General features: G+C 49.4%; 1 protein-coding gene and 1 pseudogene across 1 annotated transcript; both read left to right on the top strand.

Moving 5' to 3' along the window:
• Nucleotides 1-50,265: 50,265 nt before the first annotated feature.
• LOC140900580 (gap junction beta-4 protein-like) lies at nucleotides 50,266-143,271 on the top strand (annotated as a pseudogene).
• On the top strand, nucleotides 132,968-138,734 carry LOC140900419 (gap junction beta-5 protein-like). The gene is given in 3 exon segments (XM_073317676.1): nucleotides 132,968-133,133; nucleotides 135,379-135,692; nucleotides 135,695-138,734. Coding segments are annotated over 2 exon segments (843 nt in total). The 5' UTR covers nucleotides 132,968-133,133; nucleotides 135,379-135,403; the 3' UTR covers nucleotides 136,249-138,734.
• Nucleotides 143,272-143,527: the final 256 nt, after the last annotated feature.

Below are 143,527 nucleotides of genomic sequence, written 5' to 3'. Positions count from 1 at the left end.
TTGGGAGCAGCCTGGCCTGTAGCTTGCATTCTGGGACTCCTGGGGTCTCCTGAAACCTGACCTTCTTTCTCCAGTCCCCCTCACGCTGGTGCAGGGCATGTCACCTTCTTCTTTGATGCGGGAGAAGATATTATTAGCCTTTCGAGTAGGGCAGAAATTTCAGAAGCACCTAAGGGACCTAGGATCCTCAGGCTCCGGAGGCACTTAGCCACTCTCGAATATTTTGCTTATCCTCATTGTCGTGAGAATAGATTCTATGCGTGGGTGGCAGACAACTAATGCATCAGGGCTGCGCTCCATCTCCCCCATCCATTGGAATTGCTAGCCAAGGAGTTCTGAATGAGAAGCTGCTGGTGGTATAGCTGGTTCACTGTCTCACCAGCGTATTGAAATTCAATAGGAGGCAGAGCTGAAAGAAGATTAAAAGCACCGGTGCTTTTATTAAACCCAGAAGTGGACACGCATATGCATTAATGTCGTCTTTCTGGCCCTCAGAAGTCTACAGTTATCCAGAGCATCAAACGCTAATATATCAAGACCCAAATACCTGCCCCGATCACGAAGGAAATTAAAGTTCTTCTATTATGTATTTATCTACTCCTGAAGGGAGGTGTTTGAAACAGCAGGAGACGAGGGGAGAGTGGAAGACTTTTTATTCCTATTACTCATCCGAGACGAGAGGTAAATCAGTATAGAGAATGCAGTATTTCCTTGCAGACCTGGGACCCTCTCCTTTGTCCAGCCTCTTCTGTTCTGTACAGTCATCCATGCCAATCCTGGAGCTACCTAGCCCTTCTCTTCCGTAGATCTCAAAGCACTTTACAAAGGAGGTCAGCATCATTATCCCTGTATGTACAGATCTGGAAAGTGAGGGACAGACAGGAAGTGACTTGCCCACAGTCACCCAGTAGCAGAGGCAGGAATAGAACTCAATGGTCCTAAAACCCAGTCTACTTCTCTAACCACTAGGCCACCTTACAGTATCAAGCACTTCAGATTTGTGATAATCATGAGTTAGGTCCTGCCGCCTCTTCTGCCCCCCGTCCCCCTCTCCCCCCCAAAAAAGATTTTGAGCCTTTTGAGCCATGTTTTCCAGCCCTTCCCCACAACCAGAAGGGCTACACACTTAAAAATGAAATGAAATCAACTGAGATTTTTCACATAATCCCTTTACTCCGGGAGCTGGGGCTTTAAGAAAAGAACCACATCCCACATGACTTGCTATGGAGTAGTGAGGGCTGGTAATCCTGCGAGTTCTAATTCATTCTAGGAAGGAGGTGCCCAGGAGTCAAGGCCCCCGTGCACTACGGGCTACACTGGTAAGTAATGGAGGAGTCACTTTCCGCTGCTGGAGAAATCACAATCCTAGCTGTTGATTACTAGTGTTTGTTGAAGTGCTGTAGGTCACATCAAACCCAGAGCTCGTAGATTCCGTGCCCTGGAAAGCTGGATGTCCGTTCAGTGCAGATATAATAATATGTTTGTTTTGGTAGCCTCTAGAGGCATCAAGTGAAATCAGGGTCCCATTGTACAGATAGAGTGAGAGGTGGTCCCTGCCCTGAAGGGGATGTTCTCAGACGTACTTTAGAGATGTGGGGGAACAGAGGCACCGAAAGATTAAGGATAAAACTTTCAGAAGTGATTTAGGAATGTCAGTCTCATTGAAAATGAAGGGTGCTTTGGCTCCTAAATACCTTTGAGGTTCTGCTCCTTAGGCTCCTAACTCCCATTGAAATCACCGAAAGTCAGTGGGACTCAGGCTCCTGGGAAAGTCTCTGGTCTGCTTGTTAGAGCAAGGGACTGGGAGTCAAGACTCGTGAGTTTTTATTCCCAGCTCTGCTACTGATTCTGTGTCCTTTGGCAAGTCTCTTTGCCTTTCTGTGGTGTGTCTTACTGCTCTGTAAAATGGAGGTACTGGTACCGACCTCCTGCCCTGGGGTGTTGGGGTTTAGCCAGCATTTGAGGTTCTTGGGTGAAGGGTGCTCTACAAGTAAGCTGAAGGAACAGTACTATGGAAAGGGCCTAGCTGCGAAAGGGCCTCCTTGTGGGTCTGGCAATCTTCCATTTCTATTTCATGCCTGCTCTCCCTGTGTGGTTCGATCCAGGAGCTCTATTTCTGGGCCAGCCTGAGGTGATGAATTCTGGCACCATCCACAGGATCTAATTCGTCTTTAAGTAGCTTTAAACCCAATCACGCCTGACGTTGCTCGCGGCGCGGTCTCAAGCTGCATGGCCAGCCCAGCACCGGCTCATTTACGCTCTGTCACGCCGACTCTTCTCCCACCCAAACACATGGAATCACACCTGCCCTTTTCTTTCCTGTTTTCCTGCCAAACCAGGAGAGACGCCGTGTGAAGCATTATTGTGATCTGGGACAAAGCCCAGCAGAATACAACTTGTAGAGTGCCAGGATTTATGATGCTGTCCTCAGGGAACTTACAGGCTGGGACTCTGTACTGCTGTCTCCTGTTTCCTGAGTCTTGATTACCATGCTGAAGGTGAAATGGACAGTCACAATCTCCTGATTACACCCTCTCACTGGGAGGGGAGACAGTGGCTGGCCCAAGAGGGGAATAAGCTACGTGGGTGAATAGTCACAACTTCCCAAAGAGCAATAGTGAAGTTTGGGCTTGTGTTTGGAATCATCCATGAAGCCATCCCGGTGGGGCTGGAAGGCAGGCGAGGTGTCTTGGGCTGCTGGATTAGAGCACCACTTCCCGAAGCAACTTCCCCTTCCAGCACTGAATTGACCATGTTTAAATTCTACTCTTGAGCCTTGCAAAGGCAAAACTCCCACCAGCCCCTGCTGGGGTTGTCACAGTTCAGGGCAACTGCCACTGTAGGCGTTGGCTAGGTTTCACCAAGGGCACCTATTCTTAGGCTTCAAGCTCCCCAGCCATCACCTATCATGAGTAGAGACTCACATCTCTCTCCCTCCTCTCCAGACTGCACAGTTCCCTGCCTATTCTGAGTTCCCCAGCAAATCAGACTGCCTAAATTGGCCTGCTTTACTTCTCCTCCATGTAATTGCCCACAGTTATAAGGGACTATTCTTAATGTGAAAATATTCCAGAGAAAACAAGTCCAAAGAACCCACACGCATACTAATAAGCTTATCAGAGATCACCCCAACTCCAGCAAGGGCTCTGGCAGGGATCACTGCTTCAGACCCCAGCAAGGGCTTTTTCTGGGATTACCAGTTCATAATTGCCTTTTGCTCAGAACCAGCATCCCCATGAATTTGAGAGTCACTCCCTTATACAGTCTGGGTCTCTGATCTGCAGAGGTAATCAGCCAGACAATGGTCCTCGCTTCCGAGCAAAGGTTGGGTCTTTCCTTAACCAGAGGTGGTAATTCTCATTCACCTCCCCCCAGGTATTTCCTAGGAATCCCTTAACTTTGTCTGGCATATTGTTTAAAATAGTCCTTTTGAAGCCCAAACGCTTCCCAAGGTTGACACTGGCCATGTCTCCCCCCACATACAATCCCACAATAATACATAAACGCTCACATTTTGAATACAACAAACTCCTAAGAGACTTGCACTCAATTCAGGAAGGTTTGCCCAGGAAATTGCCGCATCTGCCATAGTGACCACACTCAAGGACTTGCAATGGTGAGAGCAGATCTGCATGGCACAGCGTTTAAAATACCTGTGGCACCTTGCTGAATTTGGTGCTCCCACTGAAACTACCCCACACAGAAGCTGCATAACATTTCCTATTGTGGCTACCACTTCTTCAAACAATCTCCAGGTATAGATGTGACCAAAGAGAATCGAGATTTGCGGTCACTGCTGGGTGCTCTAATCTGTCCCTTCACCCCCTGTTCCATTTGTTTGTTTCATCGGCTTGTTGTGTCCTGCTTCACCTTGATTGTGTGCTTGATTTGTGGGGGAAACTCAATGCTGAGCACAGTAGAGTCCTGATCTCTGATTGGGGTTCCTCTGTGTTACATTAATAGAAATATTAAATAACTGTGGTTTGCTCTAGGCAATAACTCTCCCCAAATATTTATTTTTGTGAAAAAAATGCAGGAAATCATAAGTAATAAAACAAGTAATATTAATATATTAATGGTCATGTTAATAGTAATGCAGTGTTATAGTGATTTTAATACTTAATGCTATGGTTTTATGTGATGTTAATAATTGCAGTAATATAGTGGAACTTTGTGTAATAAATATTAATAACACAGTGCAGCTTCCTGGGATTGTTAAACTTTTGTGCTTTTTTTTTTCCTCATATCACTCCTGCCCAACATAAATAAGACTATACCCCCTCTTTCTCCCACAAGGTGGTAGCCTATTTTCCTCCCTGAAAACCCATGAAGTGAATAAACCCACCGGATGTGTGCTCCAGGGGGCAGGAAGAGTCTTCTCATTCCATTCATACAATGCCTAGCATCAAGGGGGCTTGGTCCAGGATTTGGGTTGCTCGGCACCACTTCCACACAAATAATAGTGCAGGAAGCGAGCAGATCCAGTCAAAAGGGGCCAAAGAGACGAACACATTCTCCCCTGGCAAGGCAGTGTTCAACTGTATTTCATGCCCATGGTCTTTGAGAATGTACCACACTCTAATTACATTTAACCACCTGCTCTGTGTTCCCCTGTCTTCTCCCATTACCTCACCTCATTCCGTGTGACTCCACATAGGGAAAATCCCTTCTCATTGTGTTCAAGAGCCTTCCTCTTCTCGTTTTTTTTTTTCTCTCTTTCCCCCTCCTCCTTGTCCTACGGAGCTATAATTATGTTTCTTGGGTCCTGAATGTAAAGCACCATTGTGCAACTTGTCTAAAACTATCTGACAGATCGAATGGCCCAGCTTTAGTGAGATTATGAGAGGAACAGCTGAGCAATGGGACAGGTTTTCTTTATGTGGATATAAGAGTATGGTCAATGGGCCATATAATTTCAGAGGAGCTTTCTTTTTCTAATTGGAATTGGAGCTGGACTTGGGAAGGATACATTTGAAGAGTGATATCCAGAAGGAAAGTTCTTTAGGGGCTTCTGAGCAAACTTTGACCTCTCTATTTGCAGTGATGGCGTTTCTGGTTAGAGATGGTTGAATCTTTGAAGGCTCAGGCTTGAAACTGACATGGAACTAATCCCTCACCTGTATCCATCCATGCATAGCAGTAATATTTTTGCCTGCCTTTGCCATATCACATACTTGGCTGTGCACTTACCTGCATGTATCATTGCTATACCAGTTACCTCATGCCTTCCCAACACCTACCAGAGAGGCAGGATGTACATGCAGCACAGGGCTGGAACTCAGGAGATATGGATTTGCTTCCCAGCTCTGCCACAGATTCCTTGTGTGACTCTGGGAAAATTGCTTCGCCGCTTTGCACCTCAGTCACCGTTTGTAGTAATTCCTTGGTCTATGCTGACCAGCTTTTTAGTGCAGGGACTGTCTCTGTCTAGGCACATACAGACAAAGCACTTGCTTAAGGCCAGGAGTGGAGCAAGGAGTACAACTCGGGTCTCCCAGCTCTCAGTCCACTGCCCTGGTCCCTAGGCCATACTTCCTGCACACACCCCTCTGCTGTGAAACCTTTCAAAGAAGCAGCTGTAGAGATCAGCACCCCATGCTGACACCCTGTGGCCTCCTCACATGCTGCTCCATTAACAGGCTCTCTCTTCCTCAGGCACCCTAGCGGGGATGCTTTGTCCTAAGATCCCAGCAGAGACAACCATTTAGCAGGCGCTTATTCTTCTGACAGGGCTGGTAATCACTGCATTCCACTAGCCGGGGCCAGAGTTCCTATTCATTTTCACAGGCTTTAGTCCTTCATAGTGTATTCATTTGAAAGGGTCTTGCTACTGACAGACTTGAGGAAGGGCCGGGGTGAGGAATCTGTATCCTATTAGTGGTTTTAGCCTTCCATCAAGTCTCTAAGTGGGTTTCAGGCTGGTTGGAAGAAAAAGGTTTTGATTAAATCAGAAATTCCATCTGGAGTGAAGCTCGGAACAGGCAAGTGAATGCTTCCACCTGGTGCTTAATGACATTGCTGTGGGGATGCAGTTGTTCTTTTTCTCACTCTCCGGGCCACTGGGAAGCAGTAAGTAGGCCACGAGCAGCCGCGTGGGAGCAGAGAGTAAACATCCGAAGGACACGAACGCTGTCTCCAGTGAAGGAGCACCAGGACTGACCCAGAACCAAACACTAGTGGGGTAGAGTCTGATAAAGCTTGTGACGCAGCCTTGGAAGAATATGATGTGGATTTATGGTGGGTGAAGGGAGCGGGCCTCGGGTGCACTGTCCTAACCACATTGGCTGCCTGCCTTTCCAGCAGAGTGTGTGTGGAACTGGGATGAAGAGAATACAGGGCAAATCAAAAGTGCAGGTGCAACCCACTGGTGATTGCGTGTTAGAGGTCCCCTGCTCTGCCCCATCCACCGAGGGCATGAGTCTGTTGCTGGGGAGCCAGGCCTCTTGAGCTCAAGCGGTAACCAATCGTGCATTTAGCTGTGGAGGTCCAGGGTGTTAGGCAAGATGGTGGCCGTGACACAAAGTTGGAAGAAGGGGGGTGAGCAGGAGATGGTCCAGTAAGGGAGAGTGAGCAGAGAACCTTGCTGCACAATGCCTCGTTTGGGAAGAGGCTTTCCAGCTACTGAGGCTGTGTCTACACGGGGGGGTGATTCCCAGCCCACGCAGACCAACTCGTGTGAGCTGTGATTGAGCTTGAGTTCTAAAAATAGTAATGTAGCCCCAGCATCATGGGCAGCAACGAGTGTCTGCATGGGGCTTCCCACTGCGAGCCCACACGCAGGGGGTGCTGGTGGGTTTGTACCCGGGGCAGCTAGCTCTTCTTGCCACTCACGCTGCCAGGGCTGCGTGTCTATACTTCTTTGGTTTGGTCAGAGCTAGTCGGGGTATGTCTCCTTGAGCTGGCGTCTACTCCTTCTGGCTCTGGTGCAGGTGTACTGCAGATGCTGTCCGGGGGAAGTGAAAGGAGCCAGACGCGTGCCATTGCAGAGACTGAAGGTGAGCGTTCTCTGTAAGGCCGTGGTATTACAGAGACTTCCTTTTCCCCAAGCACCGAATGTATTAAATGCCCTCTCACTCACGCACACCAAGCCAGTCCGCTAGGCTCGCAGTCACCATTGCTTCTCAGAGCAACTAACCTCCAGAACCCCACCACAATTTCTGCCACGTCCAGAAAGCTGGAGCAGCTAGGTCTGAATGTAATTAATGCTCTCCGGGCAGTAGCTTCTTAGTCAAACTCTGAATAAAGGCCTGGTGAAATACCAATGATGTCCTCTCAGAGAACAGAGCAGCTGTCTGACCTGTTGAATTTGTCAAAAGTTACCTCAGCAGGGCTGCCAGCCCCGGAAACCAAAATTTTATCCTGTTTCCTTTAATGGCTGATGAAATATTCCTAAAGATGGGGAGGAAAGGGGTGTCTGGTGGCTCAGGCACTGGACTGGGAAGCAGGAGACCTGGTTCCATCACTGGTTCAGCCACATATCTGCTGCTTGACCTTGGGCTCTTTGCTTCACCTGTGTCCCTTCCCACCCACCATCTAATTGGACTGTAAGCTCTGTGGGATGAGGACTGTCTCTTGACATTTGTATGTTGAATACTTAGCATGACGGGGCCCTGATCTAAGCTCTGAGCCACAGGTGCTACCATAACACTATTAACAGCAGGTTTGCTTTAAGATGTGGCTGAATTTCATGTTGGATCCTGTTCAATCCATCCCACTTCACTCCCCCTTCTTGGGTTGCTGAATATAAACCTCTCCCAGGCTGGAGGCCCCAAAGCCTGTTCAGACTGGGTAATAAAGGAGTCACCCAGCTGTATTTCATCTGCCCTGCGTTCTTATAAAGAGCTTGCAAGCTCTCTGTCCTTGTTAGTGTTTCCTTAATAGCTGCTTGGATATTTTGAGCATCTTCTGCCGCACCCCTGTATTCACCAGAGTAATTAGAACATCTAAATCGTTCTAGTACATCATCAAGACTTTGTGAAATTAACTGATTAGTGGCACCTAGGCTGCAGAGTTGCAGCATTTCATCCAGATGATCAAGATAAGCATAAATGTGCCTCATTGTTCCCTCTGAAAAGTCTTTGGTCTTTATATTAGTGTGGAATTCAATGGCTTTGCCTTTTGTTGACTCTGGGAATCTTTATGGGGCCTTGTGTGTCATCTGATGTGTAGAGTGTTTCTTGATTGCAGAATAAATGAAAGTCCCCATGGTTCAGTGATGCCTCATGAAACAAATCCCTCCCTGTCCCCTCATGTCCTCCCTTGCACTACACAAATGAACGGATTGGGAAACAGAGAATTAGGAGCGAGGGGAGAAGCATTTGTAACCCTCTGCTGAGCAGGGACAGGGGTTAAACTCACCAAGCTCGAGCACGAGTTGTCAGGGGAACCAATCTACGCCGGCATCCAATCCTGCGCTGAAGAACAGATGCATAATGCAATGGCAGGTCCCCTGGTGTGGCTCATGACTCTGCCTTCCACTCCTGCACACAGCTGAATCAGGTGCTCTCAGGATATTGCCGGGGGGAGGGCGCACTGCGAGGAGTATGCATCCCCCTCTACTAAAAGTGTGAGGGGCTCCACCTCCCTGGCTTGGGTAAGCAGTAGGGTGAATATCTGTCCTGTTTTGGCCAGGATAGTTCCCTTTTTTAAGCCCTGTCCCGGCCAGCCCCACATTTTTGGCAAAACTCAATATTTGTCCTGTCTGCTCTTGCCAACTCACCATTGGGTTTGCCAAAAAAGTGGGGTGTTGAACCCTAGCGGGGCACTGAGAAATGTATGGAGTGGAGGCAGGAGAGTGGCAACCAGCCCTGAGTGGAAGGGAGGGAGGGCTCAGGAAAGCGGCTTGGGCTTGACCAACGCTGTGCGATTGGGTGGCAAGGGGTCTCGGGCCAACTCCCTGCAGGGAGGAGGCAGAAGGCAGGGCACTTAGGGTCAGCCTTGCATGGTGTCCCGTTTTCCCTTTGGGTAAATATGGTCACCCTAGTAAGCAGCCCCCCTAAAGCTTCCCCCTTCTCCTGGGATGGTGCATTGAGAGCTCCCTGTTTTGTTTCATGCTACCTTATGTATTCCTGGATCCATGCCCTACATTCAGCTTCACACACCTATTGCCCAGTAGCAGTGGTTCCCTGCTGGTGGGGAGATGGTCCCTCTGGAGGCAGGGGTGGGATGTTAGCTGGTGAGATACATGGTGCGAGCCGTGCCTGGGCAATGGCAGGGTAAAGGCACCTCTCCAGTGCCCCATCCTTGAACCCTAGGGTTGGGCAGGTCAACTCATTCCCTGGCTCCTCTGCCAAGACAGCCCAGATCTGAGCACTCATTTCGTGCCAGCGTTTGAAGAGCCAGCCATGGGATGGTAACAATTTCTGCCCATTGTTGGGCTGGGACCAGCTACCCACAGACCATGTGTTCCATGTCCCACTGCTGTTTCTCCTGAGTGTCAGGGGATCGCAAAGGAGAAATGGAAAAGAGCATGTCTGCTTCTTTTTAGAGCTTCAACCAGCCCTGTAAACTGCCTCCCATTAGATGCTAAGGCTGCTCCAAACCTGGGAGAGTAGAGCGGTATTTCTCTGTGAAAACAGAGAGGTTTGCAGGCTCAAATGTTCTGGAAGCAACTAGCATGTCTGGGTCAAATGCCTGTGGTAAAGAAGAGAACAGTTTGCTGGAGAGGCAGTGAAGCAATAGGCAGGAAGGGATTAAAGTCTAGTAACAGGGAGTAGTAGCGGGAGTAGGATGATTGGGGGGCGGGGGGTAGGAGAAGCACAGATTTGGGGTATGCTAGGGAATGCTTCACTCAGCCAGAAGCCTGGGCATGGTGGCTGCTTGGGGTGTGAGTTTATAGAAGTTGATCTCTGGGGAAGGAGGAGAGTTCTCCCAGCGAAGCCAGACAGTGGAATGGAGAGAGGTAAAATCTGCATTGGGAACAGACAGCTGCAGCTCAATTAAATATTGAAGCCCTTTTGTAAATAAGTAATAACTCCCAGCACTGAAAGACTGGGGTGGGGAATACCGTGTTCCAGCTGGAAAAGGAGAGGTGAGTGCATGAGCAGGTCCTTTGCAAATCAGTTCCCTTCTCCTCCACTATAGGGAGCAGCTTGTTAAAATAATAGTCTTCTCTGGGTTTGTTGGTTTCAGCAGTGAACCCAGTGCTGCTAAAAGCTGCCAGCTGGGAGCTCTCTCTTTATCTATTCAACAGCAGAGCAAGCTCCCTGCATGTGGCCCTGTCATGGTGATATAACGCTGAGCTGGAAAGATACCCACTAGTGGTGGGAGGGAAGTGGGTTCTTCACAACTCATAGACTCGAGTCCAAGGACTCTGTCCACAACAGTGTGAATTCATGCTATGAATGTGGCTGGTTTTTTGTTATGGGGACACCTGTCCCATAGGAACTGGATTAAACCCCTCCAAACTCAGTGCACACAGGATGCCAATTGGCTTTCAGGTCGTGATTGGACCACATTGGATTGGACTAGGCGATGAAATGCCCTTTCTGCTAGATAGGCTTTTATCTGTGTTCAATTACAGCTGGTCCAAATTTTTCTATCAACTTTTTTCAACTACCACAAATTTAGATGTCTACGTAAAAGAATAAATGGACACAAATCAGATGTCAAGAATTATAACATTCATAAACCAGTCGGAGAACACTTCAATCTCTCTGGTCACGCAATCACAGACATGAAGGTCGCTATCTTAAAACAAAAAAACTTCAAATCCAGACTCCAGCGAGAAACTGCTGAATTGGAATTCATTTGCAAATTGGATACTATTAATTTAGGCTTAAATAGAGACTGGGAGTGGCTAAGTCATTATGCAAGGTAGCCTATTTCCCCTTGTTTTTTCCTACTCCCTCCCCCCCCCCAGACGTTCTGGTTAAACTTGGATTTAAACTTGGAGAGTGGTCAGTTTGGATGAGCTATTGCCAGCAGGAGAGTGAGTTTGTGTGTGTGTGTGTGTGTCCCCGGGAAAAAAAAGGAGGGGGGTGAGAAAGCCTGGATTTGTGCTGGAAATGGCTCACCTTGATTACCATGCACATTGTAGGAGAGTGGTCACTTTGGATGAGCTATTACCAGCAGGAGAGTGAGTTTGTGTGTGTATGGGGGTGGGGGGGTGAGAAAACCTGGATTTGTGCTGGAAATGGCCCAACTTGATGATCACTTTAGATAAGCTATTACCAGCAGGACAGTGGGGTGAGAGGAGGTATTGTTTCATGATCTCTGTGTGTATATAATGTCTGCTGCAGTTTCCACGGTATGCATCCGATGAAGTGAACTGTAGCTCACGAAAGCTCATGCTCAAATAAATTGGTTAGTCTCTAAGGTGCCACAAGTACTCCTTTTCTCTTTGTAAATACAGACTAACACGGCTGTTACTCTGAAATTTAGATGTGTACATTATTTTGCCCTTTCCCCTCCCCCCCCCCCCTCCGAAAAAGCAAGATGGAATCCAATAACCTTATTTTGAGAAGCATCACAGTTGAAAATGTACCATAATAGCTAACTCCTTTATGGCATAAAGAAAAGGAGGACTTGTGGCACCTTAGAGACTAACCAATTTATCTGAGCATGTGCTTTCGTGAGCTACAGCTCACTTCATCGGATGCATACAATGGAAAGTATAGAAGATCTTTTTATACACACAAAGCATGAAAAAATGGGTGTTTACCACTACAAAAGGTTTTCTCTCCCCCCACCCCACTCTCCTGCTGGTAATAGCTTATCTAAAGTGATCGCTCTCCTTACAATGTGTATGATAATCAAGTTGGGCCATTTCCAGCACAAATCCTTTATGGCATATGGCCAGACCATGTCAAGATATGGTATACTTAGCACCTTCCAGCTAAGGAAGCACTTTCCTTCCTGTATGAATCTACTGACTGCCGCACCAGTGCCCTTGTTATAAGACCATGCTGCTTCTCAGCGCCTATGCAATGACTTGTAAGGATAAGTATAACTTAAGTATTGGCACCTTTTAGCCATCTCGCGGGAACCCCAATGAGGCAAGCGGAGGAGCAAGCTCTCCGATTTAACTCCACAACACTGAGGGCTGCAAAATGACAGGAACACACTTTCAAGGGGCAAAAAGGCCACCCTTTAAAAACATGGCCCAGACTGCAGCCATCCTCCCGCTGAGGGACTTCACTGTGCTCTGTGTCACATGGGAAGGGCCTCGGATACTGGGATAATGGGAAACGGTGCAAACCACCCCCCGCCCTCCCCAGATGGATAGATAGTAAGAATCACCAGCAGGCCAAACTCTCAGCTGGTGTAAATCTCTGTAACCCTATTGGCTTCAATAAAGCTACACTGATTTACACCAGCTGAGGATCTGACCCACCTTGTTTTCTTCCTCATTTTTGTACCTGGCAGCCTCTCTCACGGGGATCCTCCATGCACTGTCCATGGTGCTGAAATGCCCCATGGACTAACGCTCTGCCTTGCAGGAAGGCAAAGGACCCTTTGGTTTGAGAGCAAGGGGGAAGGAAGGAAATAAAGAACTCCTCCTCTCCAAGAAGACTTATTCAAGGGAGTTTTCAACTAGGAGGGGCCACAAACAGATTCTGCGACCAATCTGCCCTTTCCATTTTGCTACATAGAAAGGGGGTCCCGGATCAATCCTGTTATTAGAGAAGCATCTGGACAGGCCCTGTTTGGAAAAGTTTGAAAGTCAATTAATTGGCTCTATGGATGCTGGCTCTGGGTCTGAGAGAGAAATTACAGTAGCATCTGACAATAAATTTTGAAGTAGGAGGGGGAATTCTTGGGGAGGAAACTTGTGTGCATGCATGTGTGTGTATCCAGATGTGCACAATTCATTCACTGATCCCTGATCAGTCCCTGCCTCCCAAAGACTAACATTAGGTTTCTGCAATCTGGAGTTGTGTCTTTAAGCATGAATGGGCATTCATCAGCTTGGCCTTGCCGTGCATTTGTGTTAATGATCAGCTGCGGGAAGGTTGCCAGTTCCAGTAATAAAGCAGAGACAAGACTAGACTAAAGCACCATTATTGATCATTATTAGTTTCTTGTTAAATGAGGTGTGACATTGACAATTTACTTGCCTGGTGAGGAAATGGGAAAGTAAGGTGAAGAAATTCCTTTCCTTTCCTGTTGGCACACAGAGGTAAGAATTCCATCCTAGCTTTAAGTTTACTCAAGAGCTGCCCAAATGTCCTTCACACTTTTATCTCTTCCACTTTCCTTGAGGACACTTGGTACTTTTTACAGCCTTCCCATTAAACAAAGAAAGTGACTGGAAACTAATGTAGCAAAAGACTTTGCTGACTAGAATTTCTAAGGATGTTTTAGTGTCCTCCCTTCCCTCCTCTCTGCATTCAGAAAAAATATTGATTGCTATTTTTAATTTAAATCTTGGACAAGATTTCCCTCCCCTCCCCCGCCTGGGTCTTTTGTGTTGCTAGTGATGGAAACTGATTGCAGTTTCTTGGAGGCATTTTGTACTGGGAATATTTAACAGAGCAATGAATGGCATTTGAGAGAGCCATTGACTGTGATTGGGGGAGTCACACACATAGATCAGGGAGTAGAAATTCTCCAGAATCATCCTGGTTCAGAAAATAAAAGGATTGTTGAATAGAGGACTTTATTAACTGACCTTTTCTGAAAATCACCAGTATGTTTGCAGTGAGGGAGAAGCTGGGGGTGGTAACATATCAGACTATTAATAAACATGCACGTTCCAAAAGCCCTGGGTCATTCTGGATCTCGGTGCCGCATTTACTGCTCTTTCCGTTGAGCGCAAGTAAAGGCTGCAATCAAATACCTGTGGCTGGCCTATCAGGCCCTGAATAGCTACATAGCAATTTTATAGCCCTGAGCCTGAGTCAGCTGACACAAGTGTTTTACCGCAGTGCTGACCTACCCTCTCTGACCTCAATGGCCATTCTGAGCTCAGGTGGAAATAAGGCTCAAGGCAAGAGAACCCCAGCACCCAATGATGCCCAGGGAAGTCTAAGGTATTGAAGCCTTTGTCAGGATGAGCCCTTGGGGCCTGGTCCCATGTTCTCGGAAACCCGCAGAAGTCTTTGCACTGACTTCATTGGACTCTGGAGCAGGCTCTTGTGTGCAGCGATGGGCATGTGGCCCTTTAAACCTACAGGGAACGAACTTGGCAACTGGTCTTTACCATGGGCCAAATACTAAAGGAGCCAGTGTGTGGCACTCTGGAGCTGCCATTCTGAGCCTGCAGGAGCCCCTATGCTTCCCCTCTAGTGGGGATAAAGTTTGGAGGAGCAGCACCATCCACCATCTGACCAGGGCATCAGATAGGAATGATGGTTTTGTGGTTAAGGGACTGGAGTAAGACTCAGGGGTAATGGTACAAATCCTGGCTCTGCCACGGACTTTGGGGAAATCTCTTAATATCTCTGTTCTCTGCCTCTAAAATCGGGATAAAATATTCCTTCTCCCAGCATCTGTCCAGATTATAAGCGTTACTGGGGCAGATCCAGTCTCTTCCTATGTGTTTGTACAATTCCTAGCTCAATGGAACCCAGATGCCGCAAGGTGGTCCTGTCATATAAGTAATTCTAACAAATGACATTTTAGGAACCAGAATCTCAAAAGCTGGACTTGGAAAAGCTGAAGTGACTTTGGAAAAGTGCATGTAAAATTCACACAAGGAGTGGCAATCTTGGCATTTGCAGTAATAAAATCTGGCATTCATTGTTTTGTTTCTGCTATCACAATAGATAGAGTTTTTAGAAGTTATATATGCTTCAAAGGTTAATATATGTTTATTATGAATGTGCTTCTTGTAAATGTTAATTATCTCTGGTGCAATTACAGAGGGGTTTTTCACTGCATAGCAAATGCCGTGTGTGTGTTTGTATTTTACTACCTCTTATTATTTGCTATGCTGCATTGTTCATCTAGGAGATAACTCAAGATTAAAGGCTTGTGGGGGCTGTAATTAGGAGCTGAGCTGTAGAATTTTGGACAATTTAAGGAGGAAATGTATAAAGCTTCTTTAAGGGTGAATGCATATAATTTCCATAGCCACGCTGAGACAGCAGGGGAATGGTGTTGAGAGAACCACCATGGAGACCTGATTCAGCGCTCATGATGCTCAGGCTGTGGGGCTATAAAATGGCAGTGCCGATGTTTGGGTTTGAGCTGGCAGCCTGAGCATTGCCAGCCCCACTCAGCTGACCAGGCGAGCCGCAGGTGTCTTGTTGCAGTGTAGATGTACCCTGACATGCAGGCCTCTAAGTGCTTTGGAAGAATATGAGTAACCCTTAGCCATGTCCTTGCCAGTGGGATTCCCCACCCCCCAGTGCTTGAGGTTGTACAGACACACGGAAAAAGATGGTCCTACCCTGGCCTGAAGAGCTTGTCATTTGATTGCAAATATAAATTAAGAGCTTTCCAGGCCTATGAGCCATCCTCAGTTCTCCCCACCCCAGCTAGAATCTAGAAAGGACAGTAGCCCAGTGGTTAGACCACTAGCCTAGGACTATGGTTCAAGTCCCTACCTCTGCCGCAGACTTCCTGTGTCACCTTGAACAAGTCGCTTCGCCTTCTCTGCCTCAGTTTCCCCATCAGTAAAAAAGGGGATAAACTGTGGGACACTAGATGTGATACTGTTGTAATGGAGGCCATATAAGTGCCTGAGAGAGAGAATCAGTGAAGGAGCTTTGAGAGCAGTCAGTTGCCAAAGAGAAGGTTTGTACTAAGTACTGTTCTAAATAGATTCATTCCCTTGAAAAAAGCAACCTTTGCCCCAGCCCTGCGGGGATGCAAAAGGCAACATGGGACATGTTAGGTACCAGAGTGCGGCTGCATGCAAAGGCTGGTGATGGAAATGAATTAATAGTCGAGATTAGACTTTTTTTTCACACTTTAATTGTTAAAGTGGCTTTTTTTTTTTTTTTTTAGAAATAATTTGACGTTTTCCTGGAGCTTTTTTGTTAAAATACTGAATGTCACAGTATGGTTTTTTTGGAAAAGTGATTTGGGGCGTTCCGCTTATCGTTGGAGGGGAAAACCAGGAAGATGCCCACAAAGGTGGGGGGGCATCTGTGTTTTGAGGCCAGTAGAGTGACTTGTGCACCCAAAAAAAAAAAAGTCCTGTTTTTGATCCAAAATCCTGCAACATCTCAGTAGTTTTGCAAAACTGGTTCAGTCTCTTGAAATAAAACTGAACCAAGATGCAAACTCCCCGAACTGTCAGTTTCCCAACCTTTGCTGAAGTGTCTTGTACAGTCCTAAAGCTGTTCAAATTATTACTCGTGTTTAGATGCCTGAATAGCAATTGTGCTAGGTGCTGTACAAACAAATAGTAAGAAACAGTCCCTGCCCCAAACAGCTTGCCCTCTAAATAGCCAAGACAGGCCAAATATCGTGAGTTCCCATCTCAGGACATTTTCAGCCTCAACTTTAGCAGGGAGAAGGGTCATTAATTTCAAAAACTCATTACAGCACCATCATTATAGGGTGACCAGGTGTCTGGTTTTGGACCGGAACACCCTATTGAAAAGGGACCCTGGCGGCTCTGGTGCTAAGGCAGGCTAGTCCCTACCTGTCCTGGCTGGCTCCACGCTGTGCCCTGGAAGTGGACAGCAGGTCTGACTCCTAGGTGGGGGCCTGCTGGTCTCCGCGTGCTGTCCCTGCCCCGAGCACCGGCTCTGCACAGCCAATGGGAGCTGAGGGGGGCGGTGCCTGCGGGTGAGAGTGGCGTGTGGAGTCTCCTGGCCCCCCTCCTGCCTAGGACTCGGACTTCATGGCTGCTTCATGGCTCCAGGATGCACACAGCACGGTGCCAGGACAGGCAGACAGCCTGCCTTAGCTCCACCGCTAACTGGGAGTTGCCCGAGGTGAGCCTGCACCCCAACCCCCTCATCCCCAGCCCCACCCCAGAGTCTGGACCCAGAGCCCTCACCTCCTCCCACACCCCAACTCCCTGCTCCAGGTTAGAGCTCCCTCCAGAACCCTGAACCCCTCATTTCTGGCCCTACCCCAGAGCCCACACCCAGTTAGAGTCTTCACTCCCTTCCGCACCCCAACCTCCTGTCCCAGCCCAGTGAAAATGAGTGAGGGTGGGGGAGAGTGAGCCACCAAGAAAGGGGGGAATGTAGTGAGTGGGGGGCAGGGCCTTGGGGAAGCGGCGGGGCTAGGGTGTACAGTTTTGTGCAACTAGAAAGTTGGCAACCCTAGCTCCATGAACATTAATTAGAACCTCAATAATGTACTCCATTGCAAAAACATAATAACCTGAAGAATTGACTTCTAAATGCCTCTGGAAGGGGAGTATGGCTAGGCCAAGAGAAGAAGGAATAATTTATAAATTATTCCATTTCCTATTAAGTCATATGGCTGTTTATAGCTACTGTTTGATAATCGCTTAGGAACCTGCATTAATCTTTTAATGCTGGCACAATGTCTATCCTTTACAATGGTTTGCAACAGCTTGTCAATGCATCACCTGTTACGCATCTGTTAGTGATGCCATGAACAATAGGCCTTTGTGCTAAGTTATTGATGGCTGCATTTAGACCTTGCTTTTGCAACGTAGTCTCAACAACATGTCTCTTTCCTAGCCACAGTGCTCGAAAGGTGACTCTGTCTTTTGCTCTGTACACAACAGAATTAATATGAAGAAACCACAGGAGTACTGTTGGGTCTCTAATAATCACATCGGCTACATCTACGCCACGATGCCAGGTCAGCGACATCAATTCTGACAATTCTGCTGAGCGCTTACAGCTTCTAAAATGTTAGCGGGTATCTCAAGTCCACACTGACTATTTAAAGGGGTACTACCCTATTCCTATGCTCGAGTGACAGGATGAAACGAGTGACCGCAGGGTGTTCCATTGAGGTAGCCAGTGGACTTCTGTGATGCAGGAGAACAGAAAATGCACAGCGGTTCTCAAACTGTGGGTCGGGATCCCAAAGTGGGCCCCAACCCCATTTTAATGGGCTCACCCAAGCCCCCGCTGCCCTGGGTGGCAGGGCTCGGGCTTTGGCTTCAGTCCTGGGTGGTGGGACTCAGGTTACATGCCCCTGCCCAAGGATGAAGTTCATAGACTTCAGCTTGGCCCCCCACCCTGCCCAGCATGGTGGAGCTTGGGCTTCAGCTCTGACACACACACCCTACTCGCCCGGGATGGCAGGGCTCACGCAGCCTCAGGATTCAGTCCCACGTACTGGGGTCATGTAGCTTGTCAGAAAGGGGTCGTGTTGCAATGAAGTTTGAGAACCCCTGCCCTACAGCTTTGTCAGGAGGCAGCACTGGCCATAGTCTATTGCTCTGACTTCTAAAGCACAGTGGATCTCTAGGGAACCACGAAGCAGAAGTTCCATTTGGAGTTCTGCATTTTCTGTGGCTACTATTTGCCTCACATCACACCTGGCTGCTGGACAATGACTTGACGTGACAAGTTCACCTGCAAATATTCTTACCAGCACCAGGTGATCTTCTGCTGAGACACTGAAGCTGCATGAATAAGTGAGCTGCCATCTTCCTGGGCAGACAAAAACCAGGTAAAGAGGGTGCCCAGAGCATTGTGGCTGTAACCCCCTTTTGTGTGTGTGTGTGTTACACAGGTCCCTTTCTGTGCTGGAACCAGAGAGGATGAGAGTCTGTTAAGCCCGCAGCAAGAGATCTCTAGTTTAAACTGCAGCAGCTCATGTCTTTAGCTCTCGCAATCTCTGGTTCAAGTGTCATTGTCAGTGCAGAGAAACTCTATCCTGGGTACAAAGGCAAACACAGGAACCTCGATCCTCCCCTGGTGCTCATGTTGAATAGTCAGGGCTGGGCTATTTGTACCCCCGGAGCACTTACTACTCTGTAGTTTCTGCCCTTTGCACTGTTTTTTCCACTGGAGTCCTTAGCGGAAAGGGCCTCTGTGGATTTGGCTGACACAGCCTGGGTTTTGGACCTCAGCTGTGATCTGAATACAGGCTTCCCCAGCGTTTGGTGGATTTCAGATCTGGGGCTTTGCCTTGGCCAATAACAAGAGCTGGAATCCAGATCTGAACTTTCCCCAAACTCTGTGGGGGAGGGCAGGAAAGGGTGGCCTCCGGGATTCAGCTCCAAGGGGTTGATTTGGGTCCTCTCATATTTTCAGATATAAGGGATCAGCAGTTTCTAAGTCATTGAAGTTGCTCGGCCCCTCTAGAAATTAGAGCGCTTAGTTTTGGTCCCTATAAGTAAGAGACCAGCTGTAGACACTGGGGTTTGAAATGGCTGTCCGCTAACCTTCATGTGCCTTGGATTCCACAGCTCTAAAGGGAGGTTAGGGTACCTTTGCAAGGTGCTTTGAGATCTCTGGATGAAAGTGCTATGTATTATCATGTGACGCCACCTTGCCAGGTTAACAGGAGGGGGTGGTAGCTCTGCTCAGATGCCACACTTTCTCAGATCTGCTAAACCCCTTCTCTCCTGCCTGCCTTCCCTAGCCCATCCTCCCCACTGACTCTCCCAGCAGGAACGCTGAGGCAACGGGCTTAAGAGACCATTATCCCTCTGGCTCCATTTCCTCTTTTTCCACTCGTGCCTGTGATCCAGCTTAGACCGTCAGGGATGGGAAACTTGAGCCACAGATTTAATCCCAAATCCCCTTCCATTTGCCATGCGGGGAGACAAACTGTGATTTCAATCTGTGAAAGGGGAGAGGAGATTCCCAGCTCACATTAGCGGATTATAATTGCTTTGGGAGCAGAGACTCAACCTCAGCAATGGGTTGTTTTTTTTTCCTTTTCGTTCCTTCCCCATGAGCCAATTTGCAGAAGGATTTCCACTAGCTGGGGAAGGCTGAACATTCCTGAGATGTCTCCAAACATCGCGTTCCCTTCTAGGCTAGCACCACGCAGGGTGCTGTAGTTGTCGAAGCATCATGAGCTTACAAACTAAATAGATGAGAGAGACAGAATCAGATCCAGCTAGCCCAGGATCCAGCTAGCCCCTGCTGCTTCAGGGATGTGCAAGAAACCCTGAAGTAGGCAGATATGGGGATAAGGTGCCCTCATGAAGGTCTCATCCTAGCCCCTAATAGTTAGCCTGGTTGGAGCCCTCAAGCAGAAGGTTTCCTATCCCTTCCACAATATTTGGTGGACAAGGGGGGAAGCAGAGAGGGGAGGTGATTTGTCTGAGGCCCTACAGCTGCTCAAGCCTCAAGAGTTCGCAGGAGTTTGTCACCGCTGGGTCACTTCTGGCACTGTGGTCATTGCACGGGAGTCCCCTGTTACTCATCAACCCTGTTCCTTTGTTTCCTGGGCCCAGGGGAGCTGGGGGAATTGCAAGACCCAGGCACTTCAGGATCACTAGTTCTGAGATGAGCGGGTCTGGCAGGTTCAGGGAGCTAATGAGAGGGACAAACAGGGGATGGGGCCAGGTGTGGAGAGCCAAAGGCAGAGAGGAGTTAAACTTTCTGTGGCTGTCTCCAGGAATAGAAATGCAACAGGCTGGGTCCCCAAGATTGGAACAGCGGGGCCCAGACAGGTGGAAATAAGGTCACTGTGTTGGAAAGGGAAAGTGGGCCTGGAGAACCCAAGGCAGAGAGATTTACAGCTTCCATGGCAGAGGGTCTGTCCACACTCCTATTTGAAGCCAGTGGGAATTTTTGCCATTGATGTCGATATGGGCAGAGGCACTTGGGTACTGTGGCAGTGAGCGTCATGGCGGTGAACAGATAGCCAAGAGCAGCCCCTCAGCCAGCAGGATCGCTTGGAGAGCCGGCTGAGGGGATGCGGGGAGCTTCCTTGCAACCTCTTTGCTCATTGTGTTGAAAAATGGGTCTAGAGAAAGGTGATTCTGTGCTGGAAATTGTTGGAGTTCTTGTGAGAGTGACCGCACCAGCGGGGCAGCTGCCGAGGTCCTTGTGCTAGACGTGGGAATCTGAATCTGATCTAAATCGAGAGGAATCTTCCATGCTCAGAATCTGGGTGTGGGATGCAAGCAGCTTGGGTAGGGAGGAGGTTCAAGATGTGAGCAGAACCCAGTCCCTGAGTCCTGCTCCTGGATGTTTAACCATAACACATCACCCCTCTGTTGCCTTGGGGGATTCCAAAAGCCAGGGCTAAGCTCATCGTGACTGGAAATTGCCCTTTGCAGATCTAACAAAGCCAGGTAGAAATGCCCCTTCCCAGAGAGAGTCCTTGGCTATTGGACTCACGTCCTGGTTAAGCATCCAGAGCAGAATTGTCACCTCACACAAGTGTATGCCAGCCTTCTCCAGTACAGGGCACCACCTCTTTGCACAATGATGATTTATTAATCATGTTTTTTTTAGCTGTAAAGTTCTCCCCATGTGCTGGGCAGGACCTACAATATGGTATGCGCCGACTGGTGCATCAGGAGAGGCAGAGAGACCCCCAGCCCCGGAGTGACTTGCTTACAGCTGGTGAACTAGTTGCCATCAACAAGTCAGCTGATGACTTCAGCATGTACGGACTTCATAGCTTACCGGGGTTGGAGGAGCCACACGCAAGGATTCCAAGGGCATGTCTACGCTGCCGTAAAAGACGCACAGCTGGCTCAGGCTTGTGGGGCTCAGCCTGCAGGGTTATAAATTGCAATGTAGATGTTCAGGCCTGGGCTGGAGCATGTGCTCTGGGACCCCGTGAGGGTATGTTCACACTGCAATGTGAGCCCAGGGTTAGTGGAACTCCCGTTAGCAGATCCTGGGTTTGTTAACCTAGGGCTTCAGCGTCTACACTGGTTTGTAACCCCAGGCTAGGAATCGTTGAACCTCGGGTCCCAGCCTGGAGCTCCAGCATCTACGCTGCATTATGTGGGCCCAAATTCAATCATCCGTATCCCAGACTGCCTAGTGCCCTCTTCAGATGTGGCTGCTCTAGCCCTTTGTTTGTGGTGTTGTGTGGGAAAACTTGATGGTCTACCAAATTTTACGGTCCAGAGGACACACAAAGTTGGTCTGTGGGGCTGTGGGATACTTTTGGCAGATTCCCAAAGCATGAGTCCAGCTGGGTTGTGTCTACACTGCAAAGCAATAGGGCCGGAATCCTGGCTCCTGGCTTGTCCCAGGTTCAGACCCTCTACTCCCATGGGGTCCTGGGACCTGCGTATGAGACCAGAGTTCGTGCAATTTGTGGTGTCAACAGAAGGGGTGGGGGGGTAGGCTTGAGCCTGAGTTTGAACCCTGGGATTAAACTGCAGGATAGACATACCTCAAAGCAACAAGGCATGGTCTTGTGGTTAAGACACTGAACTGGAGCTCTGGGCCCAGTTCCTGACTCTGCCACCAACTCCCTCTAGGCAGCTGACTTAATTTCTATGTACTTTGGTTCTCTTTCCGAACAATGGGAAGACAATGGTTCCTTTCTTCCAGGCATTGACTGTCTTGGCTGTGTAGACTGAAAGCTCTTTACTATTCGAGCGGTAAAAGTTCAGCATGGGTGGGATGTACTAGATTCCCTCTTGAGGTCCCTTCCCTCTCAGCATTGCTATGAATCTCTGAGTCCAGGACTGTCTCTTACTCTGCATTTGTACAGCCCCCAGCGGTGCACAGGGGCTCCTAGGTGCTTGTGTAATACGACTAATACATAATAACAGTCCACTCCACCAGCTTTCATTTAGGGATTGTTTATTTGTGTTATCTTAGTGCCTGTGTACCCCAGTCAAGGACCAGTGCCCCCATGTGCTGTGTGTTCTACGTGGGTGAACACCCAAAAGTTTGGAATTCAGGCATGGTTTGGAAAAGGTGCCATGAGGTTTGGATTCTTCTCTGAACCTCTTGGGACTGTGAAATTGAGCTGGGAATCTCATGAGAACAGCTCATCTCCTCACACCCCGGGAACAAAAAAACCAAGACACAATTTTTCAGACCTCATGGAAGTTTTCGGTTCAAGTTTTCTGACGGTTGCGGGAGGGAGTTAATTTATCTGAACTTGTTCACCGATTGCTAGGTTCAGTATTGGCATTTCTTTCATTAGAAGGCTAAGGATGCCCCTGTTTCCTGCCCCACAGAACCCTCTTTTTCCCTCAGCTAATTCCTCTGGCCTAAAGAACCCAGTACTAGTGGATTCTGAGTTGTGGAAGGGGCTGGTGCATCCCTTTTCTGCACTGATCTGGGAGGCCTGACCTAATTACCCCAAGGAATTAGTCAGCTGTTAGCAGGCAGACGTCCATAAAAATAAAATGGTATTTCAAACAAAGCATCTTCCCTCCCCCTGAATGCTGTTTCCTTGCCACACAAAGGTCAATTGAATTCATTACAGTGTAAAATGAATTTCTCTGATTGAAGATTCCTCTTTAACATTTCAAATAAATGTTAGTTTTGCTTGATGGAATGCTTTAAAGGTCCATTATAAAATACCCATTTGTATGAGAACTAATTTCTTTACATCATTTTTCTTTTCTTTAATTTCATGGAACATAATTATTCCTTCCACTCCCCCCCTCCCTGGTTTTTTCCCTCTTTAACCTGTTTTTCCAGTGCAAACCAAATAATATTCTTTAAAGGGATCCAGTCAGGGCCGATAGCAGATTAAAATATTGTGGATATGATCGAGCTATCTAAGATACATATCTGGTCCCGGTTACCATTGTAACTGAGCGTCTCACAGCCTTTTATATAGTTATCTGGCAACACCCCTGTGAAGCCAGGCAATGTCCTTATCCCCTTATTACAGGTGGGGAACTGAAGCACAGAAACGGTGAAATTGCCTGAGTCATGGACCCTCTCTGTGCCTCAGTTCCCAGCTGTAAAATGGGGCAAGAGTAAATCCTGCTTGTTTTGCAAGAGGCAGGCCAAGGAATTTTCAAGCTATGTGTATGTAGCACAATGGGGAACCTCCAGGTGCTGCTGTAATAGAAATAATAGTGTGTAATAATAGTTTAATAGCACTAATAAAAAGCACTTTTCTCCTCTCTGGCAGCTCCCCATTTAAGGATCTCGCAATTATAGGCTGTGGTTTAAACTCTCAGGCAGACCAGGGTGTCAGACACAGAACTGAGGCTGGTTGAAATCTTTTATTAAAGAACATTTTTAAAGAAAAATGACCATTTAGCAAAAAAAAAAAAAAAAGGATTGACAAATTTCAGGGGTTTTTTCTTAATTTTCTGTTTCATTAATGAAAAATGAAACCCCACGTTTTTGGGGTGGGAGGGGTATTCCCTTCTCCTCTCCCTTTACAGTGGTAAGATGGAAAGAAAGGGGTGGGGGAAGTGAAAATAAAGGAAAAAAGGGGAGGAAGAGGGGTGGAGAAAGGAGAGAGAGCTGAAAAGCCAAAAACTGAAACACTTTTATTCTAGGATTTTATTTCATTTTTGTGGAAAAAAATTGGAAAATTTTGAATTTTTCTTCGTGGAAAAATTGAGGAAAGGAAAAAACGATGGGGTTTGGGGGAAAATGTGAATAATGGAAAATATATGGCGGTTTGTTTATTCCACTTTGAATTCATGAGGCCTATTCTGACAGATAGACCTACAGAGTTCTAAGAGGGCAAAAGTCCCTGTTTTGCAACGACAAGGAGTATGCACCTCTTATGTCCAGTTCCAGCTGTATTTTGAAGTCTTCAGTGGGGATTATGTGGTTCAAAGGACTTTGTGCTGTCTCTCTGCATGTGTGTGAATTACGCTCTCAGAAACCTGTGATCAGTCTAAAGCCTGAACAGAAAGTCAATGAATAATAATTTCAAATAATGGATAAATCCATGGTGCACCCACACCTTGAATACTGTGTTCAGTTCTGTTTGCCCCATTGCAAAAAGCATATAGTGGAACTGGAAAAGGTTCAGAGAAGGGCAACAAAGATGTTCAAGGGTATGAAATTGCTTCCACACGAGGAGAGACCAAAAAGATTAGAGCTGTTCCTTTTAGAAAAGGGATTAAGGGGCTACGATAGAGATCTATAAAATCATGAATGGTGTGGAAAAAGTGAACAGAGATATATTATTGATCCTTTCCACAATACAAAAACGAAGGGTCACTTGATGAAATTAATAGACAACAAGTTTAACACAAACGAGGAACAATTAAACTGTTGAACTCACTGCCAGGGGATGTTGTGATGGTCAAAAGTATAACTGGGTTCAAAAAAGGGCTAGATAGATCCACCCATGGCTTTTAGCCAAGATGGTCAGGGATGCACCCTCTTTCTGGGGGTGACCTTAAATCTCTGAAGTTGGGAGGAGAAGATGGGTGGATCTCTCCAAAATTGCCCTGTTCTGTACACTTCCCCTGAAGCTCTGGTACAAGCCACTGGAGACAGGATACTGGGCTAAATGGATGATGGGTCCGACCCAGTATGGCGGCTGTTCTTATGTAAATTCTGTTCTGCTTGCAAATATCCCACAAAGCAGAAAAAAAGTTCACACTGCGGAGTACATGATTCACTGGCTCTGCTTCCTTCACAGCATTGACAGGGCATGTTCTTTTCATTGGCTGACGTTCGGGTCCTCTCCAAGTCCCATCGATGATGACTGGCATTAATTGGCATTGGATTAGCCCTAAAGTTGTAAAACCTGTGCCCTTTCAGAAAAGTCACTTGAAAACAAAACCTCTCCCATCCCCTTGCCTGCTCTTTTAACACAAAGAGAACCATGAAGTGAGGAGACAGCCCTTGTCACGCCCGCTAGCGTGGGACCAATCCTGGCAGTGCTTCAACAAGCCGAGTCTGCCAAGCGCAGGGCCCATATCCAAGAGCGACTTGGGCACTCTCCACCATGCCAAGGAAACAATAAATGCAGCCCAGAGATGACTCTAAGGGGTGCCTGTGTAAAACGCCCACCAGAGAGAAGCTCTGAGTGAATCAGTAAGGACTTTATATAGGTCATTGGCAGAATTAATGTTCCAAACACAGCAGGCCAACCAAGGTTTGTTGGTTTTTTAAGGGTCATTGTGCCAGTCAGCCCTGTATTAGCTCCCCTTTGCAAGGCCTGTTCAGGGTGTGGGACTTACAAGGAGGAAAACTCATCAGTTGAGATCTGGCTGGGGTGGAGGGCAGATGGGCCAACAGAGGGGGAAAGTGAACAGGCTGCCCTGATGTGAGGCAAGAAACTGCGTTTGAGCTCAGAATTGACGGAAGCCTGGGGGAGGCCCTTGGTAGGAGGGTAAAACTGACCCAGATGACTGGAACCCAGGAGCCGGCTGGGAGACAGGCAGCTGCTACTGGAGGCCTGCCTGTAAGGAAGGGGCTGAAGACTGAGCTCAGTTGGGCTGAAGAGTTCTTTGTTTTTGTGCTTTTGGTTGGACTTTATCTATAGGACTCTGTTACCGCAGAAAGGGTTGAACTCTCTAAAGTAGCTTGGCTGAAGGGCCAAATTCTGTCTATGGCAGGAGGAGGCTGAAGGTCATTGTGGGTAAACTGAGGCGGGAGTGTTGCAGTGCCACTCTATACCACAAGAGGGTGCTCCAGGATGGTGAGTCTTGTGACATGGGTATTAACCAGAGACTTTGAGTCAACAAATTTCAGCGTGTGGAGGTACTCATAAGGGGTTCTCTTTGACTGTCCGCTCAGCAGTTACTCATGGTTAGAGGTGGTCAAGATGTCTTTGAATTTCAAAATCTCAACTAAAAATATTATTGAAGTTTTGAATTTCACAATGGTAGAAAGGGGGGATATTTTTACAATTCCCCCCCCCCCATGGATTTTTTTTTTCCCCAACCAGCTCTTTTCATGGTGCATGATTGGTCCCCTAAGTCACATAGTATGGCTTTTGCTTCTTGATTGGATGATGGACACTGTTAAAACAGAGAAATAGCAAATGGTGCAAAGCCATACTTCACTGCTGTGACATTTCATTCATGATAAAACTTGGGGCCCATGAAAATTTGGATGAATAAATTGTTGCCCACACCTAGACTTGCAAAGAACAATAAGTATGAACTCTTGAGCTTCCTCTGCGAGACAAGGGAATTAGATTCTTAGAACTGTGAAGAATGGTTCATTATTTCAGCAGTTCTCCAGGTGGATAATGGTGCCAGTGACCAGACAGGGATAGAGTCTTACTGGAGGTACCTGATTTTACAAATCATAGGTCTGAGTCTCCATTGTCTCTGCACCTCATATAATCATTTTCATCTCTGCAAAGTGGTTGTAAAACACTATTATTCTGCTTGTTAAGGACTTGCAAAAGAAGAATCGGGGGTATAGAGGGGTATAGGGTAACTGCTTTATTTGTTGCAAGAAATGCAGCTGGTTCTAGAATGGAATTGATGGATATTTCACAGCCACACACCAACCCTGCTCAATGCTTTAGGAGTGGAAATGAAGAAGAATAACTTATCTAGAGGGATTTTAGGGAGGCTGCATGTAATGACCCAACGTGGACTTCAGCCTGGACCCCGAGGCTCCCACCCTGCACGTGAGAGAGGTCACAGGATGCGTAAGTATCGCAAATGTCTGAGAACAGTTTAAAGGTCCAGGTCCCCAGCTGGTGTGAGTCACTGTCACTGCATTGATGTAGAACCCAAAGCCTCACCATGGTGCTGGGGTTGGAGAGGCAGGGTTGCTGGGGGAGAGCCGTCTTCTAGGTGGATGAAAAGCTGAAGGGCAAGGCTTTTGTCTGGCATAAAGCAGTGTAACTTCTCTGAAGTCTTTGCAACTCATCCAGAAGCTGGGACCTCAAGTCTGCCCCCCAGAACCATGATGGGGTGTCGACTTATGGAGAGGTGTGCTGCCAACGGAGTGAACATCAGGGCTTCTTACAGAACCCTCTTGTTGCTTGGAGTCCCCCCCTTGCAAGTCCTGCCCAGGCCTGCCTGTTCAGCTTGTGAGATATGGCAATCTGCCAGCCCCAGGTGGGCAGGGGGCAATATGCAGGAGTGCCAGGGAGCACCATACCCCATGACACACCCTGTCTCCTCACTCACAAGAGCCGAGCAGAATAATCCCACCTGCATGTTTGATTTTCAGGTTTAAAAAGACCGAATCCCTGTGTCCATTCATCCCCAAGGGCTGGTCACGGCAGACCTTATTGTTTGATGAAGTGTCAGTTCTAATGCAGCCCAAGTAATGCTCCTTGTCAGCTCTGATAAAATCTGGAATCTATCACGGCCTTTTTCCTCACAAGCCTTTGTTACTACAGAAAGTAATTACAATTTTTGCTTAATTCCCAAAGTATTGCCTAGAAATATATACGGGGTGGGGAGAACCCAGAAGCTGTTCAAATGGACTGCTGGCCAGGGACTGAGGGACTCTGTAATTGCCCCAAAACTCTCAGCCTCACAAGCATTCTCTTTCATTGTCTTGTTGTCCGAGAAACCATTGGAGCTAGAAATATTCCAGTGAGATTTATGTGGTGGGGGGGAAATACATGGTTCTCCCTTCCTTGTACAGGGATACTGACTCCGATTTTCAGACCAAAGTCCTTAAACCATCCTTAACCCAGCAAGCCTTCCACTGTAGCCAACAGGAGCTGAAGAAACTCAGCACCTCTAAGGCTAATTCAGCACTGGGCATGATAGGACCGAGTGGGTGACCAAGTGGTCACATCGGTCACATGGCATTTTTTCTGTTTCCTGATTGGAGAAGAAAAGGAGGACGTGTGGCACCTTCGAGACTAACAAATTTATTTGAGCATAAAGCTTTCGTGAGCTACAGCTCCATGCATCTGATGAAGTGAGCTGTAGCTCACGAAAGCTTTATGCTCAAATAAATTTGTTAGTCTCCAAGGTGCTCCAAGTCCTCCTTTTCTTTTTGGGGATACAGACTAACACAGCTGCTACTCTGAAACCTGCTTGGAGAAGGGAAACCTCGTCAGCCAGTAATACTTGTAGCATTTGATAGGATCAGAGCACTGTATGCATGGGATTAATCCTAACAATGCCCCTGTGATGGAGCTAATAAGTGATGGTCTCCTCTCCATTTTCCATGGGGGCTGAGTTAAAGAGACGAAGTGGCTTGTCCGGAGTCACACTCAGAGTCTGACGTAGGGCAAGGAAGTGACCCCAGATCTCTGAGATTCCCCCTCCGGTCCCTTAAATACAAGAGCATCCTTCCTTTCGACTCAGCATGTGTAGCCTGGCTTTACCGCTGCCTGCCATCTCTCGTCAGCAAGCTAGCACACGGACCCTGAGCCTCAGCTTCCCATGCTATCACCTGATGGAACATCCCATCAAACCGCTTATTTCCATCTCTGGAGACCTTTCCATTTTCTCCATCCCAGTTTGTTTGCTTGGAAAGGCTCAGACTTTTCCTGAGAGCTCGGCGGTCGACTCCACGCGTCACTAGTGAATTTACTTCCACATCTGAACCTGCCAAAGGCAATTCATGCTCCGAGCTCCCAGAGCATCACCCGCCATCCACCCTCAGTCTCGCTGTAGCGCTGACGAGGACAGAAAGGAACTCAAGCAGTGTCATGTGAACGAGGAAGCGGGACTCTCTCCCAATCAGGTGCCTGCTAAGAATTCAGAGCGGCATCGAGATTTGACATGAGCCAGGTGGGCCCGCTTGAGAAATGGGTTCATCATGTTCTAGGCATGTACAGCTTTGGGCAGTAAATCCAGCATTAAAAGCTCCCCGTCTCCCGAGCAGCAAGCGCCTCCTGTCAGCAATGACAATATTCAGCTGATTAAGGTACCGCTTGTATTTTTAAATCATTTTGTTCACATTCCCTCAGCCAAGTGTCTCTAAAGCCTGGTGTTCAGGCAGAGGCTCCAGCATGTAGGGGATCTGCTGTCTGCAGGACTACACAGACAGTTATTTGAGGGGAAGGAAGTGAAGTAGGGCTTGATGTGATGGGAAGGGTGAGTAAATTTTGGAGGGAGGAGGGGGTGAAAATGCAGATTTGATGACAGAAAACATTTTGCAAATCTATGTCCGTTTCACTGCGTTGTTCGTGTGCGGGGAAAAAACACACAAAGAACTGATGTTTTCAGTTCACATTTCGGAAATGAAATTTTTTGGTTAAAAGACTTTTTTGATGTCAAAGTTTCCTTTAATTTAAAAATCGAACCATTTCAGTCTTGACCATTTTTTAACGTTTCAGTTTTGTCAAAGCAAAAGGTTTGTCTCAACCCAAAACGATTTATTTATTTTTATTTTTTATTTTTTTGGACTTTTAGTGAACGGACCAATCCCTTCGTCCCACAGCTCTCGGGATGGTTACGCAACTGCTGTGGAAACCTCGGTTGGTTCCAAACGCAGCAGCAAGGCTCAAAAGACACGAGGGAAGGGCTCATTCCTGCCTTGGCAGGGTGCAGGCTGAAAGAGTGGGTCTTTTTTTTCTCTCTCTCTCTCAAGTCTTTTCCATGTTTCTATGGCTACATCCACATTACGAGCTGGGGTGTAATTCCCTGCTTGCATAGACAGACGCTTCCTCCCAGTGAGCTAGCGAGAGTGTAATTAGTTGTGTTTCCCCAGTGGCATTGGGAGTGGCAGCAGGCGAGGCTGAGCTGGGCCAAGTACAAACACAAGCTAGCCCCACTCTGTAGGCGAGCCAGGGAACCATACCCATGGCTGGTGGTGTAGACGCAGCCCATGATTCTGGCTCCTGAACTGAGCATGTGCCCGGTTCCAGCTCTGAGCTCTTCACGGTGCTGATGATGCACAGTTGTGCTAGAAAGCGGGTAGCAAGATGCTGCCACTGTTGTTAAGTTACTGTCCCATCGAAGAGGCCGCAAGCCAAAGTACCTTCTCCCCATTTCTTGCGGCTGACACTCCCATGGTCCATTTTTTCCACCCTTATAAGCCACAGGACAACAGAGAATCCACTTCCTTGTAGCTGTGGGACACTGAGTCTAGGCAGCACGGCCCCAGATATAGGATGTGGGAGTTGGCCCTCTTGGGTTCCATAGCCGGCTCTGTGACCTTGGGTGAGTTACTGCCTTGCTTTCTGCCTCAGTTTCCACACCCTTAATAGGGATGATAATGCCTCATCTGCCTGTGTAAAGCCCTTTCAGGTCCATAGGAGAAAAAGCAGAGTCTCAGTACAACACAAAGAGCCTCGTCTTCATCAGGCAATCTAAAGTTGCATATGGAAAGGGATTTCTTCCAAGGCTCCCCCTCCATCTGTATTTCCTGGATCCTGTCTGTGGTCAGGGAAGCACATCGCGTTCACGAGATGCTTGCAGTGGATTGCTGGCCTGATCACATTTGATTGATTAAACAAGGTTGTTTAATCCAATTGTTCCCGATGAAGGGGAAAAAACTTCCATCAGACTCTCGATCTGATGCAAGCAGACATCTGACACCGAAGATGAATTGAGGGCTGCATCTAAAGGTGCTGGATACATAATGCATTCTAAATAGGCTTCATTAATAGCCGCAATTAAAGTTACCACTGTGGATTGGATACATTTTCTATTAAATTTGCCCTTGTGATCCCCAACTCTGATTCACCTCATAATAATGAGTCATGCCACTTCTGATCTATTTCTTGTAATCTCTCTCCCCTCCCCTAACCTGAGGCAAAATATGATTTATAGATAGAACTATAATCCTTATGTCAGGGACATTTACTCTCTCTGAATCAGACAGGGTGAGAGGAGAGCCTGGGGGATGGATCCCTGGCTAAACGTTGACCGTCTTTTACAGACTTAGTTCATTTTTCAGCACACAGCAAGAAGATTCTCAGATCCACTTTCAGGCTTGTATCCTAGTCTCTTTAACCCGCTCCAGTAGGGTCAAGGAGCTGGAAACCAGTTAGATCTCCCCCCTGGGAAGTGCCCTGGCATAAAAGGGATGATCTAGTGGTGCACAGCTGAGGTAATGGCCCTATGTGGATCCTCTCACAACCCTGGGGGTTCGGGGAATAGGACGTGAAGAAAGAGAACAATGTCCTCTGGCTGTTCTGGGGTGTTGGGTGGTCTCTTGGGGACAGTTTCACCCCAGGCATCAGTTAGAACAACTCCTGGGGCTGGATCCAGGGTTTGTGGGATCCATTCTATCCACTTACACTAGGTTTGAGCTGGGCCCATTCTGTTGTTCAGCTCGCTGATGCCCCTCGTAAATGCGAAGGAAGGGGGGAGAACCAAATTCTCTTCGCATTTATTTTTGTCCATCCCAAAGACTGCTCTAACTTTACTCACTGGCTGCAGCAGTCTAGCCCCTCCTGCTCCTAGTGTGCCCCTACACCAAGAAAGGGAAAGCAGCTCATGGTGTTGTTTTCTCCTGCTCCCCCATTTGTCTGTCTGTATCCAGCTGCTGTCTCTTGTCTTACGAGGAGACAGTAAGCTGCTTCGGGCAGAGGCTGTCTTGTTTGGTTTTTGTACAGCGCACAACATGATAGCACCCTGCTCCATGATTGGAGCTCCCAGATGTTACCGCAGTACACATAATTAATAATAACACGATGACCCTTCAGCATGGGTGGTTAGCTGGGTTTAAACCTCCACCACCACATGAGGTTTAAGGGGGACATAGGCCTTCTGAATTTTCCCCACTGAGAACAGAATTTGTCCCTTTAATCTTTGCTGCCCATGCCTAACCCTGGCAGAACGTCCATCTACACTGAGGGAAATGCAGAAACCAGTTTGTGCCCCAGAACGAGGGTTTCAAACGAAATCCCCCAATTCCCAGGGAAGGGACTGATGGTACATCTACCCTGCAATTTTTACATATAGGGAGATTAGGCTGGGTGGGGATAATTTTTGATAGAAAACATTTCCTATCTGAAAGACAATCATCTTGGGGGAAGAAAAAAGAGCGAAACTGTCTGAGGATTAAGCTTGGCTCTCTCCTTCTGCCTTAGCGTTTCTTTTATCGAAGGATTTATTGCTCAGTGAATTACAATTTTAATTTCCTTATTTTTGATTTTGGTACCTGAGAAGGATTTGAGGGGGGAGGAGTGGGGCAGGAAACGAGCAATCTACATGTCATGCGTTAGCATCCTCAAGGGCTGCCTTATAGCAGGGCTTGCAAATCACCTCACAGGGGAAATGCCAGAGCCCCATTCTTCGGAAGGAGCAAAGGCGAGAGAGGGCACATCCCTAGGTGGTGTAAACCAGAGTAGATCCCTTGGAGTCAATGAGCCAGGTGCTCAGCTGATGTAGATCAGCATTGCTTTAGGCCAGCTGAGGATCCTGCCCTGGGAGACTAAGAAAGTGTCGCTGGAAACAGGTGAGGCCAGTGCTGTCCTCTGAGAAATATAAACAAAGGGAAACATGGGGCCACATTAATCTCTAGCAGAGCCCTATTTGCCATTGCACTCATTATGGCCCAGTGACCCCATGCAGGACAGCTGCTGTGTTTGGCCCCAAGATCTGCAAAACAGATCTCTACCGCCGAAACTCCAGGGGTCACTTGGGTAGCGGGCAGACGTGGTGAAGTGTATGGTGAATGCTGCACTTTTCCTACTGCGAAGGATCTCGAAGGGGGCTTTTGTAGACCCCAAAGAAGTTCCTAAATAGTCTTTAAAGAGACACACACTCCATTTCTGATTTGGGGCCAGCCCTGGCAAATCCAGGTCAAGCTTCACACGATTGCCAGTGTGTGTTCACTTGAGCTGGTTGGAAGAAGGCTCTCCAGCTCTCTGGCCCAGCTGGGTGGACTCAGCAATGTGGATTGTTCTTTAGGTTAGTTCTGAGACTCCGCATAGATCTTCAACCACCTAGAATTTCTGAGTTACAGCCTGTAGCCCCTCTCATGCCGTCCCATTGCCAAAGTTTGCTGCTGGGTATCTGGACGTCAGCATTACACGTGGAAACTGCCATTGACTTATGGACTTCTGGCCAGAGTGACCCCAGGAACCTGAGTGAGATCACAGCCTTGTCGTTTTGCTGATTTTCCCACAGGGAAGCTGGGGCAACCGTGCTCACTCAGAAACATCCCCCTGCCGAACCTGCTCCCCTTCCCCTATGGTTCTGCATTTCATATACCTCAGCTGGGTTCATAAGCCTTTGCCAACTGCAGAGCAGCAAAACCCGCCCAACAAATAGCACCCGCCCCAAAGCTGAATGTCTTCATCTCATTATATCAATAGTGATTAAGAGGAAACTGGTAGTTAATCCCCTGCAAGGCATTTTGATGATTAAATCAAGAGTGCCTGGTATAAAATTACAGCATATTACATTGGACTCTGGGCAGAGACAGGCATTTTGGAGCCTCCTCTCCAGCACTCCACGTTGCAGGGAAACATTTTGCTCGGGGCGTCTTTTGTTTTATGCTGAATATTTTTTAAAATATTCTGGGTAAATCCATAGCCAGGGCAGATCCCATAATGGTTTCTGCTTCACATTTTTATTAGCGAGCCAACTGCGATCAGGGTCCTATTACGCACGGTGCTGCACAGACATAGTGAGAGACAGTCCCTGAAGAGCCTATGCTCTAAATAGGGTGGGAGAAGAGAAATTTATTAGCATCAGTTGGTTTACACATGACAGATCATGTTACTCGCCCAAGGTCACACCCGCCATCTCTGGCACGAGTAACAATTGAGCGTAGCTCTCCAAAATCCGAACCTTGTGTCAACCCCCAAGACTTTCCCTGTATCCCATTAGTCACTGCCTCTCAGCTGGGGGTCTCTAAACACTTTCACAAATGTTCATTAATCAGTTGATTAAGCCTAACAACACCAGCGGGGAGTTGGTGACTACTTCTCCTCCCTGTCACCCGGCAGAATAAACTGGGCAACAGGCTTGTGTGAGGTCTCAGAGCAAGGCTGGGTCCCAAATAGGAACGGAACCCAGGAGTCCTGACTTGTACCCTTGGCCTGGCTTCAGCCTGGAGGGTCCCCTGCTGGGAGAGCTTTTGTGTCTGGGTGATGAGGAGGGAAATCAGTCCCTGGCGTCTTCTGCCTGATGTGAAATCAGAATGACAGAGTGGCTGATGAGTGACATCTGCTTGGCTCCCTCGGCTGTATCTGCCATTCCACTCTCCTGCGCCCTCTTCCCCCAGGTTAGTTAGACAGGTATTTATCTCACTGCCTCTGCTGAGAGGGCATGGACCCTTCCTCAGCCCCTCTGGCACCATCAGCGGAAGGTGAAGGGGCCCCGTCGGGCAAGCAGTGTTGGTGGCTGTTAATTAGGATGGCAGACAAACTGGAGTGAGCCACCCCCATGGCGTCTCCCGAACCCTGCTTTGCAGTGAGATCTGCTCCCATGGAAGGGGTGCGGGCAGACACCGGGCACTCATTATGTGACTTGGGGGAGCAGGGAGAGTCTTGGGGGTGAACTGGAGATGTTTTAGCAACTGGGGATATAAGGAGTAAACTCAATTGGCTTGAGCACAGGTAATTCCTGGAAAGGTGCTCTGCAAGCATCCCTCATGGCTCTGCAAGGCCCCCAACTGCTGGCCTGTGACTGGCAAGCTCCTGGGGACCCCACCCCAGAGCCCTAATGCATCCAAGTCTGTGCCTGCCACACTCCTGGCTGCTAGCCTTGCATTCCCCAACAGCTTTGCCAAGCACCTGAGTGCAGAACTGCCTCCATCCCCTGCTCTCCTAGTTCTGGACTCCATCCTCCTACAGCCCCAGCTCTGCCCCAAGCCCCTCAGTCTAGAATGGCAGCCCTGCTTCCCAGTTATTCCAGATGCTGGGGCCTCAGTCCACATCTGCATTGCCCCTTGCTACACCAGTGACGGGTTCCCCAGCCGCTCTGACTTTAAGCACCCTTTGCCATTCCACTCCTGGCCTCCGCACAAATCTCCAAATTCGCTTCAGTCCTAAGGAACTTCTGCATCCTCTCAGATTGCAGTCACAGGCCCCTCAACAGCTGGCTTCACCAGTGCACTTCAGTGGTGACATGCAGAAGCACCAGGTCTATTTCACTCCTAGGGCATTCATGCACATCAGGCAGAGTAGGATAGACCTGTGCGTGCAGCAGCTAGCATGTTGGGCTCGGCTGCGCCCCCAAGAGCGCATGGGGAAGAGACCAAAGGACAACACACGGGGCCAAGTTTGTTGCTGATCTAAAGTTGCGGATGGCAGTAGAGTGGACCCTATACACCAGTATATGCTGTAGCGTAGGGGGCATGTCACTGGCTCATTTCGCATGATGCAATAACTTTAAAAATAACCTGAGCCTAGCAATATGTTAGTATTTGGCCCCAGTTCCCTTCTAGGTTTTTTCCCCAGAGCTGCACCCTTCCAGGTTCCTACATTTTCACCCAACACCCAAGAAGCCTGTGGAGCTCACTGCCACAAGACTTCATTCCAACCAAGCACTTAGCAAGAATCAGACATTTTCTCCAGCACATCCAGAGTTACGACGGTGTGCATTAAAAAAACAAACTGATGGTGTAAACTGGCACAGATCTATTGAATAATGGAGCTATGCTGCCTTACACCAGCTGAGGAGCAGACTCAGAGAGCTTTGGCAGGGATATAAATCCTCATGCTTCATGGCATAAATCAACCTCTCACTAATGAGGGTCAGGAAGAAATGTCTCCTGGGGCCAGGTTATCCCATAACTGCAGGGTTTCTTACACCTTCCTCTGAAGAGGATGATACTGGCCACTGTTAGAGTCAAGATACTACATGGACCTTGGGTCTGATCCATTGTGGAAATTCCTGTGTTTCTGCTCTACCTAGCTGCTGTCGAGTGACAGGCTGAGACTCACTAGCTGACACTGCTGTATGATTAAATGTTCTTCCATTGCTCTTCGCAGACAGGCCTGTTCTTCTGGACCCTGCTGATGACTTTGTCATTGTCACAGTGTCATCACCATGAGCCTGACAAGTTCATGAGGGCTGGGGTGGGGCACGGTTATTAGTTTGGCTTTTTTTTTTCTTTCCCTCCTCCCATGTGTTTGTTTTCTGGCTGGCTTGCTCTGAGTAAACAATGCATCTGAGACAGGAGCTGTGACAAATGCCTTTCTATCAGCAAGAGTTAACAGACTCTGATGCCTCAGAACCTTTGCTGATAATTAAAAGAAACATGCTGGCTCCTCGCTGGTGCTAATTTATTCTGCCACTCTGCCTTTAAAACCTCGCTGACAAGAAATGTCACATTTTCCTGTATCAGGCCATGCTCATCTGAGCAGCCTGGAGTTGCTCAGACATTCGGGTCTTGGCTGTCCATAAATGCCCGCCTCTCCCCCCCCTTCCTGTTTTATCAATCCTCCTCGAGCCCCCATAAATATGCATGAAAAGGCAGCACGCATGAATCCTGACCCAATGTGTCAAGGCTTGTTTCTGTCCCTGTCATGCGTATCCATCTCCACAGGCCATGCTCACCTCTGCCACTTGGCAGCATCAGGCCATGTTTGTCCACACATTTCAGTGTCAGCTTGGGGGTTTTCCTCTTCACTTCTGCTGCCAGTGGACGGTCCCTGAGCTCTGGGGAGAGTGTGGCTTTCCTTGCAAGGATCAGCAGAGCGTGTGCCCCTCGCAAACCCCCGATCTGCCAAACGCTGTACCCACCCAGTTGGTCTTGAGCGTTTTCCTGAAGCAGTGCAGGCTAAGGCAGGTGGATAGGAAAGCTACTTTTGCAGTGTGTGGCTACACCCCTTGGAGGTCTCATTGCCTGGTTTGTTGTAGCAGGACACCAACCTCAATCTGCACCTGGGTTCACATGATTCTGGCTCAGTCCTGCCAGCCAGCCATCTCTCCAGCTGCTGACCCAGCAGTCCACAAGAGGCAGAGAGTCCTGTCCAAAATTAAGGGTAAGGCAGGCTGCCTCCTTCTGTGGGCTGGTAGTAACTCAACACCCACTCTATTTGCCCTGTGGTAGCCAGCACCTCCACTTTGACTTTGCGTTTGCATGTCCAGTGGAGAAGCTGTCAGTGGTACTGGCTGCATCTTGGAGGAGGTTGCTTGCAAGTAGATCTCCAGCTATAAACTTGGAGGGGTTTCAGTGTGTGAGAGCAAGAAAGGTGTATGTGTAGTGAAAGAAAGTACTCTAGATCTCCCTGGGCCAGAAGCCTGAATTCTTTGCTCTGTTCTCATGCCGTCAAAATTCCCACTGGCTTTGGAGTTTGATCCAGGATGTGGTGGCTTTTGCAATTGTATCAGTGGCTCGCGAAGGGCTAGGGACAAAACAGGTCCATTAATAAATGAGGAGGGTGATGAAATGAATGGGGGCAAAGGGAAGAGATGGGAAATGGAATGGCGTAAATGCCAAGGACAGGCAGAAATTATTGTGGCTGGTGCGGGGAGGGATTCAAGAGGGGTGGGATGGAATTAAGCAGGGGAACATGTGCAGGGTAGCAGGGAGCTATTTAGGCTGGGGGAAAGTCTCCCACAGGGAAATAGTGGGAAGCCTGTTGAGGGGGCCTTTGGCAAGGAGATAGGGCGCCCCACTAGACAATGTGCCTGCAGGGAACAACCCTGCCCTGGGAGAGAGACGCAGCAAGAACGAGGGAAAACCAGCTGATGTCTCTGTCCCGGGATGAGGGGCTGGGTCTCAGCCGCAGCAGAGTGGGTGGTGGTTGCCAATCCGCCCAGCAGCGTTTGATAGCGGTGTCAATGTAAAAGACTGCGCAAAGTACAGAGCAATGGAGAGCCACACCCCGTGCACTGACAAGAAAAGCACCTGCTACCACAAATCCTGCTTTCTGACGTATGGCACCCCCCTCTCGCTAATGCCCGCCTCCTTCACGCTACCGGGTCTCCAGAAACTGATGCCGTAGCCGCTAATATTACTATTGTTACTTATATTGTGGCAGCACCTGTGAGTCCCAGTCACGGGCTGGGGTTGCATTGTGCTAGGTGCTCTACAGACCCAGAGCAAAAACGATGGGCCCTGGCCCAATAAGCGTGTATAACGCCAACAGACCCCAGTCGGTGGTGGCTGGGATCGAACCTGGGACTTCAAGAGCTAGATTTGCGAGCCAAAAGCCACATGGTTCTTAGCTAAGAGTGTAGCAGACTCATCGATTGCTGTGTGCCAGTAGAGGGGGACAAAACACCATGTCAAGCGGGCACGGGTTATACTTGCATATTACAGTAATCCTTAAGAGGGGTACCTTCCCCGCTGAGCTTCCAAGGGCTACCTCTTCCAGGGCTTTGTATTTCACTCTCCAGCCCCTCCTAGGCAGACAGGCTCTTCGGAAACCTTATTAAACCGATATAAAAGAGCTGGACTAAATTAACAGAGAGGAGTCGACAGCTGCCTTGTGGCCCTGCAAAGTCTGTTCCAACACACCGTTTTACGGTCTGTCTCTTCCCCAAAAATACTCTGTCTACCTGTTAAGAAACATTGTCACTCTGTTGGCTTTCTCCCCACCACTACGGCAATAATTCCCTTGCCTTTGTCAGGATGAGTGGCAGCCCTGGGAGGAGGAATACTGCTCCAGCGAGAGCTCTAGTTTCAGAGCAGTGAGTTATCCGGAGCAAGGAAAGGCTACCTATCTATCATGAATTGTCTAAGGGGACTGAACTTGGGCTATCTTGACCTAAATCACAAACCGTGACTGTTTGAGCTAAAGGGTGATGGTGCTTGTAAACCTTGACATATGTGGTCTATCCACTAGGGGGAGACAGTGAGCCACACTGTGTTGGCAGCCGGTGCAGACCTACTCACTCACCTTGCCTTAAGTATTTCTAACCCATCCATCACTGCATCTCTCTCTCCTCCTGTTTGTACTTTCCTTTGACTTGCATCACCATTCCAGCTAGCTATTGCCCTCATGCAAGTCCTTCACGACCCCAGCATGACCTGCTCACATGAATAGTTGTAGCTTTGGTTTTTTTGTGCATTGCACCTTTGAATTTCTAAGCCCTCGGTGTGCAGAGACAGCAGTTGTTTTGTTCTCCAAGCCGCTGCAGCATGTTACAGAGATGCACACACTGTGCTCTGGCCTGGAGACTTTGGTTCTTGTTGCATGGGTTCCTTCTGATACCATTCCCCTCTACAGCTGTCACTTGAGGTCTGAAAGTTCATGGGTGCTCTTGACATGTGGAAAAATAGGGATTTCACTAATTATGAATCACCTGTATGGTGGTAACCCCTAGAGTCCTCAACCAACTTCAGGCACCATGGTGCAAGGTGCTGTACAAACCAGACAGCTCACCGTCCCTGCCCCAGATTACTCGAACACTGACAACTCTTGTTTCTGCTGTCCCCTACCCCATCGCCTTTTGACATTGTGGAGCCGGCGGAAGCTTGTACTGTGAGACCAGACTGGGCTTTTGGCCAGTCAAGGGCATCAGATGGCAAGTGAGAGGGGAGGGGGAAAGGAGCCAGCTTCTCTGCTCTCAGCAGCATGCCTGGCTTCACACCCCGCCACGTCTGTCGTGAGAACGTTCCACTTACCTCCGAGCTGTGAATCACCCCTGCCATTATTACTCAACAGGAAAAAAATCAATGTTATTACCCACACTCTAGCCCCCTGCAATCAAGGTAAAGTAGCAGATTTCTCCAACCAGGGCACCACTCTCTAGTTCAGTTACATACCTACAGCAGAGACAACAGACACGGGGTTCTTCTTTTGTTCCGTGCACCAGCAATTTTAATGGGCTAGATTATTCTCTTTGTGCTTTCATACAAGCCAGTCAGCATTACTAGTGCTGGATGCTGCCTTCCTCGGAGACCCAGCTCGTGCCCATGTTCATTTCCCCTAGTGCTAATTGGATGCCTTTGGCTTCCTCTCTACTTATGTCAATGCGGCATGGCATGTCCCTGTGCTCTCTGGAGACAGACCACTGGACTGGAGCTCAGGAGACCTGGCTCTGTCTCGGGCTTGCTGGGTAATCTTGAGCGGGTCACTTTGCTGCTTTGTGCCTCAGTTTCCCCATCTGTAAAAAAGGGGATAATGATACTCGCCTTCTTTGTAAAATGCTTTGAGATCTACTGATGAAAAGTGCTGTATAAGTGCAAGGTAGTGTTATTATCTGGGCTCACCTGGAGAAAGGGGAGGGCACAGAAGGCAAGTATTTACTTGACCACCACAATGCTTTGCTTTTCCAAGCCCTGATGCCCACGCACCTGTACCCCTAATTAGCTCTAGATCTTTGTTCGCCTGTCTTCTGGAGAACTGAGTCTTTTAAGGTTGCTTGAGTAAAGTTTCCAGAGCGGGCAAAAATCACGATGTGTTAACAGGCAGCAAAGGCTGTGACATGAATTTCATCAACTCCTTGTTATTTGTCTCTGCAGATGTTGACAGGCAGTCCTAGTGACCATGCAGATGAACCCTTTGTACATGGATGGACAAGAAGAGCGAAGCGAAAGGGAAGATGGGGATCAGAACAAGAACTACCAGGTGGTGAGGAACTGGCTCCAGGGAGAGACAGCAATGGGTTGTGCTGAAATTTGAATTATCAAACTTGGGGCCAGTCTTCTTTTTATTAATGACTCTGGCACAAAAAGTCTGAGTGTGCTAAGGAAATTTGCTGATGATACAAAGTTGGGAGGGATTGTTCATAAAGAGGAGGATAGGAATATTATACAGGAAGATCCGGATGGCCTTGAAGATGGGAGTGACAGAAATGGGATGCAATTCAATTGGAGAAAGTGTGAGGTCATGCCTTTCGGGTCTGTTGAATCTCTGCCCCAAGCTGGGGGCTCGTCCGTCGGAAAGAACAGAGGAAGAGAAAGACCTGGGTGCGTGGGTCAAAATCCAGGATGACTATGAGCCACCATTGTGATGCGGCTGTGAGAAAGGCAAATATGATGCATCAGATGAGGTGTTTCTAGGAGAGATCGAGACGTATCATTGCCATTGCACCGTGTACAGTTCTGGCCGCCCGTGTTCAAAAGGGATGGATTTAAAGGGGAACAAGTGCAGAGGAGAACTACTAGGATGATCGGGGAACTGAGGGCTTAGGAGACAGGACTGGAAGAGCTTGGCTTGTTTAGTCCAGCATGAGCTGTGCATGCTCTCCCTAAATATATTGGGAAGGGGGGGGGGGCAAATACCAGGGAGGGTGACAAGCTATTGAAGCAAAAGGAAAATGCTGCACAAGAACAAATGGGGATAAACTGGCCATGAACAAATTCAGGCTGGAAAATTAGGTTTCTAACCAACGGGGGGGTGAGGCTCTGGAACAGCCTCCCAACAGGAACTATGGAGCAAATAACTTCATTAGTTTAATGAGAGAGTTGGACCAATTTATGAGAGGAATTGTATGTCGGGGTTGTTTATGATAGTGAGGGGCAGGGCTCATTTCCAGTTTGTATCTTACGTTCCCAAAGTTCATGCTTCAGGGTTTCAGCAGGCCACCTGCAGGGGTCAGGAAGGGATATTCCCCTCTCCATTAATTCTGTTGGTTTTTTTTAATCTCTTTCCTCTGAAGCATCACGGCTGGCCATGGCTGGAGATGGGACACTGGGTGGGGTGGGCCAGGCTCTGAAGTGGCACCGAGCGCTCTCTCGGATAGGTGTGTGGCCAACTGGTTCTTGCTCACATGCTCACCGATCGTCATATGTGGGGTGGGGAAGGAATGTTTCCCCAGGTCAGACTGGCAGTGACCTTGGGTTTTTTTTTATTTTGCTTTCCTCTGCAGCATGAGGGTGTGGGTCACTGGCCGGGATTACCTGGGTCTATCTCACTTACTCATTTCCCTGCCATTGTGGGGGCTCTGGGCCCAGGCCCCTCCTATTCTCTGCCTGTGGCACATCATAGTCTAGTCTCCTGTGGGCTGTTCGGTTGCTGGGTTTAGCATGCGGGAGCTGGGTGGTGTTGGTGGCCTGTGCTCTACAAGGGGTCAGACTAGAACATCTGGGGGTCCCTTCTGGCCTTGAACTCTGTGCCAGAGCTGAGAGAACAACGTAGGAGTCTTGACCTACATCAACTGATCTAACCACTAGCCATAGCCCTCAAAAAGATGAGGCAGCCCTGCTCTTGTTCTCCAGGATTTTTCCTGCCTCGGATATCAAGCTTAGAGAAGCGAGACTTGGAAGACCTCTGCTGGACCCTTTATCATTTGCAATGTTCCCATGCTAGTCTCTTCAGCAAGCCACTGACGTTGCTCCTTTCCCACCTGGGGCCAATAACAGTATTCAGAGTCCGATTAAAGCTTTAATGCTTTAATAACTGTAGCAAACATCCCTCTGCCCTGTCTGAAAATGCCCATTGTCAAGCAGTCTTTCCCATCTCCCTGGATGGCTGTCTGGCATACACTCCAGCACGCACAATCTGTGGCCAGAGGCTAACAACCCATGGCTTGCCTCGATTCCTCTTCGCTTAAGTTTCCCTTCCATCCAAAGGCGGCAGGATTTGGCATTCAGAACGGAGGCAGGGGGAGGGGACAGCCACACAGCTGTGGTCAAATGCTTTGCCAGGGCCCCATCAAAGGAATCCACATCTGTCCCAAGAAGATACTGGAAAGCAGTGAGACTGTATCCTGAGTGGTGCCTGGTAATCAGCACAGTATAAACGCCTGAATGGATTATTATTATTTTCATCTATCCATAGGCCCCTCTCACAGGCCTGCCATACAAAGACCAAGGAATTTATCCTTGTCACCTGCTGTGAGCTGGGGGGAATGTTAGTCCCCATTTTGCACATAGACACAGAGGCCTAGTAATTTTGAGTGTCCAACTTGAGACACCCTAAAGGAGCCTGATCTTCAGACAGTAACTGAGCCCCTGCCCTCTGAAAAGCAGCTCCCTTCAAGGGCTCCCAAGTTGGGCCTCCAACATCACTAGCCACTTCTGAAATTCTCAGCCAAAAAGATGGAAGGTCCTGGTTCAGAGAAACATCCCTATTCATGACAGGTTTCAGAGGAACAGCCGTGTTAGTCTGTATTCGCAAAAAGAAAAGGAGGACTTGTGGCACCTTAGAGACTAACCAATTTATTTGAGCATGAGCTTTCGTGAGCTACAGCTCACTTCATCAGATGTTTACCGTGGAAACTGCAGCAGACTTTATATTTTGAGCATGAGCTTTCGTGAGCTACAGCTCACTTCATCAGATGTTTACCGTGGAAACTGCAGCAGACTTCTGCTGCAGTTTCCACGGTAAACATCTGATGAAGTGAGCTGTAGCTCACGAAAGCTCATGCTCAAATAAATTGGTTAGTCTCTAAGGTGCCACAAGTCCTCCTTTTCTTTTATCCCTATTCATGGCAGCCCTGAAGTGTGTGCTTAACTTTACATATATACTTACGCTCCATTGAAGTTAGTGGGTCGTAAAGCACATGCCAGAGGTCTGGTCTCCAACAGGGTCTACGAAACTCACCCAAGGTCACACAAAGAGTCTATGGCAGAGCCATGACTCAGTTTCCCCAGTCCCAATTCAACGCATTAACCACAAGACCAGCCTTCCAGAAGCAAAGCAGGCCCGTCACAGATAATCCGTAAGCGATTAGTCCCCTGCCTGGAAGAACAAATGACTGCAGAGACCAGAAGATGAAGGGTGCTAAAGGACATTGGTTATATATACATGGTTAGACAGACAGACAGCTGGCTGGATGGACACTTATTATTTATTAAAAAATGGAACCTGAGCTTGTATCAGTCCCAGTGTGGTTAAATTACAGAGTAAAAAAGAAAGCCCCATCCCCAGGCATTTGCTGCTGAGTGTTTTATTTTTTCAGCCTTCCTTCCATTACAGCATATTCCATTTAACACTTGAGTGAAAACACCAGAGGCTCTGCCTTTTATACGCTCTCTGCTAAGCATTATTCTGCCCCCCTCCCCTTTCCCTTGGCTCTTAACCTTTCCCAGAAGTTTTTAATTAATCGCGATGAAGCAATTGCAAAACTTTTCCCTGCTGGAGGAATGAGAAATGTTGAGAATGGAGCCTGTTGCCCGGGGACAGTTCACAGGGAAGCAGGAATTAGCACCTCAAGATCTCACAACAGAACATTTCAGGAGAGCACATACAGACACCCCATGGGGGATTTGAAGCCTGCACCTTTGGCACCACTCTCCACCAATCGGGGAGGATCTAACACACTCATTTGAGACTCACGAATACAAAATTTTGGATACAAAATTCCGTGCTGTATATCAGGCTTCTGGTGTGACTATAGGTAAGTCACGTCCTTGCTCTGTGCCTCAGTTTCCCATCTGTAAAATGGGGATAATCTTTTTCTATTTAGACTTTCAACACTGCCAATGACTGTCACTTACTATGTCGATTCCAGAACAGGGTCCTGATCTCAGTTGGGTCCTGTAGGTGCTATTATAACCCAAATAATAATGATAATCGAAAGGAGTAACCCCATGAGTTAGCAGCAGCAGTAGGCTGTTACTCTTTAGAAGACGCGACATATGCTTCACCAGCGTGTTACATACACCCAGAGCCAGGCAGCATTTCTGTAACAGGATTGTACTGATCACAGTGAAGGTGTGTTTCTGCCTTTTATTATAGACTTCAAGCCACTAAACGTTCATTTCGATGCAAGCTGCTGCCTGCTCTGTCTCCGACAGCATCTTGCTGCTAAACCTATCAACAAAGGTGATGCGCTAGGTTAGTCAAGCATGTTCCTCCTGTTACTATTATGTATTAATTTACATAGCGCCAATCACAGGCAGCTTCATGCTTCCAAAGATACAGGCAGGAATTGTGGAGGCTTCGAAGCAGGTCGGATCCTTTCGGTGCTCCACAGATGCCGTAGCTCTGTGTGCTGTCACAGCAACAGGAACAATGGCCTTGCACGTTCACTGGCCCAGGTGCAGTGGATGGTGTTCTCCACTTTGAGTCCTTGTGGCACTGATGATATAACGTGGTTTTTAGCAGCTCCAGCCAAGGAGTCCTAAATCCAAAGTTCTGACCACTTATCGCTGATTAAAACCATCCCATAGCACTTTTAGCAAGAGCAGAAGGGTCCTGGCAACTCAGACACTGTTTCCTTCCGCAGATCTGGAAAAGAGCTGTGTGTAGCTCGAAAGCTAGTACCTTCCACCAACAGAAGATGGTCCAATAACAGAGATTCCCTCACCTGCCTTCAATACCCACTTGGTTGGATACAATGTTCTGTGTCACTTCCTGTCCTAAACTCTTGCCAAGCACTTGAACAAAAGCTGCCAAGCTCCATCCCAGAGTTGTCTGCATGGGGGTGCTGATTACCTGCTGTTAAAAGTTGGCAAAATGCTTTGGGACCCTTCTGGAGGAAATGCACTAGACAAATGTAAATTCATTATCAGTAATTTTGAAAGAAAAAATAGCCTGGAAAAGATGAGCACGAACCCCACTTTTTTAGGTGCTATCCTTCTTTGCCCCATTGGGAATGTATTTGAATTGACAAACTCCTGTAGGGGGACATGTGACCACAACCATCTTCAGAAAGACATCAGGAACTGAACCAGGGACTCAAGCGCGACGTCAGGCTCTCTAGCTGGATGCTATAACAGACTCAGTTTCTCTGTGTGCTAGGCACAGAGGGGGACCTGTCCCACACACTCAGCTGGGGATTGCAGAAATGCTGTATAATTCTATAGAGATGTATGACCATGAACATCAGTCCCAATCTTGCAATCTTTACTCTGGCAAAACTCCCTCGGATTTCAATGGACTTGGCCCCTGAACTCTGACTCTTTTCAAACAGAAAAAAATAACTATGTCACCAACGCTCAGGGAGAGAGAAAAAATACCTTGAGCTTGGATTTCCCAGTGAGGATTCAGCCTGGCAGGGCGGATCTCCTTGGGGAGCTGAGTCTGGCCAAAAGCAGGGGGATGCACCAGGAGCTCTTGGTTCGGAATGTGCAAATTAAAGAGACCGAGTGGCTCCCTGGCCGTGGCTGGCAGCATTTCAGGCAAACTCGGTGTGATCTATCAGAAGGGAAGACAGGGCTCACACAGCAGGTTCCCACTGGGAGCGTAGCCCAAACTAGCACACAGAGCTGATTGGGAAGTGGTTCGTTGTTGTTGTTGTTGTTTTTCTCCCTGGAAATTTGGACAAAAAGTGTAGGGGTGGAGGAAGCAGGGGAAATTGTTGAAAATTTGAGCAGAAAATTCCAGCTTTTCATAGAAAACTCAAACACCCGAAACCCGCAGCATTTTCAGACAAAAGCTGAAACGTTTCAGGCGAGAGCTTTTCATTTTTCTGTCCAAAAGTCGACATTTTCCACCGAGTGCAGACACTTTCTGTGGAAAATGTCATTTGGCTGAAAACTCAGTTTCCCATTCGGAGAGTCAAAAGCCCCCACGACAGGGTCCTGCACCATTGATTTCATTGTGGGGCCAGCTCAGACCCCATATGCCAGCCTCACCCGCTGAACCACTGAGAACTGGGGGGTGTAGTGGAAATCCTGGGAGCGGCTCTGTCCAGATCACAGTGGCCCAGCCAGGGGGTTCATGACAGCTCAAATAAGAAGCCTCGGGATTTCACTGTCTGCATAGCAGAGCTCTCTTCTTGCCCTGCCTTTTCTCTGCACTAACCCCCTTTCAATACCCTCTGTGCATCTGCTTTCACATTAGGCCTCTCAGCTGGTGCTGCTTCAGCTCCAGCCCATTGCTCCGTGGCTATTACCCCTCTCTATCCCATTGCTCCTGTGAACCAAACCACCAAGGTTCAGCCCCCTCGCTACTTAGCACCCGTCCTAGGGATGCACTGGGCCGGCTCTTTTGGCCATGCCTTGCCTTCCCATGGGAGATCCCCCTAGCCTCAGCATCTCAGAGCCTCCGGCCTGAGCAGTGTTTGCAGCTTGGAGTGGATCATGCAGCCAAGATAATCTTGTGTTTAAGCGGCTTATCTGACACCTGCTCTGTGGATATGATAGGAGGGATCAGTATGGCTCCTCTTTGGTCTGTAGGCTCAGTGCCACTCTGGGTAGCCAAGCACTGTCCCTTCTCCGTAGCCTCCATAGCCTCCCATGTCCCAGCCCTCCAGTGGCAGCCCATCTCAAGGCACATACACAGATGGAAAGCCGCCGCAGCAGCCCCATCTACCGATGAGTCCACTGACTCTCGGTTCATTTCAGGACCCCTTCCTGCCTCTGAAACATTCTGTGGACTCACCCCACCTTGCCCCTGGGAACTTGCCTTGCTCAGCTCCCCTGTGGCACCTCTCTCCCTTCACTTTATCGCAACATTGCTAGCACGAGAGCCTTCTCCTCGGCAGCTCCCGTCACCCTGAACAGCTTCCCTGCACGACCGTGTGGGGGCAGCTCTGCATCTCAGTCCAATTCCCCCTTGCTTGTGCCTCTTAATTCTCCTCTTGCTCAGCTGCTCTTAGCGCTGTCCCGCTGACGAATCAAACCCTTTCTGTTGCCCCGGACTGGCTAAAACGTGGCCCAGGTACAGCTCCGCCCAAAGGCAAGAAGTTAACAAAAATCACGCCCACCTCCTGTAGGCTGCTGAAAGTATTGGCACCGAGTTCAGCAAACGGGTAAGGCGACAAAGAGCGTTGGGGTACCTGGTGCATGGATCAGAGAGCTGCCGAGAGAGAGAAATACGCAAACAAGTCAAATCAAAAAGCACCTCTCGCTGCTTGCTCTCTCCCTTTCTCTTCTGAGGGCTGGATGCTGCTCAAAGACGTGGCTTATCCCGCCTTTTGGCTAATACCTCGCTGCTTTGTAAAGATTATTTCACACTGCAAAGCGCTACGGGGGACATCCGATATGAAAGACGGTGCAGCCCTGGGCTCTGATCCAGCACAGGGTTATGCAGCTGAGTAACTTTGAACTCAATTCATAGGTGCGGCTTTGCAGCCTCAGGCCCATGGGGCCCAATCCTGGTGTTTATTATTTCTTTGTATTTCAGTAGCACCAAGAGTCCCGAGCTGAAATCAGGACCTTGTTGTGCTAGGTTCTGTCACACATGTGCACACAGAGTGAGAGACAGCCTCTGCCCTGGAGAGCTTGCAGTCTAAGCAAGAAACTCTTTGGAGCAGAGACCATCTGTTTGATTCGTGTTTGTCCAGCACCTATCATAATGGGTTCCTGGTGCAGGGCTATGGCTCCTGGACATTACCACAATACCAGTAGTACTCAGGAGGGGGTATGCTCTCTGTGTTCCAGGTGGGGAACTGAGGCCCAGAAAGACTTCAGTGACTTGATCAAGGTTCCAGAGGGTGCAATCCTGCTCTTGCCTAATGCTTTTCATCCACAGACACCAAAGCACTTTACAAAGGAGGCCAGCATCATTCTCCCCATTTTATAGATAGGGAAACTGAGGCACAGACAGGTGACGCAACTTGCACTGAGACCAGAGGCACAGGTAGGGACAGAGTCCCAGTCTCTTGTGCTGGTCATGATGCACAGCCGCTTTCAGGTGATTGAATCCACATCTCTTGTGTCCCAGTGCACCACTTTAATCACCAGTCCTTCTTTCTTCTTAGCCCAGGGGGGTTAGCCTATGGGACTCAGCGACAAAGATTCCTGTTGGCTGCAAGGGGAGCAGCCAGGAGCTCTGTTGCGGCATTGTGTGGTACTGCACATTGCAATGGGTGCAGAGCTGCTATGGAGTTCTGCGTCACATCAATCAGCTCCCTTCTGATACAATCACCTCAATGATCCACTGACTAGCGGGGGTTTATTTTCTGCCTGTTGGGTGAGTTCCTAATGACAAGCCCTCTTTTTTCATTTCCACTTTTGAAAAATACGCATTAATTTGTCTTTCCTATCAATTGATTTTCCTGTTACAGCTGCTCTCTGCCTGTCCTTGATCTATCCCTTGCAGGAAAATCTCTGTAAAAGAAATGGATACCCTATTGCTTAAGAGATTAAAATTTACTGAAGACTTCTACCCCAAAGGGGTGCAAGGAATTGATTTGTAACAATTAATTATAAATGTTTTAATTTAAATGGCTAATGTAGAAGATAGATATAAAACAGCAAACTCCTGAAGTGTTTTATGGGTCCTTAAAGACCACTAAACACTTGTTCCAATTCTGCTAAGATCACCCAAATGACTTGTTTCCGCAGTTGGGAGTGGGTGGGAGGGGATAGAAATTTCCCGCTGTATTTTAAATACATCCAGGCAAGTTGTGATTGATTTATTACTCTGGGGCCAGAAGTTTCCTTCAAAAAACCGAGAGGTCCTTGATGCTATGGAGGGGAGAGAAGGGAATTTTGCGGGATGAGGTTCAGTGTGTCTGGTGTGGAACCAGCACAATGCCTGTTACTTCCCTTACATCCCATCCATTTGTCTCAAGGGACAACACTCATTTTAGTTCTCAGGGCCTTGAGCCTGAAAGGTATTTACACCCCTGATTCCCACTGAGTTCAGATATTTTTGAGGACCTGAGCCAGAGTGCCATACATTGCATGCAGATTTGAAACCAGATCCTCAGCTGGTGCAAATCAGTGACGCCCTATATATTTCAATGGAGCTACACCGAGTTACACCAGCCCCTTGAGGTCCCCCTTGCTTTTACCATCACAATTTATTTTCATCAGAACCACTGAATCATGAAACGAAGACTATAAAGAGCTATTTCCAGTAAAGGAAGGAATCCCTCAATGTCTGAAGTTTCCTGAATTATTCATGTTGTGTGTGTCCCTGTAACAGGGCACTGGCCCTTTAAGGGAAGCTATAGGCTGTGCGCAGCCCCTCCTCCTGGTTTATCATGGCACAAGGGAATTGTGGGAGCTGTAGTTTCCAGAGAGACCCTGGGGATTGTAGGCTGCAGCAAGGCATGCTGGGAAGGAATGCCAGGGATATAAGGAGCAGACTGGGCAGGAGAAGGGCAGTTGAAGTGGGATGAAGCGGTGGTGTGAGCTCCTAGTGGCTGCATCAAGCTGGCTGTAGATCCCTGAACAAAGGTTGGTGGAGGAGGGCTGGGAAGAGAGGGGAAAGGAAGAAACCCTAACACGGTAAGTGGATGGGTAAAGTCAAGCTGCTTGGGGGTGCTGCAGAAGGGGTGAATCTTTAGGCCTGTGGTGGAGGTGGAAGGACATGATCTGGGATGAAAGAAGCAGAGACCTGATGTTTCCCCCCGCTCCTACTTAGGGGCCTCTGACATGACCGAAGGGGGGAGAAGCTCCTCTTTCCCTCTCTGCCTCAAGGGGGCAGACCTTGAGCAAGCCCAGTGTAGCCCTGGGATGGGAAAGCGCTGTCTGTCGATCCTTTCCATTAGTAGTGGATCTACTGGGTGCAGGGGCTGCTGATTGTCTAGGGTCTTGTATCACTTTGGTGCCTCTGCTCCCAACCAGGAGCAGGAAATGTGGTTAAAAATGAAACCTGCATAGAGTGTGTGTATGGGGGTGGGGGGGGGAAATGAACTGAACTCCCCAAAGGCTCATTTTGAGTTCTGAATAGATGCATTGTGCGTTCACCCCACCTCCATAGCAGCCCCAGGGGAAATATCCAGCACCGAGGGGTGTGTGTGTGATGTCAAAGGTTAGAAGGCGTGTTCTGCCTTCGGGGTACAGATGGCCACTGGCAGATTCACTCTCATGATGCAGTGTCTGTAACTGGCTGCTGGAGTGATCTGTTAGGGAAGTGGCCTGGAATTACCCCTAGCTCTGCTCTTGCAGCTCAATGCAGGTGAGTTTCTCTTATGCTAAACCCAGTGACTGTTTATGAGGTGGTTGTTGTTGTTGCTCCCATGATTCCCTTGCTCTAAACACAATGGCCCTTGCAATGGCTACTGCTGCTAGACACTTCATCCTGGCTTTTAATCCTATCTGGTCTTTGAAACAGCATCTTGCTGCTCTTCGGAGCTCATGCAAATGCCATTATCTCTTCCTTTCATCCTCCCCATGTGATATCCCTGTCAGTACATACCCTGCAAGATGATACTTCCTATTACTGTGTCTGCTGCTAATCCTCCTCTGTCTTTTACATCTTAATGGTAAAAGGGAAGAAATACTTTTTTTTTCCAGTGTAAGTTGGCTGCATAATAAACCTATTGACTGGCTGGAAACAAAACAGGCCCTTATTTCAGATTGCCGAGCCCTGAGCAGTGCTCTCCTGGAGTTATGAGTCTGTTACTAAAGCTTTGGAGTGATTATCTCAACTAAATGGGCTTTTTGCCCTCCAGTTGAGTCTCATTTACTTCTCTTAACCTATCCTCTCCCAATCCAAATAAAAACAATTAGAGGCACACAAGTCCTCGCTCCAGAATCACAAATGTATCGAGAGTGCAGGTTTCAATACTCCAGTAGCTTGTTGCACCCTGTAATAGGGGCATGAGCTCTGGTGTCCTGTAAAGTATGCATCCGATGAAGTGAGCTGTAGCTCACGAAAGCTTATGCCCAAATAAATTGATTAGTCTCTAAGGGGCCACAAGTCCTTCTTTTTGCAAATACAGACTAACACGGCTGTTACTCTGAAACCTGTCAAATTAGGCAGCTATATTTGGCCTGCGTCCATTACTCCTGCTGCTGCATTTGGATGCAGTGGGCCTTCTTCCTCTGGCGTGCTGGTGTAAGTTCGTGGTGATTCCATTGAACGCAGTAAATTTACATTGATTGGGCCCAATCAAAGAAACTAAGGGGGAATTGTGCCTAGTAATAGTGTTGCTATGAACTGTTTTAACAGCTGCTGTCTTCCCCACCAATGGTGGCTGCATTTTAATGGTGGCTTATACACTGCTGGTGGGTTTGATTTCAGAAAGACGCTGCCTGATCCTATAGGAATACACAACCTGAACAAGCTCTCTGGAAATAGGTAACAGTGTAGGTGTTACGAAGTGGACCTTGCTGCTCCACAGTTAAGATTGAGATGAGCATTGTTTTGTGGGTCTAACTCCCCCCCCACAAAAAAACAAAACTACTCTACTCTAAAGTTCACATGTGAACTTGGATTGTCTTAAACTATTCTGCATAATCAGGGCTTGGAACAAGGTTAGTGGTGTAAATGACTGACTGGGGTTGGTCTGAGCTAGTGTCCGTCACCCACCACTACATGGGGTGAGCAATATTTAAACCGTTATTAAGGATTTGATCTAGTTCTACGAACTGATGCGCACCTGGGATCTGCACTAGAGGAAGTGACGGGTGCACATGCTGTGAGACTGCTGCTTTGTTTGGCACTAAATGTTCCCCTGTAGTATCTCATTGCAGGGGAAGAGAAAATTGAAATTGATGAGAACTGCTGGAAACCAATGTGAAATTGACTAGTTAACTTCTTATTGAGTGAAATGAAGAAAGTAAAAAAATAAGTGGTAGGAAGTAAATTGCATTTGGAAAATTCTTTCCATTTTAATAATCTCCAATGTAATATTAGTAAGAGTGAGGAAATTGGTTTTCAAAAGTTGTTTTTAACCTGAGTATTTCTCTCTCAGGCTCCAGTCTGGAAACACTTAAGCATGTAGAAAGAAAAGGAGGACTTGTGGAATCTTGGAGACTAACCAATTTATTTGAGCATGAGCTTTCGTGAGCTACAGCAACACAGACTAAAGTTAAACATGCAGTTACCTGTTTGCAGGGTTGGGGCTTATGTCTACAAAGTTCACTGGAATGCTTTCATGTGACAGGAACTAGGGGTGTGCACAAGAATAAATATTTGGCTGCTTTTGGAGGGGCACTTTCTGTGCCCTCTCCCCTATGCAGCCAGGGGAGCTGCCTCTCCATTCTCCCCACCTGTGGAGCTCGCTCTCTCCCAGCAGCAAGAGGTGCTGGATCTTCCCCCGCAGCCCCAGGGCTGGAGGAGCTGTCATTTCCTGCCCGGGGCCAGAGGAGCTCACTCTCTGTCCCAGCCCTGGCAGAGTTCTGTGCCCCTGCTGATTTGTGGGGGTGACCCTGCTTGCCCCCGCTTGCGCACACCCTGCTAATCAACCATTCTGCTGAAGCTGGAACACATGGACTAGGAGCATTTGAAGAGAAAATTGAGTAACTTGATTTGGTCCAGTATATCTGACCACCTTGGGCCAAGATCTTCAAAGTGCTTCCAGATGCCTTAAAGCCTTGAGGTTTGACATGCTGGCTGCTCTGCACCGAGCAGGCAATTGCCTAACTTAGAGTCATAGAATATCAGGGTTGGAAGGGACCTCAGGAGGTCATCTAGTCCAACCCCCTGCTCAAAGCAGGACTGATCCCCAATTTTTGCCCCAGATCCCTAAATGGCCCCCTCAAGGATTGAACTCACAACCCTGGTTTCTGTGAGGCTATGGGTACGCTCTGCGGCTTTTAGCGACACAGCTGTGCGACACAGTGTAGCGGCTGTCTGTCAGCCCCGCCAGCTGGGCATAGCCAAATTGCACACTAAATAGGTGTGCTGGACATGCACCGAACTTGTGTGTTCTCTCCTTCCTGCTTGCCCCAGAAAGGCTGAAGCACTAACCTCCGAGGGTTCCTGGCCCGTCTTAAATCTTAGGCCTCTTTCCCCACCCCTGCCTTTCTTCTGGGTCAGCCAGTCCAGTCACTGACACCCTTTTAAGCAGCTTAGTTTGCGAGCAGACCTTTCAGACTGTTCTCCCCCTCCTCTTGAGGCAGCTTTTATGACTGAAATATTTCTTGATGTCTCTGAGATGGAAGCTTGTTTCTCTAGGTTCTAGTGGTGCTTTAATCTGGCTATTGATCCTCGTTGAATTGCCCACATGAATAAGGGAAATGCACGTGGCCAGAGAGGGCCATCGAGCCAAGCAGACTCCACTGCATCTTGGGGTTTGCTTTGCTGGTCCCACATCCCCTCCAAAGAGAGATTTAGGAGTAGGACTGTTCCCCCTGAACACAATCTGGCCGCCTCCACAGTGATTACGCCACACTCCCACCGTTCACAGCATCCTGACGACTGCAGGGGTGGTACTTGGAGCCTTGTGTTCCAACACGCACCAGGCCCTGATGCTTATGCTTCACTGGCAGCTCTCCTACTGCCATCCAGCCCAGGGCAATGGGAGCATGCGCATCCTGGTGCACGTGCAACACTGTTTTGAGGCCAGGGCTTGCTGATGTCTCAGCTGCATGGGGCAGGGAGGAATTGGGGGGGGGGGGGGGCCGGGGGAGGGAGGGAAGACAACCCGGGCAATGCAAAGTTCTCCCAACTGCCTGGGACTCCCAGGGTTTGCCAAGGCAGCTGAGGATAAGTGTGATGGAATGCTAAACCTATATTGTGCTCCACGTGGCTCCACCTAGGGGAGCAACACACCTGACCTGAGCTGGTAACAGTCATACCTGGCAGTGTATTGAAGGATCTTACACAAGAGATCCTTCCTTCCCTCTCCGCAAGGGAAGCTCTCTAGCCAGGCCAAATCAGTTATGGAAGCCTGACCTGCTAGTAGCAGGCCCACAGCCTAGCATGGACAAGGAGTACAGGACAGTTACCTAGACATCCTTGTGCCATGGTATGCCCACTACACTGGCTGCAGGGCATAGTTGGTGTAGGATCCCTGATGGCAGTTCTTTGCCACCTGGAGATCATCCCATAACCTGATCCACTGGGTTTCAGGCCCAAAGATGGGGCAGGATCTGGCTGAATATATCCCCTTTCTATGTGCCTTCCAATTCACATAGGCTATGAGGGCTGATGGGCGGACATTAGCATATTACTATGTGACTTTACACCTGGATACCCCATCCATGTGTACGATCCATAGTCCCTGGTCATGTGACCTGCTCTTTTACATCATGATTCGCTGGCTCGATCAGCCAGGAGCAAACTGGCAGCCATGCAAGAGGCTGTCTAGCAAGCTGGCTCCAAATTGCTGGGCAGTTGTAAAAGCACTCCTGGCTAGGAAACGACTGCAGTGAGGCTGGTGTGTGAGAACCAGACCCACTTAACTAATGATGGGCTGGGAGCTCATGGAGTGCAGATGCCAGCCATCTGGCGGGGTTATTAGCAGTTTGCTGACTTCTGGAGCGTGCAGCTGTGTGAGTTACTGTGGATTGCAAAGTGGAATGAGCGGGTGAGCTTTAGCTTTTGCAATCCCTGGAAAGCAAAGGGAGAACTGACCTACTGGATGTGAGACCTGGAGCATAGCAAAGGCAGCGAGGTGCTAATAGCACTCTGCCTGTTACACCTGAGGCTCTGTGGTCTACGAAGGTGGTAGGTATCCCCATTTTCCAGATGGGTAAACTGCAGCACTGGGAGGAAAAGTGAGTTGTCCAAGGTCCTATAGTGAGCCTGTGCCAGAATCCAGATCTCATGATTGCCTTGCTCTGACCACTAGCTCATATTGCCTCCCCTTCTAATTGCTCTTGGTGGATGTGTGATGGAGGTAGAGAGTTAGGACAATACCCCTTTCCTGGTCTTCAGCATGACTATTGCTGGCCCAGTTCTGCAACCATGAGTAGCAGTGGAACAGCTGCGGTGCCAGATCCCATATGGGTCACTCACCTGCTTTGCAGGGTGGTACTGAAAGAAGATGCTTGGGTGAGAGTTTGAAGCTGAACTATCCATTGTCCCTGGATCCACTTAAACCAGATCTCAGAGGCTTGAGCATTTAGAGCTAAACAACTAGGCCTATTGGCGGGAGCTGCAATGCGCTCAAACCTCTTCCATGGTCCAGCCACTAGAGGAACACAGGACTCCCCAACCCCCACACTCTGCTAATCTGAGTGACTAATTCAAAGATGGGTCTAGGTTGACTCTGAAGATTCATTATCTTTAAGGATACGTCTGACAAACCTGGGCTGGGATTATAACTATTCCATTCCAAGGATACTCTGCCTGGCTTGGATTTCCATACAGCTCTAGTTAGGAAACCAAACACTGGCCCTCAAGACTAATTGAGAAGGGCCAAAGTGCCCCTTGCAATGATCTCCTTCTAGTAAAATCTCTTATTTCTGCTTTCCAAGTATCCCTACCTGAGGGGGGGGGGGGAGTAGCAATGCTCATGAGGGTCTCCTGGGAAGCTTTGTTGTCCTAGCAACCTACTGCTTGGAGGCTGTGGAGTGGGGAAACTGCCTCTCAAGGTTGGGTTCTTACCCTGAATCTCAGATACCTGGTTTGTTGGGTGAACATAACTGCTGTTCTCCATGCCATTAACTACAGCCAATCAGGGTCAGGAGCAAGAGCATGAGGCTGCTAAGAAGGATGAATCCTCCTCTTGCTTTTTTAAAAAAGCAGGAGGTGTCTCTCCAATGGCTTTCCAATTTCCCAGCCACCTGCTTAACAGACTTCTTGCTTTTATAATTACTTTTAGGCACTTATAAGATCTGGTTTCCAGGCAACTTGTTGCATCTTTTATTTCCTCTTGCCAATCTCTTTTCTGACTTTAAGTGTTGGAACAACATCATCCAGATTCTTAAAGCAGAGGGGTTTTTTGTTTGGGGGGGGGGGTAGCCATTTTTCTTTCCTTAACTCTGCTGGGTGAATGTGATGCTGTGCCAGCATTTCAAGACCAGGTCTTGGGTGACAAGGTGTAGCTATTAGCATTGCACACCGCCAGATCCCAGCATCCATAAATCACCTTAGTTTCATTGTCTCTCCTGGAGCTAGGCCAATTTAAACTGGCTGAGGAGTTCACCTTAAGTACTTACAGCCTCCCATCTGAAAGGACAAGGTGGGCAGAACTAAATGAGGTGACTTGGGGAGATCCTATAGAGAGCTCCCTGACTGTGCAGGGAGATCAGTCAGATCTTCCCTATGGGAAGGCAGGTAGCATGCTGGCTACTCACCCTTGGGGTTTGAGCCTGGGGCAGGGCTAGTCTGCCAGGGATTCAGTAGAAGGTGAATGTATGGAAACCTGGATGAAAACACTCTACTGATGTAAATGGAGATGGGGCAGTTTATACCAGTTGAGTCTGGCCCACTGTGGTCCGGTTCTGATAAATGCTGAGGCCATAATTCAAACAAGGCACATGCTTAAAGTCACCCTCTTTACTCATTAAAACAGGTAGGCACAGGCCAAAGTCCCACTAAAGACCATAGACTTAAACATGTGCTTTGCTGAGTTGGGGCCTGGTTGTGGAACCCTTGTGGCACACTTTAATGGCACCTGCTGAAAGGGCTTCTCTGGATCTTGTGCAGAACTGGAACTCAAGCTGCAATCTCTGGATTTTTGGAAGTCTGGGGTGGTTGAGTTTGGCCAGATCTAAAGTGAAGGACCATCTGCAAAATTCTGATCTGGATTCAAGCTGAGTTCTCAGGGCATGTGAAATTGGGATTGTGGTTTGAACCATCACTTGTTAAGACAAAATTCTAGGAGCTGGATTTGCATCTTGTAACCTGGCCCTTGAAAGGGTCTGCACATATGGGCAAGGAGCAGGTTAGAGACTGAACTGTGACTCAGGCTTTACATTTGGTTCTAACTTCCCCTCTCCTCATGAAGGAAGGAAAATGGGCCAGCCCTTTTCCTGGTGTAGGTCGCTTGCTCAGCAGTACTGGCTTCCATGCTGGTTGGTAGAACCACCACTTTCCCTTGTATGCCCACTCCCTGCCCACCTGTGTAGAAGGGAGTAGCCACCTGCTGACCACTGCTCTCCTTACCACACAGGGTCTGCCAATGTGGGTAGCTCATGCAGGGAGGAAGGTGGCACGTGCATAGCCAGCTTCACGCTCAAGCCCATAGTGACTCTGAGTTGCTGCCAGAGCATCAGAATGGCCTCAGCTCAGAGCCACAAGGTCACTTGACATTCCCTGAAACAGTGGTGGGGGGTTTTATGGCCCTGCAAGGGCCTGTATGAAGGAGTAAGGGGAGGGAAAGAACAATGGAAAGAATGCACTAATTTACAGAGCACGGTGATCTGTGAGTTATGCAAACTATGCAGGCAAGTCCCTGGGCTCTAAAAGGTTAGACATCAACAAGCGTTCAATGACTCTGACCTCCTTGTTAAAGTGTAATTAACTCTTGCTTGACTGGTTTCAGAGTAACAGCCGTGTTAGTCTGTATTCGCAAAAAGAAAAGGAGTACTTGTGGCACCTTAGAGACTGACCAATTTATTTGAGCATGAGCTTTCGTGAGCTACAGCTCACTCCAACTTGATGATCACTTTAGATAAGCTATTACCAGCAGGACAGTGGGGTGGGAGGAGGTATTGTTTCATATTCTGTGTGTATATAAAGTCTGCTGCAGTTTCCACGGTATGCATCCGATGAAGTGAGCTGTAGCTCACGAAAGCTCATGCTCAAATAAATTGGTTAGTCTCTAAGGTGCCACAAGTACTCCTTTTCTTCTTGCTTGACTGTTCACAACCTGGAGAAATTCAGAGATCCATGTGGGTCACACATCTAAAGACTCAGCTGGCCCATATCGCTTGCCCAACAGTTCATTGCAGTGGCCTTTGCTCTCCATCTCACTCCAACCCCATCCCTGGGCTGACAGCTGTCATTAGTGGTCACAATTAGGCCATCAATCAATAGGCTAACTCTCCCATCTGAAATCCTTAGGGACACTGGATCTGAACATTGGCTTTTGCCAACAATTTCTAAAAGTTGATTAATATGGCAGGACCTGCTCCATAGAGCAAGCAATGGGGAATTTGATGTAGAACTGGCCTTCAGTGGACATGACCTCAATTTTAATGACCAAGTTTCTTCCATTCTCCCAACTAACTTAAATAGACAGGGACAGACTATGGGGAGGGACAGATGTAAGGTGATAAGCACTGTACAGTAAGACCTAGGTTGCAGGGCTTTTTCATGGCTAGTGATTTTGGGGAGCCCAACTTGATACACTTTTTTAAGGGGCCTGATTTCATCTAACTGAATGAATGGGTGCGTGGCACTTCCTGGCCCCTCTAAGGTATCTTGTCTTCGCCTAACATTCTAGTTGTCTAGTAACATGGCTGCTTGGAAGCCCAGGCTTGAATTCCAGGATCAGCTTGGCATCCTTCTGGTGAGCCCCTGCCTAAGGTAGGTGAGACTCTATTGTAAGCCAGCCTGCTGCAGGAGCCCCCTTTTTTTAAAATGGGGAGAGACTCAACCACCAGGCTTTCTTAGAGGTGCTGAGCACCTGCAGCTCTCTCACTAATCTCACTGGGAGTTGTGGTTGTTCAGCACCTCTGGATGCCAGGTCACAAATTCCTACCTGACCAGAGTAAATGCTGGGTCCCTGGATGCTTGCAATGTCATTGGCTTTGCACAATAGCAGGAAGGGAATTCACACCCCTTCCACCCCCACAACATGCTGGCCACCTTAAGACTGCTCTCCACTCCCAGAGATGGCTGCATTTCAGTAGAGCTGCTCTGTGTAGAAAAGGCCAAATCCTTTGTGTTGGATGCAGTCTGGCCATGTCCTGGCATTTGAGAGTAGCTGGGATGCTAATTGTTCCCTCCACCCTACTCTGGACTTCTGCGTTTTCCTGCTTGGTCCAAACAAGGCTGAGTTTGATTTGCTCAAATTCAGGGCTGAGGGGTTGGGCAGGCCTCATTCTGCTGTGACTTGGTATGACCCCGCTCAGATCTAGAATCTGAGTTTGGGGGGTTTTTTGTTTTTTTTTTTTTTTTCCCCCCACACTTTGGGTCTGTGACTCACTGGTTACCATGGGAACACTTGGATTTAAAAAAAGATGAATTTTTTAGATCCTGGGGAGAATTTTTTTCCCCATCTTTGGCTCCAAGTCGTATGACTCATTTTACTGGGCGTATCCCTCTCTAGAGGTCACAACAGAGTCAGCGATTGACAAGCTTGTTCCCTTTCTCATTGACTTGCCAATTCTTGAGTCAGCTGCTGAGTGTAGAGTGGAGTCCAAGTCACTGATTGCTCCGGATGGTGTGTAACCATCACTCTTCCGGAATACACCTTGTGGCCCTAGGATCTTGTCCATAAATCTAGCGGTGAAATAACCCCTTTCACGCCCTCTGCAAGCTCTCTATCTGAACAGTGATACATTTCTCTCCATCGCTTATTTAAGGGCAATGTTTTACTGAGCTTTTTGCCTGCATGTGGCTAATTCTAGTGGGGGCGGTGAGATGAGGAATGAGCAGTGCGTTGTGACTTGCCCCACAGAGTTCTGGTTCTGAGCTGGAAGAATGGGTGTAGTTGGGGCCCCATGTTGGGACTTGGGAGACCTGGGTTTGATTCCTGCAACTGCTGTACCAACTTATTTTGTTGGGTGGCCAATTATTAGGGTGGGTTTTTTTATGCTAGACTTTCTTGCCCCTTTGAGGAGGCAGGGGTGAGTATGTAGAAGAGAGAAATCTGAGGGGCTTCATGGTTTGACCCTTTAAATAAAAGGTAGCAGACCAGAGCCCGCAGCAGGTGTAACCTGAAGTCACAGAACTACAGTAACTGACCTCAGCTGAGGGCCTTGCGCAGCGTGGTTCTTAGAGGCATGTCCAGTCTCCAATACCAGCTGACTTTTTTTCTCTGCTATAAAGCTCTAGCTAATCCTGAACATGACTCTCAAATTTCTGTGTTCTTCTTCCCCTGCACACCCTCCCATTTTAACAAAGTCAATGTGGTTACCCTCAACTTCTCATTTCATCGTGGAATGGTTTCATTTGTCTCAAGGAACCAGTTCCCCCTCATTGTAATTCAGGTGTGGGTGGAAAATGGAATATTTTGGGGTTCCTCTGTGAACACTGGTTAGTGTGTGCTTTCCCTTTAAGAAAGCATCTTTAAAACACAAGCACCGGATGTTCAGCTGGTGCAAAGTGGCATAACTCCACTGGAACAACGGGGATACGCTGACTTACTCCAGCTGAGTATTGGGCTTTACAGGGTTTTAAGTACCCTCCCACTATTCCTATGTGGAATGAGATTTAATTGTCTCATTGCATCTTCATGAAATGACTTCATCTCTTCTCAGCCTCTTTCTCTTCTTTTCTCCCCAGCCCCCAGTAAGGGATAATTCACTTCCTTCCCCCAATGCCTGGACTCCATAGTGATGGACACCATAGAAGTGGGGAGAACTGAAAGTTGTAGTGCAACGTAATACACAATCCTCAGATCTCAATGGGAAAAGCATTTGCCTTAAAAAGAGCTTACATTTCTTTACACAGTAAAATGTTATCCACCAATCTTGCAGGTTCCTCATGTAAAGCATCAAATCTGGATTTGAAGGATTGATTCTAAATCCCCTTCCCACTGTACATAGCAGTAGTAAGTCTCAAGCCTGAGCCACCTGCTTCCATAATCTTTAGGATGTGAGATGTTAAAGGGTGGGGAATGGGCATTTATGGGGGACACCTGAGGTGAAGATCCCAGTCTGCTACAAAAGTTCCTGCTGGTGCTGACCATGCCCTGGAGCTGTCAGGTAAACTCTCCCCTATCTTTCAGACCTCCCTCAACCCCAGTAGGTTCAAGTTTTGACCACCCCAAGCCACCTAATGGGATTGCTTTCCTTGGAGCACACCCATGAATTTTTTTCCACTTGCTGGTTCCTTCAATGGCAGCCTCTTTCTATCATTTCTCTTATCACACCACCTACCAGCCCCAGCCCAGATTGGGACACCATTGTGTTAAGTGCCACACATTCTGAGTAAAACAATGGCCCTGCCTCAAAGAGCTTGCCATCTAAATACCCAAAGAATGGGCAAAGGCAGTGCCATTATCCCCAATTGACAGATATGGGGGACTGAAGCACAAAGGTTTAGGGAGTGGGTGGCACAGCCAGAAACAGAACTTAGATCTGCTGGGTCCCAGTCCACTGCCTTCCTCTCTTGTGAAGAGAGCAAGGGGCAACTTCTCCAATTCTTGGACTGAATTCCTCTTTTTGCCTTCTCCGTGGCCTGTTAAAGTCTATGAAGCCTGGGAATCCTCCAAAGGCCAGATGGGAGGACCATTACAGTACTCTGATCTGACCTTCTGCATAACCCTGGTGAGGTTCTCTGGCCTGTAAGTTCTGCATCAAGCCCATTGCTAATTAGGTCCAGTCTTGATGTGAAGGCTCCAAGTGAGGGTCCCTAGATTTTTCTAATGGCTAATTACCACCAATATCCCAGATCAGTAACCTGTAGAGGTGCTTGTGGTACAAAGATGAGGCTATTTTTCCAGAAAAGGGAAAAGTAGCAGGAGTTTGAACACTAATGGGGTAGCGTGATTTTTTTTTTTTGGTTTGGCTTTCTCATCACTGATGAGAAATGGAAGACCAAAGGATATAAGAGGCATTATTAGCACTGGCTGAGTCTAGAGTCTGAAGTTGTGGTTGAGTTAATTTAAAACACTGATGGTGAACCTGCTGCTGGAACAAATCACGTGAAATGCGATTTTTGCTTTTCAGTTACCCAGGCCTTGCTTGCACTGTCTCGTGCTGTACGTCCTGAGTGGTGCAACAGACACGTCATTCATCAAGCTCCTCTGGCTTCTGTAGAAGGCTCACAAGAACACCACCAATATCCCCTGCTAATGCTCATTGCTGCAATGTGTCAATTCTGGCCCTGAACAGATAGCTGGTTGGCAGGCAGAGCTTTCCAGTGGCTGGAGGACTTGGAGCTGTAGTCCATCAAACAGAGCAATTTCCAATGTACTTCAGAGCAATAGAGGAAACAGGATTCCTCATCAGCAAACACTTGGTCTTAAGTATCCAGTGATTATGACTTAATTTAGTAATCATTGGCATGGGGATGAGCATAACAAATTGGCTGGGTATTTACAGGAAGGCTGTTCAGTAGTAGCTGAATATAATGAAGGCTTTCAAACCCAGATGACTGCATGGCTCCAAAGTTTGATATTGGGTTATGGAGCCTTTCCAGTGCTTGTCCTGCCTCTGACCTCCTATGTCAACACAGGCAGGTCTGTGTCCCTTCACACAACCCAGCCCACTTTCAGCCTTGTAACACAGTCTAAGGTAATGCACTGCAGCATCATGTCTTGCATTTAAATGTTCCTCACTTGTATTCCTAACTCTCAAGCTTTTGCATAGCAGAAGCTTCATTTCAGTTGCCTTAAGCCTTCTGGACATTAGACCTGTCATTAAAATACCTTCTGTTGCAGGTTAGTGGGAGTTGTGTGCATAAGGACCTTGTCCTGGGTTATGCAGCAATCCTGTTTCAGCAACATGCAGTGAGCAGATGTTTCCGTATGGCCCATAGCAGTGTGTTCAACCATGCACCGTGGCTCTTTGAGGCAAGGGCTTTCTTGGTATTGTGCCCAGCACAAGGGGGCCCTGGACCATGACTGGGGTTCACAGGTGCTAATGCAACAGAAATTGGCTTCTATTTTGTTCTTGAGCAGAAAACCAGGCTTGAAATGAAAACACCTCTGAGGAGCTAGATCAGCCCCAGCCTCTTTCTAGACACTTGGTCAGCTGGGATGTGTAAATCAACCTGGCCACTTCCTGATTTGCAAGGGGCTTTTCAGATGCTTGTCCATGTGCCAGGGTGGTAAAAGGGCTAAAACACAGACCTGCAACTGTCACATGCAGACATCCTTGCTAAGGGAGCAGCTAGAAAAATGGACTCCAGTCCAACCTCAAAAGAGCACCTTCTTGGAGCAGTGACTTCTTTCTACCATTCCAGAACCCACTGAGAGCCAGAAACAAGGGCTAAGCGCATCCTGTATTGGAAAGATTCAGACTCTCAACCATTCTCTAATGGAGGTTAGACAAATTGCTGGAAACTGACAGGCATTTTAACACTGGATCAGAGCCAATCTTCACACTAGTTTTACCTTCCCAAACCAATGTGTTCCTGCATTTATTTCCCTAGGCGGGATGGAGAGTTCTGTTCACCAAGGGCTGAACAGTACCATCGTTTTTGGAATCTGTGATGTAATGATCCCTGCATGAGACCTCACAGTCTCTGCATGTGCACCTACAAATAGCACAGGGCAGCTGCTGGGCACGTTGCCAGTGCACACACTGAATAACCAACCGTTGAATGGCTGTAGAACATCTCCGCTTGCTCAAAAGGTGATCTGCAGGGCTGGACAGGAAATGGGTTTTCTGGCCCCCCAAGAACTTGAGGTGGTTAGAGCTGGTTGTGCGGGAGGGGAGGGACCCCTATTTTGCGTGTTTGTTTTTTATGGCGCACGTATGTGCCCTTGTCTCCTCCCCTGTCTAGCTCTGCTCAGTCTGAGGTTGGACTGCAAGCGCTCTGGAGCCTGAAATTTCCAAGGCCTGAATTAGTGGCCGGACCAGCCATGATGAAAGTGTACCCCAGGAGTCCAAGGTCACATAGCAGACGTGAGGGCCTCTTTCCTACCCTCCACCACCTGCATGTTGGAAAAGTGAGTTTTCTTCAGAATAGGTGCTCTGCAGTTCAGTTGCAATGGCTCCCTCTGCCTGTGTTCTAGTAGCCATTCTTGGATGGACTCTGGGTGCTTTAAGGTGTCTTATGGGCAAAGGATGAATTTGTCCCAGCAACATGTCCAATGGCTACTATCCCACCAGAGTGTAGTGGAAGCACGGGTAAGGCAGGCATGGCTTAGCACAGCTCCTACCAGTTTGGCTTCTTCTGACAGGTCTGTAGGCAACCTTGCTGCTCTCTTTTCACTGCCCCCCCCACCCCTCCTCACTCACGTGGCCCTTTGTGCAGTGGCAAATAACATGAGATGCAAGGTACAAATGAATGAGGATCCTTGTGAGTCTGATCATCATACCTGTAGAGGGAAGACCTGAGAGAAAGCCGTTTCTTTTAAACTCTGGGTACCAAAAAAGCAGATGGGACTGGAAGAGAAGGAATGAATGCTGTGGCCCTGGTTCCCTATGGGGCTGCAGAAACTGTTAAGGGTCTGACGCACCGGATTTGGTTTCAGTGGAGATGTAATTACCTATAACTTGACTAATATAGTAGTGAATTGCCCCACCCTGTCTCCAGAGTAGCCTGGTTAGAACTGGTTGGAAATCAAACATCCCTCATCCTTTTCTCCCCTTCTGTGCTCTTCCCCCCCCCCCCCCCCAAAAAATCTGTTCAAAACGTTTTTTTGTTTTGAAAATTATTAAAATATTTCAAATCAATGCTTCAAAATGAACCTGTCTTTTTTCAACTTAAAAAGTTTCAGTTTAGACCAGAACCAACAACAATTTGTTTTAAGCCAAAACCAAACTGTTACTCTGATCACCTACATGTTGATAACCAAAGAAGACAAAATGACGTTGACTCTGATTTAGAAGGGAGGTGCTGTATAGACACTTCTGGGAAAAGTTTTGATTTGTCCCATGAGAATTTTCACTTTCTCATTTGGGGGGATTCCAACTTTAAAATTTGTATTTTGTATTCTACCAGTTCTTGTTCACACAATCTCAAATACCCTTTCTCCATTTTGCAGCTGTAGGCATCATGGACACCAGCTCACAAGAGCACATTACACACCAAGGAGTCCCACTGACCTGACTGCACTGAGATAGCTCAACAAAGTTGGGTTTGTTTTTGTTTTGGGGTTTTTTTGTGGTTTTTTATGCTTGTGCTTTAAATCCTGTGCTGGATTAGGGTCAGGGCACTCATCACCTTATAGAATTGTACTCCTGATCGTCTTCTCTGAAAGCTCCATGTGGTGGTTTTGTTTTGTTTTTTTAAGCTTTAGTGTAGATATTAAATCTCTTTCCAGTACAGAATGCATCACCACTTTTGGAATCTCTTCATTGTCAGGGCAGGCTCAGAATGAGAGGTTTGTTTTTTTTATTTTATTTTTTAAACGTCCCTTCTCTTTTCTTTCCTAATTCTTCACTGAGGCAGATTGTGGCATTATCTGCCAAACAGAGGTTTTAGGGCACCATCCTCTCTGGGTAAAAGCAAAGCCTCAAGAGGGGATTTGCCTTTCAGTGAAGGTTTTTCTTTCTTACCCATTATTATGTACCTGTCCTTCATGAAACTTGTTCTATCCAGCTACAAAATCACTTGGATCATGGTAAAAGCAAAGTTATAGGTTTGAAATCTTTTTTTATTATAATTCATTTGCTCTCTAAGGAACTTCTAGTGAATTTATAAAGGGTGAGTGGGGAGAAATCAGGTTTCAGAGTAACAGCCGTGTTAGTCTGTATTCCCAAAAAGAAAAGGAGTACTTGTGGCACCTTAGAGACTAACCAATTTATTTGAGCATGAGCTTTCGTGAGCTACAGCTCACTTCATATCCGATGAAGTGAGCTGTAGCTCACGAAAGCTCATGCTCAAATAAATTGGTTAGTCTCTAAGGTGCCACAAGTACTCCTTTTCTTTTTGGGGAGAAATCAGTCACCCTTTATTGTAAGGTGCACTGACTGCAGTCAGTCTGCACTGTTTGATACCTGTAACTACCACTAATTCATATAACCAAAAAGGCCACTGTAGTACTGAATAACTCGTGGAAATACACTGTTTTTAACATACTTTGGTTCTAATTGTGACAGACCTGGAGCTGATGCAGACAGTGGTGAATACTGCTATGTATAGTGCTCATGAAGTTCTTACATGGCCTGGTCAGGGAACAGAAATTACTGGAATCCTTGTGGCACCTTAAAGACTACCCAGTTTATTTGGGCATAAGCTTTTGTGAGCTACAGCCCACTTCATCAGATGCATGGAGTGAAAACTACAGTAGGTATGTGTGTATATTACAGCCTATGAAAAGATGGGAGTTACCTTACCAAGTGGGGGGGTCAGTGCTAATGAGGCCCATTCAGACAGGGGATGTAGCCTAGTCTCCAACAGCTCACAAGAAGGTGTGAGGATTGGATACTGGAATATCTAAATGCTTATAACACGACTTCAACAGGGGCTGTGTAGGTAAGTGACACAGTGGCTTGCCAAATAAGAACACACAAGCATGTACTCAAAAGACAATGGCGTAAGCATCAAGGATCCTCTGTCTGCACTCTAACAAGTAGCAGAATAGCACTTTAGTGTTTGATCTCCAGGCTCCCGATGTTAGCAAGATTTAGAGCCCTTCTGAGGAGGGGGGACAGGCAGACACAGGCTCTGCTGCATTAGGCCTGCCCAGAGCTGGACAATGGTAAACCATGGGTGACAGCCACTAGATATACATACAGGCTGGCTCGCTGGCAAGCACATTTGTTCTGAAATGAGTTTTATTTATAACAAAAGCCTGTGTGAGGAGGCTAGTCACTAACTTCCTCTAGGGCAATTACAGGGGTAACCAAAGTGCAGGGCCTGAATGTAAATGCAGACCTGATGAGGTCAATCACAACAGGCCTGATCTGAAAGTGGGAAGATCATGTGATTCCACCCCAAGACAAGCAGATGGCTAGAGGCCCCCAACCTGAAAGGGCAAGGGGAGCAGGGTGTACTTGGACCAGGCAGGGTCACAGGTGCAGTTATCTGACTGGGGGTAAGGAAATCCATCATCCCGTTTTACCTTCCGGTTATGAGCTCGTAGTAACTGCATCCTGAAGAGTCCACGGTGTAACACTCCAATTACCACACACTGCAGAATATCTTGTGCACCCCTCTAATGTACAATCTTGGAGCTGGATACTGTGCAAACTATGAAGCAAAGACTGCAGGAAAGTGTAGTATGTAGTGTAGATATTCTGTATTGGGGAGAGTAGTTCTCCATATTTTCACAGAATTAGCCCACCAAAGTTACTAATTTAGGGGAGTAAATGAATGCATCATGAAGAACCAGCTTCCTCCGCTCAGACCAAACAAACTGCCCTTGTGGCCACTTAACCTTATCTGGTGGTTAAAGGAGGGGACTAGGAGTTGAAACAACCTGGGTTCTATTTCTGGCTCTGGGAAGGGAGTGGTTTCTAGTAGTTAAAGAAGAAAATACCCTGCAGGACTCCTGGCTTCTATTTCTTAATGTGACATAACTCATTGTGTAACCTTGGAGAAAATCTCCTCTGTTTTGTTTCTTTAGAGATACAAGGGATAAGGATTACCTAAAATTCCTCAACTTCTTGCTTCTCTTCTGCCATGCCTTTCCTAAACTTAATCTCTCTAGAAACTTAAAATACCACTAGCCTCAAATCCTTCTCTTTAATGAGAGTTCACAATAACACAATACTGTCTTCTAAGAAGGGGAGAACATAGTGGTGTTTAGAGTCTTGTAAGAATCCAGAGCTTCTTAGGTTTTTTGGGGTGGTTCTTCTGTCCATTTAAACTAGATGAGCCAACCTACAAAGCCAGAGTGCAACCTTTTTGCAGTGTCGGTGGGTTGAGACTGAATGGGAGGCTTGAAGGAAGTAGCTGGCAGATTCCCCCAAATAAGCCAACCACCCTGGGTTCAGTAATGGAGTGGAGGGTGAAGAACTATCTTGGGTTACTTAGGGGGAGTGAGAAGGAACGTGGTCTGCATCGCAGAGGGATCAGGGAGGGTGTCTCCAGGATCAAGGAGAAGGGCACCATTTTAAAAAGTCAGCCCTTGCCAAGAACTGTGGTACAGTACAGCAGATTTTTCTCCCCTGCTTAGATTAGGAAATTCTTGGGGGAAATCTGTTGGCGAGTGTTGATCTGTTGCTAGCAATTACTGTGTCGTCTTAGTCCTCTAGCCTTTTCAGAACCTCTTGAGGCGAGGAACAGCTGCTGTCATTCAGAGCTGGTCAAAAGTTTCAAAGAAGAAATTTTATTTGAAAAATAGTTTCTCTCTCTCTCTCTCTCTCTCTCTCATATATACACACACCAACAAAAAAGCCACTCTTCATAAATTGGAAAAAAATAAATGTGTCTCTGGCCTCATATTTTATAGGGTGGAGAGAAGACAAACACTTTCCAGAACCCCACACTCTTGCTTTAGAAAATTCATGAGGTCTTCTATCTGCTTTATTTTGAAAATATTAAATTGCCTTTTTTTCCCCACAACCAGCACAGTGGCAGGGTAAAGGGGCCTCTGGCAGCTACTTGAAGTGCTATCTGTTGCTTTTTGGTCTTAAATCGATCAGACTTAAACAAACCAAAACTAATGGTGTTTGGATATCCCAGTGATAAATGCTTATAAACACTGTTCCACACTGTGAATAGGGTAGATGAATGCCTTAGATAAGACAGATTTATTGTGATGAAATTCATATAAATCAGTTTATTTATCTTCAGCATTCCCTTGGATGTTGCAAACACACTTGCTTTGGATTTCTCCTGCATTGCAACAAAGTGAAACTGACTAGAAATCCTGGCTCCATTGAAGTTGAGGGAGCTTTGGCTCCATTTAAATCAATGGCAGAGGCGTAACTGACTAAATAGACTAGTCTTCAGGCCTGCTCCTGCTCCTCTGACTGCTTTGTGTCATTCAGGCAGCAGAAGGGTACAGGGAAGTTGGAAATTCCCAGGATGTAGGCGATTCCCCCAAGTGGCCCTTATGAGAGGAGAGTGTCATGATGAACGAGAGGAAGGAGTGGGCATGGTTAGAGCACCTCATGCTGATAGATCCCTAGCTGGTGGATTTGTCAAGCAGGTGTAACATAGAGCAGCCTTTATGCTGCTGTAAATTACATAAGGGCTGAAAAAGTGGTTTGTAGCCAGCTTCAGTAGAACAGATGATCCAGTTCTAGTCCTGTAATAAGTCTATGATACAGACAAGAACATATGGTAACTTCTGTCCTAATGTACTTAAACCATCTGAATTTCATTTTGATTTGGACCATGTCTTCTATTCAGTGTCGCTGTCCTGCAGGTATCAGTGTGTGGGCGGAGTAATAAAATTCCCAGCTGTGTTCAGGCAGTACGCTGCTGCATGGAACAACAGATGATGCATAACAATCAGCTGAAAAAGTTACAGCTGGTGTAGCAGAAAATTGATTTCTGATGTCTTCTCCTCCTCTTCCCTACAATCCCCCCTTCCAGCCAAAGACTTGATGACTTGATTTGTAATTTTCTCTACTGTCTTTGCTGCTCCCTGTGGGAGAAGGGGTGAGAGGATAGGGTCTGATGGTGGCAACCGGAATTATTGTGTCATCTTACACACACACACACACACACAGAGCACCAGCCCAGCCTGGAAGGGAGAATGGTCTGATCTGTGACTGGGAGGGGGAAAGGTGCGGGGAGGCCTAGTGTTCCCAAGGAGATGCACCTCTGTCATTCAGTGCTTGGTGGATGCTGCTGAGATGAAGTCAGCCTTGGCTGCATATCATTCTCCTCCTTTCATCTGAGCTCCTGGATGGAGACCAACTTTTGTGGAAGGCATCGGTCTCTCCCCAACCCACTCCAACTTCCAGACCTGTCCTCTTCTCTTTTGCAGTTCTCTGGCCTGTCTTTAAATATTTCTTTCCATGTAATTTCCCCTCTTTGCCCCAACAAACCCCCCTCCATCCAGCTGTCAGCAGATACACAATCATAAAGGCCACCAGCAACCTGGTGTCTTCTCAGGAGAACTCCAGAGCCCAGGCCAAGCCTCTGGCCTGCATAGGGACTGTAGGATCTGGCATATAGCATTCATCAAATCTAAATGATCTGTGTTTGTGTTTGGGTGTTACATGCCAGACAATAGACTTTGACCTCCCTCCTGGACACCTATTGTCCCAGGTAATTTTCTGTAGCCTGTTTGCTAAGGCCACATTGCTTTTACAATGAGGAACCTTGATGGGAAATGAGACATCAGGTTTGCAGATTAGCAAAAGATAAAGCTTGTTCGACTTTGTGTGCTCTGAAAATCTTAGGTACTCGTATAGCCCTCGTTAGCAGCTTGAGCACCGGTCGAATGTAGTTTCCCTCACAACCGTGCTGTGAAGGAAAGGAAGTGCGGTTAGCCCCATATTACAGACCGGGAATGCACAGTGAAACTAAAGCCTTGTCTACAAACATACATTGTACCACCTTGATTAGACAAGCATAGTTAAAGCAACATGACCCTCCTAGCATGGACTCAATTATTCCAGTATAGCTTGTTCTCCATAGCCACTGAAGTTACGACAAGAAGTAATGGGCTTAATCTGCACTGAGGGAGACTTAGGTTAGATATTGGTGAAAGCTTTACTAGAACTCTAAGGGTAGTTGAAGGTCTGGAACAGGCTTCCAAGGGAGGTTGTGGAATCTCAATCATTGGAGGTTTTTAAGAACCAGTTGGACAAACACCTGTCAGGGATGATCTAGGCATACTTGGTCTGGCCTTAGTGAAGGGGGTGGGACGTGTAAAGACTTTGAGAGATCATCCAGCCCCACACATCTGTGATATTCCCACAAGGGAAAGGAAATATGATAGCCTGCTGTACGGCACTGTTCTCTTAGCATGTGTAACTACTTCAGTAAAATCTCTCCCCAGCTGAAATAATTACACAGGGACAAAATTTGCACATACACCAGACCTAAGGGACTTGCCCAAGGTCATGTAGCCTATGGCACAGCAGGGAGTTGAACCTAGGTTTCCATGTCCTAGCCTAGCATCCACCCCTCTGGATCATCCATTCTTTAAATCCTTTAGAGAAAGAAAGCAGGCAGGGAAGAGAGGAGGTTATTAGTTGCCCATATCTAGCATCCTCCAGATACTAGAAGTACTAACTCCTGTCCGTATCGCAAATAGTGCGGCTCCTAGCTGTCCTGGGAAACTTGGGGAGAGCGAAGGGCTTTCTGGAGACTCCCTCCCAGCCTGTGCATCTTGTGCAGCGGAACGGCGGCAGGTGTTCCTCCTAATTGCTTTCCTGTTTTCCCTCCTCGCAGATGCAGCTCCAGCCACTTGACTAGAACCTGAGGGTCCCCGCTTCCTCTGAAGCTATTTCTGTCTCCTTGTAGCTGCCTGCTCTCTTTATAGGTCACTCATTCAAGTGCACTTGCTTCCTGCTCCTGCTGTAGAACAGAGCTGGACCCGCTGGCATTGCCAGTGATGTCAGGGGCTGTAGACCCAAACCCCCTTCTGCCGTGTGGTGCAGGTTGCCGCTTTGCGGTGTGGCGTGCTGGCAGCGATCTCACATCCTCCCATGCTAATCCACACAAATTCTGTTAATCGCGGATTTAATCTTTTAAACATGCCGTAATTAAATTACATGCCAGTCAGTTACAGCCATGTTAATGTAATGTGCGAGCTTCTCTCTCCCTGCCGCTAGGGAGAAGTGGGAAAAAGGAGCCAGGATAGCTTTGTGACTAATGCACTGGGCTGCGTGGTGGGAAGATCTGGGTTTTATTCCCTGCTTTGGCCCTAACTTTCTGTGTGACCTCGGGTACAATCGTTCTCCTTTCTGGGTTGCAGTTTTTTATTGATAAAAATGGGGGACAATGACACTTCCTTTTGTAAAGGGCTTTCAGGAGTGTGGCTGGGGTGTGCTCTGAGAGTCAGGTATTGTTAATGGCAGCTCACTGGAAAAAGACTGGAGACTCAGTGCAGGAGCTAGGGCCTAATCCAAAGTCAGTGGGAGTCTTTCCATTGACTCAATAGACTTTTTGGATCAGGCTGCTAGCAGGTAGTTAGCTAGCACCCGTTGGGATCTGTACGGTTCCCAAGTTCAGTCCCAGCAGAGAGGCAGATGATTCAATAGGCCATGCAGTCTGAACTTTGACTGCTGTTAGCCCAGTAGCTAGGGTACTCACTGGGCATGTGGGAGACCCTGGTTCAACTCCCTGCTCTGCCTGATGGGGAGTCCTTCTCACTGTTTTAAGCCTCTGACTGCCAGATGCTGGGACTGGATGACAGGGAATGGATCACTTGATGACCGCCAAGTTCTGTTCATTCCCTCTGAAGCACCTGGCACTGATCGCTGGCAGAAAACAGGATACTGGGCTAGATGAACTATTGGTCTGATGCAGTATGGCCGTTCTTATGTTCCCTCTCACCGCTGCAGCCACTTTCCATGTCACAGGTGACACACTGGAGCATGGAGTGGGTAAGGCCTGCCCGGCCTTGGCCTGCTGCCCCCGTCCTGTGGGTGTGACGTCAGTCCCCAGGTCTGGTGAGCTGATACCTTCCACCCACACTACACTCGCTCTCAGTTCAAAAGTCCCGTCCCCCCCCCGCCTTCTGTGCAGGGGTCACTTCCAACTGTGAAGTTTTGGACCTTGGAGGCCACCTGAGAGACTCTGCGCTCGTGTTTTGACTATTTATCGGACCCTGTCCATCCAGTGGATTTCTGCTGACTTCTGCTAGCTGAGCTCCATTAGCAAAGAGAGTCATTGTCTGGCAAACCCCAGGCTGCTCCCAGATCTGGGGCGAGAGCAAGGAAGGGAAACCCTTTGAGAAGAGAGATCAGTGGGAATTGTTGTTGAAGCAAATGTTTAGTCTCTCTCACCAGAAGCATCAGTTCAGCCCAGGGGAAACTCTCTTCCTGTCATCCAGGCTGTTGACTGGACTTTAGATAGCATCAGGTGGCACGTTGTTGGGAGCTCTCTTTAACCGCAGCCAATCAGAATCCTCTCACCATAGCTTTGCACCCTCCCTTGGTCTGTTGCATCCACATATCACCTCTAGACTTGGACAGTCACCTCTTCAGGGCAGGGACCATCTGTTCTGTGTCTATACAGCACCTAGCCCGGTGGGCTGGAGCCTCTGGATGCTTCTACAATATAACAAATACAGCACAGCCCTAAAGGGGAGCTGCTTAAAGTCACTCTCACAAAATAGGTGACCTGGATTTAAAAATCAAATGGAACAGAAATAGCTGATGGGCAAGTGCCTCTGGATTTAGTCCATTCTATAGTGTGGGGGGAAGGGGAACCAATCCTTTCTAGCCCCCTTGTAGCAGTTTCTCTGCCTTTTCACCGCAATCTCTGGGCTGCCATGAAACGTCCCACTTCTTTCTCTATTTAAAAAAAAAAGAAATCGTAATCCCCTGGGAATTAAAGATAATCATTGCAAATGAGAATTTTATGAAACATTAAGTCTATTCATAAATCCTGTTGGAGCTGCATGATAGTCTCAGCCGGCCTGCTTGCTGCTGGATGCATTGTCTTGTGCTGGCAGAGTGAAAGGCTTAATCGCACTAAGGTTAAATGAAACCCAGCAGGGATGTGCCGCATGCAGCAGGGGCTCGGATAAAATGCCGTTCCCTGCCAACTTACAGTGCAAGATTTGAATTCCTTAGAGGAGGAAGACACAGACCTCCAGGTGATGTTCCCTACCCTCTTCTCCAGTGCCTGGGGTTAAGCAAAGGTAGTGATGGATGCCATGTTCCAAGCATCATATCTCAATCACTTTTTTTATACTACAGTAACAACCAGAGCCCCTAACCAAGATCAGGACCCGGTTGTTCTAGGAGCTGCAGAATTGCTTAGTATGAGACAATCCCAGTCCCAAAGAATTGATGATCTAAAGATACAGTGAGCTATGCTGTAAGTATGGGGTCCTCCTCTAATGACAAGGAGGTTTCAGTCTACTATAGTGCTTGAGTTAATCGTGTGGGTCTTTCAGCTCAGACTGAGGCTTGTGGGCTTAGATGCAGAGGTCCTAGGTTCAATCCCCCACATCTGACAATCCATCCCAGGGTGTTGCCTTTTCTAAAGAAAGGGTGTATTGTGGATTGGATTGGGAAATAAAATCGAGGGGTGAGGTGACAGTTTTGAGGTCTGGCTCAATTACTTTCCCAGAAACTAGCGGCAGGGAAAGAGGATGATTTGCCCCAGGTCATGTAGCAGATCAGTGGCAGTGCTGGGCCTAGAGCCCAGGTCTCCTAATGCCCAGTCCAGTATCCTCCAAACTAGACTAATGTTTCTCAATTGGTAAGTTACAAACTGCAGTGGAGGCAAGGGAGGTAAAAATTTTCATTCCAATCTTAAAATGTCTTGCTCCTCCATGCCCTACATCCCTTCCCCTTCAAGGTCAAATGTTCTGTCAGCATCTTGATATGTACCAATAAGCCTATGTAATTTCTCATTGTTGTCAATACTCTCTCTTTTTAAAAAAAAGAAAAAAAAAAGGGTAGGTATCATTTCCCCCATTTTATAGATGGGAAAACTGAGGCACACAGCAAGTTAGTGGGTGATATAGAAAAAGAACCCAGGTCACCCGAGTCCTGCTTTAGAGCACTCTGCTCTTGGAAAAGCTAGAGGAGCGCCCAGAGCAGAATTTTGCAAACAGTCTCTCTCAAAACAGGTCCAGCCAAAACCACAGCTGCAAACGTTTGCCCTCTGGATTGAGATGTGACTTCCCTTGGGCCGACTTCTCCCTGACCCCTTCCACAAACATTGTGATGTTGTGCTCTAGTTACAGGCCCTGGCCCTCATGTGCTAGGCATTGTGCAAACACACACAAAGGGAGCCCCAGAGAGCTTACAATCCAAATGCAAGGTGAGAGACCTGAGCTGCACAGGGACACTGGGCCTATGATCAGCAGAAGTCACAGGGCAGAACTCCTGCAGTCTGTGCAGAAACCCAAACCCCAGCAGGGTTCTGTAGATGTTGGCTCAGGACCCTGTGAACTTTCCCTACAGCTCAGTATATTCTTCCCATTCATTCTGCTTCTGTTGCCCAGCTGCCTGGGAACGTACATTTAAGTTGATTCTCCTTATTAATGTCACATCAGACGTGTTTTAGAAGATTAATCTTCGGGGGTGAGAGAGAAAGCAGGGTGGGGAAATGGAAATGAACTCTTCGGCAGAGCCACTCTGACTTTGGGAATGTGACAATTACTGTCTCTTTGTGTTTGTGTTGGGTTTTTTTTCACCATTAAAAGCCAAATAGGGGCATATTTTTGTAATTCTTTAAAACCGTATGAAGCGGCTCCTATCATCTCTAGGCAGTTAATCGGTGCTCAAGAGAAAAGGATGGGGAAATAAGTGTCTCCTAATGAAAGGGTCCCTGTAAGGTCAGCCTCCCGCTTGTTAGCTAATCAGAGACTTATTTGTTTTGCAAATTGCTCTCCCGTTTTGAAGGCTGTGGTAATTTCTATGGCAGGGAAGCAGGAGTGAGTTGATGGGGCTGGGGTTATGTTTTGTGTGTGTGCGTGTGGTGGGTTGTTGTGGGGTTTTTTTGGAAGCCCTCAATCTGTCATTGGGAGGGGGATAAAAATAGAATGGCAAAGAAAAGGATCGTGCTGCTTGTTTTGTTCCAGGCGCGTCAGTCGTGTATTCACTGCTGGAGAGCTGAGGGATGAATGATGACTGGCGGGGCTGACTTGTGCATCTGCTCTGGGCCTGGGGAGGGTATGAATACCTAGATCTCAATGGGATTTACAAAGGAGGTCAGCATCATTCGCTCCACTTTACAGGTGGAGAAACTGAGGCACAGAGTAGGCAAGTGACTTACCTTAGGTCACCCAACAGACTACTGTCTGAGCTGAGGATAGAACCCAGGTCTTTTGTATCCCACCCTGTTGCCCTCTGCTCTTCCCGATAGATGCAATGCTCCTGTTATCAATTTTCACCTAGCTCTACAGGGAGCCATTTGTGCATCTATTCACCAAGTGCCAAGGAGCCGCTACCTTGATGTTGTGCAGGACGACGAAATGTAACGGCTGCTGCATTTTGTGCCTGCAGCGCCTTCATCTCTGGACCCTGGGGTTGGCCTCCAGGCTGGAGAACAGGTTCTGGGTAACCTCCGTCTGCACACGCTGCCACAAGGAAAGTCCATTTAAAAAGGCAAGCGCAGTGTAGTCCTCGTCTCCCCTTCTGTAAACAGCACGTGCAGGATGGGTCAGGAGCGGACAAGGAGAAGTCTGTGCTCAAGCCCCTATTGGTTCCCTGCCACCACGGAGAATCGCTGTGAAATTAAAAGGAAGGAAATGAATCCTTCCCCTCCCTCCTGAACCCCGCTCTGCTGTGATAGGGTGGAGGCCATGAGGTTAGAGAGAGCATGTGGCCATGGCCATGTGTACGCTTCAATACCATGGGCTCGGGTGCCTTTTTAGAAATGCCTCAGACCAGCCAGCCAAATGCACATCAACTGTGCTTGAAATAGTGGCGTTCCCCATTCCAGCTCCGCCACTGACTTCCTGCGCTGTGGAGGGCAAAAGCAAAGCCCCCACCACTTGGTGCATCAGGTTCTCCACTGTAAAATGGGGCGATACTGGCTCTCTCAGCAGGTGGAGATCCTGTCCAAATGCACCTTCCTATTCTCCATCGGCTCCAGAGGTAGCCAGCGACGCACACGCCCCTCTAAGGGGATCCTGGCCTCTGATTGGACCAGGAGCTCGTAGAAGAGATAAAAGAAGCTACTTGCATTACATGGGGGGAAAACCAAGTCAGCCCTCAGTTGTCTGCAGACACCACCATTTGTGCTGGTTCGTACGGAAACGTTCCTAGTCTGGTTTCCCTTCTGCAGCAGACCCAGAAAGGGAGCCCAGTGCTGAGTCCCTGTCCTGCCAGCTCACCCCTACTCTCCCTGTCAAAAGCTCCCCCAGCCCATTGGATGGCTCTGGCTTTAGAAAGTCACATGGTTAAAACCCGAGTCCATAATGCAGTGTGTACGCTCTATGGCAGCAGTTCTCAAACTGGGTCAGGAACCCCAAAGTGGGTTGCGACCCCATTTTAATGGGGTCGCCAGGGCTGGCGTTAGACTTGCTGAGGCCCGGGGCTGAAGCCGAAGCCCGAGCCCCACCTCCCACAGACAAAGCCCCCTTATTGCATTCCAGTTCTCTGGCTCCCAATCAGCACCTAGGTCCAGTACAGTGAGAAGTTATTTTAAACTCTCCTCACATATATACAAAACTGTTTTTCTGACCCCAAGGGGTCAGTCACATTATCAGGTCAATATAGGTTTGGATCTTACCCAAAATACCACACTGCCAGCCAATCCTTTAGTGTCTAAAACTAAAGGTTTATTATACAGAGAAGAGAGATGTTAAATGGTAAAACAGTCACATGCATACAAAGATTTCAAAGTCCGTATATCCGGTTCCTAGCAGTATCGGTGAGTTTGCTGGGTTGAAAGTCCCTCTGGAACACATCCACAGCCTGGACGGGTCATTCAGTCCTTTATTCAGAGCTTCAGTTTGTAGCAAAGTTCCTCTAGAGGTAAGAATCGGGATCGAAGACAAATGGAGAAGATGCAGCTGCCTTTTTATAGTCCTTTGCCCTGGTCCTGTGTTTTCTTTGTTTCAAACACAGGCTGCCCAGCACATGGCTTGAAAGCCTTAGAGTTCTGTCCATAGGCATGTCCCTGCTGAGTCATACGGTGTATCTGCCTTCTCTCAATGGGTCAATTGTACAGCTGATGGTCCTTAACAGGCTAGGCAGTGCTGCTGCCAAACTGTCTGTGGGTGTCACCCAGAAGCATAGCACAAGTTTTGTAATACTTGCACCAGGGCTGCACATTCCCAGAATCTAAGGGGGGGTAGAAGCAGCCTGAAGCCACTTTGGCCCTGTTTCCGTACCATCTGTGCAGGATGGGCGTAACTGACCCAGGCCCGATAAATGATGTGCTCAAGGTCATACACTGAGTCTGGGAAAGAGCTCGAAACTGAAATCAGATCTCCTGACTCCTAGCTCTTTGCATTAACTGCTAGCCCAATGCTTCCTCTTTAAACCTTCTCTGAAGATTGAAGGCAGTTCCAGTGGTGCTAATTCAGAACTGCTGTTGGAGCAAGACTCTTGCTAGGCACTGGTGACCCGTGGAAGCAGCTGCTTGTGGCGTAGGGGCATGAGGCCAGTAGTCTGCCATTTAGAGGAGAGGAGAGGGGGTTTTGCTCCCCTAGTGTCTTGGGTTTTCTTTTCCTCAGACTCTTGTGCCCTTGCTGACACTGAATCGCAGTATGGAAATAGGGCCCCGGGGTTTGCTCTGCATCACCTGCATTCCTGTCATTTGTAATCTGCTCCCTACTGCAAGCAAGAGCTTGTAAAGGAAGCAAGAGAGAGGCAGCTAGCAGAGGACAAAGCCAGACATGATACCTGCAGCAAGTAGAGGAGAGCGTGTCCAGCGGTTAAAGCAACAGGCTCGCATTTGAGATGCCTGGGTCCGATTCCCAGGTGTGACTCTGGGGAAAGTCATTTCATGTCTCTGTGCCATCACTGGTTTGTAGTTATTGTTAGATGCTCCCATGTTCTGCTGGTGAGGTACCTAGGCAGACAGTCTACGCCAGGTGAATTAGTTGGGATGAAGGGAGAACTGGTTTCAGAACAGGGCTGGGTTCTGTCTGCCATGGACTTCGGTGTAGTTACTCTGGATAGTGCAACTCCATTGTCTCTACATCAAATGGAATTTGGCCCCGGTACTCCCCCCGCCCCATTCTTGTTTTTGGGCATCTGGATGTGGAAACTTTCTGAAATACACAAGGAAGCTTTTCCTCTAATGAGGCGTCTGGCCTGGTTTTACAGAGCTGAGAGATTAAGTAAAGCTTTGGAGAGGCATCTGAAATGCTGGATGCTTCTCTGGATGAAACTGACCTGCATGCTGTGAAGCTCGTGTATTACAGATCCCAAGGCTCTTTACTGTGCTATGCAGGATGTGTAAAGCAGCCTCCCAAATTTCAGGCATAGAGGGGTTGGGTCTGGATCACTAGTAATTAATTTAAACTCTGGCCAAATTGAGATCCAAACCCAGAAAGGGCTGTTCTTCCTAGCTTGCTTCAGCTGTGGCCCAGCGTAGCTGAAGAATCTCAAACAGCGATCTCACAAAACTTCCACCAGCCGGGGGTCAAAATCCATGCTAGACTTTGGGCACTAGTGAACCCTTGCCCAGATTCAATGTGGAACCCAAAGTCCCTAACCCTACATCTAACCTAGACCCAAACACAGCCTACAGCTGTAACATACTCCCACAGTCTCTCTCTACCCTTCCTTGAGCTGTTGACTCAACTTCTTGCATTACCTAGTACCTTAGTTGCATTCCCTGCAAGTACTTTCTATCCCTTGGACTATTCATTACCAAAAAGGCTTCTGTCCCTACAATCCAGTGTTCTCTAAATTCCTTTCCCCCCAACTTGGTGGGCGCCCGTACCCAATATAAATCTTGGGTCCTCCTCCAGCATCTTCTGAAGGGTCCATCTCTCATCTTGTGTGAAAACAGATTGTTCCTTCCATGGCTTATATCTTCATGTATTTAATAAGCTGCCATTTATCTAGCCCCAGCTGCAGCCCAGTGAGCAGACCTGACAGATGTGGGCTCATCAGGGGCTGGCGCCCTATTAGTAATGAATGGAGAGTTTACAATCCAAGCAGCTGTTCCATGCGGAGTGCCGGCAGTTCCCAACAACTCTGCTGACTGATGCCGTGCTGCATTCGTTACCGGCAATATGGAGCCGCCTCCTAGCCCTGATGTTCCTGCTGCTGCTGAAACCAGGCTTCCCTGCTCCTAGTCTTCTCCACTCCCTGCCCCGTCCTAATGCACTGCCTACCCACCTCGATTTCCAGAGAACGGCCTGGCTGCCATTTGAGCAATAAAGGCTTCTGGGAGCTGGCTGACACCCCACCTGCCCCGGAGTGTTTCCAGCCATGCACAGGGAAGGAAACGTGCATTGGTGCAGGTCTCTGCACTCTCTTCCCCAGGTCCAGCTGAGCTGATACGCCTCTCACATCTGGCAGCCTTCTGCAGCAGTGTGTGTGGCGTCCTGGTGCTGAACGGAGGCAAGAGGCTGGAGTGCCGGGGGATAGAAGAGAGGTGACTCTCCTCCTGTAAGGGGCTAGAGCGCCTTCTCCACTCTGCCCATCTCGCGGGGGTCTCTCCAGCCGACACGAGGAGTGGGAAAGGTGGGTGTCCGGGATTCAACAGTAGGAATTGACTTTTTTAAAAACCAGCCTCTCCACCCAGTGCTGTGGATAGCACTTGAGACCAGAGAGAGCTACAAAATATCTGGATTTTTATTTATTATTTAGTCAATCTCCTGTTTTGGAGGCCTGACTCCTGATTTTGGACCACTTGGGCTTGACAATGCTGGTTTTAATTTCACTGTAAATTCACTTTTATGGGCAACATGAAAGCCCCGCTCTGCATATTAGGCTCTGAAAAATCCCTTCTTCCAGCTCCTAATTAATTTTTACAAATGTATGTGTGGGGATAAACTAACCGACAGCATGTCCCTTTATATCGCAATCCCCTGGCACATCAACCAATTCCGGGAGTGGGAGATTATTAGATCATTTCTCTCTTGATGGCAGCATCTCTTGAAATCTCATTGTTAAAATTCTCAGAAGCTTTTCTCTGCATTGGGAAGAGAGGGAGGTTTTCTTTGGCAGAAGGGTGGGGGGTGAGGGGGACAAACAAACCATGTTTTAAATAAAAAGGAGACAAGTTCTGTGTAAATTGGGGCTGTCAGCCTTTCCCGAGCAATTCGTCAGCTCCATGGAGTTTACCATTCCCTTGCTTTAGAATGTGTGAGAGAACCGGATGGCTGTCGGTGCTTGTTCCCCTCAAACGCGTAGTCCGAGCAAGAGAGACCCAAAAACTAGAACACCCACGTCCTGACCACGTCTGCTGCGTCTGGCACAAGGCAGCACGCTCCAGGCATGAAGCAGTGGGAAGTGCTTTGCTGGGGACAGTCCAGCTAGGGAAGCTGGTGAGAAGGCAAGCAGGATCCAGCGCCTTGATTTCTGGTTTGAGAACAGGAGCAAGGTACTCCTTCCTTGCCGTGACGGTTGAGTGGCAAGGGAATTGCAGTTGTGTTAATCCTGCTTCCACCTGTAGAGCTGGGAATCGCTTGGAGATCAGCCCCTCCCACTGGCAGTGCAGAGGTCTCTGGGGGTATGTCTACACTGCACGCTGAACCCAGGCTCTCACTCAGGTTGGAGCCCAAGCCTACCTCCCATCCACACACAAATCAGTCTGACTCAGGTCAGCCAGCACTCAGGACCCAGTCCTCAGTTCCTGCTAGAGGGCTGGATCAGTGCCCAAGTCCCAGTGCGACTCAATGCAAGCACTGTGATTTTTGCAGTGTGGACGCAGGTCAAGCTGCAGACCCGAGTCAGAAGGTCTGCGCAGCGCAGTGAGACCCAGTCCAGTAACTGTAAACCCAGATTTACAATGCAGCCTGGATGCTCAAGTGAGGGCCTGGAAACTCCACCTCCATAAGCCCCATTCCTCCAGGCCCGAGTTCATAATGCAGTGTAGACGCTTCCTGTGTGTGGAGTGACAGCTGACGGAGGCACAAATCGTGCCATTGACTTTTGACATTTGGCTTTCTGGCCAAGTGGCCTCATTAGGACTGAAGTTTGCCACAGGCAGCTTTCCTCAGCCATGAAAGGAAACAGAATATTTGGAGAGGGAATGTTGGGTTGCCCAGGATCTATTCCTGGCTCTGCTCGGTTGCTTTCAGCACATTCCACGAGCCTCTGAATGCCCTTGTTTATCCACCTGGTTTAACGCGCGCACACACACATACGACATTTAACCATGCCAGTTTCTCGTCTCAGGGAGCCTGTCTAGCCCAGGGTTATGACAGAGGCCAGGATCACGTGCTTCAGAGGAAGGTGCAAAAAGACCCCAAGCCCTAATAAGCAATTACGGAACAACCTGTGCCCAGGGGAAATTCCCTCCTGACCCCAGGCAGTTGCATGTCCTGAAGCATAAAGGCTTATATAAGAATGGTAGATATAGCCCCCATTACCATAGCATCTGAGCAAGTCACAATCTTCAATGGATTCCTTCTCTTAGCACCCTGTGAGGCAGGGCAGTGCTGTTCTCCCCCGGTGCAGATGGGGAATTGAGGCACAGATAGACTAAGGGACTTGTCTGACATCACACAAAGTTGGTGGTGGAGCTGGGAATTGAATGCAAGTCTTCTGTGTCACAGGACTGTCCTTTTGTCCAGATAACAGCCCCTCATAGTGAGATTCTATATTCTGTGTCAATTTTTATCCTATCTAGCATACCTGGGGATATCTGTATTATTCATGTACATATCTAATCCTTTCTGTTTCTTTATGCTTTGCTGTGACCTCCATGATATCTTGTGGCAATGAGTTTCACAGCTTAATTATGCATGAGAGGCATTGGCATGCAGCCCGTAATGCCCACAGCAGAAATTTATGCAGAGATGAGACTCTGACCCTTAGTGGCTGTAACGGGGCCTGATAATATTGGATGAAGTGTTGTGGAAGCATGAAGTATTGTTAATCAATGGATATTCTGATGTAAGAAAAAACCCATGACAGTGGCAATGTAACCCTGCCACATGCCCCATGCCTGCTATGGCCACACATTTTTGCTATGGCTGGATCAGCAGTCAGCCCTTTATAGATCAGCCCCTTGGAGTTAGAATAAGCATCATTCTGTTACTTAAGTGAGACACTTGCTAGCCAGTCTCTTCCTTCTGCCGTGTGGGGAGAGCAAGGTCTGTAGATGAAAGTGATTCAGCTGGTGTAGATTTCCCTTCTCCTTGGGGTTGCTTTTGGCTTTGGTTTTCAGGATGCCTGAGAGGGCAGGAGTGAGTGACGTGCCAGGGGAAGCCTTTTTCTTGTCCTCGCTTCATTTTTGCTGGGCATACTCCAAGGGGGGAGATGAATGGTGAGTTGGGAAGCTTGCCTCCAAGAGACAGGCCGGATGTTTCATTCTGCTAAATTCTTCAGTGTTTCCCTGTGTAAGAAGCCACTCAGGTGCCTTCCTCTGGGGCCCAGGGTGGGGTGAGTAGGATCCTTTGCTCTCTTTCAAAAGCTGCCCTGTGGAATAGCTTGCAAGAGGAATGCGGGGGGGGGGGGGGGGTTCAACAGTGTCCGACCTCAGAGCTCCTTGCCACACGGGGACTATCAGTGTACAGAGATGTAGCCACTGCACTTCAATCCCTGTCACCTGCCCATTGCCTGAGATCACTAGCCATCAATACATCAAGCCCTGCGCTCTTCCTCATGCCCGAGGAAACGGAGAGAATACTTCCAGTGCCGAGGTTGGATGTGTGCGTGCACGTTTATCTTGGCATTCATATAGGGCCCCGCACAGGGGTGTCTGAGCACCAGCCCTCAGAACGCTATGCTGCTGCCTTCAGAATTTCCGTCCGCTTTCTATTCCCCTCTGGATAGGAGCAGGCCGGGAACTACCCATCGATGGACACCAGCTGGAAGGCATGCCCGGAATGGAAATAATAAATCTGCGATCCAGCGGGAGCCTGCAGGGGTAGGGCTCGCTGCAGGATTATTCAAGCCTTTTACTGCTCACTGCGGGGTAGGTTTGGATTATTATCCCCATCCTACAGATGGAGAAACTGAAGCACGGCACGGACTCTCTTTGTTTTTTCCTTTTGCCAATGACTTTCTTCGAGTTCTTAACAGCATGTTAGTGGCAGAGCTGGGAACAGAACCCAGGAGTCCTGACTCTTCAGCACTACTAGACCACTCCTTGCACAGGCACAAAAATGTGAAAATTAGACCTCCTAGAAATCTCCTTTCTTTAAAGGCTCTGGTACAATAGGGAGGCCCGTAGTATAAAGAAGGCATCTCGCTGTGCTACACCCTCCCAGTGCTAGGGATGTGGAGGAACTTCAGCAACTATTGTATTTTTGTGTGCGTGTGTGGGAAGAAACTAGATTAATTTGAAAAGGTTATATTGATTGCAGTCAAGCATGAACCTCAGGCAAGGAGTGTTTTGTAATTACCCACTTGGAGCTGTGCAGATGAGAGAACCAGCTGTTTTCCTCTCCGCATAGCCATTTCACTTTAGCATCTCTTCAGTGCACCGAAGTGTCCCCAGATTATTGAGCAGTGTGGAACTGTGCATCTGCATGCTCACAAATCCTTACCTTACAGCAGGGAGAGAGTGCAGAGTGCATGATCCCACACATTTAGGAGCTGGGAGCAGCCTCTCCGAAAAGGCAGAACTTCTTATCTGTTAAGTCAGGACTTGCAGACCAGCTCCAAAGCCGGTGTTCAAACGTTGACAGGAAGTAAAGAGGGTGAACTCTTTCTGGATTCTTATTTATTAGACTCCACTGCAGCCTTGCAGGGCTTCTGTTCTCCTGTCCTCTCCGAGTTCTTCAATGTAACGAAGCCAGATTCCTGCCACTGTATCGAACCACCATGAAAAATGTGGTAAGAAAAGGCTTGGGAGCAAAAATGCCTCTCCTAGCCAGTTAATAAAACCAGGCCTTCTGTTTTCAATCCCAGCTCGAGTTCAGTGCAGGCTGGACTGTCTGCTTTAAAGGGACTTGACCAAGGAGATTAGAGTCTGGATCTTACTCTATTGAAGCCAACGAGGGGATCTCTTGTCATTCACGTCAATGGGAGCAATCAGAAACCCAGATGAAACAGGGGACGCAGACAAGGAACAGAATGTGAAGCTGACCAGCCTCGTTTCACTGTCCGAGCCCAGCGAGGTGCAAAGGGCCATAAAGCAGGTAATGAAGGGTGGACTGACACATCCGCTCTGGATGTGGCCCAGTAGGTATGAGGAAGGCGTAGGTTGGTTGTGTCTCTGTGGGCCAACGTCTGCCCCACTCCTGCAATGGAAAAGCAGCTGGGGAACCAGCTTAAGAAACTACCTGAGAATTCCTCTTTCCTAAGGTGAATCCTTGGGTAGCACAGAGCCACTGTACAAAGCCACCTTTTATATTGGTCCCCATTCCATCCCACCACCAGTGCAGGGAACATGTACTGTGGCCACCCCTGCCTACCAGAGTGGCTTCTTAGGGCAGGAGGCAGCCGGGTCCAAGTTAAAGCAATGGAGGCAGGGTAGAATTTTCTCAGTGGGGGATTCCTCCATTGGGAACCCCACATTAAGCAGAGGTGCACAGTTAGCTGAATCCTTGGTGGCTGCTTCCTGCGTCCCTGGTCCTCAAACCCTGACTGCCGACTGGCTCTGTTTTGCATGGACAGAGATGGTTCCAATTTCCTGCTGCTTGTTCCATTACCTGGGCTGGGTTTCAGCCTCTCTCACAAGGACAGCAGCAGATGTTGTCCCTCAAGAACTTGTGCCCCCGCTCCTCCTTCTCAGACAAGACTTCGGAATGGGCTTCTGCTCCCTGGCTGCTTGTGGCCCGATACCTGAAAGACTTTGGAAGCTAATGGGAGAACACCCAGCACCTGTCGCTTCTTCTCTCCCACTGCAAAGGGGAACGAGTTGGCAGATGTCCACCTACCATGGGATGGGACTGGGGTTCAGGACAGGAAGTAATTTTCCAGGGAGGATTTGACCAGGACACCTGCATTTAGTGCCCTGCTCTTGTGAAAATACGATGGGATTTTTTTAATGACAAGTCACCAGGACTTTACCCTGACAGTCCCTTATCTCCCCCTCCACCTAGCACTTTGCTGGAGTGCTGACTCTGCACAAACTCACAGGAACAAACTCCCCATACTACCTCGTGTCATAGCATCTGCATTTTGGCACTTCCCCCCCCCCATCCACGTACAAACTGAACAAGACCCTCCTTAGCTGGCACGAAGTCCGAGGCGGCTTAGCTATAGACACATGTACATGTTCTCTAAGCATGAAAGGTTCTTTTATGGGACGCTGCCTTCCAGCAAGTGTCAAGGAGCTGGGCGGGTAGCTCCTCCCACTCCATTTGTCTCCAGCCGGCCGTTCTCTTGGAGTCAGTCGCTGGGATCTGGCGGCCACATGTTCCCAGGACTCTAGGTCTCAATTATAGAAGAGGGAAGTGTTTCGCCTTTATCAGAAGGGATAAGAATAGAGAACGGCAGGCGGCTAACTGCGGGATCTGGATGAAAGGCAGCTGGCTCTAATTCTTTCCCCGCACAGGGCGCATGAGCCGTAATTGGCACACCACGCCGCAGTTGACTGTCGCACTTCACCAAAGCCAGGAGCATCCTGAGGCCAAGACTCCAGACTCCACGTCAATGAGTTCGAGGGCAAGGAGGATGCTTTTGATCCCGCTCTTCTTCTTCTTCCCGTGTGCTGGAGGATAACTAGCCTCTGTTGAATGTATTTCTCTGGCTTGAGCTTTCCCTCTCTCAGCAAAGAAGACCGAGTGCTGCGGTGCCGTTTCACGAGGGCTCGGAGGCCAACGCCCTGTGCTGCCCCAAGATGCCATGTGCCATTGTAACCAGATGAGCAGATTTGCCCTTTCTTTGAGGCTGCCTAGCTGCTTGAGGATCCAGCAACTGATCCAGCCACTGCCCAGGGCTGGGCTGAAGTGAAAATCCAAATGGCTGATGCCTAAGAAGAGTAGAGTCATCAAGGGCCTGATGGGAAACTTGCTGGAAAGTTGGGGGCGGGGAGGAATTTTAAATGCCCTTCCTTTCAATGGCTGAGTTTAGTGCCCGCAAAAGTGAAGGGCTCTTAAGCACAGCCTGCTAGAATCTGGTGCAATGCAAGACAAGGGCGCGTAAACTCCTCACACCCAGCTCTGCAGCTGCACCTCAACCCTAACCCTAACCCTCTGCTTTCTGCTCCAGGGGTCCCCACTCCCAGCTCAGGCTGTGTCCTGACCTGCAGCAGCCCCTAGGCCTCAACAGCAATTCTGTCCAACCATGTGGCATTCCTTTGAGGGACCCAAACACGTCCTAGGTTGAGCCTGCCAGACTGATCGGCACTTGGGACCTGAGTCAGAGTTTGAATCCAGGGTCCCGAGGAGCAAAGGCAGCACCCTGCCCTTCTGTAAACTTTTGGCCTCCTTTGTAGCCACTTAAGCTTCACAAGGGAATGACTGACCCAATGGACCAGAACCTCTGGTGGCTAACAGTGTTTAACATCAAATATCTACCAACCTGGTACCTGAGCAGCTGGGGAGACCTGAGGCATCGCTAACCATGGGCATTTCATGTGGCACCCAAGGGCAGTTCTGAGCCTTCCTGAACTTTTCCCTAGCACCCAATTCTGGGGCGTGTAAGGATTATATTAGCAATTAAGAGTGGTCCTCTGCCCCTGGCTTTGCAACTGGATCAAAAACTTCCCTGGAGTTTGAGGTGGTTCAGAACTTGAGGTTTAGTTCAGGTCAATCACATGAGTAAGTGCTGTCGGAGGTTTCTCGTGATGGTGGTGTTTTCGCACTAGGATGCCAGAGGTCCTGGCTTCACAAGCCTAGTGGTGGATGTGAAAATGACTAGACCTTCAAATTCTGAAGTCAGACTAGATCACAATGGTCCCTTCTCACACTTAAAATTATTTTCAGAGGGGAGCGTGCTCGGCACTTTCTTTGAAATAGGGCCCCTTTTGACATGTCGCAATGGGAGTACACAAAAACTGAGGCTTCCAAAATCACTAGTGACTCTTGAGTGAGTGTGCGTGTGTTTGTGTGCGCAATGGTTCCTCAGACTTTGTTTTCACTAAATTAACACCAGTGTCCAGCAGTTGAAATTCAGTAATTATCCAGTCCTCCAGTGTGACTCATTTGGTGCAGCGTTCACGTCTAGTCAGCAGATCGTAAAGAAATTCACTGTCACTTCGTGAGGCACAGAGAGAGATTATTCCAGAACTTTAAAGCTCTGAGTTATGACTCCAGCGTAGGGGTAAAAAAAGCAATCAAATAAATAGGATAAGGTTGGAGACTTAATTGATGTAGGAAAAAACCTTGAGTGGGTGACATCTAGATCCGAGATAACAATAACCCAAGTTTTTATTTTCAGATGAACATGACTTGACAGGAGAGCAGCAATGGAAATGAAAGCAAAACAAACACCAGCAGGTCATCGTAAAATGTATGGAAAAAGTCAGAGGCACTGGAGCCATCTGTGTTGGTACAGAGATGCTAGAAAGGAAAAACAGACTCGGAGCTTGTCTTCACGAACACTTAAGGACCTGTTAATGTGCAGCAGCAGGGTCCACAAGGATACTTAGTTTGTGGCAAGCTAGAGTTTAAATCTACCCCATGCTAACCTGCCGTGCACTGTCTGTGGCTGTGGACCATGAAGCTACATTTCCGTTTGAGCTGGGTAGAGGAATGAGGGTTTTTTGGTATCGTTTTGTGCCTGTGTTAATTTTGAAGGTTCCCAAAGTACTTTACAGGCTAGTTTATAGACAACAACACAGGATCAACCTCTTCCACCATGGCTGGCGGCAGTGTCCGGGTGAAACGGAGCGACTGCTGGTTGGTGCATGCGCTCAGCAGTTGAGGCTGTACATGAAGAAGAAAGCCAGGTCTGATTCTCATCTCTTGCGTCAGCCAAAAGCTCCCTGGTTATTTGTAGGTTAAGTCATGGGTGGGGGGGGGGGAATCTGGCCCAATACTATACCAGATTTGGTGCTCCACGGGAAGTTTTGGGAGGCAGATTACTGTCCGTGCCTCCACTCTCTCATGCAAAGTGACACGGGAGTTTTATTGAGAACAAGGAATCAGGATCTCAATTTGACCTCTCCTAGGAAGGATGGCACCTTGAGCAGCCCAGTGCCACCCCCAGCCACTTCCTTACAGTGAGCTGCGGCATTTGGCTCGGTAGCAATGTCGGAAAGGAAGTCTACTATGTGTTCAGCACCTCTACCTAGCATGGCTTATCAGATAGTAGAGGAAATCTAGACTAGAGAGGAGTGGCCAGAACCTCAGCTGCTGAAAACTGGGGTGGCTCCATTTACACCCACTGTCTAGCCTATATTTATGCCGAAACAATTTAAATGAGAGGTACTGCCCTTTGTGGGATCCTGCTCTTCATTATACCTGAGTCTTCTGATGGTCGCAGAGTATTTGTGACGATGGCTGAGGAACCATTGCTTAGGACCAGAGAGGCTATGCTTGCTATTCATTCTTCTTCAAAAATGATTAGGGGTCTGGAACACATGACTTATGAGGAGAGGCTGAGGGAACTGGGATTGTTTAGTCTGCGGAAGAGAAGAATGAGGGGGGATTTGATAGCTGCTTTCAACTACCTGAAAGGGGGTTCCAAAGAGGATGGTTCTAGACTATTCTCAGTGGTAGAAGAGGACAGGACAAGGAGTAATGGTCTCAAGTTGCAGTGGGGGAGGTTTAGGTTGGATATTAGGAAAAACTTTTTCACTAGGAGGGTGGTGAAGCACTGGAATGCGTTACCTAAGGAGGTGGTAGAATCTCCTTCCTTAGATATTTTTAAGGTCAGGCTTGACAAAGCCCTGGCTGGGATGATTTAGTTGGGGATGGGTCCTGCTTTGAGCAGGGGGTTGGACTAGATACCTCCTGAGGTCCCTTCCAACCCTGATAGTCTATGATTCCCTGTTGGTGGAATTCACTCTCGCGCCAGACTGGACTGGTGCCGCAACTCTTCACCGAGGTGAGTTCTCCTTTTAGTCATTCATTAGTCTCCTATTTTAAACACATTTCCGCCATCCAGCTGGGAAGTGGGGAAAAGGGACCATGTGACTGCCCCAAATGGCCTATCATCAAAGCAAGCAGCTCATGAAAATTGTTCATCCACAATCTTCAGCAAATACTGTTGGATAACAAATATAGCTGTAGCCAATGAGTCTGGCTGGGGAGTGATTCAAGAACTGAATTTATAAAAGGCTAAAACTCCTCTCCTTTTTGGTTCAGGAAGTACTTACCTAACCACCTCTGCTCCCCTTGTAACCCTGGGGAGATGTCTGCACAGCATCTGGGACCAAGCCTCCCAGCCCAAGTCCACAGACTTGTGTTCGCGGGGCCTAGAGTGCTACAAACAGCAATGTGGCCATTGCAAGTCATGCTGGTACATGGGCTCGCGACGTCGCCACGGCTATTTTTAGCATGCCAGCGCAAGCCTTGCTAACCTGAGTCTGTGGCCCCGGGCTGGGAGGCTTGCTCCCAGCTGTGGTGTAGACGTGCCCTTAGAGATCCCACATGCAAAACCTGCCCAGACAAGCTCCTGCTTCGCTTGTGGGATCTAGCGAGCTGCTAGAGTCAGCTGTAGGGTTGGGCTTTGTGCTTAGCCGCAGTAGGTGGCTTTGTTGCCCACAGCCACTATCTGAAACATCAGGTTGCTGCCTTTTTCTTTTTAGGAGACACTATTGCCTGGAAGATTCTTTTCTCGGCGGTTTGACAGGCGATAGCATTCATGGAGAACCAAAGCCGCCCTCATCAGAAAGGAGCTTTGTCTGAGAAGCGCCAGCTTTGACAGGCCCCATGTCAAGGGGAAATTCCCATGGGGCCGGACCACTGGCAATCGCCTTTTTCTTCCGCCTGTGGGGTTTTTTTTCTTCCTCTTTCATTTCAATAATGAAATAAAGAGGGAAAGGGAAGCTTTAACGGTGACATGACTCCTCCCATGTCCATCAAGGCAGGGCCTTGGGGGATTGCGGTTGTCCTTCACTCTGTTATCTTATCTTTTCCCCCAGATGTTCTCAGGATCCACCCCTGCTTCTCACCCTCCTTCCCCTGGCTCCAGCTAAGGACAGGCAAACTGGATCAGGTCAGATAAGTTCTGGGGAAGCAGCTGAGATGCACAGTTTGGGACCAGAAAATTAACTCATCATTTATTGATTATTAAGGTAGGACCCAGAGGCTCCAACCAAGATCCAGGGCCCCATTTTGCTAGCTACTGTACAGACACGTAGCAAGAGGCAGCTGCTGCCCTGAAGTGTATAAATCTAAAGAGACAAAGGACGGGAGGGGAAACTGAGCCACAGAGAGGGGAAGTGACTTGGGCAAGGTCATCCACAGAGGCAGGAAGGACACCTCTGTCTCCCAGTTGTCCATGTTGCTTTCTCAGTAATGCAGTCCCAGTCATCAGCTATAGTAAATTAGTATAGCTCCATTGACTTCAATGGATTGACATCACTAAAGTGATTCATACCAGCTGAGGGTTTGGCCCATGGGGAGAAACCAGTCTCAGACTTTGGATTAGGAGCCAGATCCACATTCTCACCCCTCTCCACTGTCCAGGAGGTGTTTGGGTTCCTGGGGTTCAGTATTTGACCTGACCCAAACCTTCAGTCCCATCTTGAACTGACCCTCTTTTCAGTGAGCTGCTTGTTTCTAGTGGGGTGGGGAGGTGGGAAAGGATGCCTTTAAAAAATCAAGGCATCCTACAGTATTTCTGGCAGGACGGGAGGTCTCTGGAGAGACCCCAGCCTCGTCTTGTAGACTCACGAGGGTTGGAGAGTTCAGAGAATCGGGGGACTTCTGACGTGCTGCACCCAGCTGACCAGAGGCCCAGTCAGAGAGCAACAAGGCCAGGCCTGGAGGAAGGGGAGTGATCAGGAATTGGACGGATGAGGCACTGGCTGGCGGGAAGGGAGCAGGAGGGGCGTGCCACCGCAATGGAGCAAGAGGAGCTGCAGAGGGATTTGCAGAGCAGGCGTGGGAGGACACCTAGACTGGAGGCAAGAAGGGAACGGATGCCTGCGTAGGTGCCAGATGGAGAAGATATAGCTGGAGAAGAAAGCAGAGGGAGGGTGGAAGAAAGACCTGCAGATTTTTCAAAGGGTATTTTCCCCTCTATGTTGTTCAAAACACCCCACTCATCCCCGTCTCTGGGATCCCAAAGGAAACTCTCCCGTCCTCTGCAATTGTCAGGGAGGAAATCTGATGAGCCTGTTCCTTCTCTTCACCTTAGCTCTGTAAAGAAAAATGAAAAGCTCTGAGCTATGCGAAGAAGGGAGTGAGTGAGAGACTTTCTGGTGAATACATGTCCTCATAAATACCGGCTGTGGAATGAGATCTTTCTGGCTAGACCAGAGGTCTGAGCAGCAGCCTTCCCAGGTCATGCGTTAGGAAGCGAGACAAAGTGATAACTTGACCTCTATGAAACGTCCAGTGCGCTTTATAACTATTTTATTGACTGCAGCCTCGTTGCCGAGTGGTGCTTGCCGTCAGGCAAGGCAGTAAATCTCCCAGAGTGATCTCAAGTCCCCGGTCAAGCACCGCAGTGTATCTTCCAGCAGATCATGTGGCTCAGCTTCCTCCTCCCAAGGTGGAGGAGGGAAAAAAAGGTTGCACACAAGATTTCTGAGAAAGTAAATGCAGATTTCGACGGAATCCAGTTTGTAGGGAGGGTCGGAATCTCCAGTTCGTTAACCGTCACTTGTCCTACTGTGTTTACCGCACATCCCCACACCAGTGCTTAATGAATGCTGTTAGATTAATAGAGCAGCACTAAGACGTTGCTCTAGCCCCATAGAAACCTAAGGAAAGAGTCCCTGTTGGGTGTTACTGTTACGCATGGCTGAGTGAGACCAGGATTTGGGGCAAAGGGAATAGATAAAGCAACACACACACGCTCTGAGGTTCAGGTGTTTGCAGACATGGGAGGCTCTGACAATAGGGGGTGGAAGCTGGCAGTCATTGCAGGTTTGGGAGGACAGCAGGGCCACATCTTGAATGGGAATCGCACACCCCAGTCTTCATACCCACTTGCACCTCGTTGTTTATAACCACAGAAGCTCTATTCTTCACCCCACTCGTAGGGACCTTCTCTTCCTTCTAACCCTCGGGAGTCACAGATTCCAAGGCCAGAGGGGACCATTGGGATCATCTAGTCTGACTTCCTGGATAACACGGGCCATAGGGCTTCCCTGAATTCATTCCTGTTTGAACTAGATCGGCTCTTGTAGAAAGATGTCTGATCCTTATGTAAAATTGGCCAGTGATAGAGAATTCACCACAGCCTTGGTTAAGTTGTTTCAAAGGTGAATTACCCTCACTGTTAACAATGTGCACCTTTATTTCCAGGATGGGATCTCTACTTTTCTCACAACCAGGTGGGATCTCAGTATGTATCCCAGTTCCACCAGGTGGCAATGATAGTCTGACCAGTGCTCTTGGCCACTTCACACCTACTTGATGGCTATGCATGAGCAGACCAATGCCTCATGATGGAGACCTGCCCCTGCCTGGTAGCCACAGGTACAAACCAATGATCTTAGAAAATTCTCAGTTAACCAATTAATTAGGCCTGGTCCAAGGTTTCCCCAGGGTGGGCACAGATCCAGTTGTCCACATCTTCAGCCTATATCAACTGGTGGTGTTCCACTGAAGTCCATGGAGCTCTACTGATTTGCTGAAAGTCTTCCCCGTGCATCTAGCCAGGCAGGAAGGGAAGAGGGGTGGTGCTGATGAGCTGTTCTGTGCGCCCAGGATTCCGGATGGGCCAATAGTTCATTGACAGCATGGTATTTACATTGGCATCAGCGGGGCTCTAATGGCTTTTGTGGGGCTGTGATAGGAAATGACACAACTTATCACGATGCCCCAGCCGCAAATAGGCGGCTTGGTCACCTTTGCAGGCTTCCAGCGTTTATCGCCTGATCCGGAATGCTGCCTTTAGCTTCCACTCCATTACTGCTCCGGTTGCAACACGTGAGAGGGATGGGCGGGTGCGTGTGCACGGCTCATTTGGCTGGAGCATTTCAGCTGTGCCCTTGCGTGATCCCGCGTTGTGCCTTTATTCTGTTCTGTGCCGGTTCTTACCCTGCACTCATCACCAGAGTGCTGGAGCAATTTCCTGGCGTGAGCTGAGCAATGGGTGCAATGAAGGCACAGGAACTGCATTTATCTGATTTTGTCGCCTGCTCAGAGCAGGGGCCTCCTCTGTCACGATGGTTTGGGGACCTCTTTCTATTGCACTCCTCATTTCCATTGGCTAGAACGGACCATCCCTGCTCAGCTGAACCCCAGGACAGGGAGAACAGAGCCGGCCAGTCAGGAATGAGGTGTATCAGCCATGCTGTACGTGGGGCACGCTGGGATGGAACAACAGAGGATCTGCAGGCTGCGATTGTGGGACATCAGCAGAGCTGTGTTGTGAGATAGCAAAAGGCGGCGCACGCACGCATCAGCAGAGCTGGGGGCAGGGAAGGCCAGGATTGGAATAGCAAAGGAAGTGTTGGGTATTGATAGAACAACGGGAGGGGCCTGCCCTTGGAAAAGCAGATCCGGGTCAAGGCACAGGGGTGCTAACCCTGCCTTCCGTTTGTCCATGAGCTTGCGGGTTAATGGTGTATGTTGCCAGTGTAGCAGGCTGGAAGTCTGTCCATTTCTTGAGTGGAATTTTAATAAAACAATCCCAAGAATCTTTCAGAGCTTCGCTCCTCTGGCTAATGCCTCTCAGCTGATGTGATCTAAACTGCCACTTCCCTGTGCGGGTGTAATCTGAGATGGCTTGGTGGCAAAGAAATACAGTTCTCATTTTCTGTGCTGGAGGGCCCAGGTTCACCTCCCCTGTGAGCTGTGACATAGGGAGTGGAAGGTATAAAGAGGCAATATTGCATAGTAGCCAGAGCACTAGATTAGAACTCAGGAGACCTGGGTTCCATTGCCAGCTCTGCTGCTGGGTGACCTTGGGCAAGTCACTTCACCTCTGTGCCTCAGTTTCCCTATCTGTAAGAGGCTAATGACCTCCTTGTGAGATCTCCTGGTAGCAGCTAGGTGGTATTAGCCTCCTTTTGGGCCTGAGTCAAACGATCAAGAAGGCAGCAAAGACAAGGCAATGTGGGCCGAGCTTATATTTAGGGTTTTTCCGACATGTATGTGTGCTTCAAAATCAATATGGGCCAGTGGGTGGGGAATGGGCTGGGAGTCAGGAGAGCTGGAGTGTAAGCTTGGGCAAGTCTCTGCCTTGGTTTTCCCTTTATCCATCTTGTCTATTGCGCTTGTAAACCCTTTGGGCCAGGGACTGTTTCTTACAACACTTAGTACAATGAGTCTGTGACGTTATCTGATTAAAATATGACCCTATAGATCATTGTTGCAACCACTGTTATATATTTGCGGCAAATCTTCTACGAAGGTTGTCAACTGAGGTGCCTATGAAAAGGTTATGATTTCATAGAATCATAGAATATCAGGGTTGGAAGGGATCTCAGGAGGTTATCTAGTCCAACCCCCTGCTCAAAGCAGGACCAATCCCCGACTAAATCATCCCAGCCAGGGCTTTGTCAAGCCTGACCTTAAAAACTTCTAAGGAAGGAGATTCTACCACCTCCCTAGGTAACGCATTCCAGTGTTTCACCACTCTCCTAGTGAAAAAAGTTTTCCTAATATCCAACCTAAATCTCCCCCACTGCAACTTAAGACCATTACTCCTCGTTCTTTCATCTGCTACCCCTGAGAACTGTCTAGATCCATCCTCTTTGGAACCCCCTTTCAGGTAGTTGAAAGCAGCTATCAAATCCCCCCTCATTCTTCTCTTCCACGGTCTAAACAATCCCAGTTCCCTCAGCCTCTCCTCATAAGTCACGTGTTCCAGTCTCCTAATCATTTTTGTTGCCCTCCGTTGGACTCTTTCCAATTTTTCCACATCTTTCTTGTAGTGTGGGGCTCAAAACTGGACACAGTACTCCAGATGAGGCCTCACCAATGTTGAATAGAGGGAAACGATCACGTCCCTCGATCTGCTAGCAATGCCCCTCCTTATACAGCCCAAAATGCCATTGGCCTTCTTGGCAACAAGGGCACACTGTTGACTCATATCCAGCTTCTCGTCCACTGTAACCCCTGGATCCTTCTCTGCAGAACTGCTGCCTAGCCATTCGGTCCCTAGTCTGTAGCAGTGCATGGGATTCTTCCGTCCTAAGTGCAGGACTCTGCACTTGTCCTTGTTGAACCTCATCAGATTTCTTTTGGCCCAATTGTCTAATTTGTCTAGGTCCCTGGTGTATCCTGTATCTGCTGGTTATTATTCTGCTACCTGTCTGCATGTATCATTTTTGTATTTGAAGTTATAAGGATTGGCTCTACACTTGGATTTCAAATGTTTGCTCCTGGGCTAACGCCCACAAGGTAGCTAGGCAGCACATCTTGGAGGGACTATTTAAATTGAGAGGCCCATCGGAAGAACATTTAACTGAGTGGACCATGGGAGGCGCCTTTCTACATTTACTGGAATTTCCTGCTGTGACTACATGAAATGCATGGACATGCGACTTGCCCATGGGACTCCAGACTCCATCTTGTTGCTGTAAGTTTCCACAGTAAGAACAATGGGATTCCCTACACATGGCAGAAACTATAAAAAGCCCTGGAAACACCTCCGTTTTGCCTCTTTCTTGCCCAAACCTCTGGCCTACACTAATGGAAGCATTCTAACCAAGGGACTGAGGTCCTTCCAAGGATCTGGAAGCAACTTCTCAAACCAGCAGTTTATTCCATCACTGCTACGAGCCTGATCCAAGAACTTTGCCATTACTGTACGTATTTGATTCCTTTAACCAATTCTAGCTCTTACCTTTCTCTCTTTCTTTCTCTTTCTGAATAAACCTTTAGATTTTTAGGTACTAAAGGACTGGCATCAGTGTGATTTTGGGGTAAGGTCTAAGCTATATATTGACCTGTGTGTGTGGCTGGTCCTTTGGGATCTTTTTTATTTGATTAGACTGGTTGTGAAGAACTACTCACCTTTTTAAATCCAGTGGTTTTGGTGGTGATACAAGAACTGGAATGCCTGAGAAACTGCTTTTTATGGCTTCTTGTTAGCCAGTGTGGTGAAATAGAAGTTGACCTTTTGTTGCAGGTTTGGTATATCTTATGGGGGATAAGTCGCCAGTCTTGGTGTGTATCCGCCCTATTTCTCAGCAGTTTATCCTGACTTTGGCATCCTAAGGCATGGTTACAGGGGCCCTGATCTCCATCTCTAGGCACCATAAAAATATCAGTCATCCTGTTTTCTTTGTGTGGGAGGAGGTGGGGGAAGATTAAAGCCTGATAGTCTCTCCAGTTAAGCACATTGTAGGCCCCTGTGCAATAAGATACTTTGGGAAACTTTCACTCCTGGCTGGGGATAAATGGCGTCAAGGTGAAGAAAACAGCAGGACAGGAATGGCAGAGGGACAACACAGCTTCTGAAGAAAGCTGATAAAGGAATTAGGAGGAGAACAGGGAACTGTAGATGCCCAGCTAGGTTATAAAGAGGCCTCTGCCGATACCCACTGTATCTTGCTTTAAAAGGTTTTGGTTCTCCACGGTTGTGTTAATTCTTCCAAGAATCGATCTCCAGTTTGCGTGTGTGACATTCACATGGCCTTTGTTTCCCTGGCTTGTTTTTCACAAACTGAATGGGAAATCTTTGACAAGGGGAGAATTAATACCGCAATAGATAGATCGATCAGTGGATAGTGTTCAGAGCAGGGAACTACGGGTATGTCTACATGGCCATAAATAACGCACAGCACCAAGCCTCAGAGCCCGGGGCAGCTGACTCAGACTCTCGGGGCTCAATCTGAGGGGCTAAAAATGGCAGTGTAGACATTTTGGGCTTGGGCTAGAGACCCTCCCTTCTCACGGGGTCTCAGACCCTGGGATCCTGCCCAAGCCTGAACATCTACCCTGCAGTTTTATAGCCCCACTTCCATAGGCGCCGATACCATGAGTGCTCCAGGGCTGGAGCATCCCTGGGGGGAAAATGGTGGGTGCTCAGCATTGGTGGGAAAATGATGGGTGCTCAGTGGCAGCCCCCCGATCAGCTCCTCCAGTTCCCCCCCGAACCCTCCCGCCTGCCAGCAGCCCTGTCAGTCAGCACCTCCCCATCTCCAGCACCTCCCACCTGCCGCAGATCAGCTGTTTAGAGGCGTGCAAGAGGTGCTGGGAGGGAGGGGGAGGAAGGGAGAGTGGGATGGGCTGGGGGGGGCAGGAAGAGGTGGGGTGGGGATGGAGGCTTGGGGGAAGGCTTGGAGTGGGAGCAGAGCCTGGGGCAGAGCAGGGGGTAGAGCATGCTCCAGGAAAAGACAAAGTTGGCACCTGTGCCCACAAGCCTGAGTCAGCTGATCTGGGCCAGCTGTGTCCATGCCAAGGGTCTTTTAGCACAGTGTAGACCTCCCCTAAGATGCAGTGTTCCTGATGCTCTGTTTTTCCGTCTACACATGCTGCAGACAGATGCTTTCAGTCAGTGTGACCCTTCTTGTACCAAAAAGAGCACATAAGGCCAGCCCTTCTGCTGAGTCCTTAAAGGTGGAAACAAAAGCCTAACAGTTATAAAGCTTAACATGCCACACCTTGGCCCCAGTGTGGCAAGGTACATAATCACCTGTCTAACTCTGAGCCCACAAGTCACCCAAGGAGCTTCAGTGGGACTGCTCACCTGCTTAAAGTTAGGCATGGGCTTAAGTAGCTTCCTGAATCAGGACCACAGCCTCATTGTTTGACCCTGGCTGAGTCCTTTCCCTTCTCTGTGCCTCAGTTTACCCTTCTGTAAAATGGGCATAAGAAATATTCCCAGGAGGGGTGCAAGGCTTACATAATTAGTGGGTTTAGAGGGCTCTGAGAGCCTCAAAATGAAGTCTGCCATAGAAGTGACTTGCCAGTGATGCTGATTATTTAATTAATTAATTAATTGAGGTTTTATGATTATGTGCATTGTGGTAGTGCTTCGGAGCCCCAGTCGCGGACCATGACGTCTTGGAGTTAGGTGCTGTATAAATGCAGAACAAAAGAGATGCTCCATGTCCCAAAGAGGCATTCGCTAGCAGGAGTTAGGCGGTGAATGGGCACCTGGCAAAAATCACCTGGTGGAACAACCTGCAGCATAAAAGCAACACAGGAGTGATGGGAGCAGGGGGCAAAACAAGAGGGTCAGTTGCACTGTGGGAAGTAAAAATGATCTGTCCCCCTCGCTAATGCCACCTCCGTACCTCACCACACAAACAATGGTTCCTCTCCCTTTTATTCTTGATAAAAATGACTTATGTTTACAAGAAGCTGCACTGTCAATGGCCCTCCTCCTTAAAATGCCAAGGTTTTAGTTCTGGCCTCAGAACTTAACTTAACTTTCCTTCCAGCCCTGGGGGCGGGGTGGAGGGGGAGAGGCTGCATCTAATACAGTTGGACTCAAACCCCGTTCGGAGTACTTGGTGATTTTGTTGTTTAAAGGGACAGTGTCAGGGGATTTAGAAAGATGCACACACACAAAAAAACTTTGTGGAAATAGTAATAAATCTGTACAGTGTTATGGCAGGACTCATCAGCTGGTGCTGTTATACTTTTGTCTCATTTAGCATGTGAGCAAGTTTTAGTCTTTTGAAGAAACATTTGTTAGTTTTGTTACTCAGTAGTCCTTTGACAGAAACTGTGGTAGGTAGCATGAATTGCCCACTGTATCGGGAAGCAATTCTTGGGACAAAATAGCTTCCTGGGGAACCAGGGTTTAGCGTGAGGGTGATCTTTGTGGAAGAGGCGATCGCCTGTGTGCTGTCTGTGACCGCCTCTGTTCCAGGATGTGTGTAGGTGAGGCAATAAAGCAAGTCACACTTAGAATACACCCAGACTCTGGCTTGCCAGTGGAGAAATCAATGATGCAATCTGCAAGACCCCAGAATTCTGCCAGCGCTCCACAGACGGGTGAGGATGGACACTGGGGTCAGAAGAAGGGGTGACAGTGCTATGGAAGTGCCCAGAGACCCCTGTCAGGCTTGGGTCCCCATTGGGCAGGGTGCGGCTCAAGCCTCGAGAAGAGACAATACCGACAATACCTGCTCTGAAGAGTTTATAATCTAAAGACACAGACAGATGAATGAAATGTCCCCTTTCAAACCCGCAGGGAAGATGCAGGCCTTATTCCAACAAGGTGGTCTCTCCTATGCTTGGATATGCTGCTGTCGCCACTGGGTCAGAGGAAAATCTGTGGGGCAAATTTCTTGCTTTTTCAAGGATTCCCTAAACTGGGGCTTGTGACCCTATCGGGAGTTGGGGCAAGGGTAACATTTTGCAAACAACTGGTTCATTACATTTAAACGTGATTTTTTTAAAAAATGGCTATAACATAAGCCTTTTCATGGGGTGGCCCTTTAAGGCCACCATAGTGCTGTGACTTGTGAAGCCCAGCTAGCAGCGGAGTGTAACCTACCGCCAGATTCACGCTAGCCACATAATTGTCAGCTATGTCTTGACTACACACTTTTTTATTAGGTTGATTTCGGAGGCAGCTAGGAGCCAGACAGCTCCCGGGCAGAGTTTGCAATGCAGCTGGCAAGCTAGAGAAACTAATCGTCTCCTGACTCGGACAGGAGGCTACCGGTCCAAAATCAGCTCCTGATTTTAGGTGCCAAGCTTGAGACTCTGTGAGGCAGCGTTTCCAAAAATGTTGGGAGCCCCGTCCGAGAGGCACAGAGGAGTCGAGAAGAGAGCCCTGAATCCTTCTCCAGACTCTCAACATTCATTTCTTTTTTTAAAAGTAAAGCTCTGGCTCTTACTGTTGTGAAGAATACCTTTTGAACATGACCTGATATGTATCTCATGCAGCAATGTCCGCCTGCATTTGCTGTGGACCCGAAACACTGCTGTAGTGGGGCCAGATCGCACCAGAATAGCCTCCTGGCGCTTTTGCTGCGTGGACAATGACCAAATGGCATCCTTTGCACAGCGTGACCTTGCACACATTGTACGTGCGAGGTCACGCCTTACAGGGGGTGCTATTTTATACAGAAACAAAACGGCATCTCCCATGCGGGTGCATGAAGGATGCCATTTTATAGAGCAAAACAGTATCCAAAGAGTGTGACCTTGCAGGGGCCACACCCGCGGGGGAAGGACCATGCTGGCAGGGGTGGAGTACCTGCCCTTAAAATATCAGGACTGCATCACTGCTGGAGAGATGTGAAATGCCCTCTTTGTATCAGCATGTGCTAACACCAATGCCAATCGTGCATCATGCTTCAAGAGACGTGAACAGATGGGAGAGTCCAGAGGAGAGCAACAAAAAATAAGAGGTTTAGAAAATCCAGCCTACCAGGAAAGATTGAAAAAAATGGCCATGTTTAGTCTTGAGACAAAAAGGTGGAAGGAAAACATGATAGAATTTTTCACATAGTTAAAGATTTAACAGAGGATGTTTCACCATGCTCAGCGGGATAAGAAGTAACAGCTCAGTTTTCAGCAAGGAAGATTTTGGCTAGATATTAGGAAAAACTGTCTAAGGATAGGTATTGTGCAGGGGGCTGGACCAGGCGACCTCTTAAGGTTTCTTCCAGCCCTGCATTTCTATGATAGTTATATACTTTTTGAGAATGAAATATTTAAGAAAGAAGAGAGAGGATGAGATTATGAAGATTTATACCAGTATTCCCCAAATGTGGGCCACACCCCTAGCACGGTGCAGGGGGACTGGTTGGGAGATGCAGGCAGGTATGGAAGTACTGTAGTACAAACGAAGATGCATAGGGCTTTAACTGTACTTGGTGCACTTGCAGGAAGAGGGAGATTGTCCTTGGTATTGTTTTGCTGACAGGTGGGCTCAGCTTGGGAGACTGCTGCCTTATAGCATCGCATTCGGGTACTCGAAGTTTGAGTTGCTCAGGAGGCCGTGTTTGAAAACCTTGGTCTGATTTCTGATGATCTCACCTGGAATGCGTGGAGGGGAAATAAATACAAAGCTTCACCGTGTCTCTTTTCCGGAGCATAACGATGCTTAGAGGTGGCTTACGGAGTGAAGGAGCTGTGGGCATTTGATGGGCTGAAAATGATGCTGTGACATCCCCCTGCTGACACCAGGGAGGGAAGAGGGGTTTTAGGGGAATGGGGCAGGCTTGGAGTGAAGGGAACGGCAATATTGCAGCTGTTGGGCTTTCTGTGTGATACATAATTTAGGAGACAAAACACAAAAGTCAGCTCAGCAGGGACTCGGGAGTTGATTTGGAAACATGCACAAGGGGAGACGCTGTCCCTTTGATTAGCTAAGTGCGGCGGAGGGATGACAGGCGATGGGAAGCAGTCGAAAGAGAATAAAACCCTGCTGATCCCAGCCTCTGCAGACATGCTGGGGCCTGGACCCCACGCACATGGATCGGAGAAGTTATTCATTCAAGTGCACGTGCTGTGCAAACAGAGGTTGCCTCACTGAACCAGCCACAGATCCTTCTCTCTAACACCTCGTCGGAGGCAATGGGGTCATGGAGGGGCTCACCTCTGCAGGAGAGGAGAGGAAAGCCACAGGAATTTATGCCACCAGGGAAGTCACTAACAAGACAGCTGCAGCACGGTGGCAGGTGAGCACCGTATGGTGAAATGGCAAAGCCCAGCTCATTGGGCCCACTGTGCAAGGGCCGTTTGGAGGGGTGCTGACTTAGCTTGCCAGGGGCCCACTGCCCTTCATGTGCTGTTCTGGGGCATGGTGGGCATCAGGGAACGTGGGAGACAGAGTGGAAGGGGACATGAGTGGAACACAAGGGGTGGGATCCTAAACGAAAAACAAAGTCCCGGATGAGAGTCTGAGCTGGAGGACAGAGTAGTCCCGCCCTCCGATAGCGCCAGGGTGAATGCAGTCTAGGTACAGAGACAGGAGCACAAATGGATGCACCTGTCAATCCCTGTATGGCCGGGAGGGAATGCCACCTGCCAGCAGCCCCCTTTCACCTGTAAATATTGCGGTTAAGTTTTAATACAAACGTCCCCCCGCCCTTTGCTGGGCCAAACGAAACAAGCAAGTCTGCTTCCCCCACGTCCCCTTGCACCCTCGGTTCAGCTCCGACCGTCCTGCTGCAGAGAGGCTCAGAGAGAGAGCAGAAATGGAAATGTGTCTGTTGATGTCGTTCTTTCCCCATCGCCAAGGAATGGGCAAAACAGTGCAGCTGAAATAACAGTCGAGTTCTGTTCGGGTTCATGTTCCATTGAACAGAAGGAAAAGGCATCACTGTGTGTACCTCAGTAGGCAAGACAGACAGGAAGGCAGGCATGACATCACTGGAATATATCCATTAATCAAGAGGGGATGTGAGAGCAAACTATGATGTGTCGCTGCTCACTCTAGTCCCTTTGCTTGGCTACCCTGCAGCCTGCACCCCTCAGCTTTGGATTGTGTAGGGGTTTTGGGGATTGTTTTTTTTTTTGGTCATTTAGACTGTAAGCTTTCTGTGGCAGGGACAGTGTCTTCCTGTGCATTTGTACAGCTCCCAGCACAATGGGCCCTAATCATCCCTGGGGCCTTTGGATGCCTCAGCAAGGCAAATCATTAATAATGAGTGCAGTATAAATGCCCAACCAGTGAGAGTGCTATGTAGACAGATGGATTCACAAATAGCTCTTGGTAGGCTGATCCTGATAGATAGAGCTAGATGGAAAGAAATAGACCAGTGGTTCTCAATCAGGGGTACAGATGCCCCTGGGGGTACGCAGAGGTCTTCCAGAGGGTACATCAACTCATCTAGATATTTAGCTAGTTTTAGAACAAGCTACGTAAAAAGCACTAGCGAAGTCAGTACAAACTAACATTTCATGCAGACCATGGCTGGTTTATGGAAATACTCCATGTACTGAAATAGAACAGGAGGACGTGTGGCGCCTTCGAGACTAACCCATTTATTTGAGCATAAGTTTTCGTGAGCTACAGCTCACTTCATCGGATGCATGCAAGCGAGCTGTAGCTCACGAAAGCTTATGCTCAAATAAATTGGTTAGTCTCGAAGGCGCCACAAGTCCTCCTGTTCTTTTTGCGAATACAGACTAACACGGCTGCTACTCTGAAACCTGTCAATATACTGGAATGCAAGCACATTATTTATCTTTCAATTGATTTATTTTATAATTTCTATGGGGAAAAAATGAGTGTCTAATAGTGTGGCTGGGACACTTGTATTTTTAGGTCTGATTTTGTAAGCCAGTCTTTTTTAAGTGAGGTGAAACCTGGGGGTATGCAAGACAAATCAGACTCCTGAAAGGGGTACAGTCGTCTGGAAAGGTAGAGAACCACTGAGCTAGAGCCGTATGAGAGAAAGAGCACGAGCGTGATCCTGAGGAATGGATGGACAGACGGATGGATAGACCCTAAACCACAGCTGTCAGGAGACACTGACAACCCCCAGGAAGACTTCTCTCTAAGGGCATTACTGGGTGAAATGGGAGGGAGGGGTGCAGGCGGGGTTGGAGCCGGGGAGCCAGGAGGAAGTGATGCATTCCCGTTAGCTGATACAATATGCAGGTGCACCTGCATTAAACCCAGAGGCTAGGCACTGAGGTACCTGGTTTGTTTCATTCACATCCAGCATTCAGACAGGGGCTGCCCTGGGAAGGCAGGACCCCTGAGACGCTGCAGTAACACTCGCTGAGCTGAAACCAGGCTGCAAGGGGTTGTGGGGGCAGCAGCCTTGTTTGTTTCCATTGGCCCAGCGAGGCGGGGGCGTGTGAATTAAAACCAACAGCAGTATTTACAGGCCAAAGGGGGGCCGCTGGCCTGCCGCGTTCCCTCCGGGCCATGTGGGTTTGACAGGCCCATCCATCTACCCCGCCTGCTGCGCTAGGCTCTATTGGAAGGCTGTATTATTGTCACAGCACGGAGCTGTTTGGAGTCTGGTGCTACAAACGCTGCTGCTGGCTCCGGTCAGACATTGGGATGCGGAGCTTGTCCCTGGCCGGCGCCTGCTAAGTAAACAATCCAGGGAAGGTGCGTTCCAGACCAGGACGACTGTACCACCAAGCTCCTCTGTTGCAATCTGCCTTTGTGGGACTGCCACGGCCGCATTTTGACTAGGAACCGACCTGCTGCCTAGTTAGAAAGACACTGAGTTGGTGGTGGGCTCTTGGCTCAGAGAACCAAAGATCCTGGGCTCATCCTGCTGGCTTGCTCCTTCCTGGGTGACTGGCACCTGCTGGCAGTGGGCAGTATTTGCCCCTCTCCGGATGGTGTTGGATTCGAGAGCCATCGATGGCACTCAGCCTAGTGAAGGACGTTCCAGCGGGTTGGGTCTCTGCCAGTCTCCCCCTATATTTTTATTGTTAACTGCATTTTGGAAGCCAAGGGAGCTGTGGGGAGGAGCCTCGCAGAGTGGGGGTATGTGGGCCATTGAACGGAGGAGTTCTGTGCCACAAAATCACTGTGGGAGGATGTCCTGGCATTGCACATTGTCACCTCTTGATTGATGCAATATAGCAACTCAGACATGGCAACACATCGGCAGAATACAGGGCTAGGGAGATTTTATGGCTCTCCGTAGTTCTATCTACCCCTCCTGGTTGCTCACTATCTCCGTGCCCATCTCCTTATCCATCCTGACTGCTGGGAGGGTGGGTGGGTTCTCCTTGTTTTCTCCTGTGATGCCACCTGCTTCCGTCCCTGGCTTATGGGGAGAACTGACCCTGATCACTCCTGCTCAGAATTGCCTGGACTGTGCCAGGAAGCACAAGGGAGTGCTTTGGGGACCAGTGCACCATGCGAGGGCAAGCAGAGGAAGAAACACTGACCCCACCACAGTCCCATGTGGTGCCCCATGCTCTTGAGCGTCTCTGTTTTAAAGTAAATCTTGTACTGCCAAGGCTGCCCAGCCAGCTTCATTACAGTGTAAAGCCAATCGATTGACTGCACTTGTGGTTCAATATTTAAAGTGTTCAGGAGACCAGATAACCAAGCTCGGCCCATGTATTGCGTAAAGACAGAGCAGCACGGTATGAAAAGGTGACATGCATACCCCTCCTTTTGGGAAACCAATCTTATGTTGAAGCATGTGCGCTATACACAAGAGGTGTGCTTCAAAAAGACGCCCCCAAAACGACCTCTCCTTGTACCAGACCTGATTACAACTTAGAAAGCAATTCACCCTCAGCTTTTTTTACCTTGTTTTTCTGGTACCGTGGTGTATCTTTCTTTAGCTTTGTTTTGGATACCACATTCCAAGCCGGTTGCCTCTGAAGGTACCTCCCAACCTGTACTAGGACGTAGAACGAATGTATTTTGCCTTTGACAGATTTTATATTTGCTAATGCCAAAAGCTGTGTTTAGTTTTGCAGACTACTGAGCAAAAAGTGAACTGAACTGTGGGGAAGACACAGTTTAATTTGGTGAACACAACTGCCCCCAGGCCGGGTATAATACAACATTAATATGGTATGTGCTACCCTAACATATCTGTTATGGCTAACAGGCACCAGGGCGCTCATTCTGCAGAGCTGAATGGGGGGAGAGAGCGCCCCCTATAGATTCACTTCCTGCAGCACCTGGTGGAGAGGCCCCCTTGCTCTGTTTCTTGCTACCCTGCTGTCTTCCTCCCTGGATTTGTATAGCCCGTGAGCTGCGCTAAGAAAGATCGCTGGAACAAAGCAAACCCTCCAAGAGTTAATTCACTTGCGGTGTTCCTTTGTGTCCAAGGCCATTGAGTCAATCCTCTCCATGACCGCAGGATTGGATCAGTAAAAGCAAGGATTGATTAGGACATGATCTAGGCAGTAAACAAGGGCGGTGATAAGCTACAGAACAGGTCTTGTAAGCAGCAGGCCTCAGGTTTTCAGGGGAGGTAACATTTTCCAGCAGAGAACCCTGACGGAGTGGGCTGTCCGCACAGGCCGTGTGGGCTGTCCGCACAGGCCGGGGGGAGCTGAGTGATGAAATACGAGAATATTTGTGAGCAGATGCGGGTGCAGGAGGATGGACCAGGGGCTAGAGTGCTAGTCTGGAACTCAGGGTACCACTCCGTTCTGCCACAGCTTTCCTGAGTGCAAATCTTTTACTCTCTTTGTGCCTCAGTTCCCCGTCTGTGCAATGGGGATAATAGCACTGCCCTGTCCCACGGAGACGCTGAGACGATAAGCATATTAGAGTGTAAAATACTCACTACGGTGGGAGCCATGTAGGTAGGCTGTAGATAGGTACCGTGTGGGCACGGTGAGCATGCTTGTGTAAGACAGGAGCAGCCATCATCTGGGATCGAACCAGGGACCTTCTAGAGTTTATGCTGAAGGATGAACTCCCCCAGCTGACCGTTGAGGCAGAGTCACAGTCTCTGTGGGACAGACACATGACAACACACACTGAACAGCGTGTTACAAGAGCCCGTGAGTGGGGGTGTGCACATGTGCGGATGGCAGTGTTTTTGAGCAAGTGTGAGCACGCACGGAAGCAGTTGTATATGGGCCTATGAAGGTGTGTGTGCAAAAGTGTGCATGTCTGTACAACATATCTGTGTGAACCTGGCAGGCAGGAATTCAGTGGCCTTTAATACCTATCCTTTCTGTTCGTTCTCCGTGGGCACTCGTTTAAAGCCTGAACACCGCTGCCCATGTTCCTAGCCGAAGCGCCTTTAATGCTGTGCCCTCTGAAACCTTTGCTAGCAAACTCATTTGCTCTGTGAAAGCTCCAATTTGCTCCTTAAAAAGAAGCTGCTGTTCTCTATTTTGTTAAGGAATAAGCGGTGAAATTCCATTAGCGAAGCATTCAGGGCAGGGGAGAATTAAACAAAACCATTGAGACGGGAATGGGGTGGTGCGGGGGGGGGGGGGGTGTACCATTGAGAGCATGGAGGATTTCAGATCCTTCCTATGCGCCTAGTGCTCATACAGTCATAGGAGATGCCCCCAAAAGATTTGTGAAGACAAGACTGCTAGGACCGGCCAGGGTTTGCCTATGTGTTTGGGCCGTGCCTGGCACTATGGGATCCCAATCCAGACTGAAGCCTCTGAGCGATGTCACAGTACAAATAAATAATAATTAATGGCGATGGTTGTTGGTAAATGCTAAAAAAATGATCCCCCTGTATTTTTAAATAATAATCATGGGCTCTCAGCACATTTTATAAGGGCATCTAGCATCTACAATGTAGCTATAGGCCTGTCAGCTTTTCCCTTAGAAACTCGGGCTCCAATTTAGCAAACCACTGAAGTGCATGCTTAACTTCAAGCGCTGTGTTGAATGAGATGGACATAAGCCAATGTTTAATGTTAAGCACATGCTTTACTGAATTGGGGCCCCTAGTATTCATGGATTTAGATGTAGCAAAGCTCATAAAATGCACTTTAACTGCTCAAAGTCATGTCTGTGTCTCTCTTAATAATATACAGTGCTTTTCATTACTCCATCTTAAAGCATTGTACAAAGGAGGTCAGGCATCATTGTCCCCATTTCACAGAGGGGGAAACTGAAGCATAAAGCAGGGACGTGACTTAGCCAAGGTCACCCATTAGGCCAGCGGCCGAGCCAGGAATAAAAGCCAGGTCTCAAGGTTCAGTTGAGTGAGCTAGCCACTAGACCACACTGACCTTTTAACTAGGATTTGTGTGATTATTTCCCACTCCCAGCATCTTCCATATATTGTTGAATCCATTAACATAATTTGAAAATAGTTTTTAAAAGAAATGAAAGATAGAAAAGATCTCTTGGGTGGCATTTAATTCTCCCCCCCTTTGACGGTTCAGCCTCGGTCCTTAATGTAGTCGCAATCCAGCTTTAAACGACTCAAATGATGGAACTTCCCCCAGTTCCCTTAGTCTCATGGAGTTCACCATTAGGATAGTCTCCCTGGTATCCAGCCAGCACCTCCCTTTGCTAACAGTTAAGAAATAGCATGTAGTTTGGGAGGGGAAAACCTGCCTCTTCATACTTTGGAAGCTTGAATTTTTCTGGGGGCAGTATGGGAGGTAAAGGGTCAAATGGAGCCTTTGGCTTTGAACTCCACTTCAGAGGCCTGTTCTGACTAACCATTGCTAGCCATACACCAGAGATTTTACTAGAAATGAGCCAAAGCTGGGAGAGTAGTTGCTTCTGAAAAGAATTCTGATTATCCCTGTTAACTAGCAGAAGCAAACATCAACTTGCATCTCTAGCGAAACCCAGACTGAACACAATGGGACTGGCTCTTAGGCAGTGCCTTTCGTTCTGAGGGTGTCTCAATCAAAGCATTTTACAAAGCAACCATCCGTGACTGCGCGTCGGCAAATGCAGCAGCTGTTCTGTGCTCGACAATACTTGCACCTCGGTAAATGCAAAGGGGTTTGTTTCTCCACTTCTCCTTGTCCTTTTGGGTCAGCTCAGGAGCCCTTTTGACTTCAGTGGGAATTGTACAGGCAGAAGGCTGGTGAGGTCAGGACCAAGTGTAGAATCAGTCTAGAATCTGTTGCATCTTCTGCCCGGAGGACAATGTCCTAGGCTTTGCCTTTGCAGCAGGAAAGGATTTAGTGACTTACTTCATCTCTAACTTCTGAGGAATGTTCAAGCCATCTTCAAGCTCATAGGAGCTTCCAGCATCTAGATTCCACAGTGAATGGTGCTTGACAGATATGGACGTTGGACCAGTATTAGTCCCAGTTCCAGACCCTTTGCACTGCCTGTGAGAATTCCCACAGCCTCAGAATTCTCAGTTGGTGTAAAGGCGGCATGGTCTCTACCAGTGTTTGTACAGCACCTAGCACTATGATAACTATCTCAGGAGGGGCCTCTAGGCGACACTATAATACAGAGAATAGATACAGGATGAGGCGGTTCTTTGGAGACGGGCCCGCTGACGTGTGGGTTCTGTGCTGAGGGCATAAGCGGGGGAAACACAAAGAAATAAAGTTATGCTGTTTCATGTAGTGGAATGCATGCGTATTTCATATCAAGGGAATAAAGGCTTTGCTGAGGTAGCGGTAGAAAATGCAGTGGTTGGAAGGACTGGTTGGGGAGGGTGAAGAAATAATTGGACGACACACCGAGGAAGGAATCATGAATACTGAGGAATCCTTGTACATGAGATTCTATCCCCCTGCACCCATGGCTGATGATTAAAGGGAAACCTCAGCTCATTATAGAGTGTCTCACAGCTTCCTTCATGCCTTTATGGGTCCATCTACACGGCAATAAAAACCCACTGCACCAAGTGTCAGAGCCTGGGTCAGCCGACTCGGACTCGAAGGGCTCCAGCTGCGGGGCTATAAAAGTGCAGGGTAGACATTCAGGTTTGGGCTGGCGCCTGGGCTGTGAGACCCACCCCCCTGGAGGGGTTTCAGAGCCTGGGCCCCAGCCCAAGCCTGAATGTTTACACTGCAATGTTTAGCCCCATAGCCCGAGCCCTGCAAGCACAAGTCAGCTGAGCTGGGCCAGCCCGCAGCTGGGCAGCGGGTCTTCTATTGCTGTGTGGACGTAGCCAAGGAGCCACACGTTATCTGTCCCTAGGGACATTTGAATGAGCCATGCTGATGCTGCGGCACCCTGGGGACCTGTAAGGTAAAACGCCCCCCTTGATTTGAATACGCTCCCCATGAGCAGCCCTGGAATGCTGACTCTCGTGGCTGCTGGTCTGCAAGGGGGTCACCTAGCTGTGCTGAAGCAGGGGTTTAAATCCCACTATCATGGACGGCGCACCCCCAAACAGCCCCGCCCACGCTCCTCCCCGAAGCCCCCTCCTGCTTGTATTCCCCTTGGCCCCTGCCTGGGCAGGCTGCTCCTCCTCAGTGCTGCTGGGGATAGGGCGGCTGTGACTTGGTGGGGGGCTGGGGCTGCCCACCCTGTGCTTGCGGGGAGGCTGGGGGCACTGGGGCTGGGAGGGCCACCCGCCCGCCCTGCACGCAGGGGCCGGGGGGGGTGCATGCTGCCCGCTCACCCGCCCTGTGCTCCCTAGCCTCCCCCAGCCGGTGATTCACCCGCCGCCCATGTGCACTGTGTGTTTGGTGCTGTCATGGGATCATCCGAGCAATTTCCTTGAAGGATGATTAGAAGGTGGAGAAAACAGGGCATGTTCAGTCTTGAGAAAAGAAGACTGAGGAGGGGGGAGCTGATAACAGTCTTCAAATCTAGTAACGGCGGGTATAAAGGAGACGGGAATCCATTGTTCCCCCGTCCACTGAAGGTAGGACAAGCAGCAAGGGGTTTAATCTGCAGCAAGGGAGATTTAGGTTAGATGTCAAAAAAAACCTTTCTAACGCTAAGGGTAGTTTTGCTCTGGGACAGGCTTTCAAGGGAGGTGGTGGAATCCCCATCCCTGGACACTTTTAAGAACAGAGCTTGGCGAAACACCTGTCAGGGCTGGGCTAGGTTTACGTGGTGCTGTCTCAGGGCATGGGGTGGGACAGGATGACCTCTTGAGGTCCTTCCAGCCCTCCGTTTCTAGGGTTCTGTGATGGTTGCTAAGGTCAGGAGGTGTAGTAAACAGTGCTCTGACTTTACCAGCCCAGCCTGCATTATGCCCAGCCCGTCCACGTGATGAAGGTGAACGGTGATGGACAACGCCAAAGAGGCTAGAATACACCAAGTGACGGTGATGGCTCCGGCTGCAAGCAGAAATGCAGCATTTTGGAGCTGTCCCTCCTGTGTAGCCATAAAGCCTTTCGATGCTTGCCTATGGGCCTGTGACATTCAGCACCAGTTCCCCAAGGAGAGTCAAATGAATGCTCCGCACGTGTACCTGTTGAGCTTCCCAAGAGGCACTGTGTGCCCACCTGGGCACCCATGCATGCAATTAACGACCCATTCTGCTGGGCGTTGCAGGTTCCAGGTGCCACCTCCTTTGAAAAATGTGGCACCTAAAGCCCCTATTGGCCAATCAAAGCATCCAACTACGGCAAGTTGAATTGTTTTCCTGACGTTCCCACGCCAGATCTCCATGCAGATCTGGGAAAAGCCGACACCCAGGCCACTGGAATACAGGAGACGGGGCGTTGCCAGGTGGTACTTCCAGAGCGAAGGTGGTTTATGGGCATTGTGACCCTTCCCCCAGCAAAGACATTTTCTGCTCTGCTATTCTGACTTTCCTGCCTTCCTTTACCAGACTGTTTTGGGGAGAGAAAGGACGGTCCAAGGCCTTCCCCCCCGTTGGTTAGCCTCCAGGACAGACACTGTCCTGCTATTCTTTTCTTTTCTTTTTTCTTTTCTTTCGGGCACCAGTTCTTGTTTATTATAAGATGGTTTTAGAGGCCCAATGGTGCTTTCTGGCTCGTTATGAACAATAGTACCGGTGAGAGTAATACCTGGCAGGTGCACAGGTTTGACTTGATTATGTGCTATATAATTTCCATTCTGCAATAAAATTCAGCCCCTGGGGTGGGATGGACAGCAAGGAAACAATGGCATGTCCGGGTGATTAAAGTCATTCAGCCCCGTGTCTCATAACTCCAACACACCTGAGGCGAAATCACTCAGAAATGCATTGCCCTGTCCTATTGCTGGTGGATTGGGAGCACAACCTCTCTCCCATTTAGCTGCTATTTCAAAATAACATAACTTGCCAGGGGCCTGAGATGACTCGAGCTGGTAATGGGATATAAAGACACTGACCCGCAGGTCACCCGTTCGAAAGTAGCCAAGGTCAGGAGTGAGCTGAAGATGTTGCTGGCAAAGGGGCTATTCAGTGACGGAACCATAATTGGTGCACTTCCCGCTGGCAACAGCTGATCCCCTTCAAAGTGATCTTCACGCAGAGGCCAAGGTCTGAGCAGCTGGGGCATGGCCGTACCTCACCCCCTACAAGGCAGACCTTTCAGGGTGGTAGAGGAGATGCCTGCAATGCAGCTGCCTCTTCTGTGAGTAGTAACAATACAAAGCTCGTATACAGCTCAAAGGAGGTCAGTGTTGTTATCCCCATTTTACAGAAGGGTAAACTGAGGCACAGAGAGGGGCAGCAGCTTGCCCATGTGCCCAGGATCGCCAAGGGAGCTACAGGGAGTTAGGCACCAGACTCCCTGTGACTGTCAGTGGGAATTGGGAGCCTTCATTGCTCTTTGAGCCTTTGGAAATCTCCTCCTGGGGTTTTTAAGGGCTACAAATCCAGCCCTTTTGATCCCCATCCATGCAGGAGCTGCCTCGCACACCAACCCAGCTGAGCCGCCAATTAGCAAGATCTGCAGTGGCTCCCCATCCCCTGCTTTGGCTACGGTAACACAGCAATGATCCTCTCATATCGGGATTGCTCTGATTCCTTTGAGACAAGGCACTTCCTTTGGTATTGCCAAGTCTGACCAGGAAGCCTCTTCAAAGGTTCATGGCTTCACCTGCCATCCGTTGGCCATGTTTGCATTATTTGGGCAGCCCGGCGTCCATGTCCTGGTAATGATGCCCAGCCTGTTGCTTCTTTAGTTTAGTTATCGCCAAGAAGAACTCCTTTCCCTTGGTTCTCTCCTTTATCCACACATGCTCCTAGCTCTCTGGGTAACACCCACCTCTCCCCAGACATCCTTGGCCTTGATCTTAGCCTCTGCTCCATCCTGCCCCTGGGGGCTCAGCGGGGCAGAGTGCTTCCCAAATCTTACGTGCTGCTGGCGGCAGGGCATCTGCTATCAAAACAGGGGCCTTGTTGTTCATTTGGGGCCGGTTGTTTCCAGGACATTTTCAGCAAAACGAGACCCAGATTAGCTGATCTGTATGGTTTACGGATCTCTAGCTTTGAGCCAAATGCAAACACGTATAAACACGTGCAACTCCTATGGAAACTTTTGGGCCAAACTGACTTGAATATTCAGTATTGGGCCTGCTTGCTGGTGTGGGGAGTCGGGCTGTTTCATCTTCCACCCCCTTATCCCATCCAGTTAGCAGCTCTGCATGGCCCCGCCCCTTGTTCCTTTCCGTGGGGGCCCGATTCTTCTTTCTGTACACTGGGGCGTAAATCAGGAGGAATCTATGGAGTCACACCAGCGTAAAACCAGTGCAAGTGAGAGAAGAATCAGCCCTGCATGTGCAAGTGACACTTAACGTTGCACACTCACCGAGTGCCAGATGGGTGCAAGTTACACTGCACTGCACTTACACTAGTTTCACAGACTAAATACCCCCCTCTCCCCCCCTGCTTTTTTTTTAACTGATGCAGCAGTTGAGGTCACTGTTGAATTTGGTCCCTGATTGAGCAAATTCCCAGTGCTTGGGCAGTGAGGGGGGGAGAGCTGTGGTCCTCCCCCTCCAATCCTTGCGTTCTTCGCCCTCTGCTCCCAGAGCCAGCCAGGGACTTGCAGGGCTGGCAGGGAGAGCAAAGCGCCAGGAAAGCTGCTTGCTTTGTTTGTCTTATGGCTGGCGCTGATGCTGGAGCAAGAAAGGAGGATTTGCTTCCTCACTTTCTGAAACTGACCCAGGCCACTGCCCCTTCTGCACCTGCCAGTTTTCTTCCCTGTGTCCCAGCAGTCTGTGAGCCTCCAGAATGCAGATCCCCACTCTTGTTTCTGCTGGGGCCAGCGTCTCTGTGATCAGAGCCGCCAAGCACCACTGAGTCTATACATAAGAACGGCTACAGCTGCACTTCCGGCTGTAGAGGACAGGCACTACGCATGTACTTACACCCTGCAAAGAAAGGCTGCATCCACCCTTGTCACTGCCAGGTCCTTTCTCTGCTTCCCCACCACCGCCACCACCGCTGGAGACTTTTCCTGCTGCCAGAGCCTTTCACTGTGATGGGGAAAGGCTCTGGCACAGGGGTGGGCAAACTACGGCCCACAGGCCACATCCGGCCCACCCGCCGATTTAATCTGGCCCTTGAGCTCCTGCTGGGGAGCGGGCTCGGGGGCCGCTCCACACACACATGCCGCGTTTCCGCGCAGTTCCCGGAAGCACCGGCATGTCCCCTCTCCGGCTCCTATGCGTAGGGGCAGCCAGGGGGCTCTGCACGCTGCCCCTGCCCCAAGCACCACCCCCGCAGCTCCCATTGGCCAGGAACTGCAGCCAATGGGAGCTTCAGGGGTGGCTCCGCAGACGGGGTAGCGCGCAGAGCCGTCTGGCCGCACCTCCATGTAGGAGCTGGAGGGGGGACATGCCACTGCTTCTGGGAGCTGCTTGAGGTAAGCACCACCTGGAACCTGCACCCCGACCCCCTCCCAGGCCCCAACCCACTGTGCCCCCACCCTGATCCCCTTCCCCCCTCCGAACCCCTTGGCCCCAGCCCGGAGCACCCTCCTGCATCCCAAACCCATCATCCCCAGCTCAACCGCAGAGCCCACACCCCCAGTCAGAGCCCTCACCCCCTCCTGCACCCCAGCCCCAATTTGGTGAGCATTCGTGGCCCGCCATACAATTTCCATACCCAGATGTGGCCCTTGGGCCAAAAAGTTTGCCCACCCCTGCCCTGGCAGCAGGACACTACACTACACTTCTAGCAGTGGAGACATGGGAGCGCTGCTTGGGCCTGTAGAAAGCCATGTAGTGTATATACCCTGGGGTTTCAAGCATGTAGGGCACTCTACTCGACTCACCTATGCCAGGCCTAACTCTCTACGCTGGTATTTCTACCCATGCTAGCTGGGCACGCGGTGTCTGCACTCTACACGCCGCTGTTAAGTGTAGACATACCCTAAGATATTCAAGTGGCGCCCCCGTGCCTTCCTCCCTCTGCTGCCTGAATGCAGATGAGAGTTTCCCAGGGCAGCCCTGCCCTGGCGTTCTCGCTTTTTGATCTATCGTTTTATTTTGCCATGCGCTCCCGGCATGAGGAGTCCCTCGGCGCATTCACAGGCACCGGCCGGCCTGATTTAGGATCCCTCTGACCCGTCCGCATCCCACTCGCTGCACAAATTTATTTCCTCAGTAGCAAAACCTTTCGTAGAGTTGGTTTGATTCTGTGATTAATTAAGCTCTCAGCAGAAATGAGGTTGCTCCCTGCAGCCACCATTATAAATATTAGCAGATTAATGGGTCCTGGGTATATTAGATGGTCGCTACCAGCCTGCATCCGGGATAGTTCGTCTCAGCTGTAATCCAAAGAGTCCTTGAAGACGAGCTTGTACTGAAAAAGCTGCTAAACTGGCGCAAATTGTTTCAGCTGCAAACTACGGCCTTGTCTGCATCAAGGAAATTTGCATCGGTGCAAACCACTTAGGTAAAGAGGTTGGGTAAGTGCAACATATTCTGGAGCAGTTTGATCCAGAAACATGCCAAGGCAGGCCAGTGTTCTCCCACTAGTGTGCATTTCCTTAAGGGACTATGGTGCAGGGGGGCAGGTGCCAGGACACTTGCGTTCTAGTCCTGGCATGGCCACTGACTCACTGTGTGGCCTTGGGCAAGTCACTGCGCGGCTCTGTGCCTCAGTTTCCCCCCTACCCTTTATCTGTTTAGATTGCAGGCTCTTTCCATTCGGCAGGGATTGTCTCTTACAATACGTATGTGCAGCGCCTGGCATGATGGGGCCCTGCTCATTCTGTAGGTCCTACTGTAACATGAATAAGAGTGGACACCAGGCTTATAAACCTCCTTGACACCCTTCTCGGAACTGGGTCAGGTTCTCTCCCAACCACCTTTCAGGCTTTCAGCAGCATCCTCGGCCAACGTGACATGGCGGCTCTCTGCTGGTGGAGCGGTGAGTCCCTTCCTAATTAGCGCTCTCCCTTCATCCTGCTGTTGCTGCAGAGCTGGTGAGATTGCTGTCCCACTCGTTAGCACTTTCGTGTATTCTCCATCCTACCTTTCCTTTCATTTTAGAGCTCTCCGCGTTCCCTTCCCTGTGAGTTGGCTTGGGATGAGAATTTACAGGCGGCCTTGTGAGCCAAGGGTAACTCTTAAGGAGACCATCAGCCATACCTGGCCGTGGTGTTTCCTGCTCTTCTTCTTCACATCCCACAAGAGAGGTCACTCCAATGACAAGGCTGCGGCTGTCCAGAGGATGCTGCGTCGTGATCTTTAGAGATAGGGAGTCCATCAACACTTGCTTCCTAGACCTGTCTCCAAAACATCCCATTCCCTGCCCCCAAAACTGCTCATTTGCATTTTCCAACGCATGGGACAATTCTTCAGATAGTGTAAATCATCAGCGCTCCATTAATTTCAGTGGCTCTGTGACAGTGGCATTTTGATCGTTTGTGCGTGAGAGGAGCTGGACCAGGACCTTAAAGAGCAAGTGACTTAATATTTTAGGGGCAAGTGACATCATATTTTAGGGTAAAATCTTGTAGCGTGTGTGTGGATCTCCTGGGTGGACTCAAACTGCTCAGCAACTTATGGTGCTAGCATCCTCTACCATATCTTCTTCGTGCTGATGAGGGATACCAGATGAATGTACAGCTGGACTCATTCTCATGGAATGCTGTTGCTAGTTAGATGCACAGAAGAAGCCCTATTTGCAATACACAACGACAGGAAGTTGGCCTGATCCTGCAAAACCCAGGAGCAATGCTGCATCTTCTCAAGCCCCATCTGTCGGCACTGTATTGATTAACCAACTACACTTATACAGACCTCTCTCTCGTATAGCACTCTTGTAACGCAGCCCTTCAGAAATACACCAGCACCCCGCCCTCCCCTTGCAGTGAATGACAGCCTCATCTCCATTCCCATTTCTTATCCTGCATGGTAGAGAATACTGTAGCAGGGCTCACTGGTCACTGAAACAATGGATAGCTGTAAAGGTTCCTGCAGGGGCTCTCCGAAGCTGAACTGCAGCGCATTTGCCCAGTGCATGGGGCAAACTGATGGGCTAACAAAAGCGTATGAAGTGATTCGTTTGTCTGACGGTGAGACCAGCGCGTTGTTCCAGAGGTCAGCACTATGATTTAAGCCAAACTCTCGGTGCTATAATGGAGATGAAAGATGCCCTTTTCATCACTCTCAGATTGCCTGCCATCTCGCCTGCAATAATAACTAAAAATAAATCTACACCCCCTCCATGATTTCCTTCCTTCTGTCGGAGTGGCCAGGGAAGAAACCCCAATCCAAGCCCCCTAGCACCCACCTGTGGGAAAGCTATGGAAAGAACGCAGTACTAAAAGCGTCTCTGACCTGGCAGGCCAGCAATCCCAGCCATCTCCTTTCATACAAGAACATTGCTGATGGATAGTGCAAAAGGGGAAAATACAATAGAACACGTAAGTAGCTGCATTACTCCAGATCTATCCCTTCGGCTTTGATTCTGGACTCAATCAGTCCCCCCCCCCCCCCCCGGGGCTTTCTCTGTCTTTCATTTACTTGGTGTGACAATGTGGGAATTTTCTGTAACATTTTTCTGAATGATCTGCATGGCAGTGACTTGTATGACTAGGGATTGCTGCCCAGTGAGTGCAAAAGAGGTAGAATGCTCCTGGGCCAGAGCAGGAGACAGGCAGTGGATCACAGAACTGTCTGGGCTGGAGTGAACAGGTCATTAAAGGACTGCCTGAAGCCGACCCACACTCATGGAGGGTCTGAAAAGACAAGTGGGAGCCCTAAGGACTCGGGAAGGTGGAACCTGTGAACTCAGGGGCTCTGCCGGAGGAAGACTGTGGGTGGAAAGGGGCCAAGTGGTTGGGATAAGAGCTGGCTTTTGGATGGACTTAGCTGTTCTCACCGGGGACAGACAAAGAGACGGCAGGAAGGAGCCACAAATGGATCCCACAACAGCTTGGCTGGGTGGAGCACTGGCTTGGCCAGGTGGACTACGTCCATTTTGTTTCTCTGTGCTAACCCAGGGACCTCCCAGTGCTGAGTTACAAGGAGCCCTACTCCGTTCGGAAAAGGCTGCCTGGTGTCACCGCAAATATTTGCGGAGCTGCACCGGCCCCTGGGGAGTGTAAACGTCTGGCCAGGAGTCTGCCTCAGTTGGACTCCCTGGCTCAGCTCACGGTGGAGGCTCAGTCTCAGAGGTGTTGGGGCTCCGTGGCCTAAGGGACAGTGGTAGCGGCACACTGAAGGGGGACTGTTTAAAAGCTGGATTCTTTTCTCAAAGGTGAAACATCCTCCAGTGTGTGGCCGGCAGTGCCCAGGGACCTACGGCCCCCTGGCAAGAGTGGGGAAGGGTCTTCAGGAAGTAGAGATGCTCAGAACATTTTTGACGCAAATCGGAATGGTGGCACCTCACGCCCGCTTTGCACCGGTGTCAATAGCTACAAGAGGTTCAGGGAATGGCGGATTAGATTACCCGTCTGTGCCTTTCAGCTCTTCCCTCATGCACTCTGGTTCCGGCTCGTCTCTTCCTCTTTCCTGCTAGCCCTCTGCAAAGTGATCCCAGCCTGCGTTGCACTTTCCACTCCATGCACAGCTTTTACAAGAGGGCCACGTTAAAGAGCAGCGAGGTTGGGAAATAAAACAGCCTTTATCTCCCAGCTCGTGGTTTGCTCTCACTCCATCTGCAGTGGTGGAAATTCATAAGTGTTGAGGGGAGAGGGGGAGTAAAGATGCAAAAAAGGAAGTAATTAGCCCCATTACTTGAAGCAAGAGATTACACAGCCATGCAAAGCAGCCAGCAATTTCGCAGGGTGCCTAGCCAGCCACACTCAACAGCTCACTAAATCCTTGGTGCTGCCCTTCGCCGAGATGCTTAGCTACTAAACGGAGATTTGCAGATAACCATGGGGCGCTTGAGTGGATCACAGCTCCAATAAGGGGAGAGGGATAATTATAGGCTCAGGGCCAGATCCCTACCTGCACCGGCAGGGGAAAATGTTCTATATGTCTGACAGGGGACTCACTCCCTTTGCTGCATATCTTTTGAGGTAATACTAGTTTGCAGGGCTTTTCCCTTTCTACTGTCAAAACCGCCCCTCCAGGAGGCTTTCCCTTCGCTTGCACCCAGGAGTCAAATTAGCCCTATATTTTGGGATGGAGGGGACCAGGGATTTCCTCTCTTCTGTATGCACAAGACCCCAAAGTCACCCCCTGGACCCTTTTTTCATTAGCATCTCAATGTGCCACATTAGAGCCTGGATTCTGCCATGCCTTGCCAACGAGAGCACAAACTGCATGTTGGCACCAGCAAGGTGATGCGCTGGGCCTGGCTCTCTGTACTGAGGCCTTGGCTATGCTGGGAAAGCCACACTAGCTTACCTGAGCCAATTCCTAGGGTTGCCAACCCTCCCGGTTTGGCCGAGAGTCTCCCAGAATCGAGCTCCATCTCCCGGAGGTTACTGAAATCAAACCGGGAGATTTTAGGCTGCTAAAAGTCCGGTGGCGCAGTGGGTCTGAGGCAGGCTCCCTGCCTGCCCTGGCTGTGCACCACTCCCAGAAGCAGCCGGCATGTCTGGCAGTGGCTCCTAGGCAGAAGTGTGGCCAGGGGGTCTCCACACGCTGCTCCCGCCCCGAGCACCAACTTCGCAGCTCCCACTGGCCAGGAACAGGAAACTGCAGCCAATGGGAGCTGTGGGGGTGGTGCTGCAGACAAGGGCAGCGCGCAGAGCCGCCTGGCTGCCCATGAGCCTAGGAGCCGCTGCTGGACATGTCACCACTTCCGTGAGCCATTCGAGGTAAGAGCTACCCATCCGGAGCCTGGAGCCTGCACCGCGCACCCTCTCCCACAGCCCAACCCCATGCCCTGAGCCCCCTCCCATACCCAAACTCCCTGCCCCAGCCCCCTCCTGCACCAAACTCCCTCCCAGAACCCACACCCTGAACCCCCTCCTGCACCCCTGCCCCAGGCTCAGACTGGAGTCCCCTCCCACACCCCAACCCCCTCCCCAGCCCGGTGAAAGAGAGTGAGGGTGGGGGAGAGCGAGCGACGGAGGGAGGGGGGCTGGAGTGAGCAAGGGGCGTGGCCTTGGGGAAGGGGCAGGACAGGGGGAGGGACAAGGGTGTTTGGGTTTGTGTGATTAGACAGTGGCAACCCTACCAATTCTGAATCCTAGAAAAACTGGTGCAAACCCTACTATTCCTGGCTCTGCCAGAGGACATTGGGCAAGTCACTTTCCATTCTGTGCCTCTGTTTCCCCTTTGCCTGTTTAGATTATAAGCTCTTCAGGGCACGGCCTGTCTGTCTCTGACTCTCTGTATGTAGGTCCCAACTGGAGTGGGGCTTTGCTGTCGGGGAGGGGGGGTCCCATTGGTGCTACTAAGGGTGGGATGAAAGGAAATCCAAATGCAGCCTGGACATCACCAAGGTAGGTGGCTGTGCTGAGGTCCAGAAGGCCCTGCCTGGAGTGTGAAAGGGGTAGATACTGAGTGCAGTGGTGCAGAGTTAGGCCAATAGGGTCTGATTCCAACCCTCTGACTTTGTTGGATCAGGTCTTCAGCTGTTAGGCAAACTTGTATGGAAAAGAAAGGACCTCAGGATCTGGCCCTGAACGTCGGCTCCACAGAAAGTCTCTGAACTGTGTGATTCTGTATTTCAAGTACACTAGGGACCAGATCTGTAGGTCCACCGAAGTCAGGCACTTTGGGGGGACAAACAGACTGATAGACACACACACACACACACACAATGTGAAGTCACTGGAGCTACGCCGATTTACACCAGCTGAGGATCGGGTCCTCTTTCTGTCTAGTGGAGGGCACAGCTCATAAAGAACAGCAGCTGGATGCATAGATCAGCACAACGAGGTTGTAACTTTGCAGCTGCCACGGTTTAATTAGCCACAACCCTTGAAGCATTGTGTAGCAGTCAAGGTCACTTTCTCAGCTCTGTGGGTGCGAACATTGTATCCCCAAGTGGAAATGCTTCTGGATCAATTATAAAGGACACAGACAGGCAACACATTTGGTCTTGATTTGCACTGGGCAGCCAAAATAGCAGGGTCAGTTGGCACAGGGATTTAGAAGCCTTGAAATATCACCTGGCAATGCCTCTGGCTTCTCCTCGCTGAGAAATGGGCAGTTTCCATTTGCACTCCATCAGTGAAGTAATAATCAGTCGAGCTGGTTGGAACCCAGTGACAGGCTTGCGGTGAAAAACACTTCGCATTTTTTCAAAATGAAAGAAGTTTCGGTGCAACTTGAAAAACTTTGCAGCTGAACACAAGCTGCTCTGGCATCAGCATTTTGGCATTTCCATGGCAACTTCCATCTGAGGATCTCAAAGCTCTTTGCAAACAGGATTGTGATTTTTTTTCCCCCAGCAGAGAGCAATTGCTCGATTCCGTTGAAGTCAGTGGGGCTGCTTGGGTCAGAGGCGTCACTACAGTGGGAGAAAGAGGCTCACAGTCGGGCCTGAAGTAATCCTCACACCCTTTACCTCCTTGATGAGGTTTGGGATTGTCGTCGCCTATGCTTTACAGATGGGTAAACTGAGGCTCAGATGTCAAGGCTAACAACTTGAAAAGTGGTCACTGATTTTTGGGGTGCCTCCGTTTGTGAGCACCTGGCTTGGGGAGGAGGGTCGGGCTTGTTGTGAAGGGACTGGACTGGGAATCAGGAGATCTGGATTCTGTTCCATGTCTGCCATTGCCACTGTGGGAAGCTCCCGCAGTCTGTCTCCCATCTGTCATAGCACTGGTGTTGGGAAGTTAAATCCATAGTCTGTGGTGATGGGGGCTATAGAAACCTTGCTAATGTAAGGTGAGACACCCTGGGCTTGATTGTCAGAGGTTCTCAGTGCTAACAGCTCCCGTTGGCGGTTGTAATTAACTGCCAGCCTGTCGAAGTCTGGCCAGGGCCAAAGCCAGACCAGCTTCTCTCTTGGCAGTATCCTCTGGCTCTTCCCAAACTGCCCTGGATGCGGCAGGCGCAGGCCTGTTGTGTTTTCCTCATTGGCAACCGCCACTTCATCGACGTGCCACTTGGCTCCAGCCCAGTGCCCACGCAAGCTCGAGAGCGGCGTGAGCTGCCTGAGGAGAAGGTTTCTGGGCAGCTGGCTACCTTGGCATCGAAGAGGGTCCCAGTGAGAGGCAGGCCCACAGAAGGGAATTAAGGGAAGGGCTGGTAGGGGACGTACCTGCTTCTCTGCCTTTGATACAGACTGGATGCAACCTGATCCCATCCCAGACTGCTCTCCATGGTCCCTGGGCGCATGGGTGCTTTCTCTGTCAGCAATCCTGAAAAACCAGTCCAGTGAAGGGTCCTTCCTCCCTGTCCCCACATTACCATCATGTCTATCTCAGTGCCTCACGACAGAGATGGGAATATTGTCAGAGTCCCAGCAACAGAAGTGGCTTCCGATCCGTCCTTTGCAGAATGTAAAACAACCATGCCGAATTCTCAGTTACTCCGGTCCTGTGCTTAGCACGGTACGTCAGCACTTCACAATCGGTCCTGTCTTTATCCCCACGTGGGGCAAAGCAGGGGGGTTACCCTCCTTTTCCAATGGGGAGCTCAGGCAGTGAGACTAAGGGCGCGTCTATGAAGCAAAATAAAAATCTGCGCCGGTGAAGTCTCCGAGCCCAGGGCAGCTGACAAGGGCACAGAGGACTTGCACTGCAGGGCTGAATATAGCAGTGTAGACATCTGCGCTCGGGCTGGAGCCTGGGCTCTGAGACTCTTCCCCAATTTTCCAAGCTTGGGCTCCAGATCAAGAGTCTACGTGGCTGTTTTGAGCCCCGCAGAACAAGCCTGAGTCAGAGCCTGACCTGGGCTCTGAGGATATAGAACTGGAGTCTCTGGCTAATACCCAAACCACTGGACCAGCCTCCAGGTCCTTGCTACGTCTGCAAGGAAAGGGAACAGCTCTGCCTTGCGCGCAGTATTATCATTTATGTCAGTTCGATGTCAGTGCAAAACACGTGGGTCAGTTCCATAGCTGGTGTATATTGGCATTACATCCTTAGATCATAATGTTGCTCTTGGCCAGAGTGCTTAGTTGCACAGGTCAGTGCTACCCGGCTCTCTTTTGACTGGCTGGTTGTAACCAATGGAGCTACTCTGATTTACATCAGCTGAGGATTGGACCTTCCCATCCTGATCTGGTAGCATTTTACACCCATTCTGCGTAGGTGTAACAACTGGGCCCATTCTTTCTAGAGCGGCTCGTGGCTTCTTCTGTGTGTTATCTTGGTGGGATAACTCACTCGCTCTGTGCCTCAACGTACCCATCAGAAACTTGGGGATAATAATGTTCACCCGTCTCCTAGGGGATTCAGGAGCCTCACTTGGTTCATGTTGGGACTTCAGCCTGAGATTCTTGGATGAACGACGCTACATAAATGCAAAGTGTTATTAATATTTCATGTTGCAGTGCAAATGTGTTAATGGGGCTTGTTACGGGAAGATAAAGTGATGCCATTAATACACCTCCCGCTGGGTTCCGGTGGCAGCAGTGAAGGGAGCGGTTGTAGCGATTGATGGAATGGCTCATGAGTGTGGACAGAAATTACGAGGCTCCTGTTTAATTTCTGGTTGTCCCCACTCCTGCAGTGACGTGGAGCGATGCAGCCCAGATCTCACCACAGGCGTGACGTTTGCACAGGTCACCATCACGAGCTACCACTCCCCTAAGCAAAGACATAGTTCAGTGCGTTGATGTTAACAGTGCAGTGCTAGCAGGCAAGAGCATCTGAGTTAATAGACCTGATTCTCCACGGATGTGGGTGTGAATCAGGGGTTGCTCCATTGAAGTCAAGGGGGCTATATCCTCAGCGGGTGTCAATCAGCACAGGGTCATTGGCTTCAATCAGATTTACACCCGCTTAGGCCCTGGTTCCCTAAGCCTTTCCCTGCTGCATCCCCCTTGCCGGAGCCTTTCACTGACACGTGGATGCAGCTTGCTTTTCACTGGGGCGGGTAGCTGCATGTATCCTGCCCAGCGCTGTGGTGTGGCGTGTAGATGCAGCATTACTCAGCTCGAGCCCAGAGCAGCTTGCAAAGGAGATGCTGCTTTTTTCACAGGCTGCCCAGCGTCTGCTCAGGAGCTTGGCTTGATGCAACTACAGAGACGCCACAGGAAGCTCCCGTGCCCACAAGATTGAATGTGCAAAATCTCCATTGGAGAAAAAAAGACATTTGGGATGAAATCCTGCCCCCATTGGTGTCAGACCAATCACTGATGGGTCAGAGAGAGACTCCTCTGATGGGCAGGGTAGCCCGGAACAACAGGGTTTCTTGCACCTTTCACTGAAGCAGCTGGTGCCAACCACTGACAGGGTACTGGGCTAGGTGGACCCCCAGGCTGATCCAGTGTGGGAATTCCTGTCTTCTGCTATTCCCAGGCACTAACTATGTGGTAACGCCATTGGAGATGGCCGTAGCTACGTAGAAACTCCTCTGGAAATACCAGTGACCACATTGAGACTTCTGTGCCCAGCTCTGTGGTGCTCAGCAGCAAAGCACCCACTTGGGCTGCCTAGAACTAGCCGTGCCCAGGGAAAATCCACTACACCAGGAGGAGCCAAGCACTGCCTCAACTGACCACCATGCTCCCCGACTCTTCCACCGCTCAGAAGGGAGCCACAAGGCCCTAAGCTGGGCACCTGGGCACTCCAGCCACTAGCAACGTGGTGCGCACTCACATATAGACCTGTCTTCTGGAGTGAAACCTCTACACGATGAGCTAAACTACAGAGCCTTGCCTTTTTAAGAGGCTGCAATAAACTAAAATGCGAGTGATGAGGGATAAGTAGGTAAATGAGTGGGGTGTGGGGGATGGATAGAAGAAGGCTGTGTATGGGGATGGATGGGTGGGTGGGTGTGGATGGAGATGGATGGGTGAGTGTGGATGGGGATGGATGGATGGGTGGGTGGGTGTGGATGGAGATGGATGGGTGAGTGTGGATGGGGATGGATGGGTGGGTGGGTGGGTGTGGATGGAGATGGATGGGTGAGTGTGGATGGGGATGGATGGATGGGTGGGTATGGGGATGGATGGGTGGATCTATGGATAGATGGGTGTGTATGGGGATGGAGATGGATGGGTGGGTGTGAATGGGGAGGGATGGATGGGTGGGTATGGGGATGGATGGGTGGATCTATGGATGGATGGGTGTGTATGTGGATGGATGAGTATGTATAGGGATGGATGGAGGGAGGGGTGTGGATGGGGATGGATGGATCAGTGGATGGAAGGGTGTTTATGGGGATGGATAGGTGGGGATCGGGATGGATGGGTGGGGATGGGAGTAGATAGAAGTATGACCTCTTAGAATGACCAAGTCCCCCGTCCAGCTGAGATCAGTAACAGCCGTGCAGTTCATTCACACGCTATCAGGTAAGAAAAGGCTGATACCCAAGGACAGACCTTTAACCACAGCCTGTGCGGCTCTCACCGTTGGATCCTGCCAGTGATGTGCACAGAGAAGATGGGGAGCAGGTGCTCGACTGTGGCCAGCAAGCCTGGGTAAATGCTGTCTGTAGAGCGGACAGCAGGGAGCATCCGTCCGCCGCGCACATGCAGCACCATCTGCTATGGCTCTTGCTAGTTGGTTTTCAACCCTGCCTGTGGCTCAGAAGGGAGAAAGGATGGCAGAGCAGCACCTGGGTAGATAGATATAAGAGATATCCAGTCTTCTCCGCAGAGCATTTAACAGACAGCCCGGGGCTGACCTCCTCTCTGGGTTCACTCATGACAATCTCAAACAGCGGGATGCGAAAGGGGAGCAGCGTGGTCATCCGCTTGTGCTCTTCATGTCTTCGAAGCAGCTGTGTGTCTGTGTGTATCTGTGTGTGCGTGTGCGCTGGTGGGAGGCTCAGAAGCCCCTCCACCCCCACTGACAGCCTGTATCCCTCCCCCCCGGGGATCCCGTCTTGGAACATCAAGCACATACCTTGCTGTCAGGCGCGTCTGCTGAGAGGTGGAAGGTGTATTCCACCTGGAGTCATTTGCTGATGATAAAAAAAAAGTCCATCATCCCTGACAGCTCAGCTCCCTTCCATTGGGCCAGCTGTCAGGGAGCGTCAAGACGGGGGCTGAAAAGGACGGAGGGAGAAGACAGGAAGGAAGCAGCGGGATCATCTAAGGACACCCGGGCTGGCCTCTGGGAGAGGAGGCTTTGTGGGCAGGCATCTTGCTGGCCGTATCCCAGTCTGTGTGTTCAGGGTCTGTTTGAAATAATCCTGGGATTTTTGTTCACTCATTTACCCCTACACTCCGCAGTGCCCTGTCCCTACCAGATCAAGATCCTTAGTTTTTTTTTTGTGCTGCTAGGAGCACTTGCCAAATTAACTAGCTAGGAAGGCAGCATCAGGCCTCAGATCGTCTTGACAGGCCATATTAACCAGAGGTGCTGGGAAGTTACCCTGGGGAGCCCTGTTCTTCCGGTGGCAGCCAAGCACAGGGTCTGCTTCCATTGCATGCTGGGTTAGATCACTGTTTAACTTGCCTACTCAGGTTTCTTCGTCTTAGTCAGCAACGCCAAGAGGCAGGTAAAACGAAGCAGCTTGGAAGACGGCAAGGTGCGAACGTGGGATCCGGGGAAACCACTTGCACTTACAGAAATACCCCTGGGTGGGGGTGTCTTGTCAGAGTTCACAAACGAAGCAGACTGGTTAGTGGTTGGATGGGGAGACCAGCCTGGTGAAATGGGCAGCGGTGTTGGAGAGTCCATAGGGGGCGCTCTTCCCGCTGAGTTAACACTGAGCCACCGGTGCCAGAGAGCAGGGGCTGGGCTGGTTTTTGGATGAGACAAAAAACCAAGATACAGACTCCTCAGGGTGGCTGACAAGCCCAAACTTTTTTCCCCCCACAAGATTTTTGGGGCATGAACCAAACTGTCCTGGCCAATTCCAAACAATTGTTATGCCTTACCTCTCTATATTCCCCTTTGTGCCTCAGCTGGATGCCACTTTCATTCTCCTTTCAGCTGTTGTGTTGTGCTGGTAGAGAGCTTCTGTGCTCACAGCCAGAAGTGGCTGCACTTGTGAGGAGATTCCTTCAGCTCCAGGGCAGGGTTCTCTGCTGCAGTCAGGCCCACTTTGCACTGGTCTGGTGGCACAAAGGGGCTAGAAAGCCACTAGATCACCCCAGCTGGAAGTTCCCCCAGCAAAGGGAGTGCGGCTGAAGCACTACTGTGCTCTCCCTGGCCGGCAGATGGGCCACAGCCCTCTGGTGTGGATTACAGCAACCCTGAGGCTGCTCTAAAGTCCACCAGGGCTGGTATAAATGAGTTACACTGGAGTAAACCTGGGGGAGTCGGATCACATCAGCCCCATCCCTGTATCAGCCTGGTCCCTTATGGAAAACCGGGCTCACTTCCGCCTCAGTTTGATGCCAGCGCAGAAGGGAGCAGGAGTGGGTCGGCTCTCTGTGCTGGCCAGGGGTTGCCCAAAAGAGGCAAGTTAAACCCAGAGAACTGCAAACAGAGCCAGTTATTTACTCTGTTCAAGTCAGACCGCAGAACAGCCTGTCAGTGAGAGGTGCTCCTGGAAGGAAACCTGGATCGGAGAGCCCTCTGCTGGGAATCGGTGGAAATTCAGATCCGGATCAGAGCTTGGATCTGTGTCTGCTCTTCGTTTCAGGGGGCGCTGGAGTTTGTAAATCAGGCCACACCCCTGCATCCCGTCATGGGTGTTGAACGGGGTAATATGAAAAAATGAGCTCCTTTGATTTAAAATTGCAGAGCTCTTCCTCGGAGCTATCACCAAACAAAAGTAATTTACTTTACAGCTGTTTAGATGTTTCTCCACGTTTTTTAAAGCCCAGTGGAACTGCAGAGAAAACCAGCAGTCGCTACTCAAATGATTCCAAGCCCTACCTGCATTCCCCCTAGCAGTGCCCCTGATTAGTGAGACAATCTGGCAGCGTAATGACTCCTTATCGCCGCCAGTTCTTCCCTCTCCCTGCGCTCTTCCATCATGAGCTGGTTTGCACTGGTTGGCTCTGCAGTGAGGCAAGCGCCTGGAGATTGTACTTTTAAATCTTTCTTTTGAAATGCCCAAGGAAAGGTTGCAGCCCCCTGGTATGAAAAGCTCTTGGGGTTCCTTCACGTATCACAGACTCTAAAGCCGGAAAGGACCACCGTGATCAACTAAGACTGCTGTGTTGGGCGGGAATGAACCCCAAACTTCCTGGACGGCAGATGAGAAGCGTCCCACCAAACCACTAATGCAAAGGCATAGCATCAATCCAGGCCTTTGCGAGGACTCATCCACAATTTGAACCAGGACCTTCTTGCATCCAAGGGAGAATCATATCCTTAGCCCAACAAGCCGCTTTCATGGGTGAGTTATTCAGATAAGTATTAATATATTTGTAGGAATGAAATGATTTTGTTGGGGTTACCAGCTGCTTCTCCCCTTCAGGTTTGCACTGCTGCCCAGGGATATACATTGAATTAATCAGGGACAGAGTTGCAGACGGCTAAGCATGCTGCAGTGGGGTATTGCAATGGCCTTTCGCCTCTGACACTTTCAGAGCCCACCAGATATGGGCCACAAAACTCAGGTTTGGGCTTTGCAAGGGGGTGAATTGGATTTTTATCAGAACTAGCAAAGTCTCGGGGGATTCAGAAAATAGGGTCCTAATTTGGCATGTCACTAGTTCAATGGGATTTAGGTCAAAAGTAAAAATGACTTTGGTGTGTCCCTGTCCCTGTGCCTGAGACAACTGCCCTCCCACGAGTTGCTTGTGTATATTCCTCTGTTTTTACATCCCATGTGATGTTGCTGTGTGTGTAGCTGTTAAACAGCCACTGCGTTCCACACCAGGAGTGGCTGCATTTCAGTGATGGGAGAAGTAATTCTTAGGCACACCAGATTTTCCAAAGAACTCAGCTGCCGGAGAGGCACCAAAGCAAGGGCCAGAACTGCAGAAGTGCTCAGCACCTGCCGGTTCCCGCTGAGACTCCGATGGCCAGAGTTTCCAAAGAGCTAAAATCCGGCCCCAGTTTTGGGTGCTGAGCTTTGGTGGAAAATCAGGCCTGCAGTTTGTAAATCTGTACGCGTTCCGGGAGCTCTCGCGAAGTGACAGATGTTCTATAAGAATGGCGGAGCACGATTATAACATCGCAGCAGAGAATGGCCCAGTTAGCACCGTCCTCACAGGAGCAAAGAAAGCCTGTGGGCCTGATGACTTGCATTTGCAGTGCTAGTTTGACTCCTCGTATCACAAGAATCTGCTAATCTTGCCGCATCTCTTGGTTTTAAAAATGCTTCGGGGAAACTTCCTAACTTGGTGAGTCAGAAAAGGGAGGGGGGAAGCACAGAAGACTCTTAAAGTGATTCCCCCCCGCCTCCGGAGACAACTGGATAAAAAGAAGAACCAAAAAACTCATGCAGCGGGCTTGCAGGGCCAGTCGCCTGCGTTGCTCCAGTGCAGTGCTGGGCCACCACCTAGTGGCGAGCAGCGGTGCATCCACAGGGTTGAACCCCTGGGGGTCCTGCCTCGGTCATTATATTTCTCTGCAAGGGGTAAAACACGGCGCACTGGGAAAGACGCTATTGCCCGGTTGTAGCGAGGGGAGTCAGACATTGCTGAGACGGCTGTTAATTAATTCCCTGAGAAATAATTAACCATCATCACTCGTTAAAAGGGGAGATGAAAAATTTCCTCCAGCTGCTGGCACACTAGAAGATGTCATCTAAAAGATGTCATCCTGTTCGGGAGGTGAAGCTAACCTGATCTGGAGAGACCTAGGAGACCGGCTGATTGAAACTCATTCTCAGCTACACTTCAGGCTCCTTGATGCCACAGTGGCAACCTAAAGGGATGGAAATGGCCACCTGAGAATATCCCTTGCCTGAAGTCCTTCCCCTAGCCCTGCTCCAGTCCCTGGTATAGGGAGCAGATGAGGGGCGTGGCCAGAGGGCATGGTACGACATCTGTTCTCTGCCTCCTAGGGCCCATGGGAAGTAGTGTGTTTGAGCAGCCCCGGGGAGACGTGTGGTGTGCACACAACCCGGCCTGTTAGAGACGAAGGCCAGGCCAGTGGTTAGGACGTGAGCCTGGGGTCGCAGAGATGGGGGTTCAGTTTCCTTTGCCCCCACAAGCTTTCTGTGGGATCTTGCGGGAGTCACTGAGCCCCTTTGTGCCTCAGTTCCCCACCTCTAAAATGGGGATAATAGCACTGACCTATCTCCCAGGGTGTGCAGATGTGATGCTGGTGAGGTAATGGGGGTTGGGGAGGAAACAAGTACCTTTGATAGATAGGCAGGGCCCTAGGCGATCTCCTTTGCCTGGTCCTCCAAGCTCAGGACTGGAGTGATTGAGAATCAGGTCCATGCTGCAACGGAGGGCTCCAGAGCTGGGCCTATGGCCGGGGGCTTGATGATATTCCCCACTCCTTGGCCTTCATCGGCTTTAGACAAAATATGTTCCTGTGAATTTGGTGCCAACCTGAGCATCCCGGGGCCCAGAGTCCTATCGGTACCGGGAGGCAGCCACAGGGCAAGCGTCCCCTACATCGTGCTCAGCCCGGACCTGGAAAGGCCAGCCCTAGGAATGGGAGGGGAGAGCCTCAGCCGTGGTCTGTTGAGTCCTTCCTTGGCTTCTTGGCAGAGATGACCGATAAAGAAGCCGCATGGTGCCAAAGTTACGACGGCAGTGTTGGGGATAGGCTGGAGACCCACCGAGTTCGTGTCATCTGCACCACCAAGCAGCCATTGCACGGTGAGTGACCTGGGCTGGACTCGGGTGAAAGGCTCCTTCTCCCATTACCAGTCCCCTGAGCCACATCGTCCCCCCCACAGAGTGATCTGCTGAGCCGGTCTGATAGCTCGTCCCAGGAGGAAGGTTTTCCTGCATTTGGTGTGTCTTGCCCCCCTTGCTCCGTAGCATTTCGCCTCCCAAAGGGCACCACCAGAGGCAGCAGGGGAAGGCTGCCACTGCTTTCTCTGTGCCCACGTACAGCGCCGGACACCTCCTGCACAAGGAGCAGGCCCTATGGGGGAAGGGCACTTGGATTAGGCTGTTAATGGTGTGCATGGTAGCGGCGCACGGCCACGCTAAGCCAAATCCGGATGAAATCAGAGGGACAGATTCTGTGGTGCATCTCGCAGGAGGCACAACCCAGAGGACAGGGGACTAGGGGCACAAAGGTGGCTTTAAAAAAAACCCATAAAAGTGGCCCGGATTCTGGCTCTAACGTTTGGCAGCATTAGGCTGCCCCGGGGCCTACGCTGCAGCAGGGAATCTCTATGGCTCTATGTGATAGACACTCTTCCTCCTGCCCCCACCCCGGCCCCCATGTTTGGGGCTGCGTGCACGCGTTGGGCAGGGGGCAGTCGTCATGGCCCCTGCACAACTGGGCTGAAAGAGTCTCCCCCAGCCAGCTGGCAAGGGCTAGAGTGCAGCCAGACCTGGCCCCCACGGGGCCATTGCTGGCATGGCTGCAGCGATCATTTTCTTTGCCTCCTCGTTTTGCAAGCACCTGGGTGTCGGCTGAATAACTCCAGGGCTGGCTTGTATTGTGTAAGGCTGCAGCCTCCATGGCTGTTTGCAAAGAGCCGCAGGGGGCATTGCTGAGCTCCGGGTGGGGAGGTGTATAGGGCTAGGGGGGACTGCATAGGCAGAATACCCTGGCCACCCAGGCTTGAGAAGGGGTGGTTTAGTGTCAACTGCAGGCATGGCAGCAGCTGAGGGATCTGCTACAGGCTACACCTGTGACCTGTGAGGATGGGAGGAAATGTATCGTTCTCTGTGGCCGGCATCCTCTTTGCTGGCACCAGGGTACAGCATGCCCCAATTGCTGGCACCGGGCCCTACCTTATTTACACTACCGGCTGGAGGGCCCCCGTCAAGATCAGCCCTGAGCAATCCTATTGACGCCAACAGGGCTGCTCAGGCAAGTAAAGTTAAGCGCGTACCTTAAGAGTTTGCAGGATCAGGGCCTAAAAATGCCATTGGGACGAGCCTCTCCTTCCAGCAATCCTGCAAGCTGGCAGCCAACAGGTGTCTTGGAAATCCACCTTAACTCCTAGTCCCGCCCCCGAGAGGGCTTCCCTCTGAAAATTCCTCCTCCTGGCTTCTGAAAATGCAGGGATGCATTGCACTTCAGGCTCTGCCTTGTGCGCCGAAGTCCCTTAAGGAAGAGAAGAACTCTGCAGGGGACCTCCCACCAGGTAAGGGGCATTCGCCACGGGAGGAGGAGCTGCTTGGAGCTGGACCTAGGGAGGCTGCGGGGCTGGAGAAGGTCTGGGAGCCAGGGCATGTGTCTCAGACACATGGGCACAAAAAGGAACTTTGGCTGTCGGTTTGTCTCGGAATTATGCCCGCAGTACAGCGGAGAGAAGCAAAGCATCCCCGGCTGGTCTTAGGCATTTGCAATGAAGCATGTCAGCGTGTGTTTCGTATGTGTCTTGTCTTGTGTCTGGCTCCGTAGCTAGCTAGAGGGGGAGTGAGAGAAAGTTACTCCAGGTTTATACCTGAATAAGGGCAGAGTCAGCCCCCTGGGCTCTGAACGTGTGTCCTGTATATGCCTGAGTTTGTGTGTGGTGCGTGCTGTGTTATTTGCTGCGGGTGCATACTGGGGCTGTGTGGTGTGTGTCAGTATGCCTCTATGGCAGAGTATCTGATTAATAAGAGTAGTTTGCATTCATGTAGCACTGTACATGTGCTGCTTTCAAAGAGCTTTGCAAAGGACGGTGAATATCATCCTTATTTACTGGTGGGGAAACTGAGGCACAGAGGTCCGGTGACTTGTCCAAGACACACAGTGATTCTGGGTCAAAGCCAGGAGTAGAAGTCAAGTCTCCTGGCCACCAGGGCTAACCACTGGTCCATTTCCCTCCCTCTATAACCTAGGGTAGCTTTTCCTAACTTTCCTGGTCCTTGATTTGTGTCTGTACTGAGAGTGACTCAAGCTTTCCCAGTCCTCCCGCCCTCCTCCTCCTCTGCCTCCTGGTATTTATCCAGGCTGTTCCACACTATCCAAGCATCCACCTTGTGCGGGATGCAGCAGCCAGGTTTATCAACATCCTTCTGCCCAGACTTTGTTTTGGTGCCAAGTTGGGATGTCGGCTGCCTTGCCTACACAAGGTACCAGCTCCAGTTGCTTGTCAGGCCTTCCGCTCCAAAGGCACAGCGCCCTGGCCTGGAGGGTGGAGGGATGGCAGCGTGGGAGATCTGGTTCATAGCTCTGCCATGGTAGCAGAGGTCAGATTCCTGCCATGGGAGAGGACCTTGGCATCAGAGCTGCAGATTTATTATGTGATTAATCCCTTATCTTGTTTTCTGGGTTGTTTTCTGAGGCCCTGCCTGGCAACTCAAGGCAAGTGAATAACAAATAGCTCGGTAAAGAGGGGCCGGCCTAAGAGAGAGATGGGTGGGGGAGAGCCACCTTGCTCCGAAACCTGCACCTGGGAATGGTCTCCAGAGAAAATCTGGAGTTTTGGTTTCTTGCTGGCTGGAGGTCTAACCCCACCATACAGGCCATCTTTTATTCCAATACAAGACTTGCCCAGCTTTGCTCAGTGGCTAGAGATGTGACCAAGAGAGGAAGGGGCATGGAAGGGGACTTTGAATTAGCAGCCCCGGTTCAGACTGGGAAGGGGGTCAGCATTGGCCTGGGCAGCTCAGTGACAGAGTCTATTTAGATATTACCCTCTTCTACGCTGGCCTCAGCCATGAGTCCACCCCGGTTCCTTAGGGCCCTTGGGGTAACGGACTTTCTTTCCTCACTTGCCCTGCCTTTGCCTTTCAGGAAGCGGCATTTAGGAAGGTATCAAGCATCGCTAAGCTCCAATTCGTGTGCTTACACGAGGTCTAGACTTCCCTTGCAAGCTCAGACACATTTGGTGGGGCGGCGGGCTCTGATTTGCATCACCCTGCCAGCTTTAAATGTGGTGCTTCCTTCTGCTATTTGTACCTTCACGGGGTTGTGAGTGTCAGATGGTAGGGACTGGTTAGGTTCCTCGGTCACTTCAGACACCAACAAACTTTGCCTGGACTTCCAAAATGCGGCAGGGCCTGAGGGGTAACTTCACCCCTGTGCAGAGAGCCAGTACATGGCCTAGACACTACTTAAACCTCTCCCGCAGCTAGCCCTATTTTGAGAACTCGTGTGCTGCATAGGCCTGCGCTAGGGGTGAGTTTCAGCCTATGTGTTAACAAAAAAATGCTCTCAGGGCTGAGTGGCGGTCATAAAACCCCTCCAAGATTGCCCTGTCCCCCGTAGACACTCTCAGCATCACAGTCTGGGCCATGGCTGTGGCCAGCCAGTCACAGGATGCTTTGTCTATGCCCACTGCAGCATGAGCACATGGGTTCTGTTCCTGGCTCTGGGAGGAGGGGTGTTCGGGCAGTGGGGAGAAGCAAGAGGCAGGACTTCTGGGTTATATTCCCAGCTATTAGAGGGGAGTGGGGTCTAGTGGCTAGAGCTGGGGAGGAGTGGAACTGGAAGTCAGGACACCTGAGTTGCATTCCCATCTCTGAGAGGGAGCGGGGACAAGTGCTTAGAGCAGTAGGGGTGGCACTAGGAAGCAGGACTCCTGGGTTCTCTTCCCAGCTCTGGAAGGGGAGTGTGCTTAGAGCAGGAGCCTGGAATATTGATTTGTGTTTTTTTATTTCTTCCCCTTGCAGACCCAATGAACGGGCACCACGGACCATGAACTGGGGTGTCTTTGAAGGGCTCCTGAGCGGGGTGAACAAGTACTCCACGGCCTTCGGCCACATCTGGATCTCCCTGGTCTTCATCTTCCAGGTGCTGGTCTACGTGGTGGCGGCGGAGCGGGTGTGGGGGGACGACCACAAGGACTTCGACTGCAACACGCGCCAGCCCGGCTGCTCCAACGTCTGCTTCGACCACTTCTTCCCCGTCTCCCACATCCGCCTCTGGGCCCTGCAGCTCATCCTGGTCACCTGCCCCTCCCTGCTGGTGGTCATGCACGTGGCCTACGGGAAGCCAGGGAGCAGAAGCACCGGGAGGTAGCGGGCGAGAACTGCCGCCGGCTCTACCCCAACCCCGGCAAGAAGCGGGGAGGGCTGTGGTGGACCAACCTGCTCAGCCTCGTCTTTAAGGCTGCTGTGGACGTGGTTTTCCTCTACATCTTCCACGAGTTCTACAAGAACTACACTCTCCCCGGCGTGGTGAAGTGCGAGATCCCCCCGTGCCCCAACATCGTGGACTGCTTCATCTCCCGGCCCACGGAGAAGAACATCTTCACCCTCTCCATGGTGATCACAGCCTGCCTCTGCATCCTGCTCAGCTTGGTGGAGGCCTGCTACCTGGTAGGGAAACGGTGCCGAGAGTCCCTGCTGTCCAGACGCGAGAGCAGCCGGAGGGAAACGAGGCAATTCAGGAGCGTCGTTCATAGCAAGGACTGTTCCCTCTCCCATGGCGAGCAGAACAGCCTCAAGCCGGGAGGGTGGGTTTTTCATGATGCAGATTGCAAGCTAGTCGCGGCTCCAAACACAGCCAGTTCCCCAATAGGAGAAGATGTTATCTCCTAAGCAGAGGGCAAGACGTAGGGAGGCTGTCTCCATGCAGAACGGCCCTCGTTTGAGACCAACCCTCCTTGTTGGCCGGGCCTGAAGACATCGCAAGCCAAGATCAGACCCGGCCTCTGCTGGCAGCTCTGCTCCCATCACACGCCCGGGTGTTAACGACATTGGGTGTTCCCCCTGCATTGCATTGGTCTGGTGAAATAAGTGGACTCAGGCACTGTAGAGAAGAATGGTCTCTCTAGTCAGAGGGAAGCTCTATAGGAACCACAGGCTGGAGAGAAGCAGGGAGAAAGGGAATGTTCAGAGGATGTTGTGAAGGGCAAGACTATAACAGGGTTCAAAAAAGAACTAGATAAGTTCATGGAGGATAGGTCCATCAATGGCTATTAGCCACGATGGGCAGGGATGCGGTTCCTAGCCTCTGTTCGCCAGAATCTGGCAATGGGCGACAGGGGATGGATCACTTGATGATTCCCTGTTCTGTTCATTCCCTCTGGGGCACCTGCATAGGCCACTGTCAGTAGACAGGATACTGAGCTAGATGGACCTTTGGTCTGACCCAGTAGGGCCGTTCTTATGTTCTTAATGCAAAGCCGAGAGTTGTAGGATTTAGACGTAGGAGATTTGATGGGTCTGCTGCTGGCCACTACTGGAGACAGGACACTGGGCTCAAAGGACCCATGCTGTGACCCGGCCTGCCAATTCCTGTGGTGAGGTAGCATGCAGGATTGTGCCCCCCTGTGTTTTCCAGTGGCCTGCCCAGACTAACTTTAAAGGAGTCAATTGGAAGGTCAAGCCTCAGAGAGAGGAGTGGGATGTAAGGAACAAGCCAGACTTCTCAGCTGGCCGTGAGAATTTCTCAGCCAACAGCACTAGTGCCACTGTGGAAACAGACCCAGGCCCTTCTGTCTGGCCCTGAGCTGACTTGCCAAATGGTAGGGGAAGGTTGGAGAAATCCGGCCTGGCCGTGAATGTTCCTGGGGTGGGGAGGCCTAGACCAAGTGGGTATTTTCTCTCCAAGCCTGCTGGGGAAAAGGGCGTGAGGTCTCCAGAGTGCCTCATTTCATGAACAGTTCTTCAGCTTTGCTTAACCCAGCCGGACCAACTGGAGGTAGCAGAAGACACGACAAAGAACAGAAGGCTTCCCAATGAAAATAATGCAGCATTTTCCCGTCTACGGGAAATGACCAATAATCCATCCTGCCAGAGATTCAAGTCATGGAAACTAAACACATGCTAATGTTGGTGATGGGGAATCCATTCACCCTTAGGGAATTAAAGAGTTTTGCTGACGGGGGAGAGGGGTAAGGCGGCGGCCAAGGGGAAAGAAAAAAAATCTCCTAGATTCACTGGTTTTCAAGGCCATTTTGATCATCCCGTGTGACCTCCTGCATCGTACAGGCCAGAGAACTCCACCCAACCATTTCGGCATCAAGCCCATAACTTCCAGTTGAGCTAGACCTCATCTTTTCGAAAGGCATCCAGTCTTGATTTAAAGACTCCACACGGTGGAGCATCCACCACATCCCTTGATAGGAAGTTGTTCCATTGAGTAATGTTGATTGGTGGTGCAAAGGCAGCTGTGTAGGTGACCCTCTTCCTGCGGAATCATTTGTCATTCAACATCCCATAGCATCCTTCAGGGAGTAGCTAGTGATGAGAGAGCCAAAGCAGGAAACTGCATCCTGCTGCCCTAAATTCTCAGATACCTCACTCCCCATCCTAAAAAGAAAATGATAATTTGAGGGCATTGGCACTGGATGGCTGCTGTGTTCCACCCCAGAGGTGGTGGCATTTCGGGGGTGATCCGCTCCCAGAGGGTGGAATTCTATACTCATTCCATGTTCACAGAGCTAAGGTAGCATATGTAGCACTGATGACCTTCTGCAAAACCATGCAGTGTGGACATGATATATATTATTTAAAAGCTCAGCGTGAACAATTTGTTTAGCCACTGCACTGCGCAGTCCATAGACCAGCCCCTCAGCTGCTATGAATCCGCTCAGCTGCGCTGTAGAGATCGGAGTTGTGCCCATTTACACCCGCTGCAGATCTGACCCCCGTATGTATTTCTCGTCTTGTGTACCCTTGCAACAAATAAAAATGTCTCTTTATAAGAAATGGGCTTTATTTCTGTTTCTTGTTCTTTGTTTTAGCTTAAAACCAATATAACACTGCAGCATAAATATTTGTGACTATGAACACCCCAAATAAACCATTTTTACAGCGTTGAAGATTTGCTTGCGGAGACGGGTGGAATAAACTCCCTAGTTCTCCGAAAGAGCTTCTCACCCTTGGAAATATGGCCCTCTTTCATTTTCCTTTGAAGCAGCTGCTCCTGGCCGCTGTTGGGTATCGGAACCTGGACAGCCTGTGGTCTGGTAGTGCCTCTATTCATGTGTGTGGCTTGGGAGAAGCCTTCTTGTAATATAATGCATGGAAAGCAATTTTCTAAACACTATTAAAAATTTAAAAACCTTTACTTTTATAAAGAGCCAAGATTCACCTACAAACAACCACTGAATCAGAAAGAGAATAGCCTCTGGAAGCCAGCATCCTCATAGCTAATCATCTTGGATTAGCAGGGTGGGAGCTGAGAGGGGTTGGAGCTGAGAACGGGGGACCAGGAATCTCTTTTGGTTCAGTTTCCAGCTTCACTCGTGTAATGTCTTGTGAATTGATTATTACGTGCCGAGTGCTGGTGGTGTGCCCGGCCCTGACTCTGCTCCAGGACCTTGGCTGAGTCATTTCACCTCTCAAAGCCGTGGTCTTGTTGTCTGCAAAATGGGGGTAGCACCTTAGTGGATAGCAGGAGTGGGGTTGGCACCTTAGTGGATTCCTGCTTCCAAAGCAATTTTGCTAAGGCAGGCAAAACATTATCCTTCTGCTCTCACACATTGTGCAATGTATCAAAGCCCAGATAAGGCCAAGCCCTTGTCTCTATGAAGTCCATGGCAAAACTCCCACAGAGCTCAATGGGCACTGGCTATAATTCTGAGCTAACATGTCAGGTCCATTTTATATTTCTGTGACTCTAGGCTTTTTTTTAAAAAAAACACCTCTCTGAAGAAGGGCTGCTGAGCTTGTTGGCGAAAGGGAGGCACGCCCAGCAGGTGTACGCATCCCCGGTGCATCAGCAAAGACAGTGAGACCTTTCAGACTGTGCTGCAATGGAATAGCTAGAGAGAGTTTATGGGCTTCTCTACTGTCAGGTAAGAGGCATGGAGGGTGCTCACTTGGGCTAGGGGAAATACCCTGGGTGGGAGGATGCAGTATGATTTAAAGGAGCCTACATGCAGGATGATACATTTCGCAGTTCTGCAAGCTGGCATAGCGTCTCCTCTCAGGAGGCAAGTGCTGTGTGCATGGGGTGTGAATATGTAACAGAGACATTCACGCGATAAGACACACGGTATTACTGCTTACCATGTTTCACATTGCTAAAGCATTTTGACAGTGCAAAGTTACATTCCAGTCGTAATTTATTGTCACTGAGGTTCTGATCGGTTCGTGAATTTATGTATGTGTCACATTCAGGTATCAAAGCGAAGTGCATGGCATAAGCCCCAACGTTGATAGATCAGTAGCTCCAGATGTTGTGAATACGATAGATAGCATCATCGACTTGCTAGAGGGTACACTGTATAGTCTGGTGATTTCATGGAGGTGAGCTTTGTTGTTTATTTGCTATGGAAAGCTATAATCAAATTACTGGCAGTATTTAATATCGATATTGTAGAAGGCCCCCAGCCCCAATTGGGATCAGTGCCCCCTGTGCTAGGGGCTGCACCAACATGCATGAGGACACAGGCCCTGCCCTGAAGAGCTCAGAAGCTAAGAATGCTCGACATTATCACGAAGGGGGTATTTTCAAATTTTCTGAAAAATTTAAACTGGGTGCAAACTGCCAGTCTCCGCAAGTAACGGCACCTGCTTTTTCACTAGCGCTGCAGATGTTTGGAACTGGATGGAAGGGTATGTCCAATGCAAAGCGCGGACCCAAACCCAAGGGAAACACCTTGCAGAGTAATCTTATTGCATTCCTGGAGTGTGTAGGGGCCACAACAAAAATCTGGTCCCCGTTGTGCTAAGCATAATACATGCTCCAAAGAGTTTATAGTCTAAGAAGACAAGACAGCCTAAGGGTGCTAGGAGAACCAAGTACAGTGACGTCAAGTGACTTGCCAGAGGTCACACAGCCCATCAGTGGCAGAGGGGAGAATTGACTGCAGGTCTCCTAGCCCTGTGCCCTAGCCCCTACATCATGCTGCCCCTCCCCCCGATTGTTATCTCATAATTTTGCCTTTTCTTTCACACACTGAATACACAGAAGGCCAGATTCTGCGCCCCCCACCCCCACCTTCTCCCCACGCTTGGCTGGAACAGCACCTTGACTTCAGTGGCCTGCTCAGAGCAAGGCACTACACAACAGTGTGTACTTTAGGACTCTTCATGCAAACCCTTCCTTCCCTGTGGAGTCTCTGGACTAATCAGCGGCACTGCCCATCGGAGCAAGGCCTGCTCAGGTAAGTAAAGGTGGACAGGGTCAGGCCAACAACTGGAGAAGTGAGTGACCCAGTGGAGTGAAGAATCTATGAACAGAGCCCCATGGAAACACATTAACCCAACATCCCCATCTCGTTAATAAACAAAAACGGATAAAACACCAGCACTAAATGGCAAAGCCTGATCTGGTTTACTGCAGTAACATGTTGTGTTCTGCAGTGACTCGGGCTGCACGGCGAGGACCTCAATCCATAACTGACCGTTTTCTGGAATGAATAACGAACAATAATTCCATTGTAAGCGTGCTCGTCGGTAACATTAACGTTGAATGTGATGTTCAGTTTTTATTATTGGGTTTTCATTGTTATCTTGGACCGAGATTTTCCTAAACCACTAGTAATTTAAGGAACTTCCATTTTAGGGGGGGGGGGGGGGTTTCTGACTTTAAGTGCCTTAAAAAGGCCAGATTTTCAGTTTTCTTTCTGAAAGGCAAGTCTCTTTAAGGTGTCTGAAGTTGGATCACCTGAAATCACTAGTCCCTTTGGAAACTCTGGGCCTTTGAAAAACCCACACGGAGAGAAAGGTACTTTCTGAAAACTTTGCATCTCTTTAAGAGAATTTGGAGGGGAGGGAATTTCCTCCCTGTGGCCTCCTGGTGTGAAACTGTCAACTCCAATTAAGTCCCTGGTATGCAGCATGCTGTCACACCCGAGGCAATGCTCCTGGTGGTTTCTGTTCTTTTCTTCAGACAACTGCACCCATTTTGCTCAGCACGGCCTTGTGGAAGACACTGCGGGTTGGGAGGGGGCAATGGGTAATAGCAGACGGTGTGAAGTGCATGCTGGGGAAAACAAGCACAGGTGTGTGGGCCAAGGGTGAAATCCAGCCCTGTACAACGAGCCAGCAAAAGGACTAGCCGCCACTTGAAGGACTCTGTCGTCTTAAGCAGAGGTTATAGGCAGAGGTCAGCGCACATGAGGGCTTAAATTTGATTTAAAGGGGGCCTGAGCTTGGTGCTGTGTGGGACTGAATTTCATCCTAGAGTACAAGCGGGCTGTGGTCTGTATGCTGATCCCATTACAGACTCACTTGCTTTCCTGAGGTCATGGGCTTGATCTCCAGCAACGTGCGTGGCTCCGATCAGTGCAGGCCGTACGAGAACGCTGGCGGTGCTCTTCGCTGGCGGGGAGACGAGAGCCGTGGTAATGGGGCTTATGTCAAATCCAGAGGTACATTGTTCCTTCAGACACAGCCCTGAGCAAGGTGTGTCTATTAGCGGCACCACCCCAAGAAGAGCCGGGGAGGGAATCCTAACTCAGAGACCCAACCATGAGGCACAGTTCACCCCTGCCTCTCCCTTGCTCAGGGTGAGGGGCAGGAATTTAGGGATGGCCTGCACCCCGGACTGTCTCCACTGCTGGCCAAGGGAGTAGGGCTGGCGCCAAGGCCCCAAGAGACCCCAGGGATGTGTAGCCCCCACAGGGTGGTTCTTACTCCCTTGTGCAGGAAGGCAGTGCTTGCTGCAGTCTAGCCCTCCTGTAACCCGTTCCACTCACTGCAGCTTGGTTGTCTCCACTCCAGCTCCTGCTCTACTAACCCCCAACGAGAGGATGAATTGGTCCTGGCTCCAGGAGCTCCTGAGCGGGGGGAACAAGTACTCCACGGCCTTCGGGCGCGTCTGGCTCTCCGTGGTCGTCGTCTTCCACTTCCTGGTCTACGTGATGGCTGCGGAGCAGGTGTGGAGCGACGATCAGAGGGACTTTTGAGTGCAACACGCGCCAGCCCGGCTGCTCCAACGTCTGTTATGACCACTTCTTCCCCGTCTCCCACATCCGCCTCTGGGCCCTGCAGCTCATCTTGGTCATCTGCCCCTCCCTGCTGGTGGTCATGCTTGTGGCCTACCAGGAGACCAAGTAGAGGAAGCACAGGGAGGCGGAGGGAGAGAACTGCTGCCAGCTCTACCCTGACCCCGGCAAGAAGCAGGGAGGACTGTGGTGGACCTACCTGCTCAGTCTCATCTTCAAAGTTGCTGTGGCTGTGACTTTCCTTTGCATCTTCCACCGGCTCTATGCCAATTTTAACCTGCCCCGCGTGGGGCGGTGCACCGTGGCCCCCTGCCCCAACACGGTCGACTTCTTCATCGCCAGGCCCACCGAGAAGAAACTCTTCACCTACTTCATGCTGGCCACCGCCATCCTGTGCATCCTTCTCAATCTCTGCGAGATGACCTGCCTGGTCGCCAAGCGGTGCTGGGAGCTCGCCACCAGGCGCCAGGACAGGGAGCTGCTGAGCAAGCCCATAGGCTGCCATCACTGTGCACAGCAGAACCAGAGTCTTAGTACATCGTCCTCAGAGCAGGCTCCATTCGGGTCTGTCCCTTTACATAGCGGGGAGGGCGCTGCTAGTGAAGGGAGAAGAGGGTCCTACATCATCTCCTGGCATTCACAATCCCTTGCACAGACTCCATCAACCAGTGCAAACTTCTCACCAGCTTCATTCCCTGCAGACTCACCAACAAAGTAATCAAAGGCTTATTAGAATAATTTCTCTAAGGGTTTTCAATCCAGCGCCCATTGAAGGCAGGGTCGCGCTGTGTATGAAAAGTACATTGACAAATAGCAGAGCCAGTCAGCACTTTCCAAATTTCTATTTTTTTTTTCAACAACAACAACAACAAAATAAAAAGGGATGAAATTTGTGAGAAAATTTGCCGGTTTCTTGGTCATCTTCAGTACTTTACAAAGGGTCGATAAATGATTTGTAGATGTTCTAGGCATGT

This window comes from Lepidochelys kempii, chromosome 19 (assembly GCF_965140265.1).
Source record: "Lepidochelys kempii isolate rLepKem1 chromosome 19, rLepKem1.hap2, whole genome shotgun sequence".
NCBI classification, from domain to species: Eukaryota; Metazoa; Chordata; order Testudines; family Cheloniidae; genus Lepidochelys; species Lepidochelys kempii.
The sequence above is the reverse complement of the archived record's forward strand: the minus strand, read 5'-3'. Positions and strand labels throughout refer to the sequence as shown.